Source organism: Pipistrellus hanaki (assembly GCF_964339955.1).
Source record: "Pipistrellus hanaki genome assembly, chromosome: 2".
NCBI classification, from domain to species: Eukaryota; Metazoa; Chordata; class Mammalia; order Chiroptera; family Vespertilionidae; genus Pipistrellus; species Pipistrellus hanaki.
The window spans coordinates 44,828,731-44,972,088 of record NC_140504.1 but is presented as its reverse complement, the minus strand read 5'-3'; the positions used below and the strand labels follow the sequence as shown (position 1 = coordinate 44,972,088).

At 36.7% G+C, this 143,358-nt stretch overlaps 1 protein-coding gene and 1 pseudogene across 4 annotated transcripts; both read right to left on the bottom strand.

Annotated features, from left to right (window-relative positions):
- Window positions 1-10,152: 10,152 nt before the first annotated feature.
- On the bottom strand, window positions 10,153-11,312 carry LOC311615031 (phagosome assembly factor 1-like; annotated as a pseudogene). Its single transcript has one exon. The product of its transcript is annotated as a phagosome assembly factor 1-like (transcript).
- A 10,499-nt stretch (window positions 11,313-21,811) lies between these two features.
- OSTN (osteocrin) lies at window positions 21,812-82,606 on the bottom strand. 3 transcript variants are annotated; one of them, XM_084872591.1, is made up of 5 exons: window positions 81,421-81,487; window positions 69,141-69,239; window positions 68,005-68,219; window positions 47,001-47,097; window positions 21,812-22,057 (listed from the first exon to the last, which is right to left on the bottom strand). In XM_084872591.1, exons 2-4 carry the CDS (start codon window positions 69,237-69,239, stop codon window positions 47,013-47,015), a joined length of 399 nt encoding a protein of 132 aa, XP_084728717.1. In that variant the 5' UTR covers window positions 81,421-81,487; the 3' UTR covers window positions 21,812-22,057; window positions 47,001-47,012. The 3 variants fall into 3 exon arrangements, with proteins under 3 accessions (XP_084728717.1, XP_084728718.1, XP_084728716.1); XM_084872592.1 differs by lacking the exon at window positions 81,421-81,487 and adding an exon at window positions 82,573-82,606 and having other exon boundaries at window positions 22,023-22,057; XM_084872590.1 differs by lacking the exon at window positions 21,812-22,057 and adding an exon at window positions 40,237-43,147.
- Window positions 82,607-143,358: the final 60,752 nt, after the last annotated feature.

The window sequence follows — 143,358 nt, the reverse complement described above, 5'->3', positions numbered from 1 at the left end:
GCAGAAAACAAGATTCCTGGATTAAAGACCATAGTCCTTTATTACTCACAAAAACAGCACTGGACAGAGCATCAACATTTTTGCCAGTTCCCCAAGTCCCAAATCACACAGGATGATGCATACAGAGCCAGGCGACTCTTTCATACTTAATGAAGTGTGTTATAGGAGAGGAACCTGGTGCTTAGGGATCCCTCCTCTTGACCTTTGCCTGGATGGGAGATGTTATCTTAAACTGTACTGTAAACAAATCTACCATTTGCTCTGAAGGGACAAGTCTTCCTCTTCCAAGGTTGTTTTCTAAATAAACATCCTTTGAAAGATAATCAGTCTAGAACAAAAGAAGTCAGTGCTCCTACTCACAAGATATGCTGAAATGTGAGATACCCTTTGAGAATTGACTCCCGATTCTGAATTGGACAAAAAGTAGTGGATTCAGAAAATATGACAAGGCAGAGGGGTTTTTGGATCGGGTAGTTAATTGGATAGAGAAGTGGCTAGAAAGATACAAGTTAGTTTAACAAGGTCTATTTTTATATATTCCTCTCAGTGATAAGAATGTTATTTTTTTTCTCCTGGTATAGAGAGGACATGTTTCATTTGGGAGTTTGATCTCCTGCTTTCAGGGGGAAAAAGGGGAGGTCAGAGAGTCATTATTGCACCTGCTGTTTTTCAAGTATCTTTAGCTCAAAAATCCTTACCGTATTTTCCAGCGTATAAGATGACCCCCTAATCTTACAGTTAAAACATAGGTTTAGGCCTATATTCGCTGTATAAGACTACCCCCCACTTCCGAGGCAACACCAGTTCTTTTTTTAATAGACCGCCTCTCTGACTCTGGCCAATCTGAGCAGGCTTTTTACTAGAACACAGTGTAGCTTCGGGTACAGAACATGTATAATTTGCATGCATAAAAAGCCTGCTTGGATTGGCTGAGTTAAGAGAGGCGGTCCGAGCAGCCTTGCAGTGATTGGTGCGGGATCGAGTTGGAAAATTCGTTTAGCGGCATATCGAGACGTTTTTTGGGATATACTCGGCGTAAGACGACCCCCAATTTCGGTTGACCTTTTTCGTTTCAAAAGTCGTCTTATACACCGGAAAATACGGTATGTCAAAGTAGCATATTTTGAGGTGGCATCTTCTGCCATGCTTCAGTCCCCTTCAATAAAGCATTGGCATGTAATTTTGCCTCTGGTTTCTTTCTTTCTTTCTTTCTTTTTTTCTTTCTTTCTTTCTTTCTTTCTTTTTTTTTTTTTTTTTTTTTTTTTTTTTTTTTTTTTTTTTTTTTTTGCTAAAGGATACAGTGTACTAGATAGGACATGGAATGTATGTGGAACATGGTCAGCAAGAAGACTGTAGAGATAGACTGAACAAATTTCCATGTCAAGCTAAGGATTCAGTGTAAGCTTAGGTTCCAAGAATCAATGTTTCTGTATTCACATAGTGTGGTAGGAACAGAAGTCTGCATCGATAATGTGACTCAGTTCCTGTCCAGGCATTCATTAACTAATTAACCGGAGGAGCCAAGGAGTCTGATTCTCTCTTGTCACATAGTTTCTATGAATCTCTTTCATTTAATTAGGTGGGTTGCACTCTTGTTCCTGTCAGGCCCATCTTTCATGCACTGGGGAAGAAAGGTCTGCCAGAGGTGAACCAAAGTGTTTTCGGGGAATTGATTAATGAGAAATCCACAGCAAATTCAAGCATGCAAATTTCCCCTTCTTAGCAGAGGAGACTAGTTAGTGCCCAAGCAGCTTAAGAATCCCCAAACAGGTCTTCTGTACTTTTATCAGTATCACTATGATGCTTTAGGCAAGTTATGAAACTAACATGGAATCTGGTTGCTATAATATGTTTCTGACAAATTTTGGGGGAGGAGGGGTGGAGTTTAAAACAAGAATAGATATCAACTAATAAAATACATGGCAAATAGATTATTTGCAAATTTTAAAATGTTCTATGTTTAATCATCATTATCCTCAATTTATAGATGAAATCAGTGAGCAAGCTCAATATATCACTGAACTTAACTTGTGCTTTGTAGCTTTTAAAGCAATGCAGTCTTTCTTTATCTTATGGAAACTGAGGAAAAGTATAAGGGACATAAACATACCTATGTTTGGTGAATTTCTTATGTACAATGGAGTTTTGAGATTATAAACAAGATGTGAGAATTATATTCACATGGTATTAGAGATGTCTTAATTTGCTTTCTAAAGAGGCACACCTTAGACAAGGATTCAAATACAAGTAGTTTATTTGGGAGGAAATACCAGAAGACATTGATTGGGAGAATACAAGTAAGCCTGAGAAAGAAAACTAGCCAATAGAGTCTATTATGTGGGAAATTGGAGCATAAACTAAACTACTGGAGAACTTGGAGTGACAATGAAGAACAAACTTCAGAGTTGTCCCAATCAAGGTCGAGGAATTCAGCATAGTTTTCAAATTTCTGTCTTTCATTGCATTATGGATGTTTTAGGGACTTCTACTAGATTTCCTTTTAAATTCATGATTCAAGTTTCACTTCTACAATACATTCTTCCCCAGTAAAGGATCTGCTACTGAGTTGGATCCAAATGATGTGCCCCATTCAACTCTATGTCTGGCTACTCAGAAAAGAAAACTATAACCCTAAATGACTTGGGTGTAGGTCAAAATCATGTATGTAATATTCCATGGGCAACTGCTTATTGTGCCATTAGTCTGAAATACCATGAAGATCTCTGGCTGAGGATGCAATAAAGAACTCGGGACTCACCAATCATCACAACATTCATGAGCAGAGCATTGCAGATTGAATTTAGTCATTATAAATCCTACTAATGGGCTCTTTTCATAATGGAACCCAGCTTCTTGAATGTTATCCCTTATATCACTTAGCTCACTGATAGTCACATGTTTGGGGATAAATAGGTACTTGTGAATTAACTGTGAGATTTTTAAAAAGGAAATGGAAATGTGTTTCTAGACATAACTCTACAAATTCTTGTCTCGAATTTTTCCTTCCCAGAGGAATCATTTATTTAAGGGACGTAAGGGGTGCCTGATGGAGATGTCTCACACCAAAGTTATGTAGGGAGTTGAATGAATCCCAGCAGTCAACAAAATTGATTATTCCTATACCTGTTAACAACGCTCCCAGTGGTGCTAAAAAAAAAACTGAGTTCATTCGGTTGTAATAGTTAAATGGACTCATGAAGAGCTGAGCTAAAAATTCATACCCAGGCAGGAGTTATACATTACACAAGTCAGGTTAAAAGCTTCATAAATATTGACTGCCTAATGGCTTCTGTCAAAAAAAGGGCGGGGGGGGGGGGGGGAAATCTCATTAAGATAATGGTATCTCTCTAAAGCACAGCTCTTTGGACTGAGGATCTAGAGATGTATTAATATCACCAACAATTTAGTTAAGAAAACTAAATTGTTCAAGATCTAACTTCATTTATTACTTAATGTATTGATAACATTGAAGGTTTCTTACAGTGAAATCTTGAAAAATATTATGGTGATAAATGAAGAAAAAATTGTGGAAGGCACAATAGCATTGTGAATCAACTAGAACTAAGCAAAAAGGATTGCATGAAGCAAAGAATGATTGAGCAACTTTATTGTTTTCCTCTAAATATTTAGGCCATAATATAGAATGAAATGAATTTTCCTATTGGTTTGACTAAGGCTTATGTAGATTCTTAAATATGTTTGGCCATGAAAAAGACTTGCTGAAATCCATGTAGAGAAGAGAAAACAAACAAACAAAACAGGAAAAAAAAAAAAAAAAAAAAGGAAATACTTTAATCAAAGAGAAGAAGGTAACATATTGTGGCTATGCAACAAGTCAATCCTATAAATGAAAGAAAAGGAAGTAAAAAACTAGAGCGCATTAAAAAAAAAGTTTACAAAGGTAAAAAAAGGATAATAATTTCAAGTTAAACAAAGGAGTGATTTTTCAAAATTCAAATAAATTATTTTTCCTGAGGCTACTGTGAATCTGTTCTTGTACTAGATACTACATTGGGTGTGAAAATGTATGACAAGAATTTTGAATTATCTTTTTTTAAAATGATTATACATGCTACAATGAGAGAACAGTGAGTTATAAGAAAGTGTTCAACAGAATATTGCCACGGACTGTTCAAGGGAAAAGGATATCAGATATAATTAACCTCAACATCTTACACATTAGAGACAAAAATCCAAAGATTGGCAGTCTGTTACATGGAAGAGACAGAGGTGTTATTTTTTTTTTTTCTAAAGTAGGTGACCAAAGAACATTTAACTTGGCTGAATAACAATGTAAACATTTCTTTAAGTGCATTATTATGATGAATAATGTTTTTGAAATTAATTGTATCAATAAAAAGTGTTTAAATTAGGATAATCAATGGTGGAATAATTATTCACTTTAATGACACACAGCTATGTGGCAGATGCTAAGCTAAATTTTTACATCTATTTTCTCATTATTTCTCACCACAGACTGGAAAGTATATATTCCAAGGAAAAATAAGAAGTTACTATCCTTGCTGAAACCGGTTTGTCTCAGTGGATAGTGTGTCAGCCTTCAGACTGAAGGGTCCCGGGTTTGATGCCTGTCAAGGGCATGTACCTTGGTTGCGGGCACATCCCAGTAGGGGGTGTGCAAGAGGCAGCTGATCGATGATTCTCTCTCATCCATGTTTCCAACTCTCTACCCTTCTCTCTTCCTCTCTGTAAAAAAATCAATAAAATATATTTTAAAAAAAAAACCCTCAAATTTAGTGGGGAGACTCATACACTGACTTAATTAGTAACAAATGAATCCAACAAATGAAATAATACAAATTATATTATGCTATAAATATATGGAAGAAGAAGCAACTAATTCTGCACTTAGGAGAAAATAAAGATTCTTATTTGAAGATATAATCTTGGACTTCTGACTTTTTTAATGAGGTTTCTAGGCAGACTAATTGAAGGATAGGAATCTTCTAGATGAGAGGAACTGTGTGAACAAAGACAAAGAAATAGTCTCTTGAAAGTATTCTATCTTCACTGCATAAGTGAGGCAAGGTCTAACCCAGCTGCCAGGAGAAGAGAAAGGGAAAAACTGAACTTAGGGTCAGAGAAGAACAAAAGGACTCCAGTGATTAGTTCCTAACAAGAGTAAAGTCGGAAAGATGCCCACACCTAGAGGTAGTCTATTGGCTAGATACTCCCAGGAGAGAAATTTTAGATTAGTTTGCAGTCCAAATCCAAAAGGCGCACAGAAGAAAAGGCACAGAAGTTATAGGGATTACCACAGAAAAATGCTTTTGGCTCTTGAGTTCCTCTGGAAGGAGCCTACGTGAATCCGCAGGATTCTTGCCAGTTTCCTGACATCCCCTGGCTTCAGTACTGTTCTTCCTCACAGATACTGACATTCTTTCTCAAGCACAACAGCATCATTACAGATTGTTGCCTGATCTATGCACACATTAAGGTGTTCACAAGAAAGATAGAAGTGAAAAGATTTAAAAAATATTTGAGGATAATTGGATCGTGTTTGCCATTGTTTGGAAACAACAGGAAGTGAGGGAGAAAAAGAGGTTTCTTGAATGAATAACTGGGTCAAAAGTGGAGGAAATTATAATATAAACTAAAAAGAAAAAGACTAGCAAAATTGGAGGAAACCGGGGAGTTTCACATATTAGTAGTTAATTTGCTTATTAAATCCAAGTCATATTTGATTTCCTCTTCACCTCACTTGCTCAATGCCAGTAAATTCCTCCACTTAGGAAGAAAACAATATGCCAACTTTTGCTTTGTTTGTCTTTTTTTCTCTGGGCACCAAGACTCTGAATTAGAAATCTCAGTCCTGCCTGTTTTAGAGATAGTTGTCCTTTCACTTTTCTTCAGCATCTAGAATAGGCAGGAACCTTCTTCCCCTTAACTGGAAGAATTTGAATAGAATTTGAATTGGTCATAATAATGGGAGGAACCCAAGCACAACCAGAAAAACAACTCTATCCTACTTCTTTTTTTCCCCTTCCATTTGTTTAATCATTAGATCTTTTGCCAGGGGCTGTTATGTTCTAAGTCCTCTTTTGGTTGATAGAGACATAGTTATGAAGAAAGCAACCATAAACCATTGCATATTGAATCTAATAGTGTGATGCAGACAAACAATGCATACATAAAAGCACAGATAAGCAATTGACTTGAGATTTAGGACATGAGTTCTTCAGGAAATGTACAGGACAGTGACAGACAGACTCCACCCAGTGTGAAAAAATCAGAAGAGATTTTGCTGAAGAAGTGACAATTTTAAGTGAGCCTTACGATGACATGTGTGTGTGTGTGTGTGTGTGTGTGTGTGTGTGTGTGTGTAGAGTGGAGTGTGCCTCCCTACAGGTGAAAATTCCTTGGTGTAGAAAGTAGCTTGACATTTTTAAAGAACTGAAAGAAGGCAGTGTGGCTAAACTGTGGTCAGGGAAAGGTGAGCCTGGAGAAAATTGAAGATGTAGCTACAGGCAGATGCAGGACCTTATAAAACATTGTATGACTTTCCTAGAACAGATTGGACATGATATGAAAAGAGAAACTAGAGTCAAACCCTAAGAAAGTTCATCTTTTAAAGGTCAGAAGAAGAGGAAATTATTTTTAAAAAATGACTAACAAAATTGGAGGAAACCAGGGAGTTTTTCAATGAGAAGAGCATGGTCAACCAAAGTGATTCTGCAAAGATATACACAAAAATGAGGACTGAAAACTACAGAACAATATCCCATATACATTTATTAATAGATGCAAAATTCCTCAACAAAATACTAGAACAAAATGAATTTAATAGCTTATACACCATGACCAAATGAAATTTATCCCAGAAATATAAAGTTTGTTTAACATATAAAAATCAATGTAATACATCCTATTAACAGAATAAAATACAAAACAGTATTATCTCAATAGATGAGGAAAAGCATTTTATAAAATTTGACACTTTTATAATAAAAACACTCAACAAAGTAGGAATTGAAGGGGATTTTCTAAACTTGGTGAAGGGCATTTACAAAAAAAATCCAGAACTAGTATCACACCAAAAGATGAAAGGATGAAAGTTTTTTTTTTTTCTTAAGATCAGGAACAAGACAAGTAGATCTGGCCCCACCATTTCTAGTCAACATTGTACTGGAGGTTACGGACAGAGCAATTAGGCTGAAAAGGCACCTAGACTAGAAAGGAAAGAGTAACATTATAGATGACATGATCTTCCATATAGAAAATCCTAAAGAATCTGAATACAAAAAAAAAAAAAACAAAAACAAAAAACCTTGTTGGAGTTAATAAATGAATTTAGTGATGTTGCAAGATATAAGATCAATATAAAAATTGTTTTTTATATCCTATTAATGGATGCAAAATAAATTAAGAAAGAAATTCCATTTATTATAGCATAAAATGTAAAAATGTTTAGGAGTAAACTGAACAAAATTAGAGTTATGCTTATTCACCAGAAGCTACAAAAAATTTTTGAAACAAGTTAAATACTTAGGAAGATATCCTTTGCTCATGAATAGGAAGCGTTAATATTTTGAATATGGTAGTATTTCCTAAACCCAGCTACAAAGTGAAAGCAATTCCCATGAAAATCCCAGCTGCCCCTTTTAACAGAAATTAGCAAGTTGATTCTTTATATATGGAAATGCAACAGACCTGAAAAAGCCAAAGCAATACTGAAAAAGTAAGACAAAGTTAAAAGTCTCATACTTCCAATTCCAAATCTTACTAAAAAATTACATTAATCTAGAGTGTAGTATAGTCAGGAAGATAGACAAACTGATAAATACAATAGAATTGAGAATCCAGTAATATCAATTACTGGATATAAAATAAAACCATATCAATTGAGTCATACAAATAAATGGTGCTGGGACACTAACTATCCCCATGTGAAAGAATAAATCTGGACAACCACCTCATACCACATATAAAACTTCATGCAAAATGGATCAAACATCTACATTTTAGAGCTAAAACAATAAAACTCTAAAAGAAAACAGGCATAAATCTTCATGATTTTGGATTAGGAAATGGTTTCTTAGATATGGAAATAAAAATGCATAAAACAAAAGACAAAATAGATAAATTGGACGTGATCCAAATAAAAAACCTTCAGTGCTTTAAGAAAGTGCAAATACAATCCAGTGCAAATACAATCCAAAGGTATGTACGAAAATTATATATCTGATAAGGAACTAGAATTCAGAATATAAAGAACTCTGAGAATTAAAAAACAAGTACCCTATTTATTAAAAATGTCAAGTTCTTATACAATAAAAGCCTAATATACAAATTGTCCCTTCAACCTGGAGTTCTACCAGGAGTTCAAACAGGAGTTCCACCAGGGGATGGGGCCGGCTGGTCCCACCCTGGGATGGTGGTGGCAGCAAGTAGCCTGGGGGAAGAGAGGCTCTGGTGGGCAGCCAGCAGCCACCAGGGACCCTACCCATGAATGAATTTCATGCACTGGGCCTCTAGTATTTATATAAACATTTCTACTTTATTTTGACAAACAAAGATAGTTCAGAATTCTTTTAAATGGAAAAAAAAAAAAAAATCTTGTTCTGGCTTGTCAGAATGCCAGAGCCTCTGCTTTTGGCTTCTTCCTTCTGCCTGCTACTTTCATACACTCCTTTAACTATGTGTTAGGAATTCTACTGAGAATTAACAGGGTCAGAGAGAGGTCAAACTACAATTTCTCATTTTAAAATTTTACTTCTTTAGTAGAAATATCCCAGCAATAGCACATGGTGAGCCTTTGCTTAAGGCATATGTTTTTATTGGAGAAGAGATGTGGGCAGGACATGAGGAAAATTCCCCCATTCCAGGAGGATGAGATCAGTCCTGGCTGACCCAGTAGTGGAGCTGTTTGTGTGTGTGTGTTGGGGGGCAGGGGGAGGAAGGGGTGTGAGGGTGTGTCTGGCCAGGGCACAGTCCAAATGGGAAGACACCAGCCAATCACAGAGTCACAAGAGTGCCACGCAAACTTGAATGTTGGCCCAGGAATCACATAGGAACCTAGGGCAGGTCCCCTGCATATTTATCATGAAATTATTCAGGATGAGGCTGTTTATGAATTAATTACAAAGGAGTCATATTTACAAAAATCTGTACACACCTTTGAAAACTCACAAAATTGTCATCTATGTATCACAAGTTGCTAGACCAAAATATTAAAAGGGGACAAAATTACACATTTCACTTCTCAATTCTTTTCAAAAACTTAATATTTTAAAAGCACATACCCTACTTTCCTTAGCAAGACCCATGAAGAAACTGAGAAACCCAGCTTTCCTTGAGTCCCCACAGGCCTTGAGCCATGAATAGGCCTAGGCAGAGGACATGCTACTTAGGCCACAGTGCAAAACAGAATGCTGAAAAACAACAAAAGAGGAAGGTATCTTTGGCTAAAACCTTGGCATTAAATAAAAGAGGCAAATAGGATGGAAACATGCAACCCTGCCAGCCAGATTGGGACACTGCAAGGCAGAGGCAATGTTGAAGGCTGGCTCTAAGAAGGGTGGGAACCAGGCCTGGGCACGTACCTGGATGAAAGCAAGCTGTGTTTCAACCAGTTGGGTGTGCCTACTGGGCCTGGCAGAGATCACGTGCAAAAAAAGAACAGGAAGGGCAGTTGAGCCACCTTGGCAACAGCCAGCTCAAGTAACTAAAATGGATGTAATGCAAAAGTTGCGACCAAGTACTCTAGACATGCTACCTGCTTGCCTTAAAGGTCATGTGGCAATATTGGGCCAAAGGCAGGACCACATCTTTGTCCCGGGTGCCTGTATCCTAAGCCAAGTTTTCCAATGTGTGTGCCATAGGAGAGACAGAACCCTGACTCCTTAAGTGTTGGTCGAAAGCTCCTGGGTCCAGATATCAAAGCTCAGAGTTTGTGCTTCTTTGTACAGTCTGTGTTCCCTGTTGGCACTGCCAGGCTAAAGACACACAGAAGAATAGCTGGGTCTCTCACTCCATGGCAAAGCACCCAGCCTGAGCTCCATCTCAGAACATCACAATAGCCCTTCAACACTGGCAAGGTGTCCAAAAAAACCCAGAGGTATCACATGAAGACCCCCTGAGCACAGGGGGATGTGATGCACAGTTCCACATGAGAAATGGGTGGTGATTTCCCTAGGGGAGCTCTGCTGTTTTCAGATGGGCACCAGGCCTTGAGGGGCCACCCAGGGTCACGGAGGCAATGTGGTTATTCTGTATAACCTCAAAAACATAAGCTGAAGACAAAATCAGAATGTGGAGCCAAATGGGTTGGTATTGTCTTGGGGGGAGGACCTGTGAAGGACAACAGGCTTCTCCACAGAATGACTCAGGAGCTCCTGGATGCTGTCCCACTTGCTACAGGTTGTGCATGTTTCTGTCTGACCATCTGCATTTTCTTTTTTTATGGCTGTTGGGATCTTGACCTCACAACAGTGATAAATGTTAAAATTATAATGCCCAGGGTACTTGGTGTGAAGGACAAACTTCTTTTTGAGTCAAAGAGGGTGTCCACTCTGAGAATGAAGTCATTTAAAATGCAGTCATTTGCACTTGGATGGAACTTATTTAAGAGGGGAAGGAGAATGAATGCTCATCTTGTCTTTTGACTTATAGAAGACCTTGGGTGGAGAACCAAGCATCCTAAGAACATCTTGTCAGAAATCACCAAGATACACTGAATGTTCAAATACCCACATCTTGGCATATGCTGACAGGCCAGGTCCACAACCTGCAAAAAGTAGGTGAAGTCATAAACCTGAGGGTCCAGTTCCATCTCAAAGAACATCTACTCTCTCAGCATACACAGTGTCCAGGAAACAGCTCAGGGTCATCACGGAAGCCTTGGTATCCTGTAGGCTGTTTCCACTGTAGATGTTCATTCATTTCACAGTTGCTCTGTAGGGTATCTGGAGAGAAGCCAGACCATGGGCCAAATTGGGCTCATACTTGGGTGCCTCCGTCTGTGAGTCTAACTGAAAAGAGGAAGACAGTCCTCTGAAGCTGAAGTGGAAGAGTTGCTCAGTGGAGTTTTACACTCCAGGACGAGTTGTATCGAAAGACTGATCAATCTGCTCCATGCTGGGAGCTATGACCTGAGAGTTAAAATGTATTTCACAATATTTCAACTTTACTTTAGTCAAATAATATACTTCAATCACCTTAAGTCTCTGATTGGAAGCATCAAACAGTAGTTTGATCCCAACCTGTGTCAGGTCATGACTTAGAGGAGACTGTTCACTGTAGAGAACCTGGACATTTTTGATGATGGGACAGTGCTTCTGAAGAATGGTAAAACATTTTGATTATTAAGAAGAGACAGGTAAAAGATTTCATAAAAGGTCTTTGCAGGCTTTTTCCAGAATGGAAATGGTCATGGATAAGGAATTTATTTTTTCAACATTTTCCAACATCAACTAAAACATAACAAAAAAATAATTCAAGACATTGCGTCAGATTTCCTGAAATAAAAGTTTGTGGAACAAAAGTCTTACACGTTATTTTGTTTGGAAATGAGTCATCAGTACCCAGTCTTATCAGATAAGGCATCTGAATTATTTTTCCTCTTTTAAAATGCCAAATCTCATGGAAATTAGGGTTTCATGTGCTGTTTAATATAAAATGAAAAATTGAACAATCGTATTTGTATTTAAAACATTTCTTTAAACTAAGGAACTATGAGATTAAATGTCTTAACTATTGGCTCATATTTAACATTACCATGTCATTGGGTAATATATTTTCAGTTCTTTGTTTTGGATTATTAAATTTATTATCAATATATTTTATATCTTTAATTTTACATTTTCTTTAAAAAATATAATTTACCATCACACCAACAAAATTAAGATACCTAGGAATAAATTTAACTAAGGAGGTAAAAGACATGTACCCAGAAAACAATAGGACACTGAAAAAAAGATGGAGAGGAAGACATAAACAGATGGAAGAACATACCGTGTTCTTGGATTGGTAGAATCAACATCATTAAAATGTCCATAATACCCAAAGCAATCTATAGATTCAATGCACTCCCCATTAAAATACCAACAGCATTATTTCACAGACCTAGAACGAACTGTCCAAAAATTCATCTGGAATAAAAAAAAGACCCCGAATAGCTGCATTAATCCTGAGAAAGAAGAACAAAGTTGGAGGGGTCACAATACCAGATATCAAGCTATATTACAAAGCCACTGTTCTCAAAACTGCCCGGTACTGGTATAAGAACATATAGATCAGTGGAATAGAATAGAGAACCCAGAAATCAACCCAAACCACTATGCTCAATTAATATTTGACAAAGAAGGCAAGAATATACAATGGAGTCAAGATAGTCTCTTTGATAAATGGTATTGGGAAAATTATGATATATGCACAAAAAAAAAAAATGAAAGTAGACTACCAACTTACACCATACACAGAAATTAACTCAAAATGTGATAAAGGACTAAACATAAGACAGGAAACCATAAGAATACTAGAGGAATCCACAGGCAGCAAAATCTCAGACATATGCTGAAGCAATTCTTCACTGATACAGCTCCTAGGGCAATGGAAGCTAAAAAGAAAATAAACAAATGGGAGTACATAAAAATAAAAAGCTTTTGCACAGCAAAATAAACCATCAACAAAATAACAAGAAAGCCCACTGCAAGGGAGAACATATTTGCCAATGTTATAACCAAAAAGGGTTTAATCTCCAACATTTCAGGGAACTCATACAACCTAACAATAGAAAGATAAACAACCCAATAAAAAAAATGGGCAACAGACCTAAATAGGTACTTTTGGAAGGCCAACAGACATATGAAAACATGCTCAAAGTCACTAATCATCTGAGAGATGCAAATAAAAATGACCATGGGGTACCATCTCACAACTGTCAGAATGACTATCATCAACAAATCAACAAATCAACAATTGCTGGTGAGGATGTGGAGAAAAGGAACCCTTGTGCACTGCTGGTGGGAATGTATTGTAGACTGGTGCAGCCACTGTGGAGAACAGTATGATGTTTCCTCAAAAAACTGAAAATGGAACTCCCATTTGACCCAGTGAGCCCACTTCTAGGAATATATCCCAAGAAACTAGAAACCCCAAACAGAAAAGATATATGCATTTCCATGTTCATAGCAGCACACTTTACCATAGCTAAGATTTGGAAACAACCTAAGTGCCCATCAGCAGATGAGTGAATTAAAATACTGTGGTACATCTATACAATGGAATACTAGGCTGAGGTAAAAAAAAAAAAGTAGGAATTCTTACCATCTACAACAGCATGGAACTGGAGAGCATTATGCTAAGCAAAATAAGCCAGGCAGAGAGGTAAATATCACATGAACTTACATTTATGGAATATAATGATTAACACATACTGATGAACAAAACAGATCCAGAGACAGAGAAGCATCGATCAGACTGTCAAACTCCAGAGGAAAGGTTAGGGGGACAGATCAACCAAAAAACTTGTATGCACGCATATAAGCCTAACCAATGAACACAGATAACAGGGGGCTGAGGGCATGAGTGGAGGGGTGGAGGGTGGGGGGCCGCAACGGGGCGATAAGAACATATATGTAATACGCTAATCAATAAAGAAAGAAGTGAAAAAAATACATTTTCTTTAATATTTAACTTGTAATCATACTATTTTTCAGAATATATATTCTTTGTCCATCAAATGATACTGACTCGTCATTTTTCATACTAATGGAATTTTTATTTTTTATTTTTAAAAATATTTTATTGATTTTTTACAGAGAGGAAAAGAGAGGGATAGAGAGAATCAATGAGAGAGAATCATAGATCATCTGCCTCTTGCACGCCCCCTACTGGAGATGTGCTTGCAATCAAGGTACAATACATGCCCTTGACCAGAATTGAACCTGGAACCCTTCAGTCCGCAGGCTGATGCTCTATCCACTGAGCCAAACCGGTTTCGGCCTAATAGAATTTAAAAAATAGATTTGAAAAAGCTAATCTAGCTTAGCCGGCATGGCTCAGTGGTTGAGCCATAGATCTGTGAACCAGTCAATTCCTAGTCATGGCACATGCCCTGGTTTCAGGCTTGATCCCCAGTAGGGGGCACATAGGAGGCAACCGATGGATGATTTTCATCACTAATGTTTTTATCTCTCTCCCTCTCTCCCTTCCTCTCTGAAATCAATTTTAAAATATTTTTAAAAAATCTAATCTAAACAACTTAGTAAATAAATAATAAGAGAGCATCAAGGTATATTTACCAGACAGAGATTTTGAAACACTGAAGTATGATAAACTTTGAAGATTAAGTTTCAATGACATTGTTTATTCTCGATTTTTTAGAGTCAATAAAAAAATAGGAACTTGAAAAATTGCAATTATTCTTTCCACTTGTGCAGCTCTAAAACCAGATAACAAATTTAAGAACATTATCTCATTTTTGCCTTTAAATTACCAGAAATTTTAGTTACTATTTATTAAAAAATCAAATATTTTCATTTGTTTTTATTTCAAATCACTCTGATACTTTCCAATAGGGACAGAAGTGACTATGACAATAATTACTCTCAAAGTATTTGAAATTTAATAGTGGAGGTAGAAGTATAAACACGTACTGTAATGAAAGAAAGAGAGGAGAGAGAGAGAAAAAAAAATCTAGATGACTAAAAGGAGCTGGTAGCATTTGATTAGAGGCTTGAGGGTGAGAAGGTAAAATGCTGGTGTAATAAAGAAGTCTGAGTATAAGAGATATCTCACCAAAGTTCTGCTAGTGAAGAAAGTGAAGGATATATTTAGGAATTAACGCCAAAAAAAAAAAAAAAAAAAAAAATCCGGTTTTAAAAAAATGGACAGAAGACTGAAATAGATATTCTTCCAAAGCAGATAAAGAGATGGCCAATCTACTTAATAAAAGAGTAACATGATAATTGACTGTACCTTTGCAATGCCCACAGCCAATCAGGAATGAGTATGAAAATTAATCCAACAAAGATGGAAGGTTAATTTGCATATGCAGGTGCCCAGCAGCTGGGGCAGGGTGGGACACAGGCATTTCACACCACCCCAGATGCTCCAGGAAACTCGACAGTGTGGGAAGGTGGAAAGGCAACTCCCAGCCAGATCAGAAAGGCTTTCTGGCCGGAGCAAATGCCGTGCCAGCAGCCAGGGAAAGGAAGGCCCATTCTTTCATGAATCTTCATGTTTTGGGCTTCTAGTCTATATATATAAAAGCCAACCGTCCAGAATGACTAGGTCACTATGACACACACTGCAGTGGCCAACCGCCTGATTAGAACCCCGATTACCCCCGCTCCCCGACCTCCCACAGCCTCTCCCCCTGCCATCCAAGTCCCTAAACGGCCCCCCCAACTCTGGCCAGGGTTGGAGCTGGCCAGCCAAGGGCCTGCAACCCCTCCCCCCAGCCAGCCCAACCTGATTGGCCCCCATTGGGGCGGACCAGCCGGAACCCACCTGTGCACAAATTTGTGCGCCGGGCCTCTAGTAGACATATAAAAAGGTGCTCAATGACACTAATCATAAGAGAAATGCAAATTAAAATTACCTCACACCTGTTAGAATCATCATCATCAATAAATCAACAAACATATGTTGATGAGAATGTGGAGTAAAGGGAATCCATGTGCACTGTTAGTGGGATTGTAAATTGGTGTAGCCATAGTGGAAAACAACATGGAATTTCCTCAAAAAAATTACAAATAAATCTGCCATATGACCCAGCAATTCCAATCCTGGTTATTTATCCAATGAAACCCAAAACACCAACTCAAAAAGATATATGTACTCTATGTTCATTGCAGCATTATTTACAATACACAATTTTTGGAAGCAATATATGTGTCTATTTATAGATAAATGGATTAAGATGAGCTAGTGCATATTTGCAATGGACTATTATTTAGCCATAAAAAGAATGAAATATTGGCATTTTCTACAACATGGGTGGACTAGAGGGTATTATGGCCAGTGAAATAAGCCAGAGAGAAGCAAATGCCATAGGATTTCACTTATATGTAGAATAGAAAAACAAACAAAAAAACACCATATAAATAGAAAACAAAATGGAAACAAACTCACAGATAACAGAGAACAAATTGATGGTTGGCAGATGGAAGGGTTGGGGGGAATGGGTGAAAATGGTCAAGGGGCCAACAAGTACAAACTGGTAGTTATAAGGATGTAAAATACAACATAAGGAATGTTGTCAGTAATATTGTAACATCTATAAATGGCTCCAGATGGATTTATTGGGGGTGATCACTTCATAAGTTATATACATGTCTAATCACTGTGTTGTACACATGATCCTATATAACAATGGAAGAATATGCAAAGTATCCTGGACGCCCTCATGGGGTAACGACCTGCAGGCTGGGGACATGAGGCTGCCTCAAATAAAATAAAATGCATTCACATCCCCTAAAGCACAAACATCCCAGCAGATAATGCAAATTACTGTGTCTTCACAGTGATTACACAATGAATCACAATTATTACACAATATTGATTACACAATAAACTTATTTCCATCAAAACAATAACATCTTCATTTAAAGATGTCCCGGTAAGGCTGCTGCGGCTTTCATCTGTTCCGTTCTATACTGAAACAGGGTTCAAGGAGGAAGGGCTCCAGTTTCGTTTTCTCAACACCCAGCTAGGAGGCCTCCCTGGGGTAGCTCTCCCATCTGAGCCCTGCATAGGACTGGAGCTCCAGCCCAGGATCCCCGAGGGGAAGCGGAGGGAAGTGCTTTCCCTCCAAGACCCTGCTCTCCCTGGGAGTCCAGCACGGAGGGCGCTTTCCCTGGGAACCCAGAAATCTGCCTTCCGGGCGACTGGCAGTCTCGGAGAGGGCGACCTTTCTATTATGCGGATGTGTATGCCGGCAGAGACCACACAGCTGCCATAGTTGAAGTTGTCCTCATGGAGGAGCGGGGTAGTGGGGATCAGAGTCGACCATGTGGACTAGGGGTGTCGAACTCAATCAGAGAAGGGGCCAAAATCTAAAATCCAGCCTAAATCGCGGGCCGAATGGTTTACTGAACAGTCATAAACTGACAATGTCATAAACTGACAATTTCATAAACTGACAGCGGAGTGCAGTGATGACAGCGCGGTGCGGGCCACATTGCAAGGCCTGGCGGGCTGAATTTGGCCCGCGGGCCTTGTGTTTGACACATGTGATGTGGACAATGGAACCCCAGCTCTCCACCAAATGACTAGAGCACACAGACCCCAGTGGTCCTTGGTCACTTTCTGAGCAGCAGTCAGCCCCCACTTGGGATCTAACCTGGAACCTAAGTAGGTGCCCTGACAGAATGGAACCAAACCTTTGCAGTGGCAGAGGAGCTCTGACCCACAGCAGGGGCCAGGGCATGCCAGAAGGGCTTTGTTGAGGGGCCCTGACAGACAGGGCCTTTGTTCAGGGTTAGAACCTTCTCCTAATACAGCAAATTTATGGTTCGGATCCCTTGTCAGGGCACAAACAAGACGCAACCAAAGAGAACATAAGTGGAACAACACACTGGTGTTTCTCTCGCTCCTCTCCTCTCTCTAAAATAATCAATCAATAAAAATTAAAATAAAAAATAAACCTTCTGGCTTGCAGAGTTGCTAAAACAGAAAGTTAAAAAGCTAAGTCCCATCTCTTCCCGTTCATTCAACGAATACTTCATACGCTCCTTCAATAATCACACAGGGGGTGGGTGTTTGTTTGTATTTGTTAATACTCACCTAAGGGTATTTTTATATTGATTTTTTTTTTTTAACAGAATGGAAGGGAGGGAGAAAGACAGAAACTAATGTGAGAGACATCAATTGGTTGCCTCTTACTGAATCCCCAACCAGAGCCCCGGATTGAGCCTGCAACCCAGGTACTTATCTTTGATCAGAATCCAACCTGGTACCCTTCAGTCCGCCTGTAGAAGCACTATCCACTGAACCAAACCAGTATTTTTTTTCTTTTTAAGTCTTCCTCTAAGGTTATGTTTTTGTTTTTTGTTTTTTTTTTCATTGATTCTAGAGAGAGAAAGGAGAGGGAAAGAGAAACATAGATCAGTTGCCCAAGCAATCCAACAGGGATGGAACCCACAACCTGTGTATGTGCCCTCACCTGGAATCGATCCCATGACCCTTTGGTGTGTGAGAGGATACTCTAACTACTGATCCACACCTTCCAGAGCCTGGAGGTACATTTAAATTTTTTTTTTTCAGATCTGCCCTGGCCAGGTGGCTCAATTGGTTGGAATCTCAACCTGTATAACAAAGGATTTCCTGTTGGATTCTAGGTTAGGGCACATACTTAGTAAACCTAAGTTAGATCCTAGTGGGTCAGCAAGTGCAGAGGCAGCCTATTGGTATTTCTCTGTCACATGTATGTTTCTCTCTCTAAAAATCAATTTTAAAAACATTCTCAGGAGAGAATTAAAAAATATATATATTAAAAAATTTTCAGATCTAAAATTTTATTTGGTTCTTTTTTTAATTTTATTTTTCATTTACAGTTCACATTCAATATCATATCCTATATAATAAATCAACTGAACGGTGGAATGACTGGTCGCTATAACCAGGTGCAGAAGCTCAATGCAGGAGCTTCCCCCTGGTGGTCAGTGCACTCCCACAGGGGGAGCACTGCTCAGCCAGAAGTCCGGCTCATGGTTGGCGAGTGCAGTGGCAGTGGCATGGAGGGAACTTCCAAGGCAGCACTAAGGAGCCGAGCAGTAGGGAGCAGTAAGCTGGCCGGCAGTAAGGAGTGAGGGGTCTGGGACTGCCAGATGGCACAAGCGGGCTGAGGGACCCCCTCCCCCTCAGTGCATGAATTCCATGTACCAGGCCTCTAGCACTAATATAATATTGCTTGTCAACCTCTAATTGGAAAATAAATTAATTTAAAAAGGAAGTCTAATGTGACTGGCCCACAATGACAGGGAGTGAAAAATTGGCCTGTGAAGGAAAAACAATATTGAATAGCATCCTATGTAATTTAGGTTTTATCCGGGGAATTTATTAAAGCAATGAGTTAGTGAAAAGTTTAGTCACTGCACCCTTTACCATCATCATGTGCTGCATTTGGAACCAGCACAGTGTTAGAACTAATGCATCTAAAATCTCCTGGGAGAAAAAGTAAATGCCAAGGCCAAAGGTCATTATCACATCCTCAGAGCCATGAAATTGGAATTGGAGATATACTGAAAGACTTTGACTTAAAAAGAAAACCATCATAATTAAAGTAAGTGTTAAAGAGAATAATTGACTAGACATTTGCCAACTTTGAATTAGTTAGATTTAGCCTTATTCTTTTAAAGTGCTGGATGCAGCAAAATGAAGGCATCCTTCTCCAATATAGTGAGACATTAATGTTCCCATTATCATTCATTTCAAATCAGAGCTCTTTCCAACTCTAAGCTGTTTTTTTTTGTTGTTGTTGTTTAAAATAAAGTGATGGTTGAAAATAACATAGCTTTTAGGAAGACCTCCATCTGGCTCTAAATTACTCAAATGAAAGGCATTTTACCTGCCTTGCATGCCCTCAGTCTTGGTTTGAGGATAAATTACTCTTAAAATCAGGAAGTTAAACAACAAATTATGAGAATCTAACCAAGTCATTCTACATTCCCAGCTATTGCTTTATGCTTGTGTATGTGTGTTGAGTGCATGGGCATGCATAGCAATACCTGCTTTTAGTGAAATGAGCAGGTATCATACCTATATACATTAGGTTCTTCATGTCATTAACTGAGTATCAAACCTGTTCTTTCTCCCAGTAGTGAATCATGTTGACAGAATGTATTGTATGTTATAAGTTTCTGTTCTCTGTTCAGACCATTTGTAGTTGAAGCACACTTGCCACCATTTTAAAGAGCTCTGCAGCACTCCCCAGCCATTCACAAATTCATCTTGACCTGAATAACCGCACAGAAACTTCAGTTCTTTAATATGAAATGTTCTCCTTTTTTCCCTTTTGATTTAAACTGTTCCCACCCAGCACCAGTACTCACCTGCCTCCTTCTCTTTTGCATGTCTCCTCCTTTAATCATTGAGGCCTTGGGACTCAGCATCAAATAATCTTAGGAACAAAGCCTTGGGACTGGTGACCACAGAGGAAGAGTTTTAGTCAAAGTGGAGATGTTAGGCTTCTGTTGTGTTTCAGCTCCAGGGCCAGAAAAGCAGCAAAATGAGATGAAGTGGCTCTGTGGTTGACTCCGTGGCTGACATCAGGACCAGATGCAGTGATCAACACCTCCTAACCTTACAAACCATGACTAATTCTCTGAGTCACCATAATAAATGATGTTTACCTATGTAACGCATCACCTGGGAACATTGGGGAGCTCACCTATACCAGGCCATTATTTCTTAGCTGCAAATCCCCATTATTAAGTTTTGGCGCTCACAGGCAAACGGATCTCTTTAGACCAGTGTTTCCCAAACTTCTCTCATGATGAGAATCACCTGGTGGAGTTGTTACACTACAGATTCCTGAATCTCAACTAAGAAGTGCTAAACTAGAATTTTTGGGAACATATAGCTAAAATTGTATACTTAACTAGTGCTCTAATTGTATACATAACTAGTGCTCTAAGCTTAGAGCACTAGTTAAGTATACAATTTTATCTATATGTTCCCAAAAATTCTAGTTTAGCACTTCTTTTTTTTTTTTTTAATATATTTTATTGAGTTTTTACAGAGAGGAAGGGAGAGAGATAGAGAGCTAGAAACGTCGATGAGAGAGAAACATCGACCAGCTGCCTCTTGCACACCCCCTACAGGGGATGTGCCCGCAACCAACATACATGCCCTTGACCAGAATCGAACCTGGGACCTTTCAGTCCGCAGATCGACACTCTACTGCTGAGCCAAACCGGTTTCGGCAAGTTTAGCACTTCTTAGTTGGGATTCAGGAATCTGTAGTTTAACAACTCCACCAGGTGATTCTCATCATGAGAGAAGTTTGGGAAACACTGCTTTAGACTAGTAATGATACTAGACACAACAGGTCCATTACTGCCTGTTGCCACTAAGCCAATAAGCAGAGACAAGGTTGAATCTTTTTTAAGCACTTATTTGAATTGCCGGCAATAGGAGAGAGCATCGGGTATGGCACCTTAAAAAACTGTTGCAACATTTCCCACCAGTTGGCTTATTATTTATGAACTAGGGGCCCAGTGCATGAATTTGTGCACCTTAAAAGGAACTGTGGGCCACGAGGCTGTGGTAGACACAGGGGCGGGTCTCTGCCCATCCTCTGTTAGCCCACTCAGCCCCCTCCCACTGCTCCCACACACTGACAGCACCAGTGCCACTTGCACCTGCTGATGGCATGGAGCAGGCCAGCACCAGCAGTGGGTGTGAGCAGGGCCAGCACCATCACTGGGTTCGAGTGAGAAGTGATAGCTTCTGGCCCGATCTCCCCTCAGGAGCTGGGGAAGGTGGGGAAGCCCTTAAGGGTAATTGGGGCCTGCAGCCATTGCTCACACCTACTGATGGCACCCAGTTATCAGGACCAGCGTGGGGCACAGGTAGCAGGTGTGAGCAGCAGCTCTGGCGCTTGGCTGCAGGTGTGAGTGGGGCTGGGGTTGGCAGTGGGTACAAGGACCAAGTGGGACTGTGACGTGCAGGAGCAAAGAATTTTCAGTAACCACTAGAGGCTCGCCCTCATGACAGCACCCAGCACCCTGAGTTGGTCTGACGCCCTCGCTCACCTGCTCCAACATCCCACTATGGCCAATGCCCGTCATGTTCCACACATGTCCCCTGGTGTTCAGCACACATCATAGCAACCAGTTGTTTAGTTGTTCAGTTGTTTGGTCTATTTGCATATTAGCCTTTTATTGTATAGGATAGGGAAAAAAAAGCTATGCACAGGGAAAGGGTATAGCAGGATGAGGGCTGCAGGTTATGTAGTCAGTGCGTCTGTTCACAGAATCTTGAAATCCAATGACAAGGTAGTTAATCTTTTTTGATGATGGCAAACAGCTTCTCCCACTCCCGAAATCAGAGAATGGACTGCATTCCTGGGGCAAACTCCCAGAGAATTCTGCAAAATTGAGATATTGATTAATGGTAACATTAAATTCTGATTTTATGTGTATGGGAAATATTGGTAGATTACAATTAGATTACACCTCTGATCGACCACATTGAGATGCATACATCACTAGCAACATTCTAGAAAGATTTCTTTCTGTCACTCCCTTGATTTCCGTTTCATTATATGTATATAGAGAAGATTGAGTTATTAGTTAGGTTATTTTCTGACCTAAATTTGTCAAGCCTAGGATGAACCTCTCTCCAGGTACACTCATTTCAAAGCAACCAAATATTTGACTAATTCCAATCATTTAACACATTTTTAAAATACTAATTTGTCTATTGACAGACTACAAAGTTGGGGTCATTGTTCTCTATGTTAGACAATATGCAAGACAAATGTACAGTCTGCCAACTTTTATTAGTCCAGACTATAGAAGTACATGCCTCAGTGAATAACCTTGAAAATGAGCAATCGCCTACCATAAAATGTGGAAGAGCATATACCTTGACCAAGACAACGTGGGACTTTTATTTTGTGGTATATTATTGTTTGAGGGCTTTCTGGGTTTCTTTCTAGCAAAATTTATTGTCTATATCCAGTAAAATGCTTCATATTAGAATGACAGGCAAGGACACAGCTACATCTCAAGTAGTAATGAATCAATTTTTTTTCTGTGTGTATTTGCAAAAGCAATCAGGCTTTGCATCACTTGTTCTAAAGGTGCATCTAACTCAGGTATTGTTTTTTATTCAAATACTAGTGACCCAGTGCATGAAATCACATGAGACCCAGACCCACGAGAAATTGCATGAGACCCGAGACCTCACCAGGGGTCTTCAAACTACGGCCTGTGGGCCACATGCAGCCCCCAGGGGAGTCTGATCCTGCCCGCCAGGTTTTTTGGGCAGTGAGCGCAGCCGAGGTGTTACAGTAGGGATTAGTAGTTCATATAGTCCGGCCCTCCAGCTCTCTGAGGGACCGTGATCTGGCCCCCACTTTAAAAAGTTTGAGGACCCCTGCCTCAGACCTTGCTGAGCAGCAAGACCCAGAGTCAAGTCCCCACCCACCAGCGCACACCTCTCCACACAAGCAGCCTCCTCATGACTGGCTTTTAGTCATTACAGTGTTAGTGTCACTGGGGTTTTATAATATAGACTAGAGGCCCAGTGCATGAAATTTGTGCACTGGCGGGGGGGGGGGGGGGTGGGTTCCTCAGGCCAGCTTGCACCCTCTCCAATTTAGGACCCCTCAGGGGATGTCTAATTGCTAGATGTCCCATAAGGATTGGGCTTAAACCAGCAGTCGGACATTCCTCTCACAATCTGGAACTCCTAGCTCCCAACCAAATGCTTGCCTGATTGCCACTAACTGCTTCTGCTTGCCAACCTGATCAGCCTCTAACCACGCCCCTGCCAGCCTGATCAACGCCTAACTGCTTTCCTGCCAGCCCGATATCCCAAACTGCCTTCCTCTGCCAGCCTAATCACCCCCAACTGCCCTCCCATGCAGGCCTCGTTGCCCCCAACTTCCCTCCCATGCAGGCCCGGTTGCCCCCAATGGCCCTCCCCTGCCAGCCTGGTCATCCCCAACTGCCCTTTCCTGCCGGCCTTATTATCCCTCACTGTCCTTCCCTAATTATCCTTTTCCTAGAATTATAAATTAAATTCAGGGCAATATATGTTTCTTTTATAGAAATTCTTTTTCTAAAACAAATACCTATTAAAATCTGGCTATAAAATGTACCTTATCTTTTCAATGAAAATATTTTATATTATTATTTAACATTTTAACATACAACTGTAACAAAATTACATTATTGCATATCATGTCTTTCTCTTAAAATAAACTGAAAATCTTTGTATAATTGATTTTAAGCAAAAGTTCTACTGATATTCTATTAACATTATAATTGCACAACAGAAAAAAAAAACAAATCCCAGAATTTCATAGATAATTTCTATTTCTATTAAGTAAAGGAAATAAAAGAACTGAGCAATAATTATGTTTGGTAAATGTTTAAAAACATCTCCTTCCTCAAGTCATACATTTTCTTCTTTAACATTTTTTAAAAATATATTTTATTGATTTTTTACAGAGGGGAAGGGAGAGAGATAGAGAGCTAGAAACGTCCATGAGAGAGAAACATCGACCAGCTGCCTCTTGCACACCCCCTACAGGGGATGTGCCCGCAACCAATGTACATGCCCTTGACCGGAATCGAACCTGGGACCTTTCAGTCCGCAGACCAACGCTTTACCACTGAGCCAAAGCGGTTTCGGCTTCTTTAACATTTTTATTACTTTATTAGCCACTTATGTTCATTAACTGAGATTTTGTAGAAAAAAAAATGATTTAAAGGAAGAATCTAGTAAAGTTATGAGCTATTTCTCTATAAACCACAATATTCTCATTCCCAAACATCAATCTTGCTCAGATAGAGTCTGTTCACACTTTAACAGTTGGTATGAGGATGGAGAAAAGGAGAGGGAAGAACAATTATATAAAATCCTAATAAAAGAGTAATACACAAATTGATCATCACTCCAACACACAAAGGTGGCTGCTGCCATGTGGTCAAAGATGGCTGCCCCCATGTGGACACAAGATGGCCACCACAAGATGGCCAGCAGGGGAGGGCATTTGGGAGGTACCAGGCCAGCAAGGGAGAGCAGTTTGTGGTGATCAAGCCTGCAGGGGAAGGTAGTTAGGGGTGACCAGGTCGGCAAAGGATGGCAGTTAGGGGCAATCAGGCTGGCAGAAGAGCAGTTAGGTATCAATCAGGCTGCCAGGGGAGTGATTAGGGGTGATCAGGCTGGCAAGCAGAAGTGGTTAGGGGCAATCAGCTAGGCAGGCAGGCAAGCAGTTGGAAACCAGATATCCTGGATTGTGAGAGGAATCCAAGATTGGAGAGGGTGCAGGCTGGGCTGAGAGACACACGCCTCCGTGCACGAATTTTGTGCACAGGGCCTGAAGTTATGTAATAAAAAGTTTTGGTTCTTTTCAGGCCACCTCACAAAAGTTCATTTTGTTTGTAATAAACTATTATTTCAGTGGAATTATTTGTTAACTAGAGGCCTGGTGCACAAAATTCATGCACTCAGGGGGTTCCCTCAGCCTAGCCTGTGCCCTCTTACAGTCTAGGAGCCCTTGGGGGATGTCCAACTGTCAGCTTAGGTCCACTCCCCATGGGCCTAAGCCAACAGTTAGACATCCCTAGAGCTGTCATGGAGGCAGGAGAGGCTCCCTCCACTGCCGCTGCACTTGCCAGCCATGAGCCTAGATCAGGGCTTCTGCCTAAATGGTGCTCCCCCTGTGGAAGCATACTGGCCACCAGAAGGCAGCTCCTGCATACATCAATTGCCCCCTGATGGTCATTGGTTGTCATAGTGACCAGTCATTCTGCCGTTCAGTCAGTTTGCATATCAACCTTTTATTATATAGCAGTGTTTCACCTGGTGATTCTCATCATGAGAGAAGTTTGGGAAACACTGTTATATAGGATAGATACCTTATTGAACATTCATGTTTTATAGCTTGAATAAAATCTATTGCTCTGATCTCTACTCCAGAATAAAAATGGTTAGGAAAATTTGAGTGAAATTTCTGTTTTTAGAGTGCTGAGTTTGGTATCTGATCAATTAATGGGTTGTGAGGTATATAGATGAAGATGGAAAAATCTCAATTTTACAAAAGTACATATCCCATCTCTTCCACAAAGTTTCTTTGCATAGTTTAAGAGCCATCTCTAGAACACAAAAGGTCTCACTTAGGTATATCAAGTAAAATCTCAAAGTCTTAAGTTATTTATCTTTTTCTTTAAAAAATAATTTTTAATTCATATATTTTTTATGTTAAATACAATAGTAGAGAATTTCAAAAACTGATGAAAAAGGAAAAAGTAAAATTTTCCTGCAATTTTACTATCACAGCTAAACTTGAAGATGCAACTTCAGGCATCCTTCTCTCTCTCTCTCTCTCTCTCTCTCTCTCTCTCTCTCTCTCTCTCTCTCTCTCTCTTTTCCTCTCTCTCTTTTACAATCTCCTCTGAGTGTTTATATATACACTCAATGATCTTTAAAACAGCACATTTCTTTACATTATACATTTCTCTCTACGCTCCTTTTATTTATGAGCGTGAAGATGGATAGTTACCTGAAAAACCTATTTCATTAGAAACAATTTCAGTGACACAGATTGAAAGTGGAAGTTTTATGACATGAAGTTGATCAATCATTACAGGAAATGAATTATTTTTCTAGATAAACAAGACACAAATCATGAAGAAATATTGCTGACTTCATTGAATAAAATTTTTGATTTTCAAAGACTGTTCAACATTGGTGAGTTAAGAATAATATAAATCTTTTATAAATTAAAAAATAATAGATCTATTCTAGCTTCTGAGCTGCTCTTTTCTAAATGTTAACTTATATTAAATAAAATAATAACCACTTTTTTATGCTTCATTGAAAGCTTATGTGTTTTTCATTCATGCTAAAATACATTATTAAAAATATAAATATCTTATTTTGTTGAGTTAGAAGGCCCTAATGAGATCAGAAATCATCAAGTTATAAAATAGTTATCTCTACTCATATTTTCTTCTCATATATAAAACTCACCACTGTACAGTTGATATTTATTTATTTTTACTAAATTTTTAAAGAATATTACTAAATGCTTCAAATATGTTTGTAGATTTCCACTAAAGGTGTCCCAAATTAACTGCAAAATTAGTTTTATACAGCTAAATGATCACCCTTTTAAATCAGCTTTTTTTTTTTTTTTTTCAATTTTGGAAATTGTTGGATTAGAACCTATTTAAAAACGAGGGCTACATCAATTGAGATTTTTTTCTTTGGGGAAAAGGAGAATCTTATGTATAATTATGCATCAGACTGCTCTTCAAGAAATGATATTGTTGCTTTTGACAACATATCACCTTTTGAGGAAATACCTGAATTATTTTTTTAAATGTCTATTCATGGGATAATGTATTGGAAAATAATACCCAAATAAATACTTTTTATAATACAAGGTTTTAAAACTTAAAAATATGCCCATTGAAGGAAATTAATGAAATTCTGAAAAAGAAAATTCGCACTAAAATTGTACAATGCAAAGGGAGTTCCTATTGATATTTCAGGGCATTTCCTTCTTGATTAAATTATGTCAACAAGCTTTGTGGCCTGCTTTTTCTATTTTTAATTTAATTTATTGGGGTGACAGCCTATCTAATAAAGGGTAATATGCAAATTAATCATCACTCTGTCACAAAGATGGCGGCACCCATAGCCACAAGATGGAGGCGCCAAGTCCTCTCAACCCCACCAGAATTCCCAGTCCCAGGGGGCGGTTGCTAAGAGTGTGCAGAGTGGAAGGCTTGCTTCATTGTGGAAAGCTTGCTTCATTGCCATGGCAGTGAGGCAAGTATTCCATGAGCAGCTACGAATGGGCCTCCGGCTAGGCAAGGGCATGGATCCCGGCGATAAGGCAAATGTTCCATGCCCAGCTGCCGGTGGGCCTCTGGGCAGCGGGCACAAAGTAGCCACAGAGAACTATTGGAACACGGATTCATATGCAGGACTACTAGTTGGTTAATAAAATCACATAGGTTTCAGGGGTACAGTTCTGTAATACATCATCAGTATATTGCATTGTCTCCTTACATTACCATTTATCCCCTTTTCCCTCTGGTAGTCACTATACTGTTATCTATGAGGGTGTTTTTTTCTTTTGTTTGTTTGTTTTGTTTTGTTTTGTTTTGCTTAATCCCTTCACAAGAATTTCCCTGTTGTTTATTTTAGAAAAAATTATGTTTAGTGTTGAAAATGAGATATTTTTGTCGAAACCGGTTTGGCTCAGTGGATAGAACGTCGGCCTGTGGACTGAAGGGACCCTGGTTAGATTCAGGTCAAGGGCATGTACCTTGGATATGGGCACATCCCCAGTGGGGAGTGTGCAGGAGGGGGCTGATAGATGATTCTCTCTCATCGATGTTTCTGACTCTATCACTCTCTCTTCCTCTCTGTAAAAAATCAATAAAATATATTTTATATAAAAAAAAAGAAAATTAGATATTTTCTTATGACCTAAAGTGTTTACATTTCAATATTATAGACTTAAAAAAATTATTCGGGCCTTTATATTATGGATCATATGAAAATGAACTTTTCCTTCCACATAAAATCCTTACTATGTGTTCTGTAGTGAATTAAATATTACTTGAAATTTACATTTTCACATGACAAATGTATCTTGCAGATATAGAATTGGCTAACAAATTGAAAGAACTTGACCATGTTAGAATGTGAAATACTTATGTATTCAGTTTTAATAATAACTATAAGGCAATTTCTTTTTAGCAGTTTTTAAAATTACCAATACTATAATGTAAAACTTGTAGTTGAAGTCATCATGGGATAAAACGTCTAGAAATCTGGATTCTAGTTCTACCTCTCCAATTACCTAACTATGGGACTGTAGCCAAATTATAATTCTCTAGACCTAAGTACTATCCTCATTTGTAAAATAGGAAGTTAAAATTAGATTGGTGGTTTTCAAAAGTTATTATTTTAAAAATTGGAAATACATTTTCCAAAACAAAATTTTATATGGTCCCAGAAAATGAAGCATATAAAGGGAAGCTATTTTGCTTGTAGCAGCTGGTTCAGGAACCTGAATTTCTGCCTTCTTGATTTGCATTTGGCCTACTGACAGGGATCCCTTTAGCAACTCTATTCACCCACTCCTTAATAATGCTAAGAAGAAAATTTGAAAATCATTGGATTAGATTAGTTCCAAACTCTTTCAAATACAACTGCATGCAAATCTATTAATCTATAAACCGTGTGGAGGTTTTGGAGAAAGATATATGGCCCTCAGCAAGGACATAGTAAACCAGGCTGAATTCTCCTTTGTAGTTCAGTTATCAGGCCTTAGATAATCAGAGAGTTTACAAAAAATTCACATGGATTGCATTCTGGGTAGAAACTTAAAGACCTGAAAATATTATTTTCTTCATATTAGAGAGGATAAATATTTGAGAAAATCAAAGTATTGACATAACTCTTTGGAGCTTTTTGGATAAGAACTGCTCATTATAAGTGACATAAAATCAAGTCCAGCTACTCAAGCTGTGTTAACAGGCTCCCCATTAATTAAACTAGAGTGGACTTCTTTCACCCTCACCCTGTTGAGTCATGTACCTTTATCAGACAGTCTCAATACAAGTTTCCTCTTCTATTTAATTCTTGTTTTTATTTTCTTTTATTATTTTTCTTTCCTTTTCAGTTTACTTTTTTTCTCCTGCCTTTCTTTCATATTTTCTTCTCTTTTTCCTGTCTTGTTATTTCCCTCCTCTCCTTCAATAGAAACAGCATGGTTTCTATTAAAGACTAATAATGATAACATTTGATTTTTAACATCTGGAAAAGCTAAAGGAACAACTCATGGAGGCAAAGGTTGTTGAGATGTCTTATGCTATATCTGGTCTAGCTTCTTCCCATCCTAATAAACAAGGTGAGTCTTCATTTTAAAGTTTAAAACTGACTTCTAAAAGATTACTTTTGCAATTATTTCTAAAAGATAAGAAATTAAGCTGACATTTTAAAATCCTAATCAAGATCAAGACTCATATTTAAAAAAAAAAGATTCCAATGAAGTGTTCCCCTATGAATGTACCTGAGCTTTGTCATGTCAACAGCAGTGGGTGGCAAGGTCACACATTCCAGGTTAAAGCGGAAATAGACCCTTATTATTTAAAAGTGTGGCCCACTCTTGCTATTTTGGCTTAAACACTGAAACTGGAAAGATTACAAATAGAAATTATACAGTTTTAAGTCAATTTGGAATTTTAGAGTGTTTTATATGAATAAGGACAAACCTCATTGCTTAATGCTTGGACCAAGGTTTGATTCATAACATTTAATTTTAGAAAGTCTCATCTATTGAATGCCTGTAACTTTTCATAACATTTCCTAGGAAATTATTGTTTCTTGCTGAATTAGTTCTTATGTTTGAAAAAGTGTATGTATGTTTCCTCTTTTCATGTGATGAAATGAGATTCCCTAAGGCACATTTTATTTTTACTTGTTCTTCTCTTCCCAGATTTCACTTCTGTAAAAACTTAGATTTACAGGGAAATAGAATGAACTAATATTATTTAAACACTTAGCACATACCAGACATTTTATATTTTAATATTTTATTTATTTATTTACACACACACACACACACACACACACACACACACACATATATATATATTTGCCTTCTCAGGCGGCTCTCTACATCTCACCCTTTTTTACTAATTAAAATAAAATTTAAACATTAATAATAGGGCTCTAAAATTAAAAACAATTCCAAACAATGCCAATGCAAAAACTAAATTACATACATGTTATTTTCAAAACTTGAATGTCAAGAGCAAAACTCTGGCTATTAAATAATAACAACAATACCAATGCAAAACAACAAAATGAGAAATAAGAATTATGGACATATTAATATTTTTATCTACTAAATGAGTCTCTTTTGTTGCTGGTGTAGATTTACTCAGAGTCCTTGGGCTTGCTGCCCAAGACTTTGCAGAAGACTGGAAGCTAACAGATGCTAGCATGAGCAGGAACATGATTAAAGAAGTAGCTTCCACTTCAGTCTTTAATTTCTTCAGATGACTCCATGTTGGCACCTCAGTCCCTTGTGTAGCTTTCAGTTTTCTTCTCCCACTTTGCTGTTGTCTGGGCAACTCTCAGTCCTTTTGGGTGAAGGGACTCAGGAGCTTCTCTGAGTCCATTGTGATGACGGATATAACACTCTGGCACCCGAATTGGCTGCATTGCTCCTTCTTTCCTTTCATTTTGAACCCAGGGTTTGACCCCACAACACTCCAGGCCTGGATGCTGCTCTGGGCCTGGCTGCTCCGGGCCTGGCTTCTTCGGGCCTGGATGCTCCAGGCCTGGCTGCTACTGCTCTGGGCCTGGCTGCTCCTGGCCTGGATGCTCTGGGCCTGGCTGCTCCTGGCCTGGATGTTGCTGCTCCGGGCCTGGCTGCTCCGGGCCTGCCATTCTTCCATTTCTCCAGCTGGTCTCATTTTAAGAGCCCCATGAGTCCCTCATTGCTCTTATTATCATGTTAATTGTTGACTATTAACTACCCAGTACCTCCTTCCTGTGGTTTTGGATGATAGATGTCCTTCATATTAGTTTTAATTTTTAGATTTGTTGTGGGAGTGGCAGACCAGTTGCTCACCTACGCCGCCATCTTGGTTTCTCCCCTTGGTGTCCTTTTTTGCCTATTTTAATATTTTAAAATGTGGTGACTAAGCACATAGGCTCTAGAGCCAGACTATCTGGATTCAAATTTTAACAACCTTGACATGTCCTACCTATGTGACCTTGGGCAATTACATACCTCCCTATGCTTCTTCTTTTTTTGCTCCATATTCAAATGATAATAATTATGTTCATGAGAGCACTGGGAGGATTTGATGAGTTAATATATGAAAGGCATTTAAACTAATATCTAGCATACTAATATAGTAAGTAGTATGTAAGCTAAACCTTTTAGCATTTTAATCATTATTACTATAATTATGATCTTATTCTCACTATAAATACCATAAGTTAGTTATTATGAGGCTTATTTTATAGGTGGGAAAATTACATCTTAGAGAGGTTAAATTATATGCTGAAAATAACCCAACTACTAAGTCACTTAGCAAGTGCTTGAAGGAGAGTGGTAGAAGGTGGAATGGAGGGAATCTTCAGGATTTTTAAAAACTTTAGCTTTTACTAGATATCATAGGGAAATTCACTGGAAAGTTTTGAGCAAGTGAATAATATGAAATAAATTTTGATAGAATCATTATTAATGCTTTGTGTATAATGTACTATAAAAGTTGGGACAAATGGATGTAGAAAAATCTTCAATGAGGCTCCTTTAATATCCCAAATGATAAATGGTGGTAATTTGGATTAGAGTGGCAGTAGTGAATTGATTGATATGTAGGGGTCTGGATATGGTTTTGATATGTAGGGGTCTGGATATGGATATGACAAAAAGTCAACAAAATATTCTTTAATACTACATAGAGTATTAAAAAAAAAGGTTTCAAAAAGTGTTTGTTCTGAGCAATTATAAAAAAGGGCAGTTTCTATTTACTGAGCCATGTATAGCTGGAGGAAGAGACCATTTGAGAGGGTCAGAATAAATATTTGTTGGACCTTTCCATAGTCAGTGTAGCCACTATCAGAGGCCTAATATAATAAAATCTAAACATAAAGTCTAATGCCTGTAATACAATCCTCTTCTATTTTGGCTATATCATCTGGAATGTCGCTATATCTTGCTTGCTCCAATATTGCCAGGACAGAGGAGAGGGAGAGAGGACACATCCCAATTCTCAACTGCCTCAGTTCACAAATGATAGGTGTCACTTCTGCTGAAGTCCATTGGCCAGAATTAGTCACTTGGGCTGCCACCAAAATATTGGCAAGACAGATTGGGTGTCTAAATGTTAGGAAGTATATATGATACTTGGGAACCCTTCCTCAACCATAGTCAATCCATTAATCTCCTCTTAAACATATAGACTCTACTTAGCCCATTCTTGTTAGAGACAACCCTAAATCCCTTTCTCTGACTTCACCCAGAACAAAACAAGCTCTTTCAGAGATACTGACTAGTCTTTATTAAATACAGTGTGACTCCTCTTCATTCACACACCTGTTAAAGGACAAGTTATTCACCCTACACAAATCCAATATTTGGCATAGGATCAGGGACAGGATAACCACAATCAATAATCCCATTCATAAATGAAAATACCAGAGACACACAACATCTAGAATGCTGACCTTCAGCAATTCTGAATTCTCACTGAGAAGATGTTGTAAAGAACCTCTACCCTATGATGGAAAAAGGTTTCTTGATTAGGGCTGCTAATGTCTAGGAAGAGTCCTTGGCCCATTGTATTGTTTCTGCTGGCTCCACCTTTCTGAGGGTTTTACTTTTTCATCATTATTCACAGACACAGTTTATGTACTATATGGGTAATATTTCCTTGAGGATTGCATGATTTTCTCAGGTTGCATCCTATTCTTGAAAAGTTGAAGGTTAGGTTTATTTGTCTCAAAGTGTCATATACATTTTTCACCTATGGTTTCTTTGGCAATGATGTAATTTCAAAAATGTAGAAAACTTTCAACTCTTTGCTATCCTCTAAGATAAAAAAACACACAAACAATTTTAGTTATTTTGCATCCTCATCGCCAACTTAGTAGCAGTTGCCTTGACACTACCTGGAAAATACCTTAAAGACTACAAAGTCTGATTTTTGCCCTGTGTTCTTTATTGCAGCTGATATTTACTAAGCCTCTGTCACTTAGTCATTTTATAGTGTTTGAGATCTAGAAATAGCTCTTTCAACAATTTAAGACCTTCAATTTTTAAAATTTATTCCCTTTTTATGTGTTTGCTAAGGTACCACTTCCTTCCTACACTCATTAATTTCTTGCAATTCTTTGCTACATGTACCCAACATCAACCTATAAATACTGCCAATATTTTATTATCCAACCTTTTCTTCCATGTGTTTTAAGAGAAGCACAAGCTGCATCTGAACTATGACAGATGTCAGTTGTACCACATATTTTGCTACTTTGTAAAATGTCTTCATTTTTCCAGCCAATGATATCCTTTTCTTTGTCTGCCATTAACCAATTGTTGAGACTATGCCACAATTTAGGTTCTTCTTAGAGCAGCTCCTTACTTCAGGTTATCAAATTGTATTTTGGCATCAATGAGGTAAAGTACATTAATAAAATAACTTTAAAATCTTAGTAATGTTCTTTGCTTTAAGATTTATTTTGTGTTTACATGAAGCCTTATTTATGTTAGCCATTTTCCTTCTCTTTGTGCCTACACCATGTGTCCCTGGGACAGAATAAGAGAGATGGAGGCAAGCTCACTTTTAAATGCCAGCATGAGGCACATGATCTCAAACTAACTTAATGGGGTTGAGAAATACCTGGAGCATGTAGAGAAGCACAAGGATTAGTTGGAGCATCCTATCCCTACAACAAACATTTTGGGCTTATACATATAAAACCCTAATATGCAAATAGACCAGATTACGGAACAACTGGTCACTATGATGTGTGCTGACCAGCAGGGGCACTCGGGGAACATGGCAGGCGTTGGCAGCAGGCAGCAGAGTGTGGAACATGGCAGGCATCAGCCATGGTGGGATGGTGGAGCAGGTGAGTGGGGGCACCAGACCAAGGTGGGGCACTGGTCCCTGTCTTTGGGGTGAGCCTCTGGTGGTTACTGAAAATTCCCACCCAGCGCTTGCACCCACTACCGGTGCCTGAACTGCCAATCACTCGGTGCCACAGTGGTGGGAGTGGTGGCTGCCTGCCCTGATCACCCCTCAGGGCTACTCCATCTGCCCCTGTCCCTGAGGGGTGATCAGGGCCAGCAGCTGCTTCATGCATCTGCTGCTGATGCCAGCCCCACTTGCATCCATAGCTGGCACCAGAGCCACCACTTGCACCTGCTGCTAGCATCTGGTGCTGGTCCTGATTGCTTGGTGTGGTCAGCAGCTGCTGGCCCCTATTGCCCCTGAGGGTTTCTCTATCCCTCCCTGCTCCTGAGGGGTGATTGGGGCAGCAGCTGCTGCTGCACCCACTGATGGCGCTGGCCCTGATCACACCCACTGCTGCTGGCACTGGTCTCAATCCTCAATCGCTTTGTGCCTTCAGCAGATGCGAGTGGGGCTGGCATTGTCAGCACATGGGAGTGGCAAAGGTGGGAGCGAGGCTGCCTGCAGACAAGGGACTGGGGGCCCTGAAGGGAGGAGTTGGGTGGGGGAGTGGAGGATGGACCTAGACCAGCCCCTATTGTGTAATAAAATCTTTCCAATAGTGAATTGACTTGACCTTTAAATACATAAGTTTGGAGTTTAGGGAAGCAGCCAAGATTGGAAATATAAATTTGACAGTTTCAGCATATCAATATGATGAGACCACTTAGGGATTGACTCTAGGTTAAAAAAAAAAAGAAGACATCGAAAGGTGAGTCTCAGTTCACTCCACATTGAAAGACTGGGAAGATAAGAATCAGTAAAGAAGACTGAGTAGAAACAGTTACCAAGAAAGGAGGTGACAAAGAAAGAGATGCCACAGCAGTCAAATTACCCCCCCCCCCCACCTGTTTCTAGGAATAAATAGTTCAACTATATCTGAAGCTATGATAGATCCAGTGAGAGGAGATCTGAGACTTTCCATCTAAACATCAATGAAAAGGTTATTAGTGGCTTTGAAAAAAATTGTTTGATGAATTTTTAGTTAAAAACATGGTAAAACAACACGAATTACTGACAATAGACAGCTATTTTGAGATATTTTGTTCTAAAGGCTGGAAAAAAAGGATATTAACTAGAGGAATTTGAGGGGAAAAGGAAGCATTTTGTTTGTTTTTAAGCAAGGAGTATTAAAGCATATATGTGTGTAGTAGAAACAAAATAAATATTTATGGTGATAAACATGAGCTAGATGCCCAAATTAGGTCACTAAAACAGTCCACATCATATCTGAAGTGTGGTTATATTGGCACAACTGGAAACTACCATAAATAACAATGTATGAGGATTAAATGGACCCAGAAATCAAACTTAAGGCAATAGTAACTTACACTTACTGTGAGATATTATAATTTGCTTTCATTATTTAACACTAGTATATAGTTGATAAACACTTGTTAAATTCTTCCATTCATTAAAAATATACCTAACACCTAGTATTATGCTAAAAATAGTATGATGAATGACCAGACAGACATGATATGATACTGGAATGCTGGCTAGGCTTTTCTTCACATAAATGTAAATGATAGATAAGCATCAAGGATCTGGCTCTAATGGTGATACCATTCAGGACAGCTCCCTTCAACCAGGTTTGAAAATTCTCCCAAAGTGCATTCCATTGCATACTTAATCGAAATGCTCATGTCACTTAAGTCTTGGCTATGATGAGCAGATCTACATTTTTCTGCCAGACTAAAATATTCAAAGATATCCAAAGGGATGGAAAGCACACTATAAAAAGAAGATTGTATGAAAGGGGCCAAGCTCTTCAGTTTAATGTTTAAAAATAAACTTCTCCTTTCATAGAATTCCAACATGGTTTTTGTTTAAAGAAATAAAATGGGTTGAGTGTCTCTTATTGAAATGAAAATAGACTCTGAGTGCTGCCATAACACTGTGTGTATAATGGTTATAAACACAAAGGTGACAGTCCACAGAGGGAGTTTGGGAGGAAACTCTGAAAAGATAGATATTTATCATTTATTTCAGTGTATTAACTCTACTATGAGTTGTGCTTTTTTATTTTTATTATTCTTTCATTGTGCATCTTATTAATTAATAGTGAATCAAAGACCCAACTCTCTGAGGTCTTAACTTCAAAAACCATATAAATTGAAGCTACTGTATGTCAGGCAATTTATTGGAATTAACCCACAGATTTCATGTCACTTATTAATATACTAGAGGCCCTGTGCACAAAATTCATTCATGGGGATGTGTGTCCCTCAGCCCAGCCTGCACCCTCTCCAATCTGGGACCCCTTAAGGGATGTCTGACTGCCTGTTTAGGCCCCATCATACCAGAATTGATGGCTCCCAACTGCTCACCTGCCTGCCTGATTGCTCCTAACCGCTTCTGTCTGCCACCTGATCACCCCCTAACCACTACCCTGACAGCCTGATGGATGCCTAACTGCTCCTCTGCCAGCCCAATTGCCCCTAACTTCCCTCTTCTGCCAGCCTGGTCACCCCTAATTGCCTTCCCCTGCCAGCCTGGTCTCTCCTAACTGTTCTCCAATGCAGGCCTGGTTGCCTCCAGTTGCCTTTCCCTGCTGGCCCCATAACCCCTAACTGTTCTCCCCTGCTGGCCTGGTTCACCCAAACTGCCCTTCTTTGCTGGCCTAGTTCCTGCCCAACTTCCCTCCCCCTGTAGGCCTGGTTGCCCCCAACTGCTCTCCCTTGCAGTGCTGGTACCCCCCAATTGCCCTCCCCTGTAGGCGTGGTCCCCCAACTGTCCTCCCCTTCAGGCCTGGACTTCCTCTTCCCCCAAATGTCTTCAACTGCAGGCCTGGTACTTTCCAACTGCTCTTCCTTGCTGGTCTTATTGCCCACAACTGCCCTCACCTGCCAGCTATCTTGTGGTGGCCATCTTGTGTCCACATGGGGGCAGCCATCTTTGACCACATGGGGGCAGCCATCTTGTGTGTTGGAGTGATGGTCAATTTGCATATTACTATTTTATTAGATAGTATTTAAAGATTAAAATGTTGATAGGATTGGTTTGATTTTTTTGAAACATTTTATGACCAGAATGTGAAGATTCTGTGTGAAAAATTACTTAAATATCACCCTGGCCAGTGTGGCATAGTTGGTTGGAATATCGTCCTGTGTACCAAAAGACTGCAGGTCTGATTCTGACCCGGACACACACCCAAGTTTCAGGTTCTATCCTTGGTTGGGGCATGTGCTTGGGGCTTGAGGCAACCAATTTGTATTTCTCTCTGACATCGATGTTTCTCTTTCTAAAAAATCAATTTGAAAAGTGCAACAGTTTTTAAAAAATTACTTAAAATAATTTGGTGGCTTGCAAAGAGAACTTTAAACTGTCTTCCTTCTTCTTTACCTAATAAATAGGAACACATATCGTATATCACTGCTTACTTATCTGACTTCCTTCTGGGATTGCAGTTAATCCCAACTATACAATAGAGGGGTACATCTAATATTCTCTGAACAGTTTTATATGCATTATAATACATATTACACTATCCTATATAATAAAAGGCTAATATGCAAATAGACCGAATAGCAGAACAATATATTCTCTGAACAGTTTTATATGCATTATATATAAATTCTCTGAACAGTTTTATATGCATTATATTCTCTGAACAGTTTTATATGCATTCTCTGAACAGTTTTATATGCATTATAATACATATTACACTATCCTATATAATAAAAGGCTAATATGCAAATAGACCGAATAGCAGAACAACCGGAAAAACCAAACAATTGAACAACTGATTGCTATGATGTGCACTGACCACCAGGGGCGTGTGTGGAATATGGCAGGCATTGGCTGCAGCAGGATGTTGGAGCAGGTTAGCGGGGGTGCCAGACCAAGGCAGGGCGAGCCTCTGGTGGTTACTGAAAATTCTTTGCTCCCGCACACCTCAGTCCTGCCTGGTGCTCGCACCCACTGCCAGCACCAGCCCCACTTGCACCCACAGCTGGTGCCTGGCACTGGTCCCAATCACTCAGTACCATCAGTGGGTGCAAGCAGTGGCTGCTGGTCCTGATTGCCCCTGAGGGCTTCTCCACCTCCTCCTGCTCCTGACAGTGATTCGGGCAACAGCTGCTGGCACTGGCCCCAATCACTCTGTGTTGTCAGCGGGTGTAAGTGGGAGTGGCAGTGGAGAGACTGAGGCTGCCAGCAGACAGGGGACCAGGGGCTGCAGTGAGAGGGGCCACGCGGGGGCACAGAGGATGGGCTAAGACCTGCCCTTGTGCTCACTGCAGCCTCATGGCCCTCAGCTCCTTTCAAGATGCACAAATTCATGCACTGGGCCTCTAGTTTTAATATAATAGTGCTGTCCAATAGAACTGTATGTGATGATGAGACTATTCTCTAATTTGCACTGCCCATTCTGTCAGTCATTAGCTACAAATCACTATTGAGCTCTTGAAATGAGGCAAGTATGATGGAGAAGTTGAATTTCCAAATTGTATTTAATTCTAATTAGTTGAAAGATCCACAATCTGATCCACAAGTATCAGATCAAATATCCTGAATATAATACTTTCTCATACTCAAACATACATAAAATTATTTTATTAAAATCTAATGTTTTACCAAATATCCTACTAGTAAGTAATTAGTTGTTTTATTTTTTAGCTAGCTTTTGGAAATACTGTGTCTAAAGTTTTTTCTCTGGATGCAAGAACATAGGACACTAGAACAAGACATATCTCCTTACTCTATAGCTTAAAGACTATGGTTATATCAAACCTAAAGAACTGTGGCATTTATTTTGTGTACTATATCCTTAATATTTATGTTGTGAACAATGATAAATCAATTGCACTTTGAATGGCATAGGATTATCAAAATGGCTTCGTAGGGCTAAAATTGAGAGCGCTGTTTCTATTGTATGCTTTCCATAAATTCATTGTCCACATATAATTTTGTCCAGTGATGACTATACTATTAAACTATTAATTAAAATATTTTAAAAAACATCTTGGGAAATGAAAGTAAGTTATATTGTCTCAATTTATGTGAAAAATATGCATTAGTGTCCTTTCTCTTTTTCATGATTGTGCTATTATCTCTTTCCTGTGAATTGGGACAGTTATCACTACAACTAAATGAATACATTACTAAGGAGCAGACATGTATTGTTTATTGGACTCTGAAAAAAGTAGTATTAGATTATCTTAGAGATAGATATGAAGAAAACTTTCTTACAGAACAATGCACTTTTTGGTTTCTTAATTCTCATCTTTGCCTTCTTCACATCATCAGAAACTACTAGAGACTCTCAGAATGTCTGTAAGAGACTGACTCAGTGTATTAAGAAACAGCAAACAACAAAAACTCATTGGCTTTTCTTTGATTTCCCCTCACCCCACATTTATACATTAAACTGCTCTTGCTTATTTCATCAATGCAAGACTGTGAATTCATCTTTAATTTTGTCTGCCACTAATGCTGGCACAGAAATTTTATAATTAAAGTAACTTTATAATTAAAGAATATTAATGACTAGAATAGCTGGCCAGATGAGCCTATGACATATTCCTTACTTCATAATATGGAGGACATGCAGTTTATCTATATAACATTAATTATTTGGTACTTAAAGATAAAACTGTCCTATAAGACAAAATAAACAAGTTGCTTAAAGTGAAAAAAATACATAAAACAGACCAAGTTGAGTAATATGCTTGCAGTGCTATGTATACACGTGTTAGGAGCCACTCTAATGTACAAAAGGATTACTTGCTCAATAATGCCTGAAATGTTCCCATTTATTTACAGCAGTTGTGAACACAAATATATGGTCATAAAGAAAGACAAGATATATTGTTTTCATCATCTCATGTTTATTTACTTTGGAGCAGTTGAACAATATTCAAGCATTTTGAACCTTTTGGGGTAAAGTCATTCGAAAAGTATTTGATACACCTTCCTTTCAGAAGCTTACATTAGGTTATCTTTTAGTAATTGGTTTTGAGAACTTTAATTCCTTAAAGCTATCTGGAGATTAAAGGTCGAATTTGCTAAACTTTTGTAGTGTCAGTAAATTTTAAGACAACATAGCCAGGAATCAATATCCTGTCATTAAAAAATTGATCATGTAATTGATGCCAGAACTCAGAAATCTATATTCACAACTTGCTTTATGAAGCTTCACACGGAACAAAGAGAATAAAAATGTAATGTACTTTTTTGAAACTAAATGAAACATCTTTTCTAGTGACTTTTCTGTGAAATAAACTGGATTTAATAATATACAATACATTGGACAAATAAATGAGATGACTCGTCATATTCCTAACAGAAATTTTGTCAATTTTATGCCATGTTAAAAGAATGTCCTATTTCAAACTAGTATGCTGCTGATTTATTTTCTAGTCTGTATAAAGCAGTGGTAAAAATTAAAATTTGAAATGATACAGTTACAAGTGTAGAAAACATTTTTTCTTTATGGGAGTCTTGTGCATATATTATATTATGAGACAAGTGCATTACATATTACTGTAGAATAGAAATCAATATATTGTGACCTCTTACTTTAATTAAATTGAATGCCATAGTCATGATTTTGAATTAAAAAAAGAAAAAAGATAGAAAATCAATGTATTTAATTCAAATTAAATCATCACCATGAAAAATGTTTAGGTTAAAATAGGTTTGAATACCTTTTGTCAAAGCATGAGGCAGTAGCACCCAGGTGGATTACAAGTTTACAAATACGCAAATGGAAGAAAAAGGAAAGAAAGCGCTTCCAAAGAACAGAAAACATTTTATATTTCATCAGAAGGTTAGGGAAAGGTGGGAAAGAGAAATTATAACTTCTTAAATACTCCTTTCAAATAGCAATTCCTGCAGAATATCTGCCCATGTAGCACTGCTAACTCTCTCATGCAATTTTATGAGAAACAGAATTGGCGAGCTTTCTTAAAATGTATCTTTCTTTGCTACAGACCTTCTAGCACAATTAAAAGAATAATTCATTCACTGTGTTTCTTAAACTTTAAATTTGACTTTTAGCAGTGGAAAATTTTCTTTAAATCTAAGACGTTATATACAAAATCATTCCATATTCTAAGTTCACATGTTCATTTCTATGTTTCTCTGAGCTTATTTATAATCTTCGGATTATAAATTTATTCTTTTTAGTTAAGGAATTAACAACTACCCATTTCTCTCTTCTTTTTTCAATATAAATATATATTTTCATAGCATTCTTCTTGTATGCTAAAGCAAAATTTGGCTCTTCTGGTCATTTTTTTTTTTTTTTTTTAAATAAGGTCTGTGTGGCACTGATTATGAGGGTTTTAAGAAGTGTTTTCCAGAGAATTTATAAATTTCTCCTAATATGCTAAATTTCTGGTCCATTAATAAGTTATATTTGGGTTTGTTTTATTGTTAAATATATTTTTATTGATTTTTTTACAGAGAGGAAAGGAAAGGGATAGAGAGTTAGAAATATCCATGAGAGAGAAACATCAATTAGCTGTCTCCTGAACACCCTCTACTGGGGATGTGCCCGCAACCAGGTACATGCCCTTGACTGGAATTGAATCTGGGACCCTTCAGTCTGAAGGCCAATGCTCTAGCCACTGAGCTAAACCAGTTAGGGCTATATTTGTGTGTTTTGAAAGCATATCCAATGCAAAAGCTTAAATTATAATAACATCACAGTTATTGCTGAGAATCAAACTTTCTAGACTATCAAACTTTATGCTTTGATAGGTCAATTAAAAATAATTTGGATCATTTTAAAGAAATCACTTTCCAATACTTATACTCTTTAATGCCTTATTAATAAACACAGTATATGAAACAGATTAGGTGAGTCAGTAACATCAAAAAGATTGAATATTGTACTATTGTTAAAATTTACTGTGCTAAAATTATGTGTACTTACACGGTCTCAAACTATACTGGTGGTCTACTACTTGATATTCTTTGACTTTCATTTGTTACTTCTGTGAGTAGTTCTCATAATCAGCCACTGTTCTCTTAATTATCAGTTGTAATTGAGAGAAATGGAAAGTTATTAGGGGACACAGGATGTCCAAGCTTAACAGATGAATAATATCCTTCACTTCTAATTACAAGTCAATATGCTCTGAGTTGCAGGTATTTTCTCAGTTCTCTGGAAGACTAAAATTTATGGGCTTAATTATTGCTGTTTTTTATTTGCTCAGAGAATTTCTTTTGCTTATTTCTATAACTAAGACTGAGTTTTATTTAATTGAAAATGACTGAAATTTGAATATAATATGAGAAGTCTAATTTTGTAATTATTACCCAAGAAGTCCATAGATAAAGGATAAGAAAAAGTAAAAGCATTAAAGAGAAAACACACAGCATTGTCTTTGTTTTTGTTCCCTAATAATGACAGATTGCACCTAAAATTTACAGAAACAAATTAGTCTTCAGTTATTCTTCAACTGCATAAATGTAAAAGGTAAATGCATATAGAAAGCATTTCACTACGTCATGCTGTTTGTTTCTTAGAAAAATAAAGTTTGGGGCCAAGCAATCATTCCTCAACAACTAAAATGTAAATTTAAAAATATCCATGCATTGAAATGATCTGCATAATTTACTTGAGGCTATAACAACACTGGGATGTGAAGGACCTAAGTTCAAGCTTTGGAAAGCATTTGCAGAAGGTCAGTTCCTTCAAAGTTTAATGATTAAGGAGTGTGAAGAACATCTGAAGCATCTTCCATGTTTCTGTGACATTTCACCCAAGGAAGTCACATCTGCAAAAATGAAAGTTGAAATGGTTAAAGCTATAAAGAACTCTAAAGATAAGGGGAAATCCACCAACTGCAGCTGAGAAGAGCCAAAACTCTAATTACTTGGTGTTTCATTATGGCTTTTATTTATGCGGCATATTTTTATTACAAAAACAATATGCAAAATGTTAAATTCTGATTAAATATGTTACAAAGAGCATTTTTTATGTATAAATGAGATACTTGTGCTCAAGCCATACTTCCTTTGTTTGGGTACCTGCTATAATCTATTTCTTTTGAGATTTCAATCTTGGTTCAAAGGATGGTGCTGTGGTAAACAAAAGAAAGATAAGAAAGGCTGCCTACTCTCTTCTGTTTATTGTTATGATAACACATTGATATTTGTTGTACATTCTGCTCTATTTAAAGGAAACAACCACATAATGGCATTTAAACATGATATTTCTGTTATTTGAGTTATGTTAATTTGAATCATGGCCTGTTAATATTGTTCTAAAATAAAAATTTCCAGTATAATACAGCACATTTGCCTCACATTATTTAAGGTCTTAAAGCATGTGACGGCACAGGGGAGCACAACTAATAGTCATATTTCATCAAGTAGGAGTCCTGATTTCAGTGACAGAGGCCCAGAACTTGCTACTTGCATCTACAGAATTTATGAAACCTAGACAAAATACCTCTCTGAATTTGAGTTGCTTAGTGCTGGGGTCTATCAAAATTTCAAACCTTTGGGCCAATGCATTAGTGATTTGAGGATAATATTGAGTAAATATCAGGTTATTTTCTTTTTCAAACACATATCAGGGGAGAGGTTAGCCATTTTTTCCTGAAAACTAGATAACACACATGAGATGTTTCTAGACTTAACCTTAAACCAAGCAAAACTTTCATGATTAGCACTAGTTTCACTTTTAGTGTGAAGACTTATAGTGAAACACAGAGGTAAAAACCCACAAATAAACCTGCTCTAAAAGGGTATACATTTCCTCCCACAAAAGTGAAGCCAAGATTTTTACAAAGTCTGAGATACTGTGTTTGTTTTAGAATTGTATAATCAGTAATGTTAGCATATCAATGATAATTTAGCATCCACACAAGACCATATAGATCATAAAGAGAATATTGGCCTCGAAGGCCAGTGACCTAGTTCTGGATCTTGCTCTATCTGAGGGTCTGTAAAATTTGGGGCAAATCAATTTCCTCTCATAGTGTCTGTGTTCTTGCTAAAAAAAAAAAAAAAAAAAAAAAAAAAAAAAAAGATTAAACCAGACTTTATGTTCTTGAATTTCTATCAACTTAAATTCATAACTAAGTCATTACAGATTATTGTGATGACTCAAATTATCTATTAAAAGATACATGCATTGCATTTTCTATATAATCCAAAAGAACACTGTGACAAAAGAAAAATATTGTAAGTTGAATGGAAATTAGAAATATATATTTTATGTCTTTCATTTTCATGCACTATAAAAGATGAAACTTCATATGAGGAAGTCACAATATATCTGAGAAATCTTGGTGATAATGGCATAAAATAAAGACTCTCTCTCTATATATGAAAGCCTAAGCAACCATTAAGACTGGACAACTGGCCAATTGGGTGACTGGTCGGTTGCTATCACATGCACTGACCACCACGGGGAAGATATTCAATGCAGGAGCTTCTTCCTAGTAGTCAGTATGCTCCCACAGCCAACCTCATCTGGTTCCTCTCCTCCTCCCCTCCCCTGCCAACCAGGCCAAGAGACCCCATCTGTGCAAAAATTCATGCACCAGGCCTCTAGTAGAAACATAATTGTTGAGTAGGTGAACTCAACAATGGTTGATAAAAGGGAAAGATAGAATGTATGATTTTCAATTCTTTCCTAAACTTAATTTTTATGATATAACCATCTCAATATTTTAATAATAATGTGGTTGTCATAACATTCAACAAAGTCTGTTAATTCCCACAATAATTCTGTAAAAAACATATTAATTCAAGTCCCTTTTCGTAATTTAGTATCTGAAGTTCTTATGATCTAAAACTTCATATGAAAATTTATATTAAAAATTAGAGTCATAATTTAAAAAAATACATTTTATTGATTTTTTACAGAGAGGAAGGGAGAGAGATAGAGAGCTAGAAACATCGATGAGAGAGAAACATCAACCAGCTGCCTCTTGCACACCCCCTACCGGGGATGTGCCTGCAACCAAGGTACATGCCCTTGACCAGAATTGAACCCGGGACCTTTCAGTCCACAGACAGACACTCTATGCCACTGAGCCAAACCGGTTTCGGCGAGTCTTATAATTTTGATTATCATAACCTGTTTTGGTCGAATTCAGAAACACTAAAATAGATAATAATCAAAGTTGGCTAAGGTAATAGAGTATATATCTAAACTAATCAAATATAATTATTTTAATCACAGTGTAATAACATTCCCAGTACATCAAGAAACTGGAGGATTGTGACTCTGATTTCAAGGAGTTACTTGATTTTTAATAGCAATTAGCTCCTACTCAAATGTAATGTGGTGATATTCAACAACCCTGAAGAATGACATACTTGTATATTACTATACACAAAGTTCAATGTGAGATGTAATGATGGTGCTTTCCAAAAGCAGTGTTCTTGGCAGCATTCAGTAAGTCCTTCTGTATTTATAAATAGTGGAAGTATTAATAGTACCTACTTTATGGAACAGAATGACTAAATGAAGCAATGCATATTTTATACTAAGTATAGGGCCCAGCACAGAGTAATGTTCAGAATTATATTAAAAGTTATTATCATGTACATGTATTATTGATCCAATACCTTCTAGCATCTAATTTAATCTTCATAATACCACAGTGTTATTACCTAAATATATAAACTATCTCTTTCCATATAAAAGCCTAATATTCAAATTGTCCCTGCAGGAGTTCAAGCGGGGGACCACTCATTCACTAGGACAGATATGCGCTGACCACCAGGGGGCAGTTTGGAATGAAGGAAGGCCCTGGCCAGTGTCCTGAAGGCCCTGATCCCTGATCAGTCCTAATTGCCGGCCAGGCCTAGGGACCCTACCAGTGCATAACTTTCATGCACCAGGCCTCTAGTAGAAAAACAAAGTATCTTGATGGAAACAAGATAATGAGTGATAGAAGCAAAATTTGGATTATATGTTCCGATTCTATGGCTAATATTCTTTCTACTATACCATTATCTCTACTGTGTTCCATGTGATCATAATTCTGGTATTGTTATTTGCAATAAAATAGTGTATGTCACTGGAAAGTATCTTTTTCATAATAGAGGGACTACTATATTTTGTCTATTTTTAATATAATTTATTATTTTAATTAGAATTTTAACCTTTGCTTATATATTAATATTCAATAAGTATATAGGAGTCTGTGATAATATCTAAATCATTTTTTAAAATATATATTTTATTGATTTTTCACAGAGAGGAAGAGAGAGGAACAGAGAGTTAGAAACATCGATGAGAGAGGATCATCGATTAGCTGCCTCTTGCACACCCCCTACTGGAGATGTGCCCGCAACCTAGGTCCATGCCCTTGACTGGAATCGAACCTGGGACCCTTCAATCCGCAGGCCGACTCTCTATCCATTGAGCCAAACTGGTTTCGGCTATCTAAATCATTTTTAAGGTGAAGTAAGATATTCTTTGGATTCTTTAATGCCACTTAAAATTATTTAGCATCAATATACTGATTGAGTACAGAAATGTTTGAAAATGAATTTGCAAACTAGGAAATCAAAAGAGGAATTTATAAACTAGATAGATCAATTAGCCCATTGTGAAATATAAATCAAAAGTTTGCATGCATTCCTACATATTTAAATTGTACTCACAATTGGAATCAGTTAGCCTCTGGAATTTGAAAGCCGATTTCCACCAATCCGATCCATGGGGATGCCGAATCGCCTTTTTGGATGATCTACTACTTTCCTGAAACCAACCAAAGAGAACATTTTTAAGCTAAAGTCCAAGTGGTCAATTGTTACTTTTTTTTTTTTTTTTTTAAAGTTATTCCTTTTTTTTTTTTTTAAATATATTTTATTGATTTTACACAGAGAGGAATTGAGAGGGATAGAGAGTTAGAAACGTCGATGAGAGAGAAACATTGACCAGCTGCCTCCTACACACCCCCCACTGGGGATGTGCCCGCAACCAATGTACATGCCCTTGACCGGAATCGAACCCGGGACCCTTCAGTCCCCAGGCCCAGGCCGACGCTCTTCCACTGAGCCAAACCGGCTTTGGCTCAATTGTTACTTTTGTTCTTTTAGTTCCTGCAGATCGTGGGGCTTTCTTTGAGAGTTGAAATAACTATGATAGTTATTAATCATCAGCACTCCTTCTGTGCTAGACACCATCTCTTATCCTTTCGACATCTGTGGAAGTAGGTGTTATTACCTCCTTTTTACATCTGAAGAAACTGAGGCTTGGTGAAACTAAGTAAGTTACCCAAAGGCAAACAGCAGATGAAAAGCTAGGTCTTATCAGCAAACCAATTTGCTTGTTATTCATTCATTTATTGTTATTATTTTACTTAATTCAGCCTTTTCTGCTGATTCACACTCATCTTCCTTTTTAGGTTGGCCTTTAGTTTTGCTAGTTAATGCAGATAACATTGTAAGTATGAACTGGTCTTTTGGAGACTAGTTTGATCAGTGGACGATAAATACAGGTGTGTGTGGAGGGGGGGGACAGTGCTTATACTCAACCTGTCCATACCTCTGTCTCCATTCTTCAAAGTTCCAAAAGACACACCCTCTTAAGTGGTGCCTATTTATTGTACTTTTTGATTTCTTGACATTAAATTAACTATGTATTTTTCAACTTGATAATTTAATGGAAAACATGATCTGTAACTTAGCATAAAATTAATGGTCAAGAATTATTAAGAAGCTGTGCATACCAGTCAGTGTGCTTTAGGTCTTCTGATGTCATTATAAATAATGACTTGAAACAGAGTTTATTCTTGTACTATTGATTTTTATTGGATTACTTTTCATATAAACAACTGTAAACCTACTTTTGCCCCACCCTGACTTTTTCCTTATTTTTATTCACATAAGTAAATTTACAGACTCTTAACTTAATCTTTTCCTTGTGGTAGTCAGAATAATGCCCTCCCCCAAGGGATGTCCATATTATAATCTACAGAATCTTTAAATATCTCTTTACATAGCTAAAGGGACATTGCAGATAGAATTAATAAAGATCTTGAGATAAAAAGATTATCCTGGATGATTTAGGTGAGCTCAATCTAATCACAGGAGTCCTTAGAAGTGGAAAATGACTGAAGTGGGTGGATCAGAGAGTGCAATCTGAGGACTTAACTCACCTTTGCTGCCCTGGAAGAAGGAGGAAAGAATCAGGAATCAAGGATCACTGTGGCCTCTAAAAGTTCTTAAAAGAAAATAGGGACCTCAGTCCTATAACCAAAAGAACTTGAATTCTGCCAATGACTGAGTGAGCAGGGAATTAAGCCCCTCCTGGGCCTCCAAGAAGGAGCACAGGACTTCTGGACTTCTTCTGTACCCGGCTTGCAGACCAGGCAAAAGAGCAAGCACAGAACTGCATGAAGGAGGAATTTTAGGGGCCACTCATTGGCAGGCAATCAATCATGTGGCTGCACCTAATTGAAAAGAAGACTGGAAAAAAGGTTTTTAGACTCATACACAGTGACTGGTGAGGATATACTGCACTTCTGACCTACACATTTGTGAGATAATAAATTTCTGCTGTTTTAAATCCAGAGTTTTGTGGTAATTTATTGCCATAGCAATAAAAAAATGAATACGTATGTCTGTATGATTTAGGGTTGATGGCTAAGTGTAATGTGGTTAATATGTAAAAAAATAAAAATAAACTGACATGATTTGATTCTTTTAATCCTTAAATTTCTGTATTAATTACCACCATTATAACTTCTGGAGAGGGTAAGATAGAAGCCACCCCAGGCTGGAGGAGAGTGCTCAGGGGAAGTCCCAGACAAGCAGAAAGAGGAAGTGGGAAACCAACCCCTTCCAGATGGTTAAGGGATGGGCAAGAGAGGAAGGCATTGACACCTGGGAAAAAGGGTAGTGCTTCACTCATGTTACAGGAACCTTGGGAAGTGGGTTTCTGTAACATGAGTGGTGCCATGAAAAACAATCTTTTTACTTTAAGAGAAATGCCATGGTCTTATGCACCATTGTAAATTCAAACAACATGTATTCATCCATACTACCAGTGTGTTGTTGTTGTTTTCAAACATGAAGGTATAATAAATGAAAATAGCATTTTTCTTTCTTTACTACAGTTGATCTTTTCCTGCTCAAGTAAATGAGAAGCAGTTGTGGTATGGTGGAAAGCAAAATAAACTCTCTTTTCTCTTCTTTCTGTCTTTGTTCCATTCTTCCCTTTCCATCTTTTCCCATATTTGGTCCAAAAAGTATTAGGAGACAGGAAATGGTAGATGTGGATTCTATATGATTCTTCTACTTACTGACAGAGTACTTGTTTATAAGTATTTTATCATTCTGAGCTTCTCTTTTCTTTTTGTTAAATTCAGATAATACTTGCTCTACCTGTTTATTCATTTAGCACCCTTGTTTATTTTCATTGGTTTTGCATAACCACATGTAATTTATCCTTTGTACTGCAGATACTGAGGTGAAGAAGACATATATTAGCTATGAGAGCTCACATTGTACTTGAGAGAAGCTAAAGAAGTAACACATCTGAAAACATTTTAACTGATTTTACTATTCTTTCCTGTCAATCTAGTCTAGTGGTTTTCGAACTATTGGTAGCATACTATTTCTATGAATAATAGCTTTATAAAAAAAAACAGCAATATCTAAAAAGTTTAGTGAAGGATTGTCTCAGTGAAGTTGTACCCACATTCCCTAAATATGTGGCTCCTGAAAAACCTTCCAGGCACACTGAAGGACCCCTAGGGCAGAGTTTGAAAACCACTGGTCAAGTGGACAGAGACCCAGGTCATGAATGCTTTTGTTTTAGCAATAGATCTATAATTACTTTGATTAATTTTATTAAATTTGGATTGGTTGCAAATACCCACAGTTTATCTTCAATTCAAATAAGAAAGACAAATAAAACAGATATGAACAATCCATTCAGTATTTAAAGTTTTTAGCACTAATAAAAAAGGAAAGCAATTATTGCCATAAAGCAAATACACAAAAAATAAAATGATCATAGTTCAGTAAATTAAATAATTTATCTGCAGTCTCCTATTCATTCAGAATTGAAATGGTAAGTTAGTATTTTATTTAAAAATTTTTGCTGATGTAAAATATATATATAGCATATATGGCATTACTAGTCTATAGATATACACTGACAAGAATACACAGTGTATAGAACATAAACATTAGGATAGAGAAATATTCTGAAGACCAAATGAGGAAACTGTACTTTCTGATTATGTAGTCCCTCTTGTGACAAAATAATGGTATGACACAGCATATGTCTACACATATACACATTTAACCCAATCCACCCTTTCCATTCTAAGCTATTCTGAAAGTAGTTTAAGGATAAATAACATCAAACTAGTATTTTTTGTTTGTGTTTATTTTAAATATAACTATAAACTTCACACTAAAATATAGACTTTCTATTCCTAATAGGATTCTCTTAACATTTATATATTTTTTAATTCAATTTCTGAAAATGTTTTACATCCTAAAGCAAGTTACAAAAATTGTACTTAAACCTTTTATTGAGAATCACTTCATGCATAAAAAAGAGTTTATAAATGTATCAATATTCAGTTTAAAGAAAAATAAAATGAACATCCCTATTGGTAGTACCAAATTAAGGAGTAAGAATGCGACCAGCACTTTAGAAGTCTCCAATGCTCTTTTCCTCTCATGGCTCACACCCAGAGGTAACCTGTAGACTGAATTTTGGTCTAATAATTCCCTTGATTTTCCTTATAATCCATACATATTCTTCAAAACTCTCTATCTGAAATGGTTCTAGAATTTTTTTTGAAAAGTTATGTATTTAGCCCTGTCAGCATTGCTCAGTGGTTGAGCTTTGACCAGGAGGTCATGGTTCAATTTCTGGTCAGGGCACATGCCAGGGGATCCCCTGTAAGGGGTAGACACGAGGCAGGTACTCAATGATTCTTTCTCATCATTGGTGTTTCTATCTCTCTTTCTTCTCTCTCTGAAGTCAATAAAAATATATTAAAAAAATAAAAGGTATGTATTTAGAAGTCTACTTTTTTTTTTTTTTTTTTTTTTTTTTTTTTTTTAGCAAATAATGTAGGTTTTGAGATTTGCCTATGTTAACATGCATAGTTGCTGTTGCTTTATTTTAATTGTATAATATTTTATTGTATGAATATATAACAGCTTATTTATACATTCTACAGTGGATGAAATTTTGAGGGTTTTTTTGTTTTGTTTTTACTGTTATGTACTGTTCACCTGAAAATGTTGCTATACAAACCTTTAGTGCACACTTAAGGATTTCTTTATAGTATAATTTTTTAGTAGAATTGTTAGCTATGTCTATATGTAATTTTATTTATTTATTTATTTATTTATTTATTTATTTATTTATAAAATATATTTTATTGATTTGTTACAGAGAGGAAGCGAGAGAGATAGCTAGAAACGTCAATGAGAGAGAAACATCGATCAGCTGCCTCCTGCACACTCCCTATCGGGGATGTGCCCGCAACCAATGTACATGCCCTTGACCAGAATCGAACCTGGGACCATTCAATCCGCAGATTGACGCTCTACCATTGAGCCAAACCAGTTTCGGCTGTAATTTTATTATATAGTGCCAGAACTTTTTTTCCAAAGTAGTGCCAACTTACATGTCCAAGAGTAGTACACAAACATTCCTATTATTTCAAATTTATGCCAATTCTTTTAATTTTGTCAGTCTCATGCTTTTGTAAGTGTACTTCCTTGTGGTTTTAGTTTGCCTTCCCTGAATACTAATGAAGTTGCTCATCTCTTCATATGTGTATTCCCCATTTGAATTTCCTCTTTTGGAAGTGCCTGTTTGTCTGTTGCCTGTTTCTCTATTGGTTTTTCTTTTAAATATTGATTTATAGGAGGGTTTCATATACTGTGCAAATATCATTTCCCATTTGTGGTTAGTCTTAATTGTATCTTTTATGAAATTATTTTATTGTTGTTATTTTATTTTATATTTTTTAAAATTGTATTGAATTTATTGGATTGACATTTGTTAATAAAATTATATGTTTCAGCTGTACAATTCTGTAATACATCATCTAGATATTGTATTGTGTGTTCACAACCCCAAGTCAAGTCTCCTTCCATCACTTGTAAATTCCCCAAACCCATCCTCCCACCATTCCCCTTTCCCTCTGGTAATCACCATACTTTTGTGACTATGAGATACTTTTTGTTTGTTTGGTTTGTTTAATCCCTTCACTTCCCCCCTCCCAGCCTCCCAACTCTATCAATATTTTTCCATTTTGTTTATTAAATCATCTCTACTTCACTATTGGTAAAAATGTTCTTCTATGTTATTCTAAAATCTTTTTTAGGTTTGCCTTTCACATTTGCCTTCTTAATTCTTTGGGTATTATATTTTATTATTAGGATAAAATAGGGGTCATGTTCCTTTTTTTCTATATTTATACCTAATTATTTATAAGTTTTACGTTTAATTTGTCAAATTTTATTGGAAATCCTTTTTGCAGTTTACCTGCACTTGTATTGAATCTAAGATATAAGTCAATTTGAAGAGAACTGAAACCTTTATGATATTAAACTTTACTATCCAAGATCATTTTCTTAGGTTACATTTGTCTTCTTATTTATTTTTATAATTTTGTCTATAAAGACCTTCCATAATTTTTGGATTTGTTGTTGTGATATCATTTAATAATATATTTTAAGTTTTTTTAAAATAAAGTCTCTTACTAGGTTAAAAAGAGTTCCCTTCTAGTATTAGTTTATTGGTGATTTCTTATTAAACACAGTAAGATGTTTAATCTCACTGACTGTTTTTTCTTGCATTTATTCAGATGATATGGCTCTATTTCTTTAATTTGTTACCTCTATTAATTTACTTTCTAAAGCAAGTCCCTTTTACACTACATTTTTGTATTAAACCCAACATGATAATAGTGTATCATCTTTTTGATACATTAGTGATTTGTTGTCCAGATAATGCTATCCTCAAAAAATTAGTTGAGATTGTACCTTCTTTTTTGATAATCCTTTTAATTATTTAAGTACATCATAGTCTAAGAACATGTTCTATATGATAGCCAAGCCTTTAAATATGTTAAGGCTTATTTATGGTTAGGTGCTTTATTAATTTTAATAGATGTTTCACTTGAACTTAAGTACTTTTTCTCCCCTATTCATGTAAACATCACAACTTTTATTCATCTTTCTTTTGGGTTTCAAAAAGAAAGGTAGAAATTAGGGTGTGAAGAATATTACCTTAAAAAAAAATCTGTTTTGTTGCTGCATCTTCAAGGGGCAATGAAATGCTTAGCTCCTTTCAAGAAAGCCATGCAGCTTCACCAACACTGAGTAATATGCAAAAGGGGAGGATATGGTAAAAATAATGAAAGATGTTCTTTAAAATAGTTTAGTGATTTAGATTAGTAAAACATGAAATTAAATTATTATTCTATAAAGCTTAGATGAATATAATGGTCAAGCTCCACGAATTCTACCATAATGCAGTCTCCTTTCACATTAACAAGGCTGATCCCTGTAATCAACAGTAAATTGTGGAAATGACTGTGTGTGACTTCCCAGCCTAAGCAATAAAAAACACTACAGCTTCTACCTTGCTTTGTGGGATCACTCACTCTAGGGGAAATCAGCTGCCATTTCCTAAAAACACTTTCACAGTCCTGCAGAGCGGTTTATGGGGCAGTGAACGAAGGCCTCCTGCCAACAGCAAGTGAGGAACTGAGACTTCCTGCTGTCAGCCTTGCAAGTGAGCCATTTTTCAAACGGATGTCCTCAGCCTAGGACAGCCTGCAGATGACTGCAGCCTTGACTAACTTTCTCACTGCAGCCTTGGGGGAGACCCTGAGTGAGAAGCATTCAACAAGGTTTTTTTTTTTATGGATTCCTCATGCACACAAACTGTGTAAGGACATAAATGTTTATCATTGTCTTGCCCTGCTAAGTTCTGGGAAACTTGTTTGTATAGCAAAAGATATTGAATACAGTGAGATTTAAAATGCTCTGGGATTTCACAGAAGAGATTGCGCTCAATTTGGGGGTTCCAGGCAAGTCTTACAGAGCATGTGGAAACAATGAAACAAATAGTGACCCCTGAATCCTGCAATCTTGATGATCATAATTTAAAAATTATATTATGGAATTAAGAAATGACTATAGGCCCTAGCCAGTTTGGTTCAGTAGATAGAGCATCAGCTTGTGGATTGAAGAGTCTCTGGTTCGATTCCAGTCAAGGGCACATGTCCAGGTTTCTGGCTCCTTCTCCAATAGAGGGCATGCAGGAGGTAGCTAATCAGTGATTCTTTTTCATCATTGATGTTTCTATATCTCTCTCCCTCTCCCTTCCTCTCTGTAATCAATAAAAATTAGTAAAATAAAAAAATGACTATACAAAGACAGAATATATGAGCTTGGAAGGACTGATGGATGAAGACAGACTGCAAAGAAAGACTCAGCAAGACCCTGGAAAGAATGACAAACTCCACAGGGTCATGCTTAAATTCTATTCCAGAATGCTGGACTAAGGGACCACATTACATCTGAGTGATTTTTTTTTTTTTTTAGGGGCCAATATATATTGTCTTTTCACCCCAAGTCCACATTGAGAAACAACAGAGAAATAAGATATGAATGATCAATGCATAGAAATCAGAGTGTCATTTTGGTTAAGCTGAATGTAGACTGTGGCTTTCATCTGCATTTACAAGGACTTCCTTACATTTCTTCCCCCCGGATTAGACAGATTTACACAAGTATTCATAGCTATCCAATAAAAACAGGAAGAAAGGGGATGAGCTGGACATGCTCAACTCCTCCTTCTATACTGACCTATCATATAAAGGAGTAATTCTCCTCTGGGAAAGGGCAAAAAGAGGAACCTCAGTCTTTCCCTACCTGGAGTTTCTCTACATGGAAAATATGAGGCTGGGAAATACAAGATTTAATAAGTGGGATACAACCGTGTTTCCCCGAAAATAAGACATCCTCCAAAAATAAGACCTACTTACAGGTTTCCTTCTGAGTGAAATATAAGGCATCCCCTGAAAATAAGCCCCCCCCGGCTAAACATGAGAGATTTGGTCCACTGATTCTGAAAGAAATGGAGTCACAAGAAATTCACCAGGAAATTCAGGAATTGGATTGTTATGATGATGTTCCAGAAGATGATGATATGATTGTCATTGAATAAATGAGTGAATTCTTGATACTGTAGGATTCAGTTTGCCTGGTTTGTGTTGACAACTACCGTACTACCGTACCATATACAGGTAATAAATTTCCTTTATTTTCATTTAACAATAAATGTGTACCGTATTCTTCTTCATGGAAAAATAAGACATCCCCTGAAAATAAGACCTAGCGCATCTTTGGGAGCAAAAATTAATATAAGTCACTGTCTTATTTTCGGGGAAACAGGGAATTAGGATGATGAAAGAAGGTGCTACTTCATAAGGAGAAAGTTGACTTATGACTTTGGGAATTCTATCTCAAAAGTGGTAATTCGATTTTTAAAAGATTAAGTGTGTGATGATAGTGAAGATTAGGCATGACATCAGCTTCTAAAGTATTACTCCAAGGAGTGGGACATATGAACAGGCATTCAGGAACAAACCATGAGCACTGGAATCAAATAATGAGATTTAAATGGTTTCATGTAAAATAATACAGACATGATCAATTTGAAAATTGCGGTAGGGCTGTAGTAGAGGGGAGAGGACATCTTCATTTTCTTGTCTCATAAATCTTTTTGAGGACCTAATGAAACTTTTATCTAACAAATGGATTTACACAAAAATGCCTTCTGGATTTTTTTTTTTTTTTTTTTTGAGAAAGAAAGTGGGTAATGCACATTTCCATAGTCTATATGTGGAAACAATGATTATCCTTTTGGGGGAAAGTTTTAACCTTTATATATGAGTCAGGGTAGGGAGAAGAGAAAACGGGACTTTCTCATTCTGATGTACTGAGATGCAGAGAGGCAAGCAAGAGCTGCTATTGTGAAAAAATGGCCTAAGCTCATTTCCCCTAAGTGCATTTCCTGTGGCACTGCCAGGCTTTTCAGAGCTAGGAGGCAGGAAGCACGGAAATAGGGCACCATACTCTACATTCTTTTGCTGTGTTCAGCACTCTGAAATGGGGCCCATTTTGAACAAATCTCTTTGGGGATTATCAAATAAGACTTGGGAAGAAATATCAAAAATCATGAGATACCTATGCTGGCCTTGGCCTGCAGCATTGCTTTACAATGAGTCAGAAAGAAAAATGATATGTTAGGACTTTTAACTTTAATCTTTGGGGCTGTCATCAAGAAAGGCAATCATAAATTGACAAAGTGGAGTAAAAACTGCTATTCTCAACTTTAGTCTGAATTTCATGTCTGGCTTAGAATTGAAACCCATATATTTTCCCAAAACTTTTTATTCAACGCATACATTGCAATGAACCTCACTGTTCCTGGATTTGGACAAGGGTCTTCTTCACCTAGAACTTTACTTTCTTTATCAGAGCAGCTTATTCAAGTCATTGGACATAAGAGTTAAGCAGCCTGATATTCTAGGGAAGAAAATAATATTATCTCCCTGAAAATATGCCAATAAAATGAGATAAGATCTTCTTGAATGAATTAAATGCAAACTGCACCAGAATGTTAATGTCAGATTCTTTCTACCTCACTTTTGGTAACTCAGTTTTAGCTGTAACCCAAAAAAGCTGAGGAGAAAAAGAAAAAAAGAAAAAAAGAAAAAGAAAAGAAAAAAAAAGAAAAATAATGGTATTGACATTGCCTCTTGCATTCCAAAGTAAAGTTCTAGACTTATGCAATATTTGAACAGGAGGTTGCTACAAACTGGTTTTTTCAACTTTAACCCAATAAAAGAATTGATGTTAAATAGGCGAAGAAAGAAAATTTCTCTGGACCAAGTTATTGGAGAACAGCAGCATTTTCCCTCCTCTTTCATATAGAGGAATGGTTTCCAGGAAACCATTCAGCGAGCTTGATATATACCTGATGAAGCAATGTAGACCCAATAGAACAGAGTCTATGAAATGGGAAAGATAAGAAGCTGTGAGAATTTGCTGTCTGCCAGAGGGAAGAGATGGTTACATCAAAAAACAGCTTCACTTTCAGTGACCAGAATCAAGAATGTGGGTTTTCTGTGAAACAGATGCAAGGCGAGCATGTGGGTAGAGTGGTTTAGGTTAATTATAAAATGAACCTTGCCCAAAGGGCTTTCTGCCAGGGGTTATGTGAAGCAACCTCAGCAGGATGCCTGTGGTGGTGACAAATGAAGAAGTTAGATGTAGGGTGAGGGTGAGAAGCAAAACTGATCAGCTAAAAGAGAAACATGGCCAGGAGCAAGTATTTTTCCTTTATATCAATGTTTCCAATAAAGTTATGCAATGGTCCTACAAAAACATCCCTTGATAAGGAGTCAACATTGAGCATTTACTGAAGCCAGAGAGCACTAAAGCCAGGTCATGGTAGTGTCAGTCAACTAAGACTTTTCTTTACCTCTGCTGCTGATCCCCAACATTGGAGGGGAGAGAAGTAGCTAGCTCACTGTGCTAGGGGAAGAGATGAGGGTAAACTGACTACAATCTCTTTCCACTGCAGCTCTCTAGCTTGAAAAGAAGAAACATTCATATTGTGGTTTGGGCTAAGACATAAGAATAATTATTTTAATTAAATATGATTGCTTTTCTAATAAAAACCACCAAAGGGTTATTTATTATTTCAGTGCGAGTAGTAGAGCTATATAGTACCCACCTTTGTTTGGATTCAATAAATAGAAAACAACAACTATTGAAAGGGGTTGAATTCATGTGGTTGGGGATAAAATTATTTTCTGATTATATCCTATGGAGTCCTCCTTCTCTCTCAATGTGGAGGTTATATTAACTATGGATCAAAGTGTTTATTGACCTGAATCTATAGAATGTGTCTATTTGTGCTGGGTATCTTCTATCACTCTCAGCATTTTCTCAGCCTATTTTCCATCTGAAAACTAACCTCTGTGGGTCACAGAAAAGATCCTGTGCTTTCTGACTTGGTTTGGGGCAGGCAAATGATGACCTTGGCAGGAAAGATTAAAAGGAGAGAGGAAATGAGGTCAAAATCAATTTCGCCTGGTTCCCTCTTTACAAGATTACTGCCCTCTGACTAAAGGTAGCACTCTGCTCACAGCATCTGACTCTTCAGACCAGCGCCATTCATATGATCATTATGATTTGCCTGTACCCATTTTTTTTTTTTTTTTTTTTTTTTGGCAAATAGTCATGCTGTGAATAAACCCTTCTCAAATGTCTCTATTTCAAACACACTGCCTGTTTCCTGCAGGAACCCTTACTGACACAGTGACATTACCTGCTTTGCTGATCTCAAAATACTAATGAGAGAATTAAAGTAATAACAGTTGTGAAATGTTTATAGTGATTAAATTCAAGCTTGGCCAGTGTAGCTTAGTGGTTGAGTGTAAACCCATGAGCCAAGAGGTACCTGTTTTGATTTCTGATTCTTGACAGGGCACATGCTCAGGTTGCAGGCTCTCTCCCCAGTAGGGGGCATGCAGGAGGCATCTAAACATCTCTCTCATGGATGTTTCTATCTCCCTCTCCCTCTCTCTTCTTCTCTCAATAAAATAAATAAAAACATATAAAATATTTAAATTCAGAGATTTAAACAGATTTGATAATTATTGTTAATGTGTTTATTGCTGCTCAGATTTTTTTATTTAGTCATTGGGGACCTCTTCTAATTTTTTTTTTTAATCCCTTTGACCCATTCTTAATTATAGCAAGCTCAGGTATGAAAATATATTCAAGTCAATTTGTATATTTTCTGTCCCAATTATTTCTTGGAGGAGTAAGTGAGAGATGATATTGAGAGATGACAATCTGGACATTAAGTTTGCTCATTGCCCCTGAACTGGTGCTTGTTTAGCAGAAGTTTCAATGTATACAAACTGAAAATTATGAGCTCATGGTGATAGAATTACAGAAACATGAATTTATATTAATATGAATGTTTTATGGGCAATTTGAAAAATGGGACATTTAAGTGCCAAGAGTTTTTTATTTTAACATGTCCAATTTACAACCTTATCTCATTTTTATTCCTATATTTATATAAAACTATATAAATCCTAGTTTTCATTAGTACCAGGAATGACAAAATTGGAACATCACATAGATACTTATTTGCTTTCCTCCCAAAACACAATAAAAAATCAGAATAGCAAGACCCACAGTACCACTAGCAATATAATTTCTCAAAAATAATTTTAAGATTTGTTTCTTTCAGTCCTTTTTTTCTCTCATATATTTCACTAGGGATATACTGTGAAATTATTTTATTTCATCACTTGCTATAAATCTTCATTTTGAAGTGATATTGTTAACTGGAAAATATATCTAAGATACTTATTTCCATTATTTTTTAAAATCTTTATTGTTAAAAGTATTACATATTTCCTCCTCTCCCCCACTTACCTTTCCCAGCCCACTCCTGCACCCCACCTCAGGCCTTCACCACCCTATTGTCTGTGTCCATGGGTTATGCATATATGCACACAAGTTCATTGGTTGATCTCTTTCCACTTACCCACCTTCCCCTGCCTCCCATCTAGGATTTGACAGTCTGTTTGACAGTCTGCTTTTTCCCGCTCTGTATCTACTTTTGTTTATCAGTTTATGTGTTCATTAGATTCCACATATGAATGAGATCATGTGCTATTTATCTTTCTCCAACTGGCTTATTTTGCTTAGCATAATGCTCTCCAAGTCTATTCATGCTGTTGCAAATGGTAAGAGTTCTTTCTTTTATGCAGCAGCATAATATTCCATTGTGTAGATGTACCACTGTTTTTTTTAATCCACTCATCTGCTTAGTGGAATCCACTGATTCCATTTAGACTCTTTCCAAATCTTAGCTATTGTAAATTGTGCTGCTATGAACATAGGGGTGCATATGGTACATCCTTTCTGATTAGTGTTTCTGATTTCTTAGTATATATTCCTAGAAGTGGGGTCATTGGGTCAAATGGCAGTTCCTTTTTTAATTTTTTGAGGAAATTCCATACTATTTTCCATGGAAGCCTCTGTTCAGTTATTTTTTAATTCTTAGGTATAACGTTAATATTTGTTGTGATATCATAGGTAAAATATTTAAATGGTTCCAAAGACAATACAAGGTATAGTCAAATAAGTCTAACTTTAACTTTTGGTCCCTTTACTTTTGTTCTCTCATTATAAAGAACCATTTAAAATATTTTATATTTATCCTTTTATTTTTATAGTCTAAGTATTCTTGTACTTGTATTGCCATTTTTAAATAGTGGTGTACTAAACTGACATTTATACATTTTGCTGTTATTAACAATGTCATGAATCTCACTTTATAATAGTTTATAGATATAGTCTTCATTTTTAATAGCTGATAGTAATAGTCCATTGTATGTCATAGTTTATTCAACCAATCTTCTTTTGATGTATTTTGTTGTTACAAATAGTTCCAAAATGAATAGCCATATATATATATATATATATATATATATATATATATATATACACTTTTTTACACACATATTTGATAGTGATACTTTTAGAAGCAGGAATGCTGGGCTAAAAGATATGTGCATATGTAATATTGTTGAATATTGCCATATTCACCTCCATGTTGGTTCCATTTTGCATTCTAATCAGCAACAGATGGAAGTGCCTTTTCTTCACTATTTTTTATGGAGTTTTGCCATTTTAACACATAAAAATCAGCATATCACTATATTTTAATATTTTTTTTCTCATTATAAGAATGGTTGGCATCTTTTCATATGGTTGAGTCATTTGTATTTCTTTTTTTCCATGAACTATTTTTTACTTCATTTTTAATAGCTTTGTACTTTTTCTCCTCTATTTTTAAAAGTTCTTTGTATATTCAAGATATCAACAATCTGTCTTTTATATGAGTTGCAAATATTTTCCCAATTTATTCTTTTTGAAAAAAATTCCTTTATGGTATCATTTGCCATGGAAACTTCTTAAAATTTGTAGTTAAATTTATTTTTCTCTTTTTTTCTGAATTATTCTGAAGTTTGCACCAGAATTTGGAAGACTTTACCTATCCTCTCTATATACAGAATTTCACCAATGTTTTCTTATAGTAACTATAAGGGTTCATCTTTTTTTCCTTTCACTTGAGTTTCTGATCTATTTTTGAGACTTGATCATTTTTATCCTTTTTTCCATATCTTCAAATTGCTTATTCAAAATATATCATTTTACCCACTAATATAATATGCTCCCTTTAAAATATCTTATAGTTAGATATATAATTGAGTTTATTTATTGAATTTCTCTTCTGTTTTGTTTTTATTTACACATGAGCTGGTAATGCTATTGTAAAGAAAAGAAAAGAATTTATTTTAAAGTGTTTGATAGAGTTCTTCTTTCTTCTTTTTTAGGGTTTTCCTGGGTATGCTATTTTTCAATTCTTCCAGATGATTTTATATAACTTCTTAAATAAGGGTATGTTTATTGGAATCATGTTGTTTTTAATTTAACTTAGTAAGAGATTGAGTCTGAACAAAGATGTGTTTTCATTTGTTCAAGTCTATTTTTTTAATTTTATAATTATTTTGATAGTTTTTTACATGTTCATTGGGCATTCTTTGTTATTATTTGTATGTAGGTATTTTCCTATCTTTAAGCTATTGTAAATGAGGTATTCTATCTTCTATCTGATTTCTTAAAAAAATTTTTTTAAATTAATTTCTGAGAGAAGAAGGGAGAGGGAGAGATAGAAATATCAATGATGAGAATCATGGATCAGCTATTTCCTGCACACCCCTTACTGGGGATAAAGCCCACAACTCAGGCATGTATCCTGACGAGGAATCAAACTTGACCTCTTGGTCCATGGGTCAATGCTCAACCACTGAACCACACAGGCAAAGCTGATTTCTTTTTGTATATAGAAGGGCTATTAGCTTTATATGTTTATGCATTTCTTTGTATCTGTATCCAAAGAGTTAGTCCTTATAGTTTCCATTGATTATCATGGTTTTCCAACTTTTTATTTGTAAATAAACATAGTTTTAATTTTTACTTTTATTATTATGTGTTTTTTGTTGTTGCTGTCTAAATGCATTTCTAAATTATAATGTATGTAATGGGCATTTCTTTTTGCTTCTTATTTAGTAAAGCTTCCAGTATAATTCACCATTGAGTAAAATGCTAACTTTTAAGCTGAGGCATACACAGACCACACACAAAACACACACACATCATGTCAAGAAAGTATCTGTCATTTCTTATTTTGTTCACTTTTAAAGAATACGAATAAATGTTAGACTCCATCAAAAACTTTTTCTAACTCTATGGATATAATTACTCCCTTCCACCCCCCATTGCTCTATTAATATGATGGATTACATGAAATAAATTCCTAATATGAAATCATGCAACTTTTCTGGTAGAAAACCCACTGGTTAAGACATATTATCTCTTTAAAGTGTTACAGTATTCTGCTTGTTAACATTTTATCTATGATTTTGTGCATTGATATTAATATATGTATCTCTAAAGTTTCCTTTTATAAATATAATAGTTTTGATTTGAAGGTCAATATATTTCTTTCAAAAATAAACTTGGAAAGTTTACTTTTTATCATGGGCTAAAATTTAAAATAATATTGATATTACCTGATGATTTAAGAGTTAGTAAAGTTCTCCTGTGAATTTATCCATTATTTTCTAGGTCTTCAGTTGAGCAAAGTAGTTTCCTATTCTTTTTTTAAGTATTTCTGTTTTGGTGGTTTATTATGGTTATTTCCAACTTGTCATTTCTAATTTTGTGAATTTGCATTTTAAATTTTCTTAATTTATTTAGGTAGTATCTTGTCCTCTGGTTACTTTCAGAAAAATAGCTTTATTATATTCTGCAATTTGCTTTATAAACTTCCTAGAGGCCCTTTGCAGGAAGATTCCTGCAATAGGGCTTCCTGCTGCAGTCCCTGCTCAGCCTACTTCCCTCCCTTCTCCCCCAGCCTGCCTGCTTTCCTCCCATCTCCCTGCACTATCTGCTTTCCTTCTGTCTCCACTGCCCTGCTTGCTTGCTTCACCACAGCTTCACTCCCTTCTACAGCATTTGGCTTCTTTCTATGCTGTCTTCAATGTTTGCTCTGGTCTGGATATGCAGATTAACTGCCATTTTGGTTGGGTTAATTTGCATACTCACCCCGATTGGCTGGTGGGCATGGCTTGTGGGCATAGCGAAGGTGTGGTCAATTTGCATGTTTCTTTTATTAGGTAGTATTGATTTCAGCTTTTATCATTGTTCATCCCTACCTCCTGCTTTTTCTTTTCTTTTTAACCTGCTTTTCCTGTTCTTTGCTGTTTTTTTCTAGATTTTTGCTGTGTAGTGTTACCTTTATTTTTATTACTATATTGGTGATTTGTATCTGATATTTGTTTTATCTGCCCATAATATTACACTACCATTATTATGATTTTCAATAACAGATGTAAATTATTTTGTATTCCTCTTTGACCCAATGGCTTATTTAATGACATTGTTTAAATGTCATTCTAGGTAAAAGTGCCCTCTTGTTTTATTATTAAGTTCTTTCATTGCATTTCAGTTAGTGAATGCCTTTGTGATACATCTGCTCTTTAGAATTTCTTCAGGGTGTTTATCACATCAAATGTGATATATTTTGTGAAGATCCCATATACCCTTAAGAAAAAAAATATTTTCTGTTATTGAATTTCAGAGTTCCAGACAGATTTATAAGCTCTGTTTTATGATTTATACTCTATGTCTTTTGTAAATTTTCAATAGGTAATTTGTCTTGATTTAAAAAAAATAAACCAAAGAAACCTATTATTAATATGTTTCTTTCAATTTCCTAGCATTCTCTTTGAAATATATTTTACACACTTTTTATTTTTAATTCTTTTTTTTTTTGTATAATTTGTCCACTCTTTTATTGTCAACCTTTCTAAATCTCTTTATTTTTAATTGTCTTTTATATACAAAAAAGTGTTAATTTTCTTCTGTCAGCCAATTTGAAAATACCCGTATTTTAACAGTATGTTACATCCATTTACATTTATTGATATGATCAATATTTTTGGACTTATTTTTGAAAAGTAATATTTATATAGGTGAATATTTTGTATAAAGTTTTTCACTGTGTCCTATTTTATTGTGCTCTCATTCTTATAGAGGAGTGTTAACTTTTATTCTTACGGTTATTTTTATAGTAATGTCTATACTAATAATAGAGGAATGTGCAAATTATCTGGGACACTGTCACATCATCACCGTTCAGCAGGGTGGCGGGGCTGTGGGGCCGTAGGGTGGGACTCTGGTCTGGTGCGATTTTGTCCTGTGGCCCCACAGCCACATCCCCAAGGGGACCTGGGGTTTACTAAACTTTACTGGAGCTGCTCCCCACACCCCCACTCCCTGCCCCAGGACTGCGCTGTCCAAAGCAGGGCGCCTGGGCAGCCTCCTGACAGGCAGGCAGCCTGGGAGAGCTGAGTGGGGCTGGTGTACCTGGGAGCCACAGAGGGGCGGGGAGGCTGGAGCCAAGTTCCCAGGGGTCTGAGGAGAGCACCTGACAGGAGCCCATACTGCAAAGAAGGAAGGGGAAGCAGCCACAGGGAGCTCTTCCAATCCCTCTGCACAGATACCTTACTCCAGCTCCCACACCCCCGGGGAGACCGCAGAAGACCCAGCCTTGGGGATAGCTGCAAACCACACCTCTGACTCCCGATCTCTTCTCCAGGGGCACCCGCATCAATAGCACACTGGCGATGACCGGTTAGTGCCCCCTGAGGCACCCGGGGCCCATAGCCCGCTGTAGCCTGGCCCCCTCCACTGAGGTCAGGCATGCCTCTCCTCCCTACAACTCCAGACCTGGGTGGAGGCAGGCCTGAGAGACCCCCGAGGGTCAGACCCATTCCCACCTCCCCCACAGCAGTGGCACCATCTCTGCAGTGGAAGCACACTGAACCTCGCCCGAGACTGTGGCTAACCCTGCCCTCCTAGCTCGCCTGGACCTGCCCTGGTCTGGCCCTTGCCCCACTCCAGAATATTGGAACCCCACTCTGAGCACATACAGCTTTGAAATGGCACCAAGCAGGGAGGTTTGACAGTTACTTTCCCTTTGGCCTCACCGCCTCCCTAGTAGCCCCCTAGCATCCCCTTAGTACCCTCCCTTCCCCCTTGGCCAGTGCCTCCAGGGACAACCATTGCTACAGGGCTGCTGGCCAGAGCCTGCCCCACCAAGGCCTGCAGAGCCTCTGAAAAGCTTCCATAGGTACAGTCCCAGAAAACAATCATGGCCTCCTCCCCTAATCAGCACCTGCTACCTGCAAGGGTACCCGTGGTCTTAAAAATAACAGTCCCTTCCCATTTAGACATCACTTACTTTATGAAACATTTCTAGGTTTATTAGCTCAGAACCTCCTCATGACTACTCAGTGAGGTAGGCAGGGAAGAGATCACAATTCCCATGGTATATGCATATGTATTCAGAAATGAAGCTGAGAGAAAAAGCGTCAAGCCCAGTGGTTCCCAAGGTTCAGCACATGTCCCAAAGGGGGGGCAATTTGATTTTTAAGTGGGGGAAATTTGAGAATGAGTTAACAGTAATTTCTTTTTTTTTTTTTTTTTTTTTTTTTTGCATTTCTTATGGTTCTAGGGGGCCTCATCTACAGCATAGCCTATATAATGAAAGGCTAATAGGCAAATGACTGAATGGTGGAATGACCCGCCACTATGATGTGCACTGACCACCAGGGGGCAGATACTCAACAAAGGAGCTGCCTCATGGTGGTCAGTGTGATCCCACAGGGGGAGCGCAGCAGCAGTGGTGGGAGCCTCTCCCACCTCGTTGGCAATGCTAAGGATGTCTGACTGGTGGCTCAGTGGGTCTAAGCTGTCAGTTGGTTATCCACCCAGGGCTCCAGGACTACGAGAGGGGGAAGGCCAGTCTGAGGGACCCCCACCCCCACCCCAAGTGCATGGATTTCGTGCACTAGGTCTCTAGTCCTATATAATAATCCAGTATAATGAAGAGGTAACTTGCAAATTGACCATCACTCCAACATACAAGATGGCTTCCCCCATGTGGTCAAAGATGCCCCCCCCCATGTGACACAAGATAGCCACCACAAGATGGCCAGTAGGAGAGGGCAGTTTTGGGTGATCAAGCCTGCAGGGGAGGGCAGTTAGGAGCGACCAAGGCTGTAGGGAAGGGAAATTAGGGGTGATTAGGCTGGTAGAGGAGGACAGTTAGGGGCAATTGGACTGGCAGGGAAGCAGGTAGGCATCAATCAGGCTGGCAGGCAGAAGTGGTTAGGGGCAATTAGGCAAGCAGGCAGGTGAGTGGTTGCAAGTCAATAGTCCTGGATTGTGAGAAGGCAGTCAGAGATCCCTCAAAGGGGTCCCAGATTGGAGAGGGTTGTAGTCTGGGCTGAGGGACATATCCACTCCATGCATGAATTTTGTACACCAGGCCTCTAGTATTTATATAAAAACCTTGGTTGTCTCTTTTTTCAATTTTTGTCTTTTATTCTTTGGTAAAAGATCCATTAAATTTAATGGCTTGTCTTTCTTTTGCTTCTTCTCCATGTCCCTAAGCAAATATTTGTTGTAATATCCTTTTATTTCTAGTTAATAGCCATGAAGCAATCACAAACTCATTTTAAATGTTTTATGCTCTCACTATTGTCCCTGAATTATTTGATACTTTTGTGTATCTATGTTGTCAAATTGCACATAATACATGACACTCTTTTTCTTGCAACCATCATTTTGTTTTAATTCTAAAGTTATGCTTGCACCAATTATTATAATAACACTTCTCTATCTATTTTGGTTGCCAGGAGAAACTCATCTAGTAGCTTCCACAGGACATGAGAAAAATATTCCCTAATTTTTATAATAGTTTATTTTTTAGTCTTTATATGTAAAAATTTGTTCAAATGGATATTAAATTCTAGCTAATTTTCCTTTATATCTTCCATCCTGAGCTATGTTAAGTAGATAGAGTATATCTCTAATATAGTCTCTGTATACAACACTTCTTAAATAAAATATTATGTTGAAACTTCAATGTATATTATCTATATATATAAAAGCCTAAGCGACTGGACAACTGAACAACCGAATGACAGGTCAACTGGCTGGTAGCTATGATGTACACTGACCACCAGAAAGCAGACACTCAGTGCAGGAGCTGCCCCCTGGTGGTCAGTGCACTCCCAAGGTGGGAGCGCCACTCAACTGACCAATAGGTGCCAGACACAGGGCTCATGGCTGGCTGCCACAACCTGGAGACCACGGCAGAGCAGCAGCGAGCCTATTGAGCAGTGGAGGCTGCAGGTGCAGTAGGGCCAGGATAAGCAGAAATGGCAGGCAAGAGTGGCTGGTGATATTGGACTGTCGGTTTCAGCCTGATCCTCACAGGCTACGCTGAGGTACCCCACAGGTGCATATAATCTTTATGCAATACATATTTTGTATATATGCATGTATGCTATTATAAATTCATATATACTTATTTACATATAACATTTATGTATTGACTTTCAAAATATTTAGTAGGTGCAAGTGCTCACTTACTTACCTTTGTTTGCCTTTGTGATCCACAGAGCCAGCTGAGAGTCTGTCCAGGGGAGACCCAAAACCAGAGAAGCTCCTTTTCTTCTTTGTTTCGATCACATCATTCTCCAGAGACACAAGTTCATCAAGAAGCATGAGTTTTGCTGCCAGATCAGCTGCTGATTTCTCTTCCCTGGCTGTGGCTGGTGACTGCGCATCTCTGATTCCAACATCAAAAGTCTATCGAGCAAGAAAGGTGATTCTATTCACCTCAAATATGTGTAATCATATGCATTTGACTTTTGCTACATTTACCTGATATACCTGTCATAAAACTTGATTTCTACGGATTTATGATTCAGAGAGACTTTTGAGGGCAAACACGTATGGAGGTGAGGTATACCCAATAGAAATTAAAGAAAAACAACACACACACACACACACACACACACACACACACACACGCACACACAAACACACCCTTAATCAAAGTTCCATGCTCGCCTCTCAAATTTAGTATATTAGCAGATAATTCTTTTGGATTCTTTCCCTGTAACAACTGTATCCTTTATTATCATTCCCACAGCATTGTAGCTATACTTTGATTCTTACAGTCGTTACATTTTCCTTTGTATTGGATTTATTATAATATATTTGTAATGTATATTAGATTGTGAGTAATTTGAGGGTAATGACTATGTCTAATTAGTCTTTTATTGACTCTCTTCAATGCCTACCCCACTATTTTGCTCATAGTTAGTACTTAATAAATTTTACTCATAGTTAGTACTGATAAATTTTTATGGAATTAATTCCATAAACACTAAACTTCATGGTTTTTTTCCCCCCCACCACTCTTATTAATTCAAGCCCTAAGCATTCACTATGTACTGCATTCAAAAATCTAGTAGTCTCTGCCTTCAGGGGATCTACACTTCCATCCGTGTGCTTTATTAACAAATATTAATAAGTATTTACAATGACTCAGAGCTTTCTCAATGACTTTGTTGCCCCATGTAAAATTTCCTGTTTTTTTATTTGTCTTTTGCATATAGTGCCCTTTTGTAGTTCATCCAAGTCATAAAAGTATGTTATTAATACAATAGAAAAGGCTTATCTTAATAGAAAATATATTTGGTCCCTTAAGCTAGTTCCCATTACCTCAGTTGCTGCATCCACTGAGAGCACTTTTCCTGAACTCCACAGGATAAATGTCACAGCCAGGACAAAATGTGCACTTGCCAACCTCCAGTCCAGCATCTAAAGGTCACACACAACAGGGTTAACATTACTCGTTTGGCATGTAATGATAGGAAAACAAAACTCCTATAAAGCATATTACATAGAGGTGATAAATTAAATTATTCAGCTTCTACTAAGCAAAACTTAAATAACAGTTTATAGAAGCTGCCAATCTCTCAGAATGAATTCTATCATGGCTTCATTTCCATGGAAATATAGATTGGAGTTGTACAGCTATAATACTAATTTAATTCAAAGTAACCCCAGTCTGAGAAATCTATCTTGTATAATTTTATTTTTGACTATCTAATCCTGGGATTACAGTCTCATGTACCTAAGGGGAAATGTGTAAAATTGGTCAGGTAGGAAAGAATGATCTGGTGAGGTTTGTGGTGAACCAAGGAGGATATGCTTTGAGTAAAGTCATTTAAATAAAAAATGTCACAGACCCAATATGGAAATATCTTTTATATGTCCTTGATATATATAAGGATTTCTTAAGCAACATTTATATCAAAATTAAAAAATTCTGTACAAGATAAAATAAACAAAATAAAAACAAATTAAAAGTGGAATATATTTTCAAAGCACATAAAAATCAGTTCTTGGAAAATTTAAATAAGTCTGACTAATAAAATTCTACAACTAGACACAAAATTAAGTAACAATGGGCCCAAGTTTATACAGAGACATGTATCTGAAAGTTCAAAGCCTCACTGTTTAGAATAGTAATAAATTAGAATCAAACTAGCAAGGCCTATGTGGCTCAGTGGTTGAGTGTTGACCTATGAACCAGAAAGTCAGGATTCTATTCCTACTCAGGGCACATGCCCAGGTTGCAGGCTTGATCCCCAGTAGGGGGCATACAGAAGACAGCCAAATGGTGTTGATGTTTCTCTCTCATAGATGTTTCTATCTTTCTCTTCCTCTCCTTCCCTCTCTCTCTAAAAATCAATAAAAAACATACTTAAAAAAAATTAGAATTAACCACACTAACTTACTGAAGAGGAAATGGATTCATCAATTGAGGTATATTCCTAGCATGGACTTAAAGCAAATTAGTTAAACATGCATCTATCTGCTGTTAAATAACCTAAATATTATATGGATTTCAAAAATACAGTTTTGGGGGAAATTAGATTTTATAGAACATTACATATAGCATACTACCATTTGCCTAAACGGGCCGTACAAAAAATAATTCCACACGTTTAGAGATCTATATATATAATTAAAGTGTAAACCAATGGAATTTGATTCATGACTATGATTGCCTCTGGGGAGAGTGAGGAGCAAATAAGCTTATGAAGGAAACATAAGGCACTTAGCATAGATATGTGTGAAAATATTACATTTGTTAATTCTGTGTGGTAAGCACAAAAATGTGTCATTTATACATTTATGACTTTTTTACATTAAAAACCATTATAACATCCATTTAAAGCGTGTGTCTATGGTCTATATCAGACCCATTGGCTGTCGGTTTGGCCACTGGTAATGGGGGAGGGAAGATCCCGGGCTGCAAGTTACTACAGAATAGGTTTGCCTTGCCACCTTGTATGGTACTGCGAAGTCTCCCAGTCCACCTTTATGAATGGACCTCAGTAAACTCCTATTTCCCTTAAAAAATAATTTAGAGAGAAAAAAAAAAGTGTTCTAGGATGGATCTGAACAACCGGGTCTCATTTTCGCTTCAGTGTTAGTGTGACCGTGAGAGTGTACTATTTAACCTACCTGAGCTTTATTTTCCATTCTTGTGAAGTGAGGAGTAATTATCACTTCAAAAGAGCTTTGAGAGAGTTGTATTCATTCATGTATAACCTCTTTATTTCATATAGTATTTATAGTTTGTAAGTGAAAGAACATATATGAGATATTAATAAATATGTCTCTAGTAAACTACATTCTCTTTGGTAGGACCCAAGATTTTCTTTATGACTCTTCCTTAAAATATTGTTACTATCTACTAAATATTGTAGATTTTAGTAATAAATGTATGTTGGAGAAAATAGGCAAGTAAGTGTTTTATATAGACAGAGTAGCATCTGTATTAACCATGCCTGTATATATATATACATATATATATATATACTTAAAGCGAAGATAAAATACTTTAGCTTTGTTCTTAATACTTATTTGTCAAACATAATCTTAATTTTCATGTAATGTAATCTAAACTAGTTCTTCATTATATCTCCAATTGATCTACTTTGAAATCTTGTCACACAATGTTAGTCACAACTGCTTCTCTGTATTCTGCCCATTCTCTGTAAATTCTGTGTTCTCTTCCTAAAAAGCTGATATTTGAACTGAGTTTTATGGTAAGTATAAAAACAATAAATCATGATTATATCCCTATATTGAGACACTAGAAAAATAACAAGAAAGAACTCAACAGATCTGGTAAAAATATCAACCCAAAACTGCATTATCTATTCCTTAAAAAAAAAAAAAAATCAAGCACTAAATAACATTTCCCGCCCTCTGATTTTGTTATCTCTTTGATTTTCCTGAAAAAAAAAGGAAGATATATTAAAAACATGACTATTTTAAAAATTAGTTCATATTTCTGGCATCTCTCTCTCTTTAAAATAGTTCTCTCATTCAATCAAAGATAAACCACAATTGTGATGTTTTCCTTCCTCATTTTTTTTATCATGTTAAAAACAGGTTACAAAGTATAAAATTGCCCAATTTTATAAGCCTTTCCATGTGGATTTCCTTTAACTATTTTTATGCACATTTTCCTAACCTGGTTTCTCCATTTCTGCGATCTTATAAATGGCACAGGATGACTGGTGTTTACCATATTGATGATTATGTCTGAGGCATATATTTTTGTGCTTGGGTATATATAGGAAAAAAGTCCTAATGTATCATCTTACAGATAACCACATCCTGATTATTTGGATAGGGAGATGTAAAAATAAATGCAGAGTTTAAATACACACATTTAATGGTTTAAAGCCATGCTTGTAGCCAGTTACCCGAAAGGCCAAGTTCCTAAATATGGCATTTGGTACACTAATGAAAACAAACACCCTGGCACCTGCCACACAAAAGACATTTGATTAACTAGTTGAAACTTGATTGCTACAAAATTAGAAACAGAGGAAATTATAGGGAGGTAAGGAAAAGACTAGGTTCAGCTCCATTTCCCTATTTTGTTGATAGTGGATAAATATAGCCTATGATTTAAAAATGTGCTCTGTCCCATGTATACTCCAGATCACAGAAAAAAACACTCATAGGATGTTCATTGTGTGACAGCGAAGTGGAAGTGTTTGCAATTTTTTTCAGTACACCAATAATTTTTTAGTAATATTTGAATATTTCTTTGGGTATGAGGAGCTGTAAAAGACAATGGACATGAGATCTGCCTTAAGATTTGGTGTGTACTTCATTCATTTTTAGCTAATTAGTCTCTAATGTACATTTTCACTTTTTAGATAATATCACTGAATAAACAAACATATCACACTGTGGAACAACTTAACCTTTGTGTCAAAAACACTGCACATTTAAGAATTTATATTCTGAAGGGATCATCTGATATGTAACTGGAGTGGTACTGGAGGGAGCAAGGGTGTGTGTGTGTGAAATTTGATCATTTAAGTTTGGGAAATAGCATATACTGAATATTCCTTTAGAACATTGATAGATAGTGCAGGGACATATAAAATCTTTGAAAGTTTAGTAGCAAAGGAGTTGACTTCATTGTATTTAAAACAGCATTACATGAGAATTTTGTTAAAATGAAGGAAGATTTTTTATTATTGAGAATCAGTTCTGGAGTGAGTCATTGTTATTGTAAAAAAAATTATTCAGTGAGTTGCAGCAGCTAAAGACTGAGAATCACTGACCTAAAAACCAAAGAACTGGGATGAAGGATTAAGCTAAAAAAGAGAAGCAACATTAGCCAGATCTGATCTAATGAACTTTTTAACTAAAAACTTTTTTTAAAAAACTTCACCTGAGGACATGCTTTTTATTAATTTTAGAGAGGAAGAGAGAGAGAGAGAGAGAGAGAGAGAGAGAGAGAGAGAGAGAGAGAGAGAGAGAGAGAGAGAGAGAAACATCAATGTCAGAGTGAAACATCAATAAGCTGCCTCCTATGCCCTTAACCTGGCTATGTGTCCTAACTGGGATTGAACCAAAAAACTTTCAGTGTACCGGATGGTACTTCAACCAACTGAGCCACACTGGCCAGGGCTTAACTAAAACCTTTTAAACTATCTATCTTTGAAGGCTAGAGTTGAAGAAAACAAAATTACTCAAGTGATTAAGGAAATTTATCTTCAATAGTATCTGACTTATAGATAGCAGATTTAACCCAGGCACTCATAAGAAGACTAAGTTTTGGAGTGAATCTTGATAACTTTTGAAATTATTTTCCCTATATTTTTTATTAGAAATATTCAAAATATACTCTATTTGTCCCTATTTTCAACAAACCTAAAAATAAAGGGCTCAATGATAAAGTACTTAGTGGTAATTTAAATTACTTCTCTTCCCACTTTGACAGAGCATAGGAGTTTAAGTGAGATATAACAGGACATGCTATAACTGGCCCCAAGTTCAGACACTAGGCAATGACCATTTAGGCCTGTCCACGGCACTGCCCACAATCTTCTTACTCTGAAAATGATGATGGTCTTGCCCAGCTGGTGTGGCTAAGTGGTTGAGCATTGACCTATACAGCAAGAGGTCACTGGTTTGATTCCAGGTCAGGGCACATGCCCCAGTTTTGGGCTCAATCCCCCTTTTAAATACTTCAAAAATGAAGGCTTTCAGCCAATGAATTCAATGTAAGAAAATTACGTCAGTAGAGTGCATGCAGGAGGCAACCAAACAATGATTTTCATCATTGATGTTTTGATCTCTCCTTCTCCCTCTCTCTTTCCCTCTTCTTCCTCTCTGAAATCAATAAAAACATTTAAAAAAATGATCTTCTAGATAAGGGGCAAATCAGCTTGGACTCTAAGTAAATCTGTAAAACAGAGTATGCTCTTCAGTACATCCTTTACCCTGTTACCCAGGCCTTTTTTATATAGAGAAAAGCAGTAGGGATAGTAGATAACAGAGTCTATTTTTTTATTTTATTTAAAAAGAGGGCTTAAAAGGGTCTATGCTTAACACAAAGTCTGTATGGCTTGTGGTAATAGAAAGAGACCTGACTTAAGATTTCTGAGAGTCAGGGACTGCCTTGGCTTGGGGGCTATATCACTGTATGATTTTAAGTTTAAATTTCTTTCATAGACTGAGTAAAATAACTGACCTACAAAGTTGCTTTTTAGTCTGTTGGTAAATCTGGCTCCTTTCTGTTCTAAGTGCAGACACTGTAAGTAATGATAAGTGGAGGTGAATGTTTAGCTACAATAGAAAAACCTTTGTATTGTCCCTCAAGTCAGCCGTGTCTGTGTATACTATTGCATGTAGGTCTTGACATAAATATGTTTCTCTTGAATATCTACCCAACAAGAGGACCTCCAAATCATTCATTGTAAGGTATCATTTATGGTAAGTGATTCCATTTTATAAATGTATTTTAAGAAAGAAGAAATGCTACCAATTAAATTATAACATACTATCAAGTATAAGGCATCCTAATTTCAGAAATGTTAAACCTACATCAGAATGAATGAAATAGGATATATCTATTTTTTCCCAATGTTTATTTGTTTTTTCACATTTTTTGTCATCATGCTTAAGTCAATTCCTCCACATTTTTAAAACAAAATTTGTTGGAGCTGAGATGCCAGACTTCACAGTGTTCTATTATATTCCTCAGACAAAGAAAGGATAGTATAACATTTAATGTATTATCAGGTAAAAATTTTAAAATCACATAATTGATATTAAAAATTTTAAATATTTTATTGAATTCTTATTCTACTGCATTTAGAGTTAACAGTCTATTAAGATAAAATGATCATTTAAATTTTTTCACAGTAATCACAAATAATAGTATTAATGGATATAAAAATTAGTTGATACAAAATAGGAGTGTTTGATAAAAGGAATTTTCAGCTATCTAAAACCACCAACAAACTTCTATATACACCCATATTTTATACAATGTTACTCCAAAATTCTTCTTTAGATATACTAATAAGTACTTACAAATGAAAGTCAGTCAATGCCTAGGTATTCAACATAAGAAAATTACTTCTGTGATGGTTAGGAAAAAAAACTCAGAATTGAGTTGAAGAATAGGGATGTGTCCTTGTGTTATTTATGGGCCAGGTAATGTTGAACAAGATGCATAAACTGTCATCTATTTAATAAAACTCACTTTATGAATTCCCAAAATTTAAATTGATTATAGTTCATTTAAAAATTACATAATTAATTTACAAAGAGCATAAATTATGGTTTTGCCTTAGGTTTTCCAAATAAGAGCAATACAAATACTTAATATATTCACTAAAATATATAGATATACATCATCTGTATAAAAGCACCTCATAATTTTTCTTCGTAAATATTTTATCACAGGTAAAAACTTTTCAGTGGGAACTCTGAATTGTGCATGAAAACATTGTGTAAACTTTAAGGTAATGTGGAAAGATTAATGACATGGTATAAAAGTCATTATTACTGAGCTGAAGGCAGGTCTTTGAAGCCAACTCCTTCCAGGGAACATAAAATGCATACTCAACAACCATCCAGGGAATTCGGGGCCGCTTATTGAGACAACTGGCAAAATGTATGTTAAACAACCAAGAGGATGCGGTACAATTTGACATTATCCAGACTACCTTGGTATTTCAATGAATGATGTGAAAGAGAGTTGTTGCTAGTTTCCTTTGATGAGGAAGCAACCAGGTGCTTGAGATAGTAGCTGGAAAGCAGAGGGGAGGATTTTGCGGGCTCTTTATTGGCGCTGCTATTCCACACCTTTAGTGAAACCGGCTCCACCAACAAGCGAACTGAGTGTGAGTGTGGCACTTAGGACTTTAGAAGCAGGGGCATGAGTTTTAGATCCTTATAAACTCAAATAAGAAGTTCAAAATCACTGAGGATTCCATCTAAGAGCAACTGAATTACAACTTGTAGCCTCCGTCAAAGCCATACACATCACCTATATCAGCCACACAAAAATACATCTGAGAAATACTCATGGGCTTAGCCCTTTATTTAAAAGTCTCTTTGTGAAATGTGTTATTTTCTGTACATTGTGTGATGGTCATCTTGCTGTATGTGATGAGGATGATCCTGAAAGGAAGGTGACACTGACAAATTTAACATTTCCAGTTTTTATTTTTTTAATTAAAATGTCAGGAATGAGTCCTCTCCCATTTCTCATTGCTCTTCAATTGGCAGTAGGAAATTTTCCAAAGCCACAAAGTCATTTAGGAGAAGAGCCAGAACAACAATTTACGTTTTCAAACACTGAAGTATAAAGCATTTTTCCATCCCCAAAACAAGTTGCTTATAGAGTAAAATGTCTAAGGAGGAAATGTTCCTAATGTGGAAGACACCTGTGTTTTAAAATGACTTTCCCTGAATGATACAAAGCAGGAAAATGATAATTTATTATGATACATGTGTTAACTACTTTCATTCTCTTTGGCACCATTTTCATTCTTTTATAGACACTATTGCCTTCCAAAATTGTAAAGTTTTGAGGTTTTTCTCCATTTGGAATTTTCAATAATTTAAGAAGGCAGAAACCTACAATGACACTTTAAAAGAAGATCTCATTATTTAAAAGCCCGGGTATGCATGTTTAGCAAAGTGTTTAGTTGTCAATGTCAACTCTTTCAGGGTAAGAATGATGTCATGCTCACCAGTGTGTTTTAGCAATTAATAGCATGTCTGCTATAGAGTCAACCTTATTTTGAATAAATGCATAGAGCAGCCGTATATGGTGGTAAACAGGAATGCAGGGCAGATATTAACATTCCTGTTTTATTGATATGGAAACTAAAGCTTAGAGGAGATTTGCCCAACTTTTTTACCTACAGCAAAATCCCAGTATGTCAATTAATGTTTCACATGGCAGATTCTCATTCTAATGAAAGGGACTTGCATCAATATTCCCTGGTAATTATCCCAATATAGTTTATGATTTCTCCTTATCAAACATCCATTTATGTTGAGATCCCTGGATTATTATTGTAACCTAGAAATAGAAAATAATTTGTATGATTGTATACAGCCCTGGTAAGGGCATTTGTTGTTTAACTCTAATTTTAAATAAAAGGGAAAAAAAACCATATAATCTTTTAAACTATGGAAAGAAAAAGCTGGTAGAGCTGCACATGGCATGCTGCTTGGCCATTTGATGTGCAGGCAATTTTTCTGTGGTAGCAAAAGGCTTTCAAAGGGATAAGTTGGATGAATGCAGATAAATAAGGCATAGTAAGCCTCAGGATGATGTGGAATGTCACTACTGCCTTCACCCTTCTGCCCACTCTGTACTTAGATATAATATTTAATTAAATACTGATGAATATTTTAATTATACTAAACTAACCAATATAATCCATGAAAAATACTCTTTAAAATGTAAATGAAGGGACAAAACTATAAATTTTATAATAATAACAGGATGCATTTATTATATCAGTATGCACTGTATAGCAGATGTCAGGGGCGTAAAAGTGAGTAAGACACTCTCCCTGTTGCTCACAGCCTGGTGGGGGTAGAAGCCCCTGTTATTTCCCTGCCAGGGATTTCCTCCTCCAAATATTCCTGGAATGTTTCATTTCCTTCAAGCACAATTTTTGTATGTAACTTTTTAAAAAAAGTATTTGCAAGTATTCATCTATCTCCTTTTGTCCTCATAACAGTCATGTTTGACCTGTAAGGAAAATATTCTAATTACATTGTTTTAATAAATGAACTGACACAACTTGGGTTGCTTTAAAACTCTAGCTTCCTAACTTTAGGTAATATGTGGGTACTTTCCAGCACAATACAGTGAATAGGCAGAAAAACACTGATTGGTCCTGAAGGTACAGAGACCTGGGTCTGATTCCTGACTTGGTTTCTTTGCTTCTCTGGTTTAATATCTTTATTGGGAAAATGGGGCAAAGACTTACTCTGTAGGTTTATTGTAAGGATTAGAAATAATATAGGCAAAGTGATGGGCACAAAGTAGTTTTTCAATAAATAATAGCTGCCATCCTGGTACTGCTTTGTGAGTATAACAACTTTTCAACTTTTTTACATATTTTTATGGAAAAAAAAGAGAAAATCTTTGTTATCCATGTTCATTTTAAGGAACAAAGTTAATCTTTGGAATCTAGAATTATGGTAAAGTGATAGAAAATTAGATTTAATATAGAAAATAATATTGAGTAGGGAAAGGAAATTTCACTAAAGAGACTTATAAGTGGCAATTACTGTATTTCACATTGCAGTATATTACACATTGTCATTAACTGCAGCCATGATTGTTCTATTAAAACATTAGCATACAACTATAGAGAATATCATGATGGGAAGAAAACGAAGGGAAGAAATCTCAGTTACACCCAAAACATAATTATGTTTCAAGCTCTAATTAATGAAAGTGAATATTTAGTTGAATTTTTTTTGAATTTTAATATAATTTATATGAAATTTATTTTTATTCAACAATGCACTATATGTCTTTATCAATCTCACTTTTAAAAAGTCACTTATTATGTTGTGAGATTCATGATTTTTACAGTTTCTGTAATCCTAAGTGTATAGCATGGTCAGGATTACGTCAGGAAAGCAGAGCCGCCATGAGCCTTATGGGAAATAAGGACTTTGCAACAGGAACTACACTTTACAAAGAAAGGGAGCAGCTAGGAGGGGATGGGCTGTGAAGGAAGCCAAGGCAGAGAGCACATTACTTTCCAGTCTTCTTTTAAGACCTGGTGTGGAGGGAAGGTCAGAGCTCACAGGGAAATGTGACCACCAACACATGGCCCCAAGAAGCCACAGCTATGACTCGTGGGTCAGCAGTCAGGGTGCCGTGGTGGGCTGGGTCATATTTTAAAGGTGCATCCCCCCCCTTCCCCATATATTGAGACTTACATGTCATAGAAATACAGAGTTTTAGAAAGGACGGGGTTCTCATTAGAAATTGTCAAGTTTTGTTTTTTAATAAATATATTTTACAGAGAGAAAGGGAGAGGGATAGAGAGCTAGAAACATCTATCAGAGAGAAACTTCGATCATCTGCCTCCTGCACACCCCCTATTGGGGATGTGCCCACAACCAAGGTACATGCTCTTGACCGGAATCAAACCCTTCAGTCCGCAGGCTGACACTCTATCCACTGAGCCAAACCAGTTTCGGCAGAAATTGTCAAGTTTAAACCCTCAATAGATGAAAAGAGTGAGATTCAAAGACAATGAACTTGCCCAAGGGAGAGGATATGGGGAGAGATATAAAAGAGATATGAGGATGAAGAAGAGGAGGGAGCAGGTGCTGAGGACGGAGCTGATGGGACATCCACAGGAAGAAAGTGTAAGGCTGGGCAACAGCTAGTTCAAGCCAACCAAGAAACTGGCAATTAATGGCAGTTGATGCTAACCACTGCTGCAGAGGTAACCTGGGAATTATTTGGAGAAAAGAGAGAAGGGCTCAGCTAAAAAATAAAATGCCTTTATTCAGAGAGATCTTCAAGCACCTGGGAGCTGGCCTGGGTGGAGGTGTGTCCAGGGCTAGGAGACTACTTTTACTGAGGGAAAAGGGATCCCTAGGAGGTTAGGCGAAAGCTGGTGAAGTCAGAACTGAGATTAGTAGTGCTTCCTAACCAAAGCTTGTGCTCCTCCCATGGAACCATTGAATCTAAACAATAGTTGTCCGGTGAGTAGGGATCAAAGAAGATGAACTGTTGACAAGGAGGTTAAATTAGATGATGTCTAAAGATTAGTCCCAAGATCCTGCTATCTGGGTGCTTATTCTCTAACATAGGAAAATTGCTGATATGGGAGCTTCCCCAGAACATTATTCAGCCTCACTCTATGTTTAAGGCTTTCCTGAAGTTGCAAAACTGCATAGTGACAGTGCTGGGCTAATATTTTGGAACTGCTTACTTTGAGTTCTATTCCTTTAAGACAAGCTCAATTAATCTAACTTTATTATACAACTGTTAAAATTATGGAAAGAATTTGAACAAGAAGTTGAAATTATAGCCCCTAATGTCCCAAACAAACTCTACTAAACATATATACTTCTCTTATTTCTGTGATTTGTTACAGAAGAATCAGTTCAAAACCCTGGAAAATGAGGAAGAGAACACAAATATCAACCTTAAATACCTTAAATAATTTACTTAATGAAACCATGGTGCGATTAACTTATAAAAAGGAGACTTGAATTCATAACTACTGGAATCTCACCTTAACAAAAATTCTATGATTGCTGCAGGGTAAGTGCCAAAGTTAAGAGGAGACACAAAAAATGCCTGATATTTTTGGGGAGACAATTAAGTACAATCCTATCAAATCTACAGCCTATAGGGACATTAAAATCATTATAGATCATTATAGAAATTTCTAGAAAAATAACTCAGAAACAAATAATCACATTTATGAATCTATAGAATCTATTAATGTAATTTGAGTGGACAGTAGTTTGCATTGCTAAACTGCATTTATAGAATGTACAGTGTTTCCACAGAACAAACCTTGAAACAAAATCTTAACTTTGTTCTTAAACAGAACTCAAATATATGTTTCAGATTAACTTTCAATTCAATCATTTAATAGCCAAAGCACTTCAGCAAATACTGAAGAATAAGAAGAAAACCGTAGGATAATTTAGGTTTAAATAATGTAGAACTTAATTTAGAGATGTTTCCTTGACTCCAATTTTGATAGAAATAAAGATAAGAACAGTTCTCTTTTATACATTAAAACATTTCCTAACACTGGACATATTTTATGGAAGTAAACTAATACTATTAACATACATATAGAAACAACATTTTGAGTTTCCTTTCTCTTTGTCTTGAAATGGAATATAAATGCCCAAAAATCATGTAATAAATGTGAAATGTCTGAGCAAACAATTAACTCCACCTAAAGTTTGCATTACAAAATTATCTTAGATTTTCTACTCATTTTAGAGATGAAAATATTACCCCCAAAACATTTCTAATTTTAACAAAATCAAAATATAACCAAAACATTTGAGAAGATATAAGATTTTAAAGTAGCTAAAAGGAGAAAAATCCTTAAAATTTTATCAGTTTTTATGTCTAACTTACCTTGTGAAAAGTCAGGAGATTCTAACTTTAGAGTCCTGCCTGTGCAGTTTCTCCCAAACTCAGTCCTGATGGTGAGTTTTCTCTCTGAGTTTTTATAGTCTCAGTTATACACCCCTTACTCCAATCCCTGCCTTTGCTTTCTCTTACATCATTTCTACAGATTTTCCACTGAATATTTTCCCAAGCCTCTTTTCAATCTCTCTTTCTTCCCTCCTCCTATTCTCTCTCTTCATATTTATTATATCTATTGCTTTGATCATGGCATTTTAGTAAAAAAAAGGGATTTGGGGCTCTGGAAAATTTAAGTATACATTTAGTATTGTGTATTCAGCCTCAGACCCATCACCTCTTCCTGAAGTTTTCATCCAGCTCAGATAATTACAAATCATATTTTGGAAGTACATTGCACTAAGATTTGTTTTTTTAAAAATCGCTAGGGCATTTCAAACTAAGATTTTGGGAGATTACCATCGGAAACCCAAACTGATTTATTGTTGTATGTTTTGGACCCTTAAATTAAAGGCTGATCTATGGTGAGCAGTTTCAGCTCTGTCAGGTGAACAGCGCTGTGTCCGTGGAACTGACAGCTACTTCGTAATTAACATTGCTATCCTGGGACGCTGTCACTAACAAACCTAAAAATACTGAACTGCGACATGTGGGCTATAAATGCAGACGCTGTGATCATTCTTATCTTGTTCTTGTTGTCTAGTATTTTAATTTCCTTTTAATCAAAACATCCCCTGACTCTGTCTGAAACTTTTCTTCATTCCGGTTCCCTACTAACCCTTTATGCAACTTCACATACACAAATTGCAGAACAGTGCTGCTAAGTCCTAAAGGTAGTATGCTAATGTATGAGATCATCATTAGCTCATCTGTCTCACCAGCAGCTCCCCATTTGACAGATAAAGAAACTGAGGCTCGATAAACTAAATGACTTTATGAGATCACACAGCTAGAAGTTGTAGCAGAGCCAGATTTCAAATACAGATCTTAATTCCGTATCCAGTTCTTTTCCCACAACTTAATCCTGTCTCACTATTTAAAAAGCTAGAAGAGAGAATCCAAACCATATTATGTTTTTGCACAAATAGAAATAAATTTGTTCTTTTTGGTTTTGCTTAAAAAGCCATTTCAAATTCTACTCACCAGTGTAGGAACTATTACATGGTTAATTTGGATCTCGATGGGGAACTGACCGGAACACACTTGAATTGGTGGGGACAGTAAAATGCTTCATTTTTATGAAGGGTTTCCAGGGATAACATATGTCTCAACAAGCTTGAAATCTGAGTAGTTGGCAGCAATAGTTCACAAGTCAAGATAAAAATATAGCTTAATTGTGGACTCATGTTTAGACATTACTGCCATAAAATGATTATGTTAGCTTGAATCCACATGATGGAAAACTCTCAATATAGATTTAACGGATACATCATAATGCTACCAGAAGCCAATATTCTTGACGTACCTTCCACCCTTATTTGAAATGCCTCCCTCAGCATGCTGACAAGTGATATCTGTGGCTGATTTATTCCAGAACTGTCCCTGCTTAGACAGTCCAAAGATTCCACCCTATTTGTGGATTTTGTTGACCTAATTCAAAACTTTGACTTAACTGTTCTGCAGCGGCAGAAATAGTAACAGTTTATTCCAGGAACAAAACCATGGTATATTTAAGCCATTCATAAAGAGTTCTGCACATTATACACCCCTATGTAAATTACTTATGCGTTTGTACATAATAGAAAAATTCTGTTTTCTTAAAAAAAGAGGGTAGGAATGGAACCATGTGAAAAAAATTGAGACGACAGTAATGGATGGGAGAGACTGAAATGAGAAAGAGAAAAAATATTAATGAAAAGTTTTTCAGTTAGTGTAGCATCATTTCACTCTCCTAACAGCCTTGCCAAGAAAGTATCATCATTCATATGCAATAGATGAAAAAGTAAAAGCTCAAATATGTGTAAAATGACTCGCCCAAGTGCTCCACAGCTTTAAAACGACAGGACCAGGAGTTGTTGCTCTTTCTATCAGTCAGGATTCTGGTTGGAAAAGAAATGGTGCGTTCAAATTCAGCAATTCGGGGAGAATTTAATGTGGACAGCACGTAGGGGAACCAGAAAGGGTTAAAGGTGATTACAGGGACCCAGAGACAGAAGAGTCTGTATAGAAAAAGTTGGCTGGCAGAAGCCTGACCTTTCATCAAGAGCCATCTATAGGGGAAGGAACCTTAGAAGTAAACAACCGAGATTTCACTCTGCTTCCTGGACGCAATCTCCCGTGAGTTACCTTTGGTGAAGCCCAACCGACAAAGGGATTGAGAGAGGGAGATAAAAGACCCAGCACATTGTTTAACCTCAAAACTGTGCTAACATAAACACCAAACCAGGATTACATGAAATGTTGAAGGGTATTCTTTAAGAAGAGGAAGAAGAAGAAAAAAGTAAAGGTAAAAAATTATGAACAACAAATACATACCTACCAACAAGTGAATCTAAAAATCAAGTGAATGAAAAATCTGAAGAACAACATGGACTGGTGAATATAATAGAATCAGGGACATAGAAGGGATTGGACTAACAATTCTCAGGGGGAAGGAGGTATGAGAAGAGATTGGACAAAAATCTTACATCTATGGATGAAGACAGTGGTGGGAGTAAGGGCATGGGGTGGGGTTGGGAATCAAGTGGAGGGGAGCTATGTGTGGGGGCGCGGGGCGGGAAGAGTAACACCTGTAATAATCTGAACAATAAAGACTTATTTAAAAAATAAAAAACTGTGCTAAGACCAACATGACTGCAAGTGCCATTACCTGCTTTATTCTCTCATACTTCCTACCATTTTTTTTTTCAAGTTGGGTTTGTTGCAATATAATTTGTCTACAAAATTTACCCTCTTAAGGTGTATAGTTTGATAAGTTTTGACAAATGTAGAAAATATGTAGCCTCCGCTACAATCAAGATAGATAACATGTCTATCATAACCCTGTCCACCCAAATTTCCTTCATGCCCCTTTACAGTCAAACCCCTACCCTACTCCCAGGTCCCGGTAATCACTGATCTGATTTCTGTCCCTATAATTTTGCCTTTTCTAGAAGGCTGTAGGAAATTATATGGTATGCAATCTTTAGTATCTGGATTCTTTTACTTAGAATAATGTATCTGAGGTCAATGCATGTGGATAACTATACCAACACTTTGTTTCTTTTTAACGAGAGTGTTCTATTGGGTGGATGTGCAACAACTTGCTTACTCATTCACCAGTTGATGAACATTCCCCTCCCCCTCCACCCCCAGTGTATTAGTCACTATGATTAAAGCTGACATAAACAACAATGTAGAGGTCTTTAAGTTGATATATGTTTTCATTCCATCTGGGAAAAATACATAGATTTAGGATCTCTTGATAATGTGGTAAGCTTGGGTTGACTTAATAGGAAATAGAAAAAAAAAAAAAAGATTTCACTTTCCCATTTTGCATTCCCACCTAAAATGTGTGGGAGTTCAACATACTTGCTAGCATTTTCAAAAATTCAGCCATACTAATAAATGTATATCAGCATTTCACTTTTCTGTAATTTATATTTTCTTAATGATTAATGATGTTGAGAAACTTTTTGTGTACTTATTTCCCATTTCCTATATCTTTTGGTGAAGTGTTTGTTCAGATCTTTTGCTAATATTCAGTTCTGAGAGTTCTTTATATAGTCTAGATAGAAGATTTTTATGACTTGTGTTGTACAAATTTTTCCCACTCTGTGGTGTCTTTTCATTCTCATAATAGTTTATTTCACAGAATAGCATTTTTAATTTTGATGAAGTACAATTAGCCATTTAATAAAAAAAATAGATAATATTTTTTTGTGTCATAAGTCAAAAGTCAAAAAATAGTTCCCTTATAGCCGAAGCCGGTTTGGCTCAGTGGTAGAGCGTCAGTCTGTGGACTGAAAGGTCCCAGGTTCCATTCCGGTCAAGGGCATGTACATTGGTTGAGGGCACAGCCCCGGTAGGGATTGTGCAAGAGGCAGCTGGTCAATGTTTCTCTCTCATCGATGTTTCTGGCTCTCTATCTCTCCCTTCCTCTCTGTAAAAAATCAATAAAATATGTTTTTAAAAAAATAGTTCCCTTATAAAGTTTGCAAAATGTTTCCCTATGTTTTCTTTCTAGAAGTTTTTCAAAAATTATTTGGGCTATTTTAGGTCCTTCACATTTCCATATATATTTTAGGGTCATCTTTTACACAAAAGAGCTTGCTGAGATTTTATTGAAATTTCTATAGACCAAGTCAGGGAACATTGACATCTTGACAGTACTGTGTCTTTTGATCTGAGAATATAAAATATTATTTCTCTTATTTACTTATAGATCTTTAATTTCTCAAGAGCATATAAATCTTGCACATATTTTGTTAAAATTATTTTTAATTATTTTATACTGTTATAGATGGTTGTTTTAAAATTTAAATTTCTGAACAAACATTCTGAGTCAGTAAAAATAAATTTATCGTTGTATTATATATTGATCTCGTATTCTGTGACCTTGGTAAACTCATTCATTAGTTCTAGTCAGTTTTTGTAGATTACACAGTATTTTCTACATATATAAAATCCTCTTATTTGGAATCAAAACTGTTTTGTATATTTTATTTCAATTTGCATAGTTCTTATTTGTTTGTAATTGCCTAGTTCCATTAACAAGTTCTCCAGTACAACACTGCATACGAGTGGAAAGTGAATATCCTTGCCTTGCTCTTGATCGTGGTGTAGGGAGGGCATTCATTTTATCACTATTAAATACAATAATATAGCTTTTGTTTTGCATTTATTTTGTTTTTTTATATGTATTTTTTATTGATTTTAGAAAGGGATAGAGAAATAGAAACATCGATGAGAGAGCAACATCAATGGGCTGCCTTCTGCATGGCCCCTGCCTGGGAATCAAACCTGTGATCTCCTGGTTCATGGGTTGACACTCAACCACTAAGCAACATTGGCACAACAATGTAGGTTTTTATAGATATCTTTTATCAGGTAGAGGAAGTTCCCTCTTGTTAGGTTCATCAATGTTTTTAATATCATAATTATTAAATTTATAAATTTAAAAAATATTTTTTTCTGCATTTAGTGAGATGATTTTATTTTAGTCTATTGACATGGTAAATTATAATCTTCCCTTCTAAGACAAAATCTACTTGATCATGACATATTTCCTTTATATATTGTTATAAAGAATTAATACTTTTAAGGATCTTTATTTAAGTGGAATATAGGCCTTTTTCTTTGTTTAAGATATATTTTTCATATTTTAGTTTCAGGGTTATTCTAGTCTTATATAGAGACCTGGTGCATGAATTCATGCATGGGTGGGGTCCGGCCAGCCTGGCCAGGGGAAGGGGACATGGGTGATTGGCCGGCCTGCTTGCTGGTCTAACTCCTGGTTGAGGGGACAATTTGCATATTAGTCTTTTATGACATAGGATATACACTGAGTGGCCTGATTATTATGTGTTCAGAGATCAAAATAATCTGGCCACTCAGTGTATAGTCTTTAGAATATTTTATAAATTTCTTAAAAACTTTTGACTAAAAATTATTTGGAAATATCATTTAATTTTCAAATTTTGGGTAATTTTCTATGTATTTTGATTTTATTGATTTCTAATTTAATTGCTTTATAGTTAGGAAACATTTTGTATTTTTTCAGTTATTTTAAATCTGTCAAGATTTATTTTATAATCAACAAAATAGTTGCATACTTTGTTTATTTGAACTTTAAAAATAATGTGCATGCTATTTTTTTTAAATATACTTTATTGATTTTTTTACAAAAATGACAGAAAGGGAGAGGGGGTTAGAAACATCAATGAGAGAGAAACATCGATCAGTGATCAGCTGCCTCCTGCACACCGCCTACTGGGGATATGCCTGCAACCAAAGTACATGCCCTTGTCCAGAATCAAACTGGGGACTCTTCAGTCTGCAAGCTGATGCTCTATCCACTGAACCAGACTGGTTAGGGCTGCATTCTATTTTTCATTAAGTAGAGTGTTCTATGCATCTTAATGAAGTTAAATTGGCTGTTAATGTTCAAATCTATATCTTAATGGTTTTTGTCTACTTGTTCTCCCAATTACTGAGGGATAACTGCATATGTTTTTAAGAACAACTATTAATTACTTTATTTCTGCTTTCAATTCTATTAGCATTTGCTTCATTAATGTTTAAGCTCTTATATAACCCTTCATCATTATGCAATTTATCTTTTTATCCCTAATACAATTCCTTGTTTTGAAGTTTACCTTTTCTGATATGAATATGTTTTTTATAGCTTTCTTTTGATTATTGTTATTGGCATGGTATGTTTCCCCTCCACATTGTTTTAGTTATAATTAATATATGCATTATATTTAAAACTAGAGGGCCCAGTGCATGACATTTTTGCACTTTGGGAAGGGGTCCCTTAATCTGACCTGCACCCTCTGGCAGTCTGGGACCCCTTGGGGGATGTCCACCTGCTGGCGTAGGCCCATGGGAGGGGTCCTAAGCCAGCAGGTAGACCTCTCTCAAGAGGTCCTTAGCTCTGCCACAGAGGTGAGATAGGCTCGTGCCACTGCTAATGCGCTGGCCAGCCTTGAGCTTGGCTACTGGCTGAGTGGTTCTCCCCCTGTGAGACAGCTCTTGCATTGAGCATCTGCCCCCTGGTGGTCAGTGTATGTCATAGCGACTGGTCTTTCTGCCATTCAGTTGATTTGCATACTTGCCTTTTATTATATAGGATGGGCTCCTATAGAGAGCATAGTATTGGTTTTTGCTTCTTCTCCCTAATCTGTTAACCTTAAATTTAAATTGGTGTATTTTGACCATTTGCATTTCGTACAATTATTGATATATTTAAAACTACCCTCTTAAAAAGTTTCTTTTTGTTCCATGTGTTCTCTGTTCTATTTCCTCTCATTTTGCCTTAGTTTGGATTATTATTTACTAGTAGCCCTGTGCACGAATCCATGCGCCAGCAGCTCTCTGTGGGGCCTGATCACTCCACATTCGCTGGCCAGAGGCTCATCCGTAGCCGGGGCATGGAATGCTTGGGTTGTTGTTGTGGCAATGGAGCAAGCATTCTGCCAGGTCGCTCAGGCTGCCTGCTCTCAGTGGCTGCCTGCTCCCCTACTCCCTGGGACTGGGGACTCTGATGGGGCTGAGAGGACTGGGGGCCACCCTCTTTGTGATGGGGTGATGATTAATTTGCATATTAACATTTTATTAGATAGGATTTTTAAGATCTTGCTACAGGTTTACAATATGCATTGTTATATTGCTAATCTTCCTTTAAATTATATTTTCCCACTTTACATATAATGTAACAATGTCTTAACAATTTATTTTTATTTTATTCCACTCACTTTTTATATTTAGATTATTATTGTCAGGTATTTAAATTTTACCTGTTATAAACCCCATGATTTTTTTTTCTAGTTTTGATTTACAGTTATTTTTAATAAAAATTTTAAATGTATAGTTGCCTACACTTAACATCACTGATTGTGCACTTTGTGTGTGTATGTGCTTAGATATAGATTTCCATGTAGTACTGTTTTCTTTTTGCATAAAAAACTTCCTTTAATATTCTTTTCAATGTTTTATCTAAACAGTGTTCAATTCACCTTTATTTTTGAATATTTTTTTCTCATGATAGAATTCTGAGATAACAGCTTTTCTTCTTTCAGTTTTTAAAGTTAGTGTTCTATTATTTTCTTTTGAATTGTATAGTGTCTGTAGGAAGTCAGCTACAACTGATTTTCTCTGATGGGCTTAGTTGTAATTTTTTTTTTTTTTAATATTTCTTCTAAGGGTCTCTGAGTTTCTTGGTTGTTTTCTTTCATTAATTTTGGGGGGGGAAATTGGCCATTTTCTTTTTAAATTTTGTCCAATTCTCCCCCCCACTTTTTTTTTTTTCCTTTCTGTTATTTCAATTATATGTATGTTAGCTCATTTGATAATATCCCCCACTTCGTGGGAGTTCCAACTTTCTTCATATTCTTTATTCTCTCTGTATTTCATTTAGAATAGTTTCTAAGTTAGCTTTAAATCATTTATTGCTTTCTATTCTTTTTTAAAAAATATATTTTATTGATCTTGTACAGAGAGGAAGGGAGAGAGATGGAGAATTAGAAACATCGATGAGAGAGTGTCATCGGTCAGCTGCCTCTTGCACACCCCCTACTGGGGATATGCCCGCAACCAAGGTACATGCCCTTGACCGTAATTGAACCCAGGACCTTTCAGTCCCCAAGCTGAAGCTCTATCCATTGAGCCAAACCGGTCTTAGCTATTACTTTCTATTCTGAATAGACTGCACCGATATTGTGTGTGGTTTCTAATTTATTTTTATTTTTAGCATATTATAGGCTTAATGAATGAATGTGGACTTCACTTATGCCTCGGCCTTCCAGGAATTTTAACCTCCGATGCAGACTATACATTTAATTTAGAAATTTGCTAAAATTTTAAGTTTTTTTTTTCTTTCTTAACTACTTTTATGCTTTCCTCCTCTTCCTTTAATGTTCTACCAAAGGTAAAACCATTTGTATTCCATCCCTCCTCTAAGATAAGCTGTAAACATTTGGAAATTACTATCAATGATTGTCTACTGAACTCAACTCCCCAATCGGCTTAAAAAATTTACAGTTTTGCATGCCTTGTGAAAGTGGCATTGTCTTGTAACTTATATACTAGGTGGCAACACAAATCTCCTTATATTTTTAAGCTTGTTTTATATTATAAAAACATTTCAATAATCCCTTTCCATTTACGTTTTCTGAAAATATTGTTTTTATTATATATATTTTAAAAAATATATTTTATTGATTTTTTTTACAGAGAGGAAGAGAGAGTTAGAAACGTCGATGAGAGAGAATCATTGATCAGCTGCCTCTTGCACACCCCGCACTGGGGATGTGCCCGCAACCAAGGTACATGCCCTTGACTGGAATCGAACCTAGGATCTTTCAGTCCTCAGGCCGACGCTCTATTCATTGAGCCAAACCAGTTTCGGCTGTTTTTATTATAATTCTAATTTTATAGATGTGAAAACAGATTTGAAAGCACTTATATTGTAGAAATAAGATGTAAAGTATGTCTCTCAGCTAAGTTCTACCTTTTCATTGCATTTTTTATCTGTATAAATTATAACTTGAATAATGGAACTTAGAGATGTGAGAATTGCATCCATAAACCTCCTCATGCTTTCCCTTGTATTTATACAGCAGTGAACTCCAGAAGGATACATTTGCATTTCATCCTAATCTCCCAGGTTAGAAAACTGATTTCTACCTCTGAGTCTATAGAACTCCTAATGTTGCTCTGGCTTTGCATTGAATTTTGATGTCTTCAGTGTTTGGGGTACAATGAGCTTATGTATTTGCTGGGGAAGAGGGACTGGAGGTTTACAGATAACCTCTGAAGCAAAGCACAGTAGCTTTTATTTTTATTGTATAGAGCTAGGGCCTCAATTAGTCTTGTTACCTTATTTCAAAGCATGGTTTCACAGCCTTTGCCATTTGATACCTCCACTCTTAATACCCTTCCCCCATTAAGATCACCTACTGGTTACATTAAATACAAGATCCTGTCTGCTGAATTTTAACAGTTTAAATCATTGACTTTATCAGTTTAAGAACATGAAAATTCTGGGGAAACCAAAAGCCACACTAGGATACCAACTGCCATAAATATATATCCTTAATTCTCTCTCACTCCTCTCACTCTCTGTTTACATACACACACACACACACACACACACACACACACACACACACACACATGCACACACACCCCCTCCAGGAAAATATCACTTGCCTACAATGAGGTATTAATATAATAATAATAATAATCTATCAACATATAGCACTTAAAAATCTCTTTATAATTTATAGTACTGCTATAGTAACTGTTATCTTGATATAACAGTAGTCATAAATAATAGAGCAACTACTAATAATATCATTATACAGAAGAAAAAACTGATGTTTAAACAATTATATTATCTATCCCACTTGATGTAGAATCAATTTTGCTGGGTCTGTAAAAGTTGTAGCCCTGCTTTCTGGGAACCTATCCTACATAATAAAGAGGTAATATGCAAATTAACCCTCACACCCTCACAATATGGCTTTCTACAACCAGGCTGGCAGGGGAGTTAGTGAGAGACAACTAAACGACTGAACAAGCAGGCTATGTGGGGTGACCAGGCAAGCAGAGGGTTAGCAATGGATGATCTAATGAGTGAACAAGCAGGCTGTATGGGGAACCAGGCCAGCAGGGAGGGGGGCAGTTGGCAGGCCAGCAAGGGGGGGGGGGCAGTTGGGGGCAATTAGACTGGCAGGGGGGCAACTAGGCCAGTGGGGAGTACAGTTGGAAGTGATCAGACTAGCAATGGGGGGCATTTAGGGGTGACCAGGCTGGCAGTGGGGGGCAGTTGGGGAGGACCAGGTCATCAGGGAGGGCAGTAAGGGGTGACCAAGCCAGGAGGGGGGGCAGTTAGGGGTGATTAGGCTGGCACGCAGAGGCAGTTAGGGGCAAGCAAGCAGGCAGGCAGGTGAGCGATTAGGAGCCAGCAGTTCAGGACTGTGAGAGAGATGTCCGACTGCCGGTTTAGGCCCGATCCTCAGGATGTCTGGCAGTCTAACATCCCCCAAGGGGACCCCGGTTGGAGAGGGTGCAGGTTGGGACACCCCCCCCCCCCCCCCCGTGCATGAATTTCGTGCACTGGGCCTCTAGTATTCTAATAAGAAAGGAAAAATTAAAATGCAAATAACTCCAGGATGGTCTCCATATTATTCTGTGAAGAACTTAACCCTCTTTGCTTTTTGTTTTTCTGTCCCTATTTGCATCATTTTTATAAATGTTTCTTCTTTGCTTAATGGATCACTGATACCCTGGAAAGTTTTCCACCAATTATCATATTAAATATATTTTTCTCTCATGTTGAGCTGGGAACTATTTGTTTTAAATTAAAGTTACAGGACATTATAGGGGTAGATAATGGATAATAGGAATATTATTTATTAGTTATCTTCTATGAGAGAGATCTGTTTCCTTACAATCATAATAATCAATAGAATTCACTGAGAATTTACAGTGTGACAGCATCATTATTAAACCCTTACTTCAAAACAGTGAAAGAGAAGTGATAATTATTATCCTCATTTTACAGAAGAATTCAAACTTATCTACTAGTAAAATCAATAAACTAGTTGGTGATAAATCCAAGATTTATCATTTTTTTTTCCTGAATTTAAAGCTCATGTGTATTTTTAAATCCTTATTTGAGAATATGTTTTTATTTATTTTAGGGAGAGAGAGAAAAACATTGATGTGAAAGAGAAACATTAATTGGTTGCCTATGATACGGCCTTGACCAGGGATTGAACCTGAAGCCTAGTGGTGTACAGGACAATGCTCCAACCAACTAAACCACACTGGCTGGAACAAAGCTTTTATCATCTCTCTATCTAACCCTAGAAACATCTTATAAGGTAGCTCTTATCCAAAATTAAATCATGTTGAAACTAGTCTTGGAATATGCTCAAAGTCATGCAGGTATAAATGTGAGTTGGGGGTTTTGTATATGAATTTCTTGCCAAAATCTTTTTTATAAAAACATCCCTCATCATCGTTTCCCACTGTTCTACACCAGTGACACAGAGAAGTCACCCTGATAACTCTGGGTATCCTTGACATTCCTGGTGTGCATACATATAGACCATCAATTTCCATCATGGAGGAGAATTAGTGCCTATGAATTATGTATCCTTTAAATTCATCTCTGTGGATTTACACTAGGAAAAATCTCCAGACTTAACAAAATGAATAAAAGCAAGTAAACATGCCACTGTAACTAGGGTAAGTAAAACTAGAACCGCTCAAGAAAGTAGGAATGGCACTAACAAGATTATTAAATACTTTAGGTATCTAGTGAAATAAAGCTTTACCTTAAGTAAACCTGGTGCAAATCAACTATGACATGGATGCCTAAAAATATTAACAGAATTAGTAAAGGTAATGTTTTCCTTTTTTATTTTTTAAAGTCAATATTTATGTCTAAATGTTTTATTAATTTTTAATATAATTAATGTAGCTTCTTTGGGAATATTTTCTTGTTCAAACTATTTTCTCTCTCTCACTCTCTCTCTCCCACCCCTTCTCTCTCCTCTCTCACATGAGCACCCCAATACATACACATAAGCACCACAACACACACGAGCATTTTAAATAGTTTTATGACTTAGTGCATGTCAGGTGAATAGATAGTTAGTTGAAGTGAACAGATGTAAATTTGCCTTCATGAAGAATCATCATATCCCATAGCCTTCTACAAAACTGGAATTTTGGCTTCCAGCCATGATTTAATCTAGAAATATTACATAGTTTTTTCCTTTACATATTAGAATTAAGATATTCATCAGAACAATGACTCTCAGGTATCTTGATCTTCTATGAACTGGTGTGCTTGGGATCCAGAAGAGAGACGGGATCTCCCCTGATCTGTGCTCATCCTGAACAAGTCTCATATTTTCTAGGCTTCCTGTTCCTCATCTGTGACATAAGGAGCTTTCTCAAAGATCCCTAAAGCCATTTCCAGTTTTTACGTGTCTAACTTTTTAATTTGTATAACTGCTTATTTGAGAATGTGCTACTACATCCATGGCACTGATGTGTGTCTCATTTCCCTGGATTATTTATTTATTTATTTATTTATTTATTTATTTATTTATTTATTTATTTTTATTAAATAACTGGTCCTGAGAAAGTTAAGGTGGAGGATAAAAAGTTTGTAAGGGATAGCTGCCAGTATCTTCAAGTAACTTAAGATCTTACAGAGGAGTAGGTTAATTTAAAACACAATGACAATTCAATGTGATTAGTGCTATACAAGTGGCATGGAAAACAAAGTTTTATGGAAGCATATTTTAAACATGCTTTGAGAGATTTGCCTTATGTTGTAGTATTTTATTTGTCCAGGTGCCTGAAGGGTTGCTGACAGATCTCACCCTCACAGTAAGTATGTGCACACATGTTTTTTGAATAAGGATGTAGCTTACCATACAAAGGCCAAGACTAGAAGAGTCCTCTAAGGTCCACACTATTAAAATCATAACTGAATAAAAGTAACAATTTTTTGCTCATCTAAGATTCACATCCTCTTTTAGCTTTCACAAATGTAAAAAGCAAAGAAATATAAATCAAAGTCCAATCTTAAAATGATCTTTCCTATAATTATTACCATGACTTATTTCCTTGAGTAGAAATCATACAGGCTTAGCCTTGTTCCCCTACATTTCCCAGAATATAAAAATATGATTCTTACTCTTCTCATTGTGCCTTTGCTTCAGGGTTTGTACTCATCTTGCTCATTACCAAAAAATAAACCCCCACTCATTTGTCTGCCATATTTTCTAGAATTCACTGCCTGCTAAAGTGTTGCAAACCTATATAACTCTCATTAACATGTATACATTAGTTTTAGATCTAATTATAATTGTGGACAAGGTAATATGAAGTTGAATATAAAGTTGGAGTTTAACTTTGTTTAGAATTGAAAAATGAAAGTATGTGGGTGTGTAAGAAGAGCCATCCCCTTCTCAATCTCTCCCACTACAATTTCCAATTTTACCCAGTACAACTGTGGGCATAGCTCAGTGGTTGAATATTGATCTATGAACCAGGAAGTCATGGTTCTATTTCTGGTCAGGGCACATACCTAGGTTGCATGTTCTATCCCCAGAAGTGAACATGTAGGAAGAGGCAGCCAATCAATATTTTTTTCTCATCATTGATGTCTCTCACTCTCTCCCTTTCCCTTCCACTCTGAAATCAATAAAAATATATTTTTAAAAATTCACCAAGTCCAGTCTGAGCAGCACTGGAGCACTATTCATCTTGTTCTTATTTTTTATTCATACTTAAAGTCTATCACAAAATAACAACAAAAATAGTTTAAAGTATTATAAGAAAAAATTAATTGTATTATTTGACATAAAACAAACAGAATGATGTAAAAATCACTGGTAAATATTGAAGTTTATGGTTAAATTTAAGAGCATTGGGTGTGAGTTTAAAGATGAAAAACCAGTTTTTTATTATCACCCTGATTTAGTTCATCTTAAAAATTAGCTTTTACTTTCTCAAAAGCCTTGTTTTCGCTTCTGTATCAACACACCTTTATTGGGTCACAAAGAAAATTTAGATTCTCCAAATGTTTGCATCTCCTTTGAGAAGAGATTTCCTTTTGGGAACCCAGAAGATGGACCATGTGGACTTAGCTAACACATGGAGACTGAAATAAAAAGGTGGCTGTTTTCTGGCACACACTGTTCATAGCTGCTGGAATAAAGGAATGAGTACTCTTCCTGCTTTTCATAAGCTGGAATAAGGGCTATGAGGATCTGTAATAATACCACATGATCTTGTCTGGAGCTGGGGTAGGTGGGATTCAGAGGAAGCTTTCCTATGGAAAGGATCTGTGGGATGAGTAGGATTGAAGTAGATGGAGAGGGTGGAGGTGGAGATGGGGTAGGTAGTGGGGCTGAAGTTGTAAAATAACTTTCCAAGCAGTTGGAAGGATCTCTGCTAATACTCTAAGGCAGGAGGGACTCCAGATACTCCTGACTCACAAAACTCTTACCTGGCGTGGGGTTGGCTACTGGGGCCATTCCTACTCCATTTCGTGAACATTTCTAGATCACTTTCCTGTTGTTTATTACCCAACTTTCTTTTTAAAAAATATATTTTATTAATTTTTTACAGAGAGGAAGGGAGAGGGATAGAAAGTTAGAAACATTGATGAGAGAGAAACAGATCAGCTGCCTCCTGCACACCCCCTACTGGGGATGTGTCCACAACCAAGGTATATGCCCTTGACCGGAATCAAACCTGGGACTTTTCAGTCCTCAGGCCCGACGCTCCATCCACTGAGCCAAACCGGTTTCAGCATATTCCCCAACTTTCCATACTTAAGTTATTCTGGTTTCTCAAATCACTGGTTGGGTTATCTCACTATTTGGTTTGACTCTTTGACTTTTTAATCGCCATTGGATTTTAATCTTTGGTGTGTAGTTTCTGGCATCTGCTATCAATGTGAAAGGCTTTCACTTCTGTGCTCTATTTCAATTCTATGGAACATGTGCTAACCAGAATTGCTTTTCACTCATAGTACTCCATCAGCAAGTGCACAAAAATTATTATTCCCCTTTACCAAGATGAGTGAGATATGTGGAGAAAGTAGAGGGAGGTGGTTGGAAAGAGAAGTATCCATAGATTTGGTGTCAGAAACCTAATTTATTCAGTAAATATTAAAGTAGAATTATGAATTTAGTAATTAGAAATGTGGAATGTAATTATATTATTAATTTATACACAAAGACACAATTCTTATTTCCTAATGCCTAGATCCTATTGAGGGAGAAACTATGTATAGTTATTTTCCATTTCAGGCTTGGTTGCATTTCAGGAACAAATTAAAAAATTTAGCTAAATTTATATCTTTACCAATTTTACTGCTATTCAGGGATATGCTTTTTTGATAAATTATGAAACAGTATTTTATACTATTATTTAAATTCAGATCATTAATGTGTTTTGATAGCATGCTAACAATAACTTAAGTTTGCCTAGAATTAGGATATAATTTAGGGACATGCCTTTTTTATACACATTAACTAGTATCTCAATATTTTCCAAATAGAATAGATCCTTAAGGTGATATTTCTAAATAACAAGTGATAACATTATGTTTAACATCCCTTATTCACCAACAATCAACTATTACTCAGAATTTATTTATATGGTCTATTCCCAAACTCCACATAAATATTATTTCTTCTGTAAGTCATGTTCTTTCCAGTTAGATTTGTTCTTTCTTTCTCTAGAATTTCATAACATAAGCATTTTATTTCTTGTCACTATTAGGTTAAAACTTCTAGTACATCTCTGATTCTTCCATTAGATTATAATATCTTTCACAATAACAACAGCAACTAACCATCTTTGTTTCCATCACCACAGTCTATCTTTATACCTGACTTGGTTAGGGAATGGTAATTTCTCCCTTAATTAAGCTGATAATTAAGGGAGAAATTACCCTAATTGCAATTCTGGTAATTTTAGCTTTGCCCTAATGAGCTCTTCTTGATTATCTGATAAAATATTATTAGATTTAAAAAATTACTTTGTTAAAAATATCAGCACTTACTTGAAAGCTGATTGCTGGTGTATTGTCTCAACTTTATTATCACACTTGATAAAAATCCATATTAACTGGATTATCTTATTGCCCCTATTCTAGCTGTTCCCTTGTTAAACAATGAACTCTGACCAGATTACAATAATAGATATATTCTCCTTAACACACCTCCCTCCACATACACACACACACTCACACACCCACACATATCTGTGGGCAAATTTTCTGTAGAACATGGATATCAATACTTATTCTGTAGTGCCATATGGATTATTACACTTAATAGTGTATGTAAATGGAAATGTTTACTATGTATCCATACTATCATCACGTGTTTACAACATTCAATGGAATTTTATAAAATAGAAAGCAACATTTTGATGTGGTTGCAATCATTACCATAATTTTTAGATTAATGTTGTAAGACAAAGTGGAGTTATATACCTGGCTCCAAATCACACATCTGATACAATTCAGAGATTCTGTTGCACCTTGTGCAAATTCTTCTCCCAGACTCAGATAATTTGCACGCTGAAAAGTACAGATAATTAATTAATGATTGATCTTCCTCAGAAGTATTTGAAAGTTAAAATAGGATTGGTTTGTGATGTTTCTGAAGACATTTTGATGGTAAAGGTCTGGCAGACAAGGTAGTTCTCAGGAGTCCTTTTAATTACAAAAGAGAACAGTTCTACTCTATTGTATGTCTATAAACATCTCCTGTCTCAACCAAAAAATGGGCCATACACACTGATACAATTCTTTGAAAAACACCATTATTAAAAGAAATGTAAAAGATTTAGTGTGGTAAATATTTCTCTGTGTCTGAAGCATAATAAAATGCATATATGTATGGTACTGGGGTGAAGTATTTTAGAATATAATATCCAGAGGCCAAATGGCTTATTTAAATGAGTAATTTTCTCAATTATGAAAAATAATTGTTCAGAACTAGGCTGAACAATAAAGGCATAAAGGGGCAAGTCATGCTGTTTCTGTGATTGAGAAACTCATTTTGGGAAGAGGGAGAGAAAACTGCGTGTTATTATAACAAGTGCAATGGCCACAGTAAGTTCAGTGAGAGCATGAAGCATGTTGCCTAACTGCCTCTGCCTTGGGGAGTGCAAGAAGGTTTCATAAGTAGAGATGTTTGAGTTAAGACTTGAAAAGTGTGTAAAAGTACTAAGTGATGAGAAAACACAATGTGCAAAAGCATTTATGGATTGAAGTACATGGTCTAGAAGCATTATATTTGCACCAAAATATACAATAATTGGAAACATAACCTCTTAATCTTGGAAATGGAAAATTTAAAAAAAATTAATAAATAACAAGATGACTGCCTATGTGTAAGATAAATTTAACATAGTTTTTCTACCAAGTTCTGATTTAACTTGCCTCATGCCTATTATTAGAGCATTTTATCTTAGACCTGAGTTTTTAAACCAACAGATGAACTAGTTAATAATCACAACTTGCTTATTTTCATTGAGCTATTAAATGCACTCCACTCTGAAGTAAGGAGATTAGAGAAGTATAAGCTATATATAGTCAGAAAGACTAAAAACCTCAGTAACGAGACCAGACATTTGCTTATTGGCATAGGTACACTGAAGGATGTCCTCTCCTCACATTGCCAACATGTCAGTATTTTTAACAGATGTTATTAAGACACCACAGTAATGCAGAGATGCATGTAAGCTGAGAGCATAATCACCATGAGAATTGAAGGCTGATGATTTGACTGTGTTGAAATTACTCTGGTGTCCCTCTAATTTGTCACATGACTTAATGTTTAACTCTGTTATATGGTTTTAAAATCTGGGTTCTTGACGATTTCCTTTTCTTTTTCTTTTCATGAAGTGGATGATGATTTGTAACTGACTCTTCATGTTCCTAAACCACTGAACATTTTAAAAATTAGTTTCCATGAAATAGACGTGGTTTCAAAGGAAGTCTGGCTCAAATAGCTTCTGTTTGGGGACTTTGACTGCCAGGATATCCATTCAAAGAAAGATGGTGATTTCTAAATTATTCTATTTTTACTTTGATATACTCCCTATAACTCTACAGTTTTCTCCATGCTGCTCCCTAGGATCTCCCTCCTGTTTGTCTTCAAAATATGTTGCCATTAGCAACAGCTATAATTGGCCCTCCTTGTTCCATCAACTACCAAATCTTACTGTATAAGTGGAAAAACCTTGCAAATATAACTATCTAAGGAAATATTTTCTGAACTATTTAATATTGAGACATGAAAAGCAGATAAGATTTTTACAAACGATCTTGATTACTTAGTGTAAATTAGGTCAAAATGATTGACTTTAATAACATGGATGAAACATTGGCTTTTCATGTTGTTCTTTTCACTTGTTAATTCATGCAAACTTGAACAACAAATGAATGCTGGGCACTATGTGCTTAGGAAATGAGCAGAAAAATCAGGACCAAAGTTCTGCTCTTGAAAAATTCATCAACTAGATGGAGAGTTAGATACATAAAAAAAATATGGCTTTTTACAAGGCTACTAGAAGAATTCACATGATGCAGAGTGAAATCCCATTTTTGGGGGTGGAAACACCAACTTCATTTTTATGTATTAGAGATTCACAGATTTCACCAGAAATGATCACTAGTGGGTTTAGATATATTTGGTTTAACAGTAGAGACTCATCTGGAATTTCTTTGCTTAAGAAACCAGATTTTCATAAGAAAGAACTCTGAGTAGCAGAGCAGGTTGAGATGTATTAAAAATTGGTTTATACCTTATTGGAAGAGAATTTTGTTTTTCTCCATCCCTTCTCTTGTCGCTAAATCAGAGGGGGAAAGAAAAAAGAAAGACCCGAGTCCCTGACTTTCTGTTAAAGATGTACGTGGTGTACAGCCTCTGTGTAAGCCATGGTGGTGGTGAACACAGTAGTCCTAGTGGGTAACACTCTCCAGCAACTGGGCCAGAATAAATGGAGGAGGATATGTCATGCTTTGGCATGTGTTGGCAACAGCATAGACATCATGTCATCTCCTGCACTGGCAATTTTGGCCTTGGCACTGAATGTGCTGGCTGCTTTGGTAATGCCTTTGTGGCTTATGATGATTTTAGCGTTCTCAGCAGCTATCTTCTTCCCATTTATCTAGAGTGGTGGACAAGAAAAATGGCAGACAACACATGATCACTGAGATGAATTATTTGTGAACAAATGTATAATATCCTTCGGGAACACAACTAGGTAGACAGGGTTTGAAGGGATCTAGAAGTACTTACAAACACTGAGCAAAAGCAGAACAGAGGTCTCTATTTGGTATTGTTATTTTAACACCTAGACCCCATTTTTAATATCTCCTTTTAGGTTTGATTTTTCTCTAGAGAAAAATTAATTATAACTAACATGCTTCCAGCGTATTCTTCTTTATTTTCTAACACTACTGTAGTATCCACTTAGATTCATAAGAAGCAGATAGATGATACCCCCAAAATTTAGCCCTTTGCCAGAAAAATGCCTTCACTTAATCTAATCTAATGACTTAATTGAGTCCATTTTTTTTCCATACTAGACAGAGGAAGAGAGCTAGAAACGTCGATGAGAGAGAAACATCGACCAGCTGCCTCTTGCACACCCCCTTCCGGGGATGTGCCTGCAACCAAGGTACATGCCCTTGACCGGAATCGAACCCGGGACCCTTCAGTCCGCAGACTGATGCTCCACACTGAGCCAAACCAGTTTCGGCTTGAGTCCATTTTTAACGTCCATATGAGACACTGATGTATGTTCTGCAAACTTGCTCTTCCACATGAGTGAATTCCTGTTACCATCTTCCTGTTTCTCAGCTTCACATCCATCCTTCTCTATGGTACTGGGGATGAATCTTGTGGATCTTGCCAAGCAGTAGAATGTAAGCCTTCATCAAAAAGGGCATAGGAGTGAAACTATAAGGCGATGGAGGTAAGAAAACTTTCCTACTGAATCCCAACAGGTCCTCTATTTTATTCAGCAAAGGAAGTAACTTCAGTTATAGCCTTGGACTATAATTCCAGAGAATAAAGCACTTGCAAGTAGTTCAATGTTAAATAGGCCACTTCAAAACCTTTGCAATGTCTGGCCTCTTCAAAACCTTTGCAATGTCAGGCCTCTTCCGCAGACCAGCTGTAAGCTGAACTCTGTCAAGTTCCTTGGCCATGCTCAGGCTTATGTGTTTCTGTGGTTGCCAAACTCACTCCAACAGGGGTTAAATTTCAGTCTTAGGGGCAAGGCCTTTCTCCTAATTCTTAGTTCCTTCATTGTGTGCTCTTTTTCAGGCTGGATGTGGCAGCTTCTATTTTGGTACCTGTTACTACTGGATCTCAGGAGTTCTCTTTTATTTCTTTTAGTAATTAACGATTTTCTAATATTAAGAATTCTTTATATTCATTTTTTACCTGCTCAAATGACTGATGAAGTTTTATATATCTTGATTAGACCCTGATTGATATGTCCTATTTTCTATTATGCTATTAAAAACATAAATATCCAAAAGACTAATTTAACACTAATTCTAAATAAACAAACAAACAAACAAACAAATAAATAAATGTTACTCTTTTACTTTTTTTGTGGTATATTATTCTTTTTTCAAAGCCATAGAGTTATAGAATGCTTAGAGTTGAATGAAATTTCAATTTAATCTAAAAAGATATTTTAATCTGAGGAATTTGGTAGGCAGAGCCTTAGCTATGGAATCAGACTTTGATTATGAACTCTGCCCTTTCCATGTACCCATGGGAAAGTCCAGTTTCTCCGTCTAAACTTTATTGTCTTATTGTTCAACATACAGATATTAAGACTTTACCTTAAAAGTATGTCACAGTGACTAGTATTCACAAATTAAAAAAATATATATTATATTGAATTTTTACAGAGAGGAAGGAAGAGGGAGAGAGTCAGAAACATCGATGAGAGAGAAACATCGATCAGCTGCCTCCTGCACACCTCCCACTGGGGATGTGCCCACAACCAAGGTACATGCCCTTGACTGGAATCAAACCTGTGACCCTTCAGCCCACAGGTTCTATCCTCTATCCACTGAGCCAAACTGGTTAGGGTGAGTATTCACAAAATTTAAGAATTCCTAGGTTGTGGAGTATATTATTTTAGGCAGAGGAAACAAAAAAAAAAGGAGAGTTAGGTATAAGGTTTTCTCTGAAGGAAAATATATTGATTTGAGAATACAATAGATACATATGTACAGTTTATATCTGGGCCTGAGTCACATAGGTGTAATATGTTAGCGCTGATTAAATATTTGCTCAAGATTAATTTATAGCAATGCTGACCACTGTGCCAGGGGAGAAATCTAGGCCAAGAAGAGAAGATAGTTGGTGCTATATCCAGTCTACCCAATGTAGACAATTAACAACAACAAAAAAGACTGAGATACTTAATATGTCAAGGTCAAGAACCACCTATTATCAGTTGTCATAAGGGTTTGATTTCAATTAGAAAAAGTTATTCTTTCTAATATTTTAATTTCTGAATATCCTATATAATCTTATATAATAAAAGGCTAATATGCAAATAGACCGAACAGCAGAACAACTGAACAACCAAAGGATTGCTATGACATGCACTGACCCCCAGGGGGCATGCACGGAACATGGTGCACATCGGCAGCAGGTGGCAAAGCTCGGGACATGGTGGGCATCGGGATGGTGTAGCAGGTGGAGCAGGGGCATTAGACCAAGGCAGGGTGTCAGTCGCTGTCATAGGGGTGAGCCTCTGGTGGTTATTGAAAATTCTTTCCTTCTGCATGCTGCCATCCTGCCTGGTGCCAGACCCAATTGCTTGGCACTGTCAGCTGGTGTGAGTAGGGACTGTCAGCCCCAATCACCCCTCAGGGCTTCTCTACCTCCCCCTGCTCCTGAGGAGCAATCGAGGCTCACAGCTACCACTTGCATCTGCTGCTGGCGAGGGCCCCACTCCAGTCCACTGTTGGCACTAGAGCCGCTGCTTACACCCACTGCTGGTGCTTGGTGCTGATCCTGATTGTTCGATGCCATCAGTGGGTGTGAGTAGCAGCTGCCTGCCCCAGCATCCCTGAGGGCTTCTCCACCTCCCCCTCCTCCTGAGGGGAGATTAGGGCAGCAACTGCCACTCACACCTGCTGACAGCACTGGCCCCAATCAATCTGTACCTTCAGCAGGTATGAGCAGGGCCAACACTGTCAGTGTGTGGTGATGGTGGGAGCAGAAGCTGCCAGCAGACAGGGGACTGGGGGCCACGGTGGGAGGTGCCAAGAAGAGGGTGCAGAGAATGGGCCAAGACCTACCCCTATGCCCACTGCAGTCTCACAGCCCATAGTTCCTTTCAAGGTGCACAAATTCATGCACTGGGCCCTTAGTGTGTGTGTGTGTGTGTGTGTGTGTGTGTGTGTACTTAATATATATATAAGTGGCCAGATTATTATTATTATTATCTCTGAATGCATAATAATATGGCCACACGGTGTGTGTGTGTGTGTGTGTGTGTGTGTGTGTGTGTGTGTGTATTAGAGGCCCCGTGCATGAATTCATGCATGGGTGGTCTGGCCAGCCTGGCCATGGGGAGGAAACATGAACGGTTGGCTGGCCTGCCTGCTGGTCGAACTCCTGGTCGAGGGGACAATTTGCATATTTGCCTTTTATTATATAGGTTATACACTAAGTGGCCAGATTATTACGCATTCAGAGATCATAATAATCTGGCCACTCAGTGTATATATGCACACACATATATTTGTGTGCACAAGTATATTTATATTTATATAAAAAAGCCTAAGTGACTGGTATGACCAGAATAACTGGTCATTATGATGTGCACTGGCCACCAGGGTGCAGACACTCAATGCAGGAGCTGCCCCTGGTGATCAGTGTGCTCCCACAACCAACTTACCCTGGCCGGCCAACCTCCCGTGGTCCCTCACCCTGTCTGAAAATTCCAGATTGCATGATCAAGGCTGACCACTGTGTAGGACAGAAAATCAGGGGTGGGTGGTGGCGGACAGGGTCCCTTTCCCTAGGGGGCTGAGGGCTGGATCCTTCCTCATGTCTGGCTGCCATCCTCCTGTGCCCTGTTGCTCCCCCTGGCTGACAGGCCCTGATTGGCCTGTTGCCCACCTGCCGTGGTAGTGGTGCAGTAGCAAGGGAAAGAGGAGGAGGGGAGGCTGGGAGCTGCTTGGTGGTGGGGCACCAAGAATGGCAATGTTTGGCATCTGGGATCCATTCCTTCCATGCCCAGCCTAGCGACCATCACACCTCCTCTCTGGCCCAGATCGGCCCTGATTGCAGGCCAGGCCTAGGAACCCCACCCATGCATGAATTTCATGCACTGGGCCTCTAGTACATATATAATTATACATTCTCATATAATTATATTGTTTAATACATACATGAAAAACAACATAGAGAAACATATTTGCAAAGGATATACACTGAGCGGCCAGATTATTATACTTACTCATCACCCAGTTCAAGAATAGGAATATTGCCAGCAGCAACTCCCCTTCCTACTCACCGTTTCTGCCCTCTGAATAAATGTAACTATAGTACCAAATTCAAGTATGACTTTTTTGCTTTGCCTTTATTAGCCTTTAGTTTTTGAATGTCATTCAAATGGAAACATATAGTATATATTATCCTTGACTTAGTTGTTTGTTCAATATTAGATTAGCAATATTCATATATGTTGTTTCCTTTGGCTATAGTTTATTCTCATTATCATATAATGTTCTAGTATATAAATATGTTGTCAGTTAAATATTCATTTTTCTGTTATTAGTCTCCCCCCCCCCCTCAGTTCCTGACCATAATAAATACTGCTGCTATGAACAATTTTTATATGTCTTTTGGTACATATATGTATGATATTTTTATATTTATAATGCCGAGAAAATTTTCTGTCATGCTAATGTATGTTTCTTCAACTTTAGTATATCAAAATAACTTAGCACATATTCTAAGTTATTTTGTTTAGCCATTTTCTATAGATAATCCATGGGTTCTTGAAATAATGTATATTCTGCAGATGTCAAGTGCAATGCTTTATATATTTCATTGGGTGAAGGTTGCTAATCATATTGCCCATATTTTATTTATACTTACTGAATTTCTTTTCTCTGCTTGTTCTATGAGCTAGTGAATAACTAGCTACCTATGATGTATCTGTCTATTTGTCTAAGCAATTTGTCATCTTTTACTTCATATTTTGAAACAATTACATTTAGTGTATACAAATGTCTTTATTCTATACTAGTAGCCTGATACACAAAATTTGTGCATGGGGGGGTCTCTTACCCCAGCCTGCACCCTCTACAATCGGGGACCCCTTGGGGAATGTTCAACTGACTGTGTAGGCCCAACACCACAGGGATCAGGCTTAAACCGGTAGTGCGATATTCCTCTCATAATCTGGGACTGCTGGCTCCTAACTGCTCACCTGCCTGCCTGCCTGATTGCCCTTACCTGTCTGCCTGATTGTCCCTAACCCCTCTGCCTGCCTGCCTGATTGCCCCTAACTGCCCTCTTCTGCCATGATTACCCCTAATTGGCTCTGTCTTGGCCCCCACCACCAGGGCTTTGTCCAGAAGGAAGTCAGATATCTGGAAGATGGTCAGTTGACCCAGTCTAATTAGCATATTACCCTTTTATTAGTATAGATTATATAGGATAGAATTGCTTACATGGGGGAAGGGAGAAAGGAAGCCTTTTCCAGCAGGAGGAGATGCTCTTGGCAGACAAAAATACATAATCCCTAAATCTGGACTGATAGCCAGTCATATGCACTACACTGAAAAACTGGTCATTAAAAAATTGAACTGCTTTCTTAGACCTTACACCAAACAGCTGTTGCCCTTAAAACCCCTCCTTAGCCCCACCTTAGGTTCTGCCTTCACAGTTAACCCAGATTAGGTTCTGATTGGTCAGTTTCTATGCCAGTCAGTGTCAAAAGCTCCACCTCCTAGGCAGCCATTGGCTCCTCGCAGTTCACCCAGATTTGGTTCTGATGGATTTGTTTCTATGCCAGTCAGCATCTCCGTGCCTATCGCTGGGCCTGATCAGAGAGGTGGGGCTGACTAGCTGCTGTCCCAGGCTACTGGTGAGTGGACTAAACTGCTGGCCTCTTGGGGAGAGAGAGAGGCATGGCTGGCTGCTGGTGAGGCCTGGAGAGAGAGAGAGAGAGAGGCAAGAGCTGATCCACAGCTGCCACAGAGGCTGTGGATCAGATGTTCCTTCTTTCTTTGGGCCTCGCCAGCAGCCTCACCTCTCTTTCTCTTTGAGAGGCCAGCAGTTCAGGACACTTGCCAATCCCTGCCCACCCCAGCCTGCTGCACATGCAGCCTGGCATTCTGTTGTCCCTTTGGTTGTTTTGGACATTACAGACCCTGGCTCTTTATATAGATAGATACTTTTGGTGGATACCTTTTATCCTTTAATGTCTTTATTTCTGATAATGATTTTTTTTGTACTAAAGTTTACTCTGATACTGATGAACCTTAAAAGTTTTCTTTTGGGTAGTATTTGTATTGTATATCTTTTCAACATTTTTTAACCTTAACTTTGTTATACTCTTACATTTTATAAATATTGTTGACATATTATTTTTTGAGTTGTTATTTCCCCTTCAATTAGACCACTTAGTTCAGTGTAAGTTGTAACGATTGATATGTTTGTATGAAAATCTATCATCTTTCTATTTGCTTTTTATTTTCCTTTACTTGAAAAAAATACTCAATGTAATTTATTTTATTAAAATTGGGAAATTTTAATTTTTATTTACATAGAGCTACCATTATTTTTATTAATTATTGAATATGTTTATTTTAACATTTTATATTTATGGGTATAGCATTCTAAATTTACATTATTTTATTTTAGCACTATAAAGAAAGATTTCACCATTTACCTTAATACTTTTGTAGAGGATTTTTGCCCCATTAAAATATATTTTGTTTATTTTTAGCTTCTTTTACATATTATGATTGTCTCAAGTTTTCCATAATATCAGTATACTTAGGTAAGAATTTGCTTATATCTCCTATACCTTCTTAAATTTTATATCTTTTACCAATGTATAATTTTCATGTATTATCTCTTCATGTATTTCTACTTTTTTTCTTCTGAAACTCCAATTATACATATATTTGACTGTTTCACCATTTCTTTTATATTTATTATCAAACTGTTTTGCTTTTTTTCATTTATTTTTCTCCATGATTATTTAGTATGTATTCTTCTGATGAATTTTAAATGTTACTGATTCTTTCATTTTCTCTTTAATTATGTCTAAAATATTAAATATTATCAGTAAATTTTTAATTTCAGTTTTTAAATATTTTATTTGCAGAATTTGTACTATATAACTTTTAATTTTATATTTTATTTATTTGAATATATTAAACATAATTTAAAGTTTGGTTTAGCAACTCCAATATCTGGGGCCCCATTTAATAGTTTCTATTATGTTTTGTTTCTGATTAATTTACTTCATGTAATCTTGTTGCTATGTGTTCCTAATTATTTGTTATTATGTGAATTTAAAAAAATTGAGGTTATTTTAAGTTGGACTATAGTCCTTGAATGTGCCAGTCTATAGTTATTGCACATTCTCTTAGGATATATCTCTCAAATTTCAACAAAAATTAAGCAGAAGTTTATCAGAGACCTGACATATTAGCAGGTCCTAAACTCTAACTTATATCTACTTGCCCTATAAGATTGTCAAAAAGGTGACTCAGATTGTCTTTCTCTTGGTAGCCTTTGATGAAGTAAATAGATACCTTTAGAGGTAAAATGTTTAAAATACTAGGCTTACCTTCTAGATCCTCATGTCCTTCCTGATTACATGGTCACATTGAATAAGCAATTCTTTACTGCCTTAGAAGCTCTTCAAGGACTCTCCAAAAAATGATTCACCTAGCTATTTGTCTGTTTATCTATATTGATTATCTATTTTTTATCTATCTATCTATCTATCTATCTATCTATCTATCTATGCATTGATTTACTAAATTTTCCCTAGTTATCTTTAGTAAAGGGTTAGTCTAAATTATATAACTTTCCTTAATTAGAAATTGGCTTTTGATTTCTAAAATGTCTTTATTATTTTGCTTTGAAAGGTCAATGTAAAGAATGTGCTATCATGCTACCATACAAGTTTTCTGAAAAATTACTTTAAAAATGACTCTTGCTTCATTTTTTATTCTAAAAATTACTGTGAAATTATATTACAGCTTGAACTGTCACATTTGAAATAAAATAAGCTGAATTTTATTCAACTCTAGTTAAGCTTGATTTTATTATTTACTAGGATATACAATATTATCTCTCCTTTCATAAACATTTATTTTAGCTATCTTTGAATAATAAGAACCTTCTCTAGTTTGAAGCCAAGAGTATATTTTCAGACATAAAATTGACAAAGGACTTGTTTAAATATTACTTTAATATTTATGGAAAAAACACTAAATTAAAAATTACTAAATATTTCTAACTTAAGTATTACTAAGATGTCATCCTGATAACAAGCAGTGTTAGGCAGTGTCAGGCAGAATAATAATCACTCAAAGATGCCCATGCCCTAATCCTCTGAAACTTATAAGAATGTTGCCCTACTAGTACATGGCAAAAGAGACCTGCAAATGTGTTTAAGGGTACAGACCTTGAGAAGAGATTAGTCTGAATTATTAGAGAGAGTCCAAATTAATTACACAAGTCCTTAAAAGTGGATAATCTTTCCCAGCTGTAGGTAGTCAGGAGGTGGAATATGAGAACAGACCAACTTGATTTTGCTGCCTTTGAAGATAGAAGAAGAGGGCCATGAGCTAAGGAGGGCAGGTGGCCTCTAGGAATTAGAAAAGCAAGGAAACGGATGTTTTCCTAAAGCCTCTAGAAAGGTGCACAGCCCGCCAAACACGTTGATTTTAGCCCAGTGTGACCTGTGTCTGACTTCTGACCTACAGAACTAAAAGATGATAAATCTGTGTAGCTTTAAGCAATGAAGTTTGTGGTAATTGGTTATGCCAGCAATGGAAACTAATACAGCCTCCAAATTAGTTCACCATTTTTACTTTCCTTCATGCAATTATTTCTTCATACAATGTGACATTGGAAAACAAATCAGCTACTAATTAATACTCTGCAATTATAAAAATGTATAATGGATTTTTAAATATTTACCTATTTTAGGGGAAGTTGAGTACAGAAAAATTAAGTGAATTGTCTATAATAATACAGTTAGCATTTTTTCGGAACTCGGATTCAAAAGTCATGCAGTCAGGTTTAAAAAAGCCATGCTCTTAATAACTAATCCATACTGTCTTTCTTCCATTTGATTCTATGATAAAAAATCTTTTAGCGACTTTATATCTCATGTTGAGTTGAATTTGAACTCCCGACCAAGAGTTATCTGATGTCTGTCTATCTTATATGTTTAAAAACTACTTTCCCATTGATGCCTCTGTTTCGATCAAATGACCTCTCTATATTCCATGTTAGGGCTTTTGCATTTGCTACTTTAGATATCTGTAACGTTTGTGTGTGTTTTTCAGATCTGTGGAACCAAATCTATCTTATCCTTTAACTTTCTGGTTCAAATGGGCCAGCCTCAAGGACACTTCCCATGGCCACAATCTAATAGTCACTTGGCCATATTTATTATCCAGTTTTATTTTCTTCTTGGAATTTTTTTACATTAACATTGCCTTTTAATTTTTTTTCAGTTTATGTATTTATTCTCTCTTTACTAGAAAGAAATCTCAATAAAACCTGAGATCACATATCAGCTGCTTGCTTCTGCATTCTCCCAAACTAGAGGAGAACCTGGTACAGAAGAGCACTTAAATATTTTTCTAATGAATGAATGAATGAATGAATGAATGAGCTCATTCACACTCCTACACATTTCAATATACTTTCTACAATAGTTGAAAAAGAGGTGATACTCTGGGAATTATATAAATTCATAGACCTTTCCATCTGCACTAATGTCACATAATAGTTCTGAAAATTTTATGTTATCATAAAGCTTTTCAAATATATATACAGTTTTGAGAATGTCTACTGTCCCTGTTTAAGGTGGGTGAAAATACAATATATCAGCTGTATTTTGTTGCTTAAAGAAGGTGATGAATAGAACTAAATTATCTTTAATTGAGAAAGGAATAAAACTAGTAGTAAGAAGAGGAAGAGGAGAAGGAGGCATAGAGATAATTAAAGGGGGAGAATAAAAAATGAGAGGGTGAGGTGTTTGATTTAGTAGCAGCTGCCATGCCACAAGGAGAAAAATCTCTTTAAAAAGTTTTGTTGCATTATAATGCAATTTCATTTTTTCTCTCTTCCTCCAAAAATCTATTCTAATTAAAGGGTAATATGCTAATTAGACCAAGTCAAGCAGACATCTTCCAGTAGTCTGACTTCCTTTCAGACTAAGCCATGGTGGCGGGGGCCAAGGCAGAGGGAGCTGGGGCAATGAAGTGGGCAGGGAAGCAAGCAGTTAGGGGGCAATCAGGCCAGCAGGGGAGAGCTTTTGGGGGCAGTTAAGGGGTGATCAGGCAGGCATGCAGGCAGGTAAGCAGTTAGGAGCCAGTGGTCCCAGATTGTGAGAGGAATTCCAGATTGGAGAGGTTGCAGGCCAGGCTGAAGGACATGCCCACCTCCCCTACCCCCAATACCCTGTGCACAAATTCTGTGCACCGGGCTTCCAGTATCAATTAGAACCTACTTATTTCAAAATATTTTAAGTATTATGCTTTGTTTTGGTGTGCCTGGTGTTTTATTTATTCATATTTTCTTTTAACCTATTTGTTGTCATTATTACCCATTTTAGACTGGACTTATATGGGTAAAGCTGTCCATAAGACTTCATTAAACTTATGTTTATTTTTGAACAATTTATCTGTAAAAAGCAAATCTAGGACTTTTTATTTATTGGGATATATTTCTCCTTTCATAAACATTTATTTTAAGTGCTTTTAAACAATAAGATCCTTATCTAGTTTGAAGCCACAAGTATATTTTTAGACATAAAATTCACAAAGGACTGGTTTGTTTAAATATTACTTTAATATTTGTGGAAATATCACTATTTAAAAGTAACTAAAATGCTAAATATTTCTAACTTAAATATTACAAAATGAAAGATGCTAAGGAATAGGAGGGGATTGAACATATTCTAAGGATTCAAGAAATACCTCTCTAAGGAAAAGAGTAAACTAATGAGCCATAATAGTTGAGATGGAAGGAAAAGCAGTGTATGAACAATCTGAGAGGTTAAGTATGGTGTCCTTGAGAATCTTTGTTTAGTCAAACAATGTCAGAAGATAGTATGAGGAGGCATTAGTGGCTCCAGGACGTGAAAGAAGATATTAGGTCTAGTAATAATTAATGTCGTTTTCTAATACTTTTTTAAATTGAATTTATTTAAACAATACAACAAAATTTCATCAACAATATAGTTGCCGTTGTTTTCTACTACTTGTGCCTAATGCTCAGGAAGCATTTTAATCCCTCTGTTGTAAAATTCTTGTGGTTTTGATGCAAAAAATTCGGTCAATGCATTTTTGAGGCATTCTTCATTATTAAATTTTTTTCCAAGAAGAAAGTTTTGCAAAGAACGAAACAAATGGTAATCGGAAGGGGCAATATCAGGAGAATATGCAGGTTGAGGGAGAACTTCCCATTCCAACTGGCGCAGTTTTTCAGCAGTGATTCTTGCAGTATGCGGTCGTGCGTTATCGTGGTGAAGAATTACGCCCTTCCGATTAATCAGCGCGGGTTCTTTTTCTCTTAAAGCTTGGGCTAACCTTTCCAATTGGGCACTATACACTGCACTTGTAATGGTTTGGTTAGATGGTAAAAGTTCATAATGAAGAATTCCTTTAAAATTCCACCAAACACACAACATCACTTTTTTTGCATGCAAGTCAGGTTTTGGCGTGGGCTGCGGAGCCTCATTTTTGTCCAACCATTGAGGCTGCATTTTCAAATTAACATACAGCACCCATTCTTCATCTCTGGTAACAATTTGCTCTAAAAACGGCAAACGGTTTTGACGAGAGAGGAGCGAACTGCAAATTGTGACTCTTTGATTACGGTTGTTGTCGGTCAACTCATGAGGAACCCATTTTCCAAACTTTTGGACTTTGCCAAGTGCACGCAATTGATTGGAAATTGTTTTTTGTGAACAATTTAAAGTTGTCGCAAGCTCTTGTTGGGTAATTTGAGGATTTTGCACCAAAAGAGCTTGAAGAGCTTCTTGATCAAAATTGGACACACGGCCTCGACCACTCTTGTCATCTAACGAAAAATTTCCCTCGCGAAATTTCTCAAACCAACGCTGGCATTTTCTGGCGCTAACTGCATCTTGACCAAGAGCACTACAGATGTTTTTTGCAGCCTCACTTGCTTTTCTTCCTAATTGGAACTCGTAAAGCATGCAGTGCCGAATATGCTCTTCATCCGCCATCTTCTTAGCCCTAGTTTTGCAACAAAAACCAAACCAAACACAAACTTTTTCAAGCAAAACTTGTTAATTGCACTTCGCACGTTCTGTAGATACCACGTGTTTGAAGGTTATGTCAATACAAGTCAACGCCAAGCAAGATTTTAAACAAATGTTTAAAAACGACATTAATTATTACTATATCCGATATATGTAGAGCAATGATCAGTAGAGCCTTTTTAATAACTGACGTTTTATCATAAAGGCAATAGGAGTCTATTGAAAATTTTTCACCAGAGAAGAGAGGTGGTTCAATAATTAATTTATAAAGATTACATAGCTTGGTGAAAAATAAATTAGAAGAGAGATATACTGGATATAATAAAATAAGGTTTATAGAGGGAATGTTAGTGATGGATTATGGTGGAAGTCAAGACACAAAGAAGTGGATTTACTTGAGAGTTATTTAAGAAATTAAATGGTAAGGTGAGGTGACATTGGTACAATAAATATTATGTTACCCATACCTACTTTTTAGAGAGTGATGCTACTAAAAAGCGTTAGTTTTATTTGGAAAGAGCTCTCTTGTCCAAGGTTGCACTCTTTCCTGGGGTGGCCCACATCCAATGACTATTCAGTGTGGGGATATAAATGTACAATATCTTCAGGAAGTGGAACATTCAAGCAACTCTTTATTCTTCAGATTTGCATCCCAGGAAATAAGCCATAGTGGCTGAGAGTAAAGAAGGTAGATAATGAATAGAAGATTTGAAATTGTGAGGGAGTAGATAGGAATCTTGCCTAGAATATGAAAACACATTATGATCTCTGAACTCTACTGAAAGGAACCATAATTTGACACAGTTTTATGTGAATTATTATAAAAATGAGTACTTAAAGGCAGATATCATGGCATGCTTCCTTATTTTAATATGAGACCTAAAAATCAGTTTTTTGTTAAAAATATCTTCCACCCTACATCCTTAGCCTTTTTGAGACCAGTTGAAAATGTTTCTGCTCAGAATTAACTAATTAAGTGTGATCAGGATATTATTTAATTTGTTTGACAGAAATCTAACAAGAAGAATGCATCCCAAAATAAATGTCTCAGGATGAAAAAAAAATCACAGTATAGTGGAAGTTTCAGCTTGTCTTTTAAGGTCAGAGACTATTTTGGCTGCAAAATACATGATCTTCAAATTTAAAACATCTTTTCTTACTAATGATGTGATAAAAAGGGTAATTCGAGATTTGGCACCAAAGTATTGGCTACCCTAAAAGCTGACAGCGAAGACATTCTTTGGGTGCTTCTTTGGATCTACTTTGCAGAGAAATAAACCAATCTTTGCTGCAATATGATAATTGCCCAGTTAGAAAGTTATTGCTCAATAGAAACCTATCTCAGTCACTCAGGACTTCATTTTTATTAACTAGAAACTAATCATAGACCCAATTTTTTAACTGAGTGGAACAAAATAAGACCTGTGACTGAGAACACTTTATCTGATTGCATAGATTAGTTTCTATTTTATTTGAAAAGATATTAGATGCACAGAAGTTGGCGATTGTAATTATGAGTCAAATAATTTGCTATCTCGTAAACATCTTTATACTCTAAAATTGTATTAAATATGACTTAAAGGAAACAAGTAAGTGTGCCTTCCTAGGCCTGGAGATACAATTTTTAGAATAAGTTAGGATTGTAAAATTTATTTTCAAATGCACAGCTAATGAATGCTTAGTAAGTGCCCGGCCTTGTCAGAGCCCTGGACACACAGCAGTGACCAATGCTGCTCTTAAGTCCCTACTTGCATAGACTTTACAAATAAAAGAACAAATAAATCATGATTTAACATAAACAGCCAAGAAAAGAGTAAATCAGAAGAGGACTGAGTGATGAGGCTGGATGAATTTTATATAAGTTAGTGAGAGAATACCTCTTTAGGAGATATCATCTGTGGAGACCTGAATGAAATGATGAATTGAACCATTTAATTGTCTGTGGGAAGGACTTTTCATGGAGCACTTGATCTGGGCATATTTGAGGAAAAGCAATGATTCTAATGGGTGAATGGTAAAGACACTAAGGAGAGAAAGGGAAGGCTATGATGTCATACGGGAAGCCAAGAGCTAGCTCATGTAGGGCCTTGCCGAACCTAGTAAAGAGTAGAATTTATTCTAAATGTGACTGAAGCCAACAGAGAATTTTAAGCTTGGAAAGGGCATGGTTTGGGTAATGTCCTAAAAAATCATCCTGTTATTATTTAGAGAGGAGACTGAGAGCAAGAAAGGAAGACAAAATGTCAGACAGAAACTGTAAATTGATAATTAAGTTAAGTAGAATAAAATAACTATTTTATCTAGACAATGCATATTGCTATCTAATTCTCTTTTAATAATCATTGGAATACAGTTTGGTATATTCTGTAGATGCCTTTTACTTCTATGTAAGAGGAAAAAAACCTCAAAATTCTTTGCAAAAACATTTACCTAGATTTGCCATGTCTTTCTTCCCCACTCCTAATTATATTATATCATCTGACCTAAAAACAAGTATGATATAGTGGTCTAGGCTAGGGCGCTGGAATCATACTATTTTAGTTATATCCCAGATTTTCTACTTACCACTTATACCCCTTGCCAACTCTGTAACATGTGTCACGTTTCTTAAGCTTTCTCAATTTCCTAATAACTATATTTAAAAGTACCCACCTACTAAGACCATTTTAACATTAAATTAAAAAAAATTATGGAAGGATTTTAACAAATAATATGATACAGAATATATATGCAATAAATACTGGTTGTGTTCTTATCAACTTTGACCCTGGTAAAGATTTTGTAAGTACATATTTTCTTAGCTCTACCTGTTATCATGGCTTATATTTGTTTTTAGGTCTCTGCGTCAAGAAGAATGAAATATTGAATTAAAAGAATAACTTAGAAGAGAATAATAAAAATATTATAGATGGTAATTTGAATAAAGATTTTCTCTAAGATTAAATTTGAGCATAAGTGAGTTCATTCATTCATTCTTTCAAAAAGCACAATATTGTATACCTGAAACTAATATAATATTGTATGCCAACTATATTAGGCACATACTTATTTTTAAAGCCCATTTATTTCATCAATAATGTTTCAGATTCTACATGAGTTTCATGGGCTGGGAGAAAGGGTCAGAAAATAAAGAATAAGAAGAAAATTTTTACATATTGTTTTCTGATTTCTATGAATTAATACACTAATCATAGGCTAACATCATTACATTTAGGTATATTTCTTTCTATAAAAGAGATAATTTGTTTGTCAAATGAGGCTATATAATTCTGAATATGAATGGCCTTCAATTAGTAGAAATATTCAAAATGTATAAAATTAAAGGGATTTGAAAAACTTAGATATATTTCCTTTGTTTTGCTCTTTACTATCATATTTTGGAAAATAGAGCTATAGAATTTACATCTTAATCTAATTCTGCACAGCCGTGGGTCATAAACTTGAATATTTTAAGAGATTACTTTAAAAAGTTCTTTCCTTATGGTGTTACTACTGTTAACCAATACTTTCTTAAACAGTCACAACTTTCTCTGAAAATTTCCATGGAATCTTGTGTTTCAGGTTAAAATAAACTTTTTTTCAGGCTCCCTTGTCTTTAAAAACATAAGAATACAGATAGTCTAAACGTAAGTACAAAAAAAGAAAAAAGGGGGTTATAGAATTAAATGTGTTATAAGTGTTTGCCATTTCAAATTGGTAATTTTCATTTAAATGAATCACAAAAGAAAAAAAAATAAAATTTAGGTTTATAAGTAACCAAAAATAGTATCATCCGTGGTATTTGTTGCTGTGGCTTCCTCTCCACCCCCAAACTCTTACTAAAGAAGAAACTGGTTTGACTTTGAGTATGTTTGAATTCAAATCAAGCTAGATTATTTGTAGGTTTAATAACTGAATGAATCTAAAATTTAATTTATTTAACTATAACATGTCAAAAAAATTATCTGCCTGCCTTATACATTGCTCAGCATGGCATTTTAAACTATATATAATGTTTGACAGCATAACCCAATAAACTGGAAGATTCAATGAAGAAGCTGTTTTCTTCTAAGTGTTTCTCCCCCTGTCATTTCCAGTTTCCTATCATGCTAAAAGGATGCCTGTTGCCCCGCCAGGGTTGCTCAGTGGTTGAGCATCAATCTTTGAACCAGGAGGTCATGGGGGTTGATTTCCAATCAGGGCACATACTCCGGTTGTGGGCTTGATCCCCCATAGGGGATGTGTAGGAGGCAGCTGGTCAATAATTCTCTCTCATTATCGATGTTTTTCTCTCTATCTCCCTCTCCTTCCCTTTCTGAAATCAATAAATTAAAATTTTAAAATAAAAAAGTAAAAGTATTCCTGTTTACCGGTACATTTGAATAAGTATACCTTAGAAGGCTACCTGATCTCTCTCTTTTCATGTTTTTTTTCCCCCTTTCATACTTAAAATGTATTATTTTAAAACTCGGATTTTATCAGAATTCAATGATAAATTGGTTGTTGCTAAATTGTTTTTTTGTTAACCAGTGAAATTATTACTGATTAAGTATATGTTGAAAATGGTTAATAGTTTTCTTTCAAAACTTTTATTTGTTTTACTTTCTTTAAAGTGAAAAGAAACACAATTTATCTTATTTTTATAAATGATATGCCAGAACTAGAGATTTTTTAATCTATGAATGAAATTTATATTTTAGACAAAAACACAATTTGTACACTGAGACTTAGTATGAACTAGAGTGCAGTTGAAATAACTCTGAATATGGGAAAGTTGTGTTCTATTCTTAGCTCTGCAGTAAATGTCTGTGTATTATCCCCTCTCCCACTCTAGGTCTCAGTTTTCTCAAGTGAAAATAGAGAATGGGTCAGATGGTATTTGAATCTATTCTTGCTCTTAATTCGTTGGGTCTGTAAGTTTAGTGTAAATACCCTGTAGAATAAAAGAAGAAAAATTAAAAAAAGATGTTATTGTGTATATATGATTTCAAGGCAGGAGGCAATTGCCTGGAACATTTAACACACTGTTTTAGCTATCAAACTAACATGATGAGATTTTCCTGGAATAAAGTCTACCTAAATAAATTTCCAAAGCACTTGATGAGATTCTAATCTAATGTCTATATAAATTATTATACAGACCTAAGTGTTTAAAAGTTCAAGTTATTTTTACAAGTTGAGCTGACTTTCAAAAGTATGTCATGCTTGCAAGCCAGTCAGCTCAATGGACATTGCTATTAACCCCTTTTATTCACTGTTCAGATCACCAAACACTTGTACCCTGAATACGATGCTTGACATTGTAAGCCAATTTAGAAACCTTTTACCAGAAGTAATGACGATCCTAGGGAAGACATAAACATCACATGGGCTTTCTCATAAAATCACATTCTGGGGTTGACATGTTCTTCTGGCACCCCGAGGCCGCTCATATAAACTGACAAAGCAAGACTAACTAGGCGTGAGTGATTGTTCCAAAAAGATTTCCAGCCCCAAACATTCTAGCTAATTGAAGAACAAGAAGAGGGTAGCATTTCTGCTGTTTCTAAAATTATAGCTTTATTGTTTGAAAGCTTATGCAGGATCTGTAATATGTGTCTGGTACAGTCATTTGAAAGTCACCTGAGGGGACAGGAAATAATGAGTACAATACCAGGTACATTTCTGGCTTCTCAAATACAGGATAAAAGATAATAAGGTGAAACAACTTAGAATAGTCTAATGACTGGCCTCTTTTCCAAGGAAATTTCCATTTCATGTCACCCTAAGTGATAAACAAAAGCAGCATAACTGAATTAAAAAAAAAAAAAAGTATTACTGCCCTGGATCTGCATAGACTTAGGCAACTGAATGCTGTCCTTTCATTCCTTCCGGGCCATTGTCCTGATGTTTTCAGATAATCGGCTGATATCTGCATTGCTTGGATGGGACTCAAATACTCAAATTTGAGATTCAGTTCTATTTATTCCTGTCTTTCCCTAAATCTCCTCCAGGATGACTCTTCCCATGTAGGTCCTTACAGAGAAATGAAAAATTTCAACTTATTTTCTGCCTTTAGGAAGAGACTCAGCTCATTCCTTACCTTACAAAAATTATTTGCCTTCACCCTAAAGCCAGGAAGCCACAGTCCTTAGAAACACAACAGTGTCTTTTCTCTCTGGAGAAAAGGAACATAATCTTTTTCTTAAGCTCCTCCTCTGCAGATATAAAATTGGGCTGGGATATAATGGTGAGAAGAAATTAGAGAAAGATAGAGAAGACTTTTGCAAGCATTGGTCATGATAAATGTAAAGACTATAAGACAAGGGGTCAGAGAAACAAAATAAATCAACAGTGCTGGAACAAGGTAAATGAGGAGAAAGTTGGAGGGAAATAAGATTGGAAGAGCAGTATACAGGATCATTTGTGGCCATTTAGGAGAGGGTAAAGATTCACATTTTAGCCTAATTGAAATGAAAAAATATTAAGAATACAGAGCAGTGATATAACATTACATAATTTTTTAAAATAACTTTAATGCATTGGGAAATTAATAAGGATAAAACAGTAAAAAACCTTTAAATGGTTATCATGCAAGTACTAAAGAAAGGGATTGTATGTTCAGAAGACAGAAATGAGGGGGCTGAAAAAAATTATAAGCAAAAAACACATATATATGTTTCTATATATAAAAATCATTCTATTGCAACAATGGAAAATAGGAAACATATACTTAAAGAAAAACAATACTTTATGATTCATTGAAAGAGAAAACAGATATAATCAGAATGAGACTGGAGAAAACAATAACGCAAGCAGACAAAGGAGAATTTTTTTATATATATATTTCTTTTTTATTGATTTCTAGAGAGGAAGAGAGAGGGACAGAGAGATAGAAACATCGATGATGAGAGAGAAGCATTGATTGGCTGCCTCCTGCATGCCCCCACTAGGGGTTGAGCCCATAACCCAGGCATGTGCCCTTGGCTAGAATCAAACCCAGGACCCTTCAGTCCACAGGTCGATGCTCTATCCACTGAGCCAAACCATCTAGGGTAGGGGTGTCGAACTCAATCAGAGAAGGGGCCAAAATCTAAAATCCAGCCTAAATCGCGGGCCGAATGGTTTACTGAACAGTCATAAACTGACAATGTCATAAACTGACAGCGGAGTGCAGTGATGACAGCGCGGTGCGGGCCACATTGCAAGGCCTGGCGGGCTGGATTTGGCTCGCGGGCCGTGTGTTTGACACATGTGATCTAGGGGAAAAGAGAATACTTTTGAGGAGATAGTTGGTAAGGTGTACTCAGGTGAATAAGACATTCAATAATTTTATAGAATGCTCACTTTAATATTCATTTAGTAAAACTGTAGCAATACAAAACATTGTCCATACTCTGTGCAAGTATAATTTGTTTATTTTGTATAGTAGCAAATCTGCTACCTATTAATAAAAAATCTGTTTATAAAATAATGTATAGCTATATGATAGAATAACATAGTAATTTAAACAACTGAACCACATACAATAGCTAAATATTGCAATGCAATATTGAGTTAAAAAACAAGATGCAAGATAATATATAGTAAAATGAGTTATGTATATTTAAAATACAAACTATATGTTTTTTCTAGTTTTTAAATATTCTAGAATAAAGTTTAAGAACAAGTTTCTTATTTGACCATTTGAAATGTCTATAGAATCACTATTTTAAAGACCCAATTGTGACAATTTTTTTCTTTAGAAATATGAAAATATGATAATTTACAAATTTTATTTTATTTTTTCTTTAGTGATTAAGATATTATATATGTGTCCTTATTCCCCCTCCCCCAATATTTTAACTCATATATTTGTATTTCATTTGTATTTTTATAGCTTTGGGATTTGGAATTCTATATAAACTGATTTATGAAGTCTTTATTCGGGAGGACTTTGATCTCTGCAACTAAATTTTTGTCTTATGAAAGTAAAATGTTACCTCTTTTGTTACATGTCTTATTTAGACAACTAGTAAATGTAAGTTCTAAGTCTATGCTTGTCTTCTAAGTATTCTGGAATTGTTATGTAAAATCCTCAAATACATACATATATATATATATATATATATATATATATATATATATATATATATATATATTTTATAATCTCAGTTTATACCATGAAACCTGGCACTTATTGAAGAATAGGTATATATGGATATATACCTAGATAAAATTGATAAAGTGGCTTGAGGTGATATGCACCTCTCATGATAATGGTAACCTCAGCAAGTAAGGAAAGAACAGACTAAGAATGTGGTAATTAGAAAAGATTCCAAGACTATCCATAAAATATGACTACAAGAAAATATGACAAAATATTTAATGTTTGGTGGGAATATTAATGTTAGTTATACTGTTCTTTGAACTTTTATACATGCATATTTTTTACCTGATAAAATAGGTGATTTTGAGAATGGTCACAGATTATTGTCCTCAAAGATACAGAAAGCCAAAGATACAGAAAGCATTAGAGAAAAATTAGAAAAATATATCATAGATCCTGATATTCTAACATTATTCAAATGGAATTTTAAAAGGAAATAATAGGGAGAGGAACTCATTAATAGTGAGAAAGAGAAAATAAAACAGCAGATGATGAAAAATGTCAAGTGCCAAGGATAATAAATGGATTAAGAATGAGAATGGTGAAATGCCACAAAAGTTCATGGAGTTAAAATTAAAATACAGTAAGAGTAAATAGTGACAATAACAATAGGTTACCTATAAGAAAAGCAGAATAGCAGTAACAATCATTGCTAAGAGAACACAGAATATTATCTTCAACATTATGAGAGGAATTATTTTGAAATTAGAACCATTCAGTCAAACTAACATCCCAGAGGAAAAGTAAAAGACATTTTCAGAAAATGAAGGGTTGAGAATATTTTAAAAACTTGATTTAAATTATCCTATATAATAAAAGCATAGTATGCAAATTGTCCCCTTGACCAGGAGTTCGTCTGGGAGTTTGACCAGGGGGTGGGGCTAGATGGGGGGAGGGAGGTTCTGGCTGGCAGTGGCAGCAGCAATGGCAGGCAGCTTGGGGAAGGGAGGGAGTACCTGGCTGGCAGTCAGCAGCTGCTAGGGATTCTACCAGTGAGTGAATTTTGTGCACTGGGACTCTAGTCTATATATCTAAAAGCACTGGGACTCTAGTCTATATATCTATACTGAACAACTGAACAACTGGAATGACCAGAACAACTGGTTGCTATGATGCGTAGTGACCACCAGGGAGCAGATGCCTAACACAGGAGCTTCTCCCTGGTGGTCAGTGCGCTCCCACAGCAGGAGCACCGCTCTGCTGATCAACCAGTCACAGTGGCCCACCAGCCAGGTGGTAGCCACTCACTCCCTCAGTAGTTCTGCAAGTCCAATCTCTGGAGAACAGGCCAAACACTGACTGACCAGTGCCACTGGCACAGTCCTGACAGAGCCTCCAGCCTCCTGGAAATTGGCCTTAGGCGCCATGGCCACTCTCCCTCCCTAGATGCTCTGCAAGGAAGAAAGAATATAAAAGCGGCTGCCAGGTGGCTCCCAACCACCAGTGTGTACATCAGTGGGACAGATCTGGATCCCAGGCCAGCAAGGATGTCCCACCGCCTGCCCAGAGGGCCAATTGCATCCCAGTCCTCCCCCACCTCGGGACCTAACCTGTGCATGAATTTGTGCACCAGGCTTCTAGTATTTAAATATTATGACTGAAAAATGAAAACAGAATATATTTCAAATCATCAGGTGTACAAATGTTGAAAAGAAAATTCTATAAATGTTATCAACATTTTTAAAATAAAATAAAACAACAAAAAAATCACACTCTCCTCCCATAAAAATATAGCATATAATTAGGGGAAAGATGACAGAAATGGGATCAATAGATAAAGATCACAATAAATATACAATAAAAGGGTTTTTCTCTGTTTTCAAAGATAGATACTTTCAAATTGGCTAAAATCAAACTTAGAAATTAATAAGCATAAACACTGTTTTCAAGAGACCCTGAAAACAAATCTTTTAAAAAGTTGAAATAAAGTAAAAATATAATATATACCAGGTAAATTCTAATATATTTTTCAAAAATTCTAATAAAATATAGAAACATCAAATGATGCAAAGAAGATATTCTTACCACATTGTGTAAAATTATATTTTTTTTCTGAGTATATGTCTCTTTTAGTTCATTGCTTATCAGATTTGAAAATATACTATTTAGCAGATTTTTAATATAAATACATAAAGGGTACTTTGTTTAGAGTTTGTGTGTGTGCATGTACATGGTTTTAGTGTCTAGATTCTTATAATGACTTGAGGAGTTTTTGTCTACATTTTATGCTTTAGGAAAGTTTATATAACATAGGCAATATTTGTTTCTCTGGGTCAGAATACGATGTAGCATATGTTTGAATATATTATCCTGTTTATTCTATTTTCAGTTATATAGCCTTTTCTTATATAAAAATTAGGCATTTACATATAGATATATGTATATGCACATATATAAAAGGGAATAATGTTTATTTTTTTCTTAAGCATATGTTTTTCTAGATTTTAAATATTCTAGAATAAAGTCTAAGAACAAGTTTCTTATTTGACCATTTGAAATGTCTATAGAATCACTATTTTAAAGACCCAATTGTGACAATTTTTTTCTTTAGAAATATGAAAATATGATAATTTACAAATTTTATTTTATTTTTTCTTTAGTGATTAAGATATTATATATGTGTCCTTATTCCCCCTCCCCCAATATTTTAACTCATATATTTGTATTTCATTTGTATTTTTATAGCTTTGGGATTTGGAATTCTATATAAACTGATTTATGAAGTCTTTATTCGGGAGGATTTTGATCTCTGCAACTAAATTTTTGTCTTATGAAAGTAAAATGTTACCTCTTTTGGTACATTTTTGGTACATGTCTTATTTAGACAACTAGTAAATGTAAGTTCTAAGTCTATGCTTGTCTTCTAAGTATTCTGGAATTGTTATGTAAAATCCTCAAATACATACATATATATATATATATATATATATATATATATATATATATATATATAATCTCAGATTATACCATGAAACCTGGCACTTATTGAAGAACAGTGAATATTAGTGATGATAATGATATTAAAATTATAAATCTAGAGAAAGGAAAGATCACTGTAGAAGCGATGAGAGTCCAATTTACTAAAATACTAATCATTGTTCCTGAAGACCTCATATGTGGCCTCTCCTAATGCTATTACTTAAATACTGATATTCATGAGTACTATCAAATTTGGTGTTTACTTAAAATCTGCTAATTTATTTTAAAATTATGTATCAGAGCCAATAGCCCTTGGGGGAAGTCAGGAAATCCAACACTTGCGAGTTTTTTATGAGTTTGGGTTAGAGAGTATTTGAGAACACAACAACATCCTGAATACTTCACAACATGGCTTCCAGGATGTGAGCAAGAAGGTTTGACTCATCCAGAGACATTTGGCTGCTACTTAGATGTCCTAATTCCATGCCATGTCTTATAAAGTCTTTAGAATTTTCATGAGAGGAAACAATTATTTTGTTCTTTTTTTTCAGAACCTTTTACAAATTGGAATTGTAAAAAGTATTTATCACCACTGTAGAGAGGATATTGATGAAATGGTAGCAGAACCTTAGCCTGGGAAACTGAATCTACTGGCACTGCTACCAACACTTGTAAGTGGAAAGGGAACAACATTGGCCTTAGAATTGGAACACATTTGTTCCTGAATTTATCTATATCCTGGGGGATCTTGTACAAATAGTTTACTGTTCTTAGTTTATTTTGTTGTTATTTGTTTATATGATACATGAATACATATATATATAAAAAGTCAGGGACCTTCACAACCTAAACGACTAGATGAATGACCAAACAGAGGCATGGGGGTTAGTGAGGGATGACCAAATGACTGAACAGCAGGCTGTGTGGGGCGATCAGGCCTGTGGGGGCAGGGGGGGTTAGTTGGGAGTGACCAGGCTGGTGGTGGGGGGCAGTTAGGGGTTATCAGGCTAGAGGGAGGACAGTTAGGGGTGACCAGGCCATCAGGGCGGGCAGTTGGGGGTGACCAGGCTTGCAAGGGGTGCAGTTAGGGGTGATCAGGCTGGCAGGCAGAGGTGGTTAGGGGTGATCAGGCTGGCAGAAGGGACAGTTAGGGGTGATCAGGCAGGCAGACAAGTGAGCAGTTAAGAGCCAGTGGTCCCGGATTTTGAGAGGGATGTCCAGCTGCTGGTTTAGGCTCAATCCCCAGGACCTACTCCAAGGGGACCCAGATTGGAGAGGGTGCAGGCTGGGCTGAGGGAAAACCTCATCTCCATGAATGAATTTCATGCTTTGGGCCTCTAGTATATTATTATTATTATTATTATTATTATTATTATTATTATTGGTTACTAGTTCATTTTCTCTCCTAGATAACTATTGAATTCCAAGTAACTTGACATTACCTATTTTTAAATCTTCATTTATGTACAGGGAACAGTAAAACTTGTCCTGCTATCCTTTTTTTTTTTTTAAAAATATATTTTTATTGGTTTTACACAGAGAGGAATTGAGAGGGATAGAGAGTTAGAAACGTCGATGAGAGAGATACATCGACCAGCTGCCTCCTGCACACCCCCAACTGGGGATGTGCCCACAACCAAGGTACATGCCCTTGACCGGAATCGAACCTGGGACCTTTCAGTCCATAGGCCGACGCTCTATCCACTGAGCCAAACCGGTTTCGGCTGTCCTGCTATTCTTTGATTGATTAATTGACAAGAAAAAAAATAGATCACTTCTTATCCTCTTGGCTAAGATCAGATGTAGGAGTTAGAAAACTTAGGGTGATTGAATATTATAAGAAAAATAACATACGTGCATTAGAAAAAAACAAAACAAAGCAGAAAACACCTGTCAAACTAAATGCTAGTTCAGATGTTGGAACCATTTAAAGATATTAAAAAATAGTGCTGCTCTTTCCCCTATTTCTGGATCTATGAAGATGATACCAATGAAGAAAACAGACTGTGCAATTGATGGAATGTTTCTTACTTCCTAAGATTATTAACTGGTAGATCCCCAATGTTCAACATAGGATTATTCACAATTAGATATTCACAAAGTGGGAGGTGTCCTTCTCCAGTTATGATAAATTACAATTGTGTCATAAATAATTCAAACTGTAGAGATCTAGAGAAATTATAAATCTCCATTAAACACTAAAACTTTAACAAATCTTTTAATCTCTGAGATATATTTTCCCCATTTATAAAATAAGCAGATTAGATAATCATTAGATGATCTTTATTTTTATTTTTTTAAAATATATTTTATTGATTTTTGTACAGAAAGGAAGGGAGAGAGATAGAGAGTTAGAAACATCAATGAGAGAGTCATAGATCAGCTGCCTCTTGCACACCCCCTACCGGGGATATGCCTGCAACCGAGGTACATACCCTTGACCGGAATCGAACCCCGGGCCCTTCAGTCCCCAAGCCGACGCTCTATCCATTGAGCCAAACCGGTCCCGGCCATTAGATGATCTTTAAAGAAAGGGTGTAGTATTCATATAAAGTATTATTTGTGAATAAATTTGAGCTGGACCGTTTGTGATAAGTCATAATGACACGGATAAGGGGAAAAGAAGTAGTTTTTATATAAAAAAAGAATATTAAAGTGGATATGAGTATGGTGTTTGTAGAACAGTGAAAATATCTCAACATGATGAATCATCAAGCTCTGTGACTTTGGTCAACAGTTAACAGTTTCCTCTGAAATCTACCATACAAATATTTCATTCAAATCCCTTGATGATTTAATTCTCTGCTGGTCTTGGATTAAATCCTAATTCCCAATGAAGACAAGTTTCATTCAGACCTTTGCTGATCCTCAAAACACATCATTTTGGTGCTTTGCAGAGACAAAGATACTGAGCAGTGGTTTTGCTTTGGTTTTGTAATATGACATTTGGTCACTTCACCAGCTTTCACATCTGCTTCCAGTTTGGGATGAAACCACTTAAACCTCATGCACCCACTGAAAGCTATGGTTTTGTCACACAACATTCTGTCACAAATATTACATAGGCATATATACAGAGAAAAATTTGCTGCCTTTGTTTTAAAGTTTTAGTTTATTCTTCTAAATGCAAATGAAATCAATTCTGAACTGAACAATAACAAAATTAAATCTGAATAAAATAGAAAGCAATGTTCCATGCTACTCTTGAAAATCAGCATAGATGTGCTAGCATTCACCATACAGTAGATCCTTGGATTCATGTCGGAGATCAGTTCCAATGGTGCGATATAACTCGATATTCGCTGTAAGTCGGAACCCACCTACATAAGCACCTATGTCACTCACATGGAGCACATACACAGCACTAATGAAGTGAAACAGTGAAAAATAAATAAAAATAAATTAATTAATTAAAAGAAAGATAACAATTCCTGACCTTTACTTGTGGTAAATAAATCATAAAAAACAAAAAGCACCTATGTACATACATTGAAATGATGGAACTTTTAAAAAAAATAAATAAATGGAAGATGGTGACGTAACCAGGAAACAACATACGTTGAATCCTACATAACCTGAGAACTGCCTGTAGTTACCTTCTATTGTACATGTTGACCTACTAACATTTTGACAAGCTTATGTTTTGGGCAACTAGATATTACATTTTATTCCACAGTTGGAACAATAATATAGCCACTTTTATTTTTTGATATGTGGATATTCATAGTAACATTTTAGTACTAGTTTTTTTCTTCTTCTTAACATAGAGTTATCACATTTTCAGACATGAAACATACTTAAGAGTTATCAAATATGTCCACCCACTACCCCTGCCATTATCCAATGGGTAACTGGATTTAAAGAGAATCTAAACCCCTGATGAAATTGGCCAGGCTTTGGTTTTGCTTCTATCCCATAACTGTAAATCACATTTGGTTGGTAAAGTGCAATAGTGATGCTGTCAATGTTTTCCAATTGGATTGTTAGGCGGGAAAGCTAGTTCTTTTCTATTTAGTGGGCAAATATTGTCACTTCAATTCAGCTTTATGCTGTCACTCATCTCATGGAGGATCAAAATGTGATCAAATCAGCTCAGGCTCATTCATGAAAAACCAAACCAAACTATCACACACTGTTTTAAATGAACACATGTGCACATGCTCATTGCACATAAACACGCACACACTCACAGATGAAACCTCTCAAAGTACACACTTAAACCTTTAAGGGAATCCTTGTTTTCAGGAAAAAGTCCACATCCCTTAGGTTGACATTTAAAGTTTTTCATAATTGGCTTCAACTTGTAAGTCAATCCTTACTTCCTGCTCTATCCCCTCTAGCATCCATGCTCAAGTTAATCCAAAACAGCACTACGTACTCAAAATGTCATGATATTTATACTCCTTAAACTTTAGTCTACTATTCTCTTTACTTAACATACCAGTTTCACCTACTTACTGAGAAAATTACCACTAATTTTTCAGCTAACAATTTATGGCTTCAAATTTTTTTTTTTTATCCCTAGTGTTTGCTTGTTGCAGAATCATAAGAGTTAGTGAACCCACTCTGTCTACTTAACACCTTGTTCATACGTGTGAAATAGCACTTACTAAATCGGATCAAAATTGTTCATGTATACACCTATCTACCTGGTTTGAATGGCAAATTCTTGAAATGGTACATGAAGTTCATATGTCTGTTTATATTGAAAACAGAATACAACCCAGTCTTTCCTGTTTTGGTCTCTATCTTTTTGCTCTGGATTATGCCAGCAGACTAATTTTTCTCCTGCCTTCAATGTCGACCTATTTTTAGTTACCTTCCATGCTCCTTTCTGATTACTTGTTTCAAAGTATATACCCTTTATTTAATGACTAGAGGCGCAGTGTACAACATTTGTGCAGTACAGGGAGGTGTGGGGGGACAGTCCCTCAGCCTGGTGGAATCCTTTCACAGTCTGGGAGCCCTCAGGGGACAGGATGTCCAACTGACAGCTTAGGGAGTGGGCCTAAATTGCAGTTGGACATCCTTAGCGCTGCTGCAGAGATGGGAGAGGCTCTTGCCACTGCTGATCCTACCTCCTCTGTGCTCTCCAGCCATCAGGTGGCTTCTGGCTGAGTGGCATTCAGCCTGTAGGAGTGCACTGACCACCAGGGGGCAGCTCCTGCATTGAATGCCTGGCTTTTGGTGGTCAGTGAGCGTCATAGGGACTGGTAGTTCTGCTGTTTGGTTGATTTGCATATTAGTCTTTTATTATATAGGATATCACTTTTAAATGCTTGCTTGCTAAGTTCAAACAGACTTTTGTCCTGATCTATAATCCATTTAGGGAAATCAACTCTTGTTTTAATCCTATTCCTTTAGAGAACTCTTAAATCTCCTCTCCCCTTTAATCACTATAGCCACCTCCTTCCTAGCCTCATACTCAGCTGATGCAATTACTTTCCATTTCAGTAAGAAGAAAAGAGCTATAAAAGAATTTCTATAAGCTTCTACTACCACATTTGTCCACCTGCACATATTAATATCCATACTGTCTGCTTTCCCTATCTACCCAATGGTGCATTGAATACCAACCCTCATGACCCATCAGATACATCACTTCAACAGTTCTCCTTCCCTTTCCTATCTCATTAGTTTCACTTTTTCATTTCAATCCTGTCGCCAGCATACAACGGACTAACCTATCTCCCATTTTCAGGCAAACCTTTGGTTCATTGCTTCTCTTCCAGGTACTATCTTATTATTATTATTTTTTTTTCACCTTTGACAACACAGTTTTTCAGAGGAGTTAACTTTCACTAGTCAATTTCCATATTTTCTCTCTATGTCCTATTTGGTGAGGTTTTATTTATTACCAGTCTACTCTAACTGCTTTTGTCAAAGTTACTGATTACTTCCCAATGCCAAGTCCAATGGCCACTTTTTAGTTCTCTACTTACTTAAACGTATTTGTCACAATTGATTACGCTTTCTTTGCTTCATTTAGTTATTGGGACACTAATTCCTTTGGCTCTCCTTTTACTTATCCACTAGCAGGCCTCTTCTTTGCTAGTTCTTTCTGTTCTCCCTGGCCTCTAAATTTTATAGTACCGCAGGGCTCAATTCTAGATTCCCCCCCTTTTTATTTCTCTCCATAGAGTTATCTAGTTACAAGGCATTAAATATTATGTGTCTCCTAATGACTCCCAAGAAATGAAGGGAGAAGCAACAAAGAAACCTTGCTCAATTAATAAACTCTTGAATGCTGCTATTAATGAAGGATAAATAAACTAACAGTAGTTATTTGAAAAGTCGAGTAAAACAATAGATTTAAAAAATAACACATTTATTTATTTCTTATATGGTATATATAATATAAGGCACGATGAACTCAGTAGTGAAAAAGGCAAACCAAGTTCATGCTCTTCATACATCTCATATTCCAGATATATTTGAACTATGGATTATGGGGCTAGGAGGATAAGCGAGGGAGAAAAGGCTTTCTTCCTTTTTTTTTCCCTAGCCTAGACATTTTCCTTGAATTCTTATCTATACCCATGCATTTAGCTGCTTAGTTACAAATCTCAAACTTATTACAAATTACATCTGGGTTGTCTAACAAATACTTATTTTTTTTTCCCCCTGGAGCCTTCCTCATCTGAGAGGCTTGAGGGGGAAAACAAAACAAAACGTGGTGTCATTTTGACTTTTCTCTTCTCCAATATTTGATCAACTACAAAATCCTATCAGTTCAAAGTATTTCCACGATTTGACCAGTCCCATCACTTCATCTATAACCATCCAACTTCAGGCCACCATCACCTCTTACCTGGATAGCTTCAATAGCCTACTTGGTATATCTGCTTCTGTCCCGTCCTCTTTGGCTTTTCTCAACGTAGTATTCATAGTGCCCCTTGACAATGAAAATCAAAATTTTCTACTATTTTGTTCATTGCCTTCCACTGGCTTCCCAACTTCCCAACAACGTGCGACATGTCTATATCCCTTCACTCCCTGACCTCATCTCCTGTTGCTTTCCAGTTCACCCCAATATTTCACTTACATCTTTCTCTATACTTTTTCTTGAACATTCCAAGCATGTTACCACTTCAGGACATTTCCACTACTATTTTATCTATTTTAATGATAACTGGCCTTCCCCGGAACCTTCCCTTGATCGCTCGCTCATGTCTTTCAGATCTTTGCTGTAATGCCAACCCATTAGAGAAGCCTTCCCTGGTCACTCTTTATTAAAGTTTACAACTTCAAACTGCCTTCCCTTCCTCTGTGTTATTTTCCTTCAAAGCACTTACCACCACCTTGTCGTCTGTATTTACTTATTTGTGCATTGTCTGTCTCCCCCTACTGGACTGCTACATAATAAGAACAAGGGTTTTGTAGTTTATTCACCATTTTTCGCTACATATGATGTTACTACATAGTACTTGCTCAATAAATATTCACTGAATAAATGAATTAATTAACTTCCCTCACTGTCTCACATATACGGACAGTATCAGTAACACTTGGTGAACTGCTGTTTCCTGATTTTATAAAAGGCCCTGTATTTCATTTCCTGTCTTAATTCATTTTTCAGCACTCCTCATTTCCCATTTTCACACACTCAACTCATACCTATATTTCAGAGCTCAATTTACACATTATATTATATGCAAAAATCTTATCAACTGGAAGTTATATTAGTTCTTAGAATATCCAAAAATACTTTACAAATGTAATTACTTGTGGCTTTTAGTACTTTCTCTCCTATCATTCTATAAAGTTTTAGAGAGTAAGTACCAAATATCTCCTCCTGTCTACCTTTTACCCAAATCCAGACTGTAGCATATAGGAGTTCCTCAATAACTGCTTTTTAAATAAATATGAAAATGAAAGTTTCATTTTTACTAATGTATACAAGAGTATACAGAAGTCCTTACAATAGCCTTAAATCAAGATTTTAATAAGTAAAATGCAAACCCCTTATATACATTACACAAACTTAAAAGATCTTCGTTGAAAGGTCTTTTATGAGTTACCAAACTCTACAATTTCACTTTGTGGCATCCCCTACCTCAGTCATTTGTTTTCCTAGCCTTGATTGTTCTAGAATTTTTGAAACTGTTTTCCATCCTAGGCCTTAGCTCTTACTGCTTTCCTGCTTGCATTTTTACATGGTTTATTGTTTTATAAATGGTTAACTTAGGTATCAGTTCATTTATCAATGTTTTGTATATGGCTCCCTTCCTTGCCCACTTAAATTAAGGTCCATGTCTTAATTCCCTCTTTATCAGATCACCCTACCTTTTATCATCATAGCACTTAGCACTATTTGAAATCATGTTTTGAATATTGTTTTTGTTAATCACATGTATTTCATCTCCTCTCTGCTCCTACACATTGCCTTCCCTAGCCCCATTACCCATAATTTATATATCTGGAATGTGAGATGTGTGAAGAGCATGAACTTCGTTTGTTTTTTCACTGTTGTATTCATCATGCCTAAAATTGTGCAGAATATAAGAAATAAACATTTCTTGCCAAAACCGGTTTGGCTCAGTGGATAGAGCATCGGTTTGCGGACTGAAAGGTCCCAGATTCAATTCCCGTCAAGGGCATGTACATTGGTTGTGGGCATATCCCCGGTAGGGGGTGTGCAGGAGGCAGCTGATTGATGTTTCTCTCTCATAGATGTTTCTAGCTATATATCCCTCTCCCTTCCTCTCTGTGAAAAAATCAATAAAAATATTTAAAAATTTTCTTATTTTTGAAAAATCCATTGCTTTAATTGACTTTTCAAATAATCACTTTTTTTTTGTTTGTTTATCCTTTGTTAATAGCAACATCCTAGAATTTATTAATTCAGTAGGGCTTCTTCGTTATGTCTCTCTTCATCTCAGGAATCCATATCTATACTGATAAAAGGATAATATTCTAATTAGACCAGGTCAACCAGACATCTTCCAGATGTTCCACTTCCTTCTTTCTGGACAAAGCCATGGTGGCGGGGGCCTCTGAGGGGCGATCAGGCTGGCAACGGGGAGCAAGCAGTTAGGAGTGAAATCAGGCTGGCAGTGAAGGGCAATTGGGGGCGATCAGACTGGCAGGGGAGTGGTTAGGGGGCAATCAGGCTGGAAGGCAGAAGTGGTTAGGGGTGACTAGACAGGCAGGCAAAGGCGGTTAGGTGTGATCAGGCAGGCAGGCAGGCAAGCATTTAGGAGCCTGTGGTCCCAGATTGTGAGAGGATGTCCAACTGCTGGAGATCCCCCGAGGGGTCTCAGATTGGAGAGGGTGCAGGCCAGGCTGAGAGACACCCCCTCCCATGCACAAATTTCATGCACTGGGCCTCTAGTAATCACATAAAGAAGGAAAGTACACCTTTTAGAGAATGTCTTTTCAGAGAAACACTAACCACAAGAAAAGTCCTGAAATAAATTGTAATTGATTCATAAAGTCACTTCTTCACATTTTTGAAAGACAACACTTAGCTCCTGAAATAAGCATTTTCCTTCTTACTCATGAAACTATTTTGTGCTGATGAAGCTATATAGCATTGGTAGTTTCTAAGGAGGAATAGTCTAAAAATAATTCCTCAAATCTCCAAATCAGAGCTAGTTCAGAGTGGGAATGTACACAGTAATATTCCAATTTACTAATATTTAAGAACTTTGGTATTTTGTGGCAAATGTGGCTTTCAATACTTTTGTGTGCAAAGATTTATTAAACTCCTTTTTCATGATACCAAGAAAAAAATCAATATAAACATATAGAATTGACACCATGGAAACAAATTCATACTGAAGGGTTTTATACTTAGCTGTCTTAATGTTTTTCCATTGTGGTTGACATTTGCTGAAGACAAATGGAAACATCTTATTTTAACATGAAACTTTCTGGGATCCTCCCAACCAGGCCCAAGGCACAATCTCTCTTCTTCCTTTTAATTCCAAAGCCATGTCTCTTTGTCTGTCTCTCTGTTTATTTTACAATGTGTCACTTTTTACCTTTTATTATATTTATGCCTTATTACTCCTAAGTAATTACATTCTCACTAACTATCCATTTTTTAATCACTTACCATTGCCTTCTGTAATTTCAAATGCATACAAAGTGTTCAATAAATGTTTGTGGAATATATAAATATGATAATTTGTTTATATAATTTGCTTTTAGTTTTTGAGATTCAAAAATTTTTTAAATTTATCTTTATTGTTGAAAGTATTATAGATTTCCCCTCCCTCCCCTATTGACCCCTTCCATTTCCCCTCACATCCTCCATCCCCAGGCCTTCACTGCACTATTGTCTGAGTCCATGGAGGGTCAAAATTTTTAAAGGAACAAGCTGACAATGATTATTATTTTTTAGTGGAACTTCTGATTTCCAGACAGACAAACTTACATAGAATCATGTAAAACAGTTTTTTTCAGTTTCCCCTAAGAAGTTGAAATGACTGTCTGGCTCTTTATTTGTAAGCTTTTAATAAATACTATGGAGTATTTAGTATCAATTTCAAACAAACTAGAGGCCTGGTGCATGAAATTCATGCACTGGGAGGGGGGTTTCCCTCAGCCCAGCCTGCACCCTCTCCAATCTGGGACTCCTCAGGGGATGTCCAACTGCTGGTTTAGGCCTGATCCCACAGGGATCCCACAGGGATCGGGCCTAAACAGGCAGTCGGACATCCCTCTCACTATCTGAGACTGCTGGCTCCCAATTGCTCACCTGCTTGCCTGCCTCATTGCCCCTAACTGCTTCTGCCTACCAGCCTGATCACCCCCTAACCACTACCCTGCCAGCTTGATCAATGCCTAACTGCTCTCCTGCTGGATCTATTGCCCCCAACTGCCTTTCCCTGCGGGCCCGATTGCCCTCAACTGCCCTCCCCTGCTGGCCATCTTGTGACAGCCATCTTGTGATCACATGAGGGTGGCCATCTTGTACGAGGTCAATTTGCATATTACCTCTTTATTATACAGGATGGTAGGAAGGTCAGCCGAATGTATAGATCTCCTTCCTATAATCTACTACAATGCTAGGCAAGATGATGAGAATGCATTTAGATGTAGAAAAATAAAGTTTAAATATCAATACATATAGTTGCCTTACAGACAAGCAGAACACATAGGTCTAGGAATTGAACATTTTAGAGTTTGCCCAATAATCGAAGATTGCTTGTTATGTTTACAGAGGGGGATGAATAAAGAAAAATAGTACATTACAGTTTGAGAAGGAAGTTGTAGACTGATATAGGCCCTAGACTGATTGATTGATTAAGGTTTTGGGATTAATTTGGTAGACAATGGGGAGCTCTTAAAGATTTCAGTTCAGGGTAGTGACATGATAAAAGCTGTGCTTTAGATAGAATAACCAGGGAAATTATGATTGATAAGTTGGCTAGAGACAGCTAAGGAAGAAAAATGTTTTCAAAAGCTTTTAGTGATATTCTAGGTAATTCTTTTTCCTGTGGGAAAATCATAAAAAACATAAACAAAAATTTTATTGCTTTTTGACACCTAAAAGGAAAAAAAAAGACCAGATAATGAATGGATTATATATGTGTAATTTTTCTCTGTCTATGTATTCATGCATACCCATTTTTCTTTGTCAGAAATATTGCTGGCTATTTAGGTTTATAGACTAAAGCAATTGATAGTATGTCTGCTTAGATTTCGGTTACAAGTATTGGCAGGTTTTGTATTATTAGATTGTATGACTCAGAGCCCTGGTTATAAAATCAATTTTAAATTTATCTAATTTTATAAAGAACTTCCATTATAAAGGTACTACTGGCAATTGATCTAGATAAAATTTTAAGTTAACATTTTGTTATTATGTCAAATGTGATGTTCATCCTCAGAATAAAAGATTTTTATATATTCTTTAGAGAACCTACTATAAAAAAATGGGCTGCAGGCAAGAAGATATAGTTCACAATTCAAGTTAACTCTACCATATAAATGGCGGTAATATTTAAATACCCTCTAGAATGATTAATATATTATAGACAGTTGATTATAGTTATTTTACACACACACACACACACACACACACACACACACACACAAAACAAATATGGGTACAAAAAAAAGATTTTCTTATTAAATTGTTATTGAATTACTAATACATTCTGATCCCTTGTTGAACATAAAGTGTAATTAAAATCAATAGAAATCTTACTCATTAGATTTTTTTCCCTTCCTGAAAAATAATTTCTCTGATGTTTTTCCAGCAATGCTGAGTTGTTCAAACTTCTTGGGTTCAAATCTCAACTACTTTCTGACTCTTGAGTTTAGGCAAATTATTCAATCTCTTCATGTATTTGCAGATAATTGATTAAGTTTTCTTAAATGGGGTGGGTGAATAAGATCTTACTCGGGGAGTTGTTATATAAAGGTTAAATTTTTAATACATTAAAAATGCTAAGTAGGCAGTCAGAAAATATTAGTGATTATTACTATTCAAAGAACTTTATAATTAGAATCCCTCTCCCCAAAGTTCCCTTTGCATATTAGGCAAACCACTGTTAATTAGGTACATTGGAAGCAGAGGAAGAAGGAAGGAAGGAAGGAAGGAAGGAAGGAAGGAAGGAAGGAAGGAAGGAAGGAGGGAAGGGAGAGAGGGAGGGAGGATGGGAGTGAGGGAGGGAAGGAAGGAGGGAGGAAGGATTAAACATTAGTTAGCCATGGTTTTGTGTCAGTTCACTAGTGCTGCATGACCACATACCCAAGGACTTAAGTGCTTGAATAAAAAACATTCATTTTACAGAATAACATTTACAAGATGGGAAGAAATTTTGGGGATAGCTTGTCTCTTCAGCTAGCTGGGTTCACTTCTTTTAAGATGGCTCACTCATATGTCTACTGTATTGTCTGACAGCTGGGAGCTTATCCAGGACTAGACAGGAGCTCCTTTACATTCCATGAGGATCTTACTGGGTCTGAGTGGACTGCTTTGAATGTGATGTCCCAACCTGGCAGAAACTGCATTAACTCTCATGACCTTGCCTTGGAAGTCAGATAGCCTTACTTCTGCCATAGTTACAGACTCCCATATTCAAAGTTACACAGTAATAAGTGCATGTGGACTGAGAGAGCTCACTGAAATCATTTTTGAAAATTGCAATCTGCCATGCGTATGATGATGATGATGGTAGTTTCTTGAGGTTTGTAAAATGATAATGTCAATAATGATAACACAAGACAATTGAGTATCATTGCAAGAAAGTAACAAAGAGATAAAATAATTAAAATGAATAAAACTCAATATAGTAAGAAACTTGAGTATAAAATCCCTGGGGATGGTGATAAGATAAGAATAATCTCTTCCTCTCCTTTAACCACATGAATTCTACCTTACAGCCATGAACAGTGTCCATATTAGGTGTCTATAGAGTTTTGTTGTATGACAGCAAATAAAAATGAACAGCATCAAGGGATTATGACACTACTGATAATAACCACATTACTTTGCAGATTGCTATGTTCATTCTTTTTAAAAAATATATATTTTATTGATTTTGTACAGAGAGGAAGGGAGAGGGATAGAGAGTTAGAAACATCAATGAGAGAGAGTCATCAATCAGCTACCTCTTGCACACCCCCTACTGGGGATATGCCCGCAACGAAGGTACATGCCCTTGACTGGAATCGAACCCGGGACCCTTCAGTCCCCAAGCTGATGCTCTATCCATTGAGCCAAACCGGTTTCAGCCCTATGTTCATTCTTATATATTTGTTTTACTTTAATCTCACCTAAGGTAATAAACCAAAGAAACCAACCAAAAAAGTAAATAAATGTGAAGAAGGACCTTCATTCATTTATATAACAGGCAAGGCAATTAAAATTCCAAATGCTAGTTAGTTAAAAAAAACTAGTCCTATATAATACATAGGTAATATGCTCACTCTAAAACACAAAATGGCTGTCCCCATGTGGACACAAGATAGCCACCACAAGATGGCCAGCAGGAGAGGGCAGTTGGGAGGGACCAGGCTGGCAGAGAAGGGCAGCTGGGGAGGCTCAGACCTGCAGGGGAGGGCAGTTAGGGGTGACCAGGCCTGCCAGGGAGGGCAGTTTGGGGGAACCAGGCCAGCAGGGGAGGGCAGTTAGAGGCAATTATACCAGCAGGGGAGCAGTTAAGGATTGATCAGGCTGGCAGAGGAGTGGTTAGGGGGTGATCAGACTGGCAGGCAGGTGAGCAGTTGGGAGTCAGCAGTCCTGGATTGTGAGAGGGATGTCCCTCAAGGGGTCCCAGATTGGAGAGGGTACAGGCTAGGCTTAGGGACTAGCACCGGGGCCTCTAATCTTAGATAAATATCTTTCCACTACACCACTCAAATGTCGTGATCTTCTGTTTATGATTTTAAGATCCCAAATTCTGCACTCTTAATTTAAACAAGTATCTAGATAAATCAAATGATTCTGATCCTACTGACATTTTTTTTTTTTCTAACACTGACCTCTGTCCAGCATCAGAGCAGCTTTCTTCTATAATGGCATTTGTTTCATCTCATTATCATTGGCTGTGGTGATTGATTGCACTTTTTTTTGACATGGAGATTTCCTTATCCTTCACTATGAGATTCTCACAGTACTAAGCATGGTGATTGGCACATATATTTAGTGAATTGATTTGCTGGAGTTAAAGAGATATTGTTAATTTAGTTCAGAAATTTCAGAGATATAATCTGTTTTCTAAAACATAAATATCCATCACATTTATTTCCTCTATAGCATGGTAGTTAAGAGCACAGGCATAGGTTTGTATCCAGACACTGCTGTCTACTAGCTGTCAGGCCGTTGGACTGTAAAATGGGTTGGTAATCATAACACTTCCTCAAATGCTATGAAGAGTAAAAACGTAATATTTGTTAAGCACTATATATCACTGCCATACTATTGTTTTCTTTTGGCTTCTTTAAAAATGTCACAATATCTCCTATGCAGATTTTACTGATACTTTCCCATGCCAAGAATGCTTTTTAAAAATAAGCCTAACTCTTGAGCCTCCTTTTTAAAATTAACATCCACAGTTACTGTTTCTTGTTGTGAGGGTTCACAAAGGCAGCATATCTCAACAAAACGCTTCTAATTGATGGGAAAATATTTGCGTGAGATGTTGGTTTTAAACTACCTTGTCCTTAGAGGACATTCTGCTCTCTCCAAAGGGAAGAATAATAAACGACATGGGACAAATAATTATCTACATTTTCCACCATTTGCTGCTTTGATGGATTTCCCTTTTACTTTTTTTTTTTTTTTTTTTTTAAAGGAAGAATAAGTTTGCAAACTACTCTGGCGATGGCTAAGCTTTCTTTCCCTTGTTTAATGGAGTGTTAAACGCAGTCTGAGCTGGAGGCTTTGGAAAAAAGATAGATTTTCCATATAAACTAAAAAGGAGAGGCTGGTTCACATTTTAGTGAGGGAAATTATTAGTTCATTCATTCAATCAGTCTTTTAACAAGCATGTTTTGAACCTCTCCTGGGTAAAAGGTTGAGATGATGAATAATAATTGTAAAGGCTTTCCTCCTGAAGATTTTGTTTTGGTGTAGGAGTTCTTTTTTTTTGTTTGTTTGTTTCTTTAATTCTCTCATTTTCCTTACTTGCATACAAATGTATAACTCAGGGTCAGAATAAAACACTTGAGGATTTCAATATGGTGCAAAAACAGAATAGGGAGTTGTGATAGAGCTATAATGTACTCAACGGTCAATTACCTTACATTATGTAGGGCTAACCACTTGTGACCAATTAGTAATTTATCAGAGTGTTCAGGACTAAAAGAAAACCTAAAGAAATTACTGAGTTCAGCCTAAAGTACTTTACTTTAAAAAAATCAGTCTCTCTCCTTGGAATGCCCCTTCATTCAACTACCTACCTCCCTCCTTGCCTTCCTTTCCCAGCCTTCTCGCTTCCCTCACTCAGAGCCATATAAGACGGATTTGCCTAACTCTTAATAAGCAGGCATGTCAGCTGTTATCAGGGTTTCTATCTTTAAAGAACTAACCATCGTTACTTAAACTGTAACATGTCCGAAAAAATTTGATTTACAAGCCAAAGCCGGTTTGTCTCAGTGGTAGGGCGTCGGTCTGTGGATTGAAGGGTCCCAGGTTCAATTCCGGTCAAGGGCATGTACATTGGTTGCAGGCACATCCCCGGTGGGGGGTGTGCAGGAGGCAGCTGGTCGATGTTTCTCTCTCATCGACATTTCTTGCTCTCTATCTCTCTCCCTTCCTCTCTGTAAAAAATCAATAAAATATATTTAAAAAAATTGATATACTAGATAATGTTTATTGTCTGAGGGAACACTAAATGTGGGAGGAAGGGGGCTCCCAAGGGACAAAGCCCAAAGCAATAGAGTTCTACATTACCTTCTAAGGACAGTACAAATGGAACAAATATAATTTTGTGGAATATGAAAAGGTGGGGACAGAGCTGGGCTGTTCAGGGCAGGAGAAGTGCTCTGAGCATTCCACAGAGAACATCCAAGCAGCTTCTGAAATGAATGGTAATAATTTTCTTTGATAAGCATTTAGTATGTAGCAGGAACTGTCCTAAATTTTCAATTGTATTAACTTTCATATTCCTTCCAAAAAATATCTATGAGGCAGGGCTAGTATTAAAATCCTCCATTTTACAGAGGAGGAAACTGAATTGAATAGAGTTAAGTAACTTATCCAAAATCACACCCAGAGGCAGAAAAGCATCACTCAGACTGTCAAACCTCAGAGGGAAGGTAGGGGAGGGTGGGGGAGAGGGAGAGAGATCAACCAAAAGACTTGTATGCACGCATATAAGCCTAACCAGTGGTCACGGACAACAGGGGTTGGGGGCATGCATGGGGAGGGGATTGGGATGGGAATGGGGATGAGGATAAATATGTGATACCTTAATCAATAAAGAAATAAAAAAAACAAAAAACAAAATCACACAGGAAGTAACAGCAGACTCAGAATTTGAACTTGGGCAATCTGAGTCTAGAGTCTGTGCACTTAGACACTCAGCAATTACTAGGGGTGTCGAACTCAATCAGAGAAGGGGCCAAAATCTAAAATCCAGCCTAAATCGCGGGCCGAATGGTTTACTGAACAGTCATAAACTGACAATGTCATAAACTGACAGCGGAGTGCAGTGATGACAGCGCGGTGCGGGCCACATTGCAAGGCCTGGCGGGCTGGATTTGGCCCGCGGGCCTTGTGTTTGACACATGTGAATTAAACTGTCAAATATTTAAAGACTATGAGCTTAAAGATGGCATCCAACTTATTAGCTTATTCTGAATACCAACTTCTATTTTTGCTTTAAGTATAAGCTGAGACTCTCCTTTATTATTTTATTTTTTTAAATATATTTTATTGATTTTACACAGAGAGGAATTGAGCGGGACAGAGAGTTAGAAACACTGATGAGAGAGAATCATCGATCAGCTGCCTTTTGCACACCCCCCACTGGGGATGTGCCCGCAACCAAGGTACATGCCTTTGACCGGAACTGAACCCGGGACCTTTCAGTCCGCAGGCTGATGCTCTATCCACTGAACCAAACCGGTCCTGGCTGACTCTCCTTCTTCAACAGGTCCTTCCAGGATCCTTTCAGGCTATGTTGGATGCCCCTTCATCCTGGCCACAACATTTAGAACTCAAAGATGTCAGGACTGTGACTTACTTCTTAAATCCCCAATGCTTGACATAGTTTGGGGAATGAAAGTGGATATTAAAATGGCATATTGCAGTATGCAGGATATTTAAACTTAAGAAGTAGAGATCCAAAGAAAACGAAGTGCAATCTTTTTCTTTTATAGTGTTTAAAGGTTTACATATGTCTCCTTTTTCCCTGATTGACTGCCCCACCATTCCCACCCTGGGCAAATCCCCACAGCCCCAGTGTCTGTGACCATTGGTTATGCTAATATGCATGCATACAAGTCCTTTGGTTGCTCTCTAACCGCACCCCCCCCCCACATACACTTCCCCTGCCATTTGCCTACGGATCTATTTTTATTCATCAGTTTATAATGATCATTATATGCCACATATGAGATCATGTAATATTTATCTTTCTCCGACTGGCATATTTCACTTAACATAATGTTCTCCAGTTCCATCCATGCTGTTGCAAATGGTGAAAGTTCCTTCTTTTTTATAGCAGCTTAGTATTCCATTGTGTAGATATACCATGGTTTTTTAACATACTCCTCCACTGATGGGCACTTAGGTTGTTTTCAAATCTTAGCTATTGTAAATTGCTGCTATGAACACAGGGGTGCATATATGCATTCTGATTGATGTTTCAAGGATTAAAAAAAAAATCCTTTCTGATTGGTGTTTCTGTTTTTTTGAAATATAGTCATAGAAGTGGGATTACTGGGTCAAATGGGAGTTCCATTTTTACTTTTTGAGGAAATTCCATACTATTTTCCACAGTGACTGCACCAGTCTGCATTCCCACCAGCAATACAAGAGGGTTCCTTTTTCTCCACATTCTTACCAGCACTTGGCTTGTTGATTTATTGATAGCCATTCTGACAGATGTGAGATGGTACTTCATTGTTTTGATTTGCATATCTCAGATGATTGACTTTGAGCATGTTTTCATAAGTCTCTCAGCCTTCTGTATGTCCTCTTTCAAAAAGTGTCTAAGTCCTTTGCCCATTTATTGATTGGATTATTTATCTTCCTTTTGTTAAATTATATAAATTCCCTACAGATTTTGGAGATTAAACCCTTATCTGAAATAGCATTGGAAAATATGTTCTCCCATGCATTGGGACATGTTTTTTGTTGGTTTCTTTTGCTGTGCAGAAGCATTTTATTTTGATGTTGTCCCATTTGTTTATTTTCTCCTTAGTCTCCATTGTCTGAGGATCTGTGTCTGTAAAGATGTTGCTATGACATATGTCTTCTATTTTGCTGCCTATGTAGTCTTGTAGGATTTTTATGGTTTCCTGTCTTACATTTAAGTCCTTTATCCATATTGAGTTTGTTTTTGTTTATGGTGTTAAGTTGGCAGTCTAGTTTCTTTTTCTTTTTTTTTTTTAATATATATTTCATTGATTTTTTTACAGAGAGGAAGGGAGAGAAACAGAGAGCCAGAAACGTCAATGAGAGAGAAACATTGACCAGCTGCCTCTTGCACACCCCCCACTGGGGACGTGCCCGCAACCAATGTACATGCCCT

Bases quoted from the DNA above. Each gene is read 5' to 3' on its own strand.
- OSTN (XM_084872592.1), bottom strand. From the start codon at position 69,239: ATGCTGGACTGGAGGTTGGCAAGTGCACATTTTGTCCTGGCTGTGACA. The intron at 68,220-69,140 runs GTAATGGGAACT...CTTGCTCGATAG, and splicing joins CAGTGGATGCAGCAACTGAG to ACTTTTGATGTTGGAATCAG. The intron at 47,098-68,004 runs GTAAGTAAGTGA...GGTTGGTTTCAG, and splicing joins GATCACAAAGGCAAACAAAG to GAAAGTAGTAGATCATCCAA.